Genomic DNA, 122666 nt, shown 5'->3' with positions numbered 1-122666 from the left:
CACCTTACACACCCCTGTGCACACCCACTGTGTACACACAACCTACACACCTCTGTGCACACCTGGCTGCACACCCACTGTGCACACACACCTTACACACACCCCTGTGCACACCTGGCTGCACACCCACTGTGCACACACAACCTACACACCTCTGTGCACACCTGGCTGCACACCCACTGTGCACACACACCTCACACACCTCTGTGCACACGTGGCTGCACACCCACTGTGCACACACACCTTACACACCTCTGTGCACACCTGGCTGCACACCCACGGTGCACACAGCTTATCTACACCGTGTGCTGTGGGCACACTCCCCATCCGCAGCCCAGCTCTGCGCACACACACGTTACATGCTCCTGTACACAGCCTTATGCACACTCATTGCCCTGTGCGCACACATGCATTACACACTCTTGTACATAGCCCCATAGGTGCACACAGCCCCTTGCACTCGCACTGCCCCATACACACATATTACATGCTTTTGTACACACCCACGTGCACACTCACTGGCCAAATACCTGCATTACACACTCCTTGCCCGTACACATGCATTACACACACCTGTACTCAGCGTCTTGCACACATCACAGCCCCTTGCACATACTCATCACCCACTCTCCTACACAACCCCTTACACACACAGCCCCTTGCACACACATGCATCACACACACCTGTACACAGCCCCTTGAACACACAGTCCTGGGCACCCACACTTTAAAGAGCATCTCCTTGCAACCTACAGATGCCACACCCCACGCCCCCCTGGTTTGCACCCCTGCACCACACACCCCTCCCGCTTCACCCCTTGCACACCTGCACGTGTGCACCCCCTTCCCCCACTCCCTGCTCCCCACCTCGGCGTGAGGCCGTGTGCGCAAGCTGCTCACCCTGGCACCTGCGTGATGCCACCATCCCAGGGCAAGAGGGAGGGCAGTGGCCCCGGCAATCGGTGTCACCCAGCAGCACCCAATTTTACCGTGGAAATAGAAAGAAAAAAAAAATAGAAAGAAAACACCAAACCCCGGCAGCCTCATTTACGATATGTTTTGCATGAACAATCACAATATTATTTTGTGGTGACTAACTCAAAGCTGCACCCTGGCAGCCGGGAGCTGCCAACCACAGCTTCCTCCGGCCCCATCACCCGCGCTGGGGAGCGCAGCCCCGTGTCCCGCTGGCAGGCAGGGAGACCCGCAGCTCCACCACCTCCTGCCCCAGCCTGGGGGCTGCAGCGTCCTGCCCCAGCACATCAACCACTGAGGGAAGCCTGGGAGAAGCTGAGAGCCACTTGTGTCTCTGCAGCCAGGGCTGATTTTATGGCTGAGGCAGCTCTGTCGTCTGCCTTTCCTCCTGTGGGTCCATCGTGCTGGCAGATGGCACAGGACAGGGAATGAGGCTGCAAAGAAAGGCTGGAGAGGGGGACTGTGCAGAGGGAGCAGCCTGGGGCACCCCGGGCACTCCCAGGGATGGGAGCTGGTGCACCCTTCGAGCGGCAGCATCACCAGCTGGTGGATAAACACCATGGTACAGGGGCAGGAATTGGTTCATCCTTCAAGCGGAGCATCACCAGCCGGTGGATAAACACCCACTACAGCACAGAGAAGAGAATCATAGAATCATAGAATCATAGAATCATAGAATCATAGAATCATAGAATAACCAGGTTGGAAGAGACCCACCGGATCATCAAGTCCAACCATTCCTATCAAACACTAAACCATGCCCCTTAGCACCTCGTCCACCCGTGCCTTAAACACCTCCTGGGAAGGTGACTCAACCACCCCCCTGGGCAGCCTGTTCCAGTGCCCAATGACCCTTTCTGTGAAGAATTTTTTCCTAATGTCCAGCCTAAATCTCCCCTGTTGGAGCTTGAGGCCATTCCCTCTTGTCCTGTCCCCTGTCACTTGGGAGAAGAGGCCAGCACCCTCCTCTCTACACCCTCCTTTCAGGTAGTTGTAGAGAGCAATGAGGTCTCCCCTCAGCCTCCTCTTCTCCAGGCTAAACAACCCCAGCTCTCTCAGCCGTTCCTCGTAAGACCTGCTCTCCAGCCCCCTCACCAGCTTTGTTGCTCTTCTCTGGACTCGCTCCAGAGCCTCAACATCCTTCTTGTGGTGAGGGGCTCAGAACTGAACACAGGATTCGAGGAGCGGTCTCACCAGTGCCGAGTACAGAGGGAGAAGAACCTCCCTGGACCTGCTGGTCACACAGAGGGACCCAGCATAGCTGCCCCAGGGGCTGTTGGAGCAGATGCTGCGGTGGCACACGGGCCCCCATCTCACCTAGTGTCCCCCCCGCCCAGCCCGTGAGTTGAATTTTGCCAGCCCAAAATGAGGGGAACTCTTCTCTCCATCCAACTGCTTGCCTTTGGACACGTTGCCCTCAGCTACTGTGCAAACATTGACTTGTGCACAAAGCCTGAGAACAGCGTTGGAGTCTGCTTCAACATCGAGCCCTTGCATGAGTCAATAAACACTCTTATAAAAACACAGATGTCAGATACTTTTGCTAACTACAAGGGTGGCTGGTGCTGTTCGCCTTCCTCTGCTGCAAGGGAGGGAATTTTACCGGGGAAATAAAAATAACCTCCGGCAAAACCTTGAGAAGCACTGGCAAAGCCCTGATCCGCGCTGGCTGAGATCTCAGCAAGCAGCCTGTGGTGCCTGGGTACATCTTGTCCCCCCGCTGCCATTGTCAGGGTGCGCCTTTAGCAGCCGAGCCTGGGGCTCCTCTGCCCTACGGCTTCCGACCGAGGCCACCGGCACGGGGACAGGCTGCAGAGGATGGCCCCGCTGCCAGCCTTCTGGGAACCAGCTCCAGTCTCCCCAGCCTCAGCGGGGCTCATTAGCCCAAATACCTCCTCCTCGCCGCTGACAGGGTCGCGTGCCGCCCAAGCGCCAGGATGATAAATGTGCTCAGCTTTCAAGGTGACCCTGCCCTCTGTGATGAATGCTGCTCCGTCCACTGGTGCTGGCACCTCTCTGCCTCCTGCAGGAGCTGGCGAGAGAGCTGTAATATCTCTAGATGAATCACAAAACTGTTTCAAAGAGAGACTGGAAGGTGGCCCTGGCTCCCAAAAGCTCGCACTGGGATTGTAAACCACCTCTCACAGGAGGTCTCAGGGCTGAAATCCCCTTGTCTAGCCCCCAAAGCAGCCCTGCAGGTGGCTGATGTGTAAGGTCCCAGGATGGTCCAACATGCTGATCTTGCCCACTGCCAGAGCATCCGTGGCTGCCCTGGCAGTCACCCCAGCACCAGCAGCTCTGTTTGCATCCTCCTCACACCACTCCAACAGGATGGGAAGGAAAAGGGCCTGTTGGTGTTTGCGTGGGGAAAAAAATATTGGGAAATTCATTAGGAAAATTCATTAGGGAAAAATTTGAAGGCAGCGACCAGGAGCAGAAGGGAAAAGCTTGGGGTTCCCTATTGCTGGCTTGGCCATCATCATCACCTTTCTGTACTGGGGTCTTGCTGGCAAGACAGAAGCAGTGCTAAGAACTAGGCTTGTGCCTCCTTTCCTGGTCCTCTGATGGCAGTAGCACCCACATCACAGAGCCAAAGCGGCTCTGCAAGGGATCACCTGCTTCCAGAGCACTTCCCCTCAGATCCGGGATCCACCTGAGGCTCTTCCCCCTGTCAGGTACTGCAGAGCACCTGGGGGTGCCCATGGAGCTGTGGCAGAGCAGCTTGCAGAGGCACCAGGGCTGTCAGGGGGCACGGGGCCGCAGGCAGACGCTGCATCTATTTTCTCCCCCTCATTCATTTTGGTTTCTGAGTGGGTGGCTCACATGAACAGAAAGGTGATGGGGAAAGCATTGTGCAAGAACAGCCTGTCCTTCAAACACCTAAATTTAAGTTGGCTATTTCAGTGCATTTTCAGGCCTCTCACATGCCCACAATTTTTTGAAGAGCTGCTCTAGCCACCAGCTTCACCCCCTCTTTCTCTGAGCGCATGTTTCCCCCATGAATCACAGCACCAGCCTCCTGGAACAAACCTGTTTCGACTTAGTCCTCATTCCTGTTGCTGTGAACTATCTAAAAGGTATTTGCACTGAAGCCACATCCCGAAGGTCATCTAATTTCTGTCAGTCCAGCATGGCATTCATCAGCAGACACGGATGAGGAGAAGTGGAGTTTGCAAACCCTCCTCTTGCCACCACCTCAGATCCCACAGCATAAATTTCCCAGCCCTCAGGGATGCTGGTCTGGGGATGCCACATCTCAGACCTCATCCTGCAGCACCTGCATGCTCTAACAGCCAATTAGCCAAGCTCCCCTTGGACATGCTGCTATCCCTGTTGCAGAGATGCCACCAGCTATAAGCCGCTTTCTTGTCTCCCACATGGAAATTAGAAAGGAGAAATTAGAGGAGAAGCAGAGAGGAATGAATAACAAGGATGAAGGGGGATCCGGTGCAGCCTTGGCATCCTGGTCCCCCTGCGATGGGCAGCGCTGCCTGGCTGCATCCCTCACCCAGCCCTCCCCCTGTGCTGTCCCAGCAGACTGTCACTGCCACCACGAAGCCTGCGGGGAGGAGGGATGGAGGAAAGGAAACAGTGACTGGGGTAGAAGGAACCATAAGGCTGCCAGCACAGCCTCAGTGAGCTGAAATTCCCCAGTATCGCGGAGAAAGAACACCCCTAAACCACCCCCCTGCGCACCAAACCCATTTTGAATTATACAATGCACCAACGGAAAAAAAAAATGACAACGACTTCTTCTCCAACCGATTGTGATAAATGTTATTTCACTCAGCGCTGACAGATAAAATCAAGCTTAAGCCACATGCCTTAAATACGAAGTTTTATCTGAGCTGGGTTTGGAGCCTGACCTTTACCGCGGCACAGTGCCACGCTCTCTGCTGAGCACTGCCGGCTTTCAGCTCCGGGAGCGCGGGAGCAGGCACAGCACCTGAGGCACCTCCAAAGTGGCACAGGGGGGGCCAGGAAGGAGAAAGAGGAAGGAAAGGAGGAGTTTTTTCCTGGCCAGGAGTGGGAGAGAGGGCTGGAGGGGCTCACGGATGGATAGGCTGCCTAGTGGAGCGGGACAAGCAGGCGGCACACGTGGGTTGCAGCAGGCTGCACCGGGGCAGGCAGCTGGGCACAGGTGTGGGGAGAGCAGCCGTGGGATGTGCACTGAGCTGCCACCAGGCTCAGGCACCTGCAGGTGATGTCACCAGCACTGAAAAGCCCCCAGGCCCTGCCCACCCCAGCCCCTCTCCCACACAAAGGGTGACTCTGTTGGAATGATTTGGTATCACCTTCCCCGTGCCTCAGGTCCATGTCCCATGTGAAGGGCAGGGACCAAGCCCAGGTCCTCCATGTTCCAACTAGCAATCAGCCACTGAATTTAAAAATTATAAACCAAAATAGAGCCATTACTCCTCCATCAGCTCGCTCCATGTCCCTAGTAGCTACTATGAACTTGCAAAAGTTATATACATATGAATAGGATTGGTTTCTTTTAATAATATACAAATATGTGTATTTATATATTTCGTAAAATCATAGAATATCTTGAGTTGGAAGGGATCCATAAGTATCATAGAGTCTGAACTATTTCTATGTGGAACATCATTATTCTTTACCCACGTGTAGTAGTGATGGTGACACAGTGATGGACCAAGGGATGGTCCTGCAGCAGCCTCTTCCAGAGGCAGTGGTGGCTGAGAGTAGTCCCAGCATGACCCGAGGTGTCCCTGGACTGGGACACCTCCCAGGAGCTGTTGCTTTGATTCACTGCTGGTCTGAGGTCATTTGTTACCCAGCTAATGGGCGTTTCAAGCTGGTTGAAGTTATTTGTTGTCTGTAATGGGGCTGAGTGGCATTGCCTTGCATGACATTAATTCCTTGTTTGTACACAAATCAGGACCACTGCTTTGTTAACGTGCTTCTAACTAATTAGTAAGGTGCCTACAACTTTTTACAACCTCAAATTTTTTTTTAATGCTTTAAATACTGAAATTAAGAAATTTGGCCCCTGCCAAGTGATGGTAGGGAGATGTTGCCAGCAGCAAGGTCTTGGTGAGGTGTACTTGGGGATGAGTTGCCACCAGCAAGTGATGGAGGTCCTGGGAGAGACCAAGGGCCAGACCCTGACCAGGGACCCTGGCTCACCTCTGAGGGATGGCACAATGGCAAAGGGTGAAATAGTGAGTAAACTTGGGTTTTCTGCAAAAGAAAAAAGCAAGCCACCCACACGCCAGGAAATCTCTCCTCTCTGTGTGGGTGGTGGAGGCCCCAAGATGAGTTATCTCTAAAGAGCAGCTCTGGGGATACCTAGAGATCTTCATCAGTGTGGATTCAACATGCACCGAGGAGGAAATATCAGCATTGCCAGCTGGGGCTTTGAGTTTTTGTGTTGTTGTTTTTTTCAAAGCTCTTTTTTAGCAGCTCATTTTAAAATCAGTTAGAAAATAGAAGCCTCCACACCCCCAGGTTGTTTGGACCCATCCCCACAACTGTCACACTGCTGGGACCCTCCTGGGATGGATTTACCCTTTACAACTCCTGCTTCTCAATGTGATGCTCACCCAAGAGGGTGGCAGGAACAGGTGCCTGCCATGGGGACTTCTATTTAGGACTATTTAATGGAAGATAATGTGACATGGGCCACCTAAGCCTGACCCCACAGCAGCACAGGTAGGCAGCATCCCTTCAGCCATCTCAGACCTCCGCTTCTCAACCAGGCTCAGCTGTAATAATTTGTAGTAAAATCAAGAGCGCAGCATGATTAAACACGGGTTGTTGCAAGTAAAAATCCCACCCAGTGCATCCCTGCAGGTATCCTTGGAGCTCACACTCATGCTCAGAGTCCCTGGGCTGCTCTTAGCCACCACACAGGGGCAGAGGCTTGGAGGCAGACAGGAGGCTTGCTGTGGGAGGAGGGATGCATGACAATTATAGCTAACACCTATCTACCATATATAACGATGTGAAACTCCTACACCCACACAAGCTCCTTCTCCACTTGCAGGGGGGGCTGACATTTAAGCCGCAGACTCTCCTGCCTGGCTGGCAGCACAGCTGGTGGGGACACATCTGTACGGCAGCTGAAAAACATCACTACCCCCAGGTGGGGCAGGCAGAAATAAGCATCAATTAGGGACAAATGCACAGGTAAAAACTCCATTTCACTTGTAACACAGCATCATACACCACTCTGTAGATGTGCAGTGCATAATGATGAGACCAGCAGATGCGGAAATAAATATATGTATGTATTTACTCACTCTTTCTCTCTCTCTCTCTCTATATATATATATACACACAGACACACACAAAAACTAGAGCCTGGCAGAGATTTTTGCCTGGATGGGGAACAGCTGGCTCAAGCTCAGCTCGTAAGAAAATTAAATTAAGGAGGAAGGAGGGAAAAAAAAGCATCCCCGGCACTGAATGTTTATATTTCCACCAGCTACAAGGAGGCTTCTCCAGCTGATTTGCTTCACAGTGCAACTTGCTGCAGCTGACTTCTTAACCAGCTGCTTCATATCAAACTCACAGTCTTTCCCTATGCCACAGAAAGCCTAACAAGAGTCAAAGCAGGCTGCATTAATAAAGGTAATCTGAGAGTTATTTGCCATAAAGGCAGGCAGAGGAGCCCCAGCTGGAGGGAGATGCTTCCCACTGCTGGCAGAAAGATCCTGTGTTGCTGCGTGACATGGAAAAGGTTTTCCCAAAGCCAAGAAGAAGCAGTGCAGCTGGTGTCCTGAAACAGCAGGCAGCTGTGGAGCCCAGGCACACAGCACTGCATCCTATGAAGAGGCAGAGGTCTGGGACAGGTTTGCTACCAGCAGCAGGGAGAAAAGCAAAAGCTGGTTGCGAGACCAAAGAGGAGCAGAATAAAGAGCTTAACAGTAAGTAACCCAAAATGACACGTTTGCTGGAGTCAGTGCCCCTCCTGTCAATACAGGCTTTTCTATAGGGCATTTTGAGTTATGAAAATAACAGTACAAGCGTTTCGAGCACCTTTGCACGCTGAGCAGCCTGCAATACCAGCTCGCTGTGCGGTTGCATTCCCCTCTGCAAAACAACTCATCCATCCTTGCTTGCAGTGAACCCAGCATCCCTGCCCTTCCACATTCACTGTCGTATAGGCTGGCCTGGGCTTAGCTCACCTAGCCAGCCTCTGGATGGTTTTCAAGTTGAACAATTTAAGCAGAGGGAAAATACCCCTGAAACAGAGTGAGAGGCAAAGAGATTTGTGAAAGTCTGTTGTTTGTCTCCCTCCTGTGGATAGATGCATAAATAAAGCTGATGCCCTCACATTTGCCCTGAGGCTCCACTGATAAAATATCCCTTTTTCTATCCACATCAAAGGGCTGTAAAACAGGGCACTGCGTGAATGTGACTGTGAGCAGACTGCAAGCCCCTCTAGAGCCCCTCTGAAGCGCCACCACAGGAGCGCTCTCCAGCTTCTCCATAGATTGAGTCTGCACGTTACACATATATGCAGTTTGAGCAAGGAGAATTCACAGGCAGTGAAGCCAGGACAACGAAGTCCCAATGCTGTATTTTTGCCTGCTACACACATGTGAATCACCGATTTCCCCATGCAGTGCTGCTGGCTCCCCTTTCCTTCGTAAGTTATCTTCTCCAGAAGTCACACCAAGGTCCCATCACTGCTAGGTATGGCTACTTATTTTATCAATGGACAGAGAGATCCTCAGCAAGAAGTGTCTCAGTACCGGGATTATCCCAGTAATCGTGGCTTCTCAGCAGCACACTGTGTTGTGCTGTGAACCATCCGTTACTTACCATCAGTGAGGGATCGATGCAGAGAACCACCAGCCTGCGAGGAGCAAAGCCCTGCAGGCATTTATCAACTGGCAGCCCCAGGCGCTCAAACAAAGGCAGCAATAAGCTGCAGTGCAATTCCTCTGGGGCTGGCCCAGCTCATCCCAAGATGGGGCAGCTGAGGAGTTTTTGTCACCGCATGGGAATCCCAGAAGAGAAAATGAAGTATAGGTCAGGCTCAGCTAGGAAGCCCTCCAAAGTGACCGGAGCTGTAACTCCAGAGAAAGGTCCCAGACTGGTTTTAGCAGCAAGTCTCAGCTTAGCGATGCTGAAGGATGCAGAGAAACAGAAAGAAAAGTTGCTCCATGGCAAGGGGAGCTCAAGAAGTGTTGTTCATCCTTCACAGTACCTATTGGCCATGTCCAGCTATTCCTGGTGTCCTTTTAGACGTTTAGCTGCAAGAATGAATAGAGGGAACAAGTTTACCTTCGAAGAAAGGCAAGCAGAGAAACCCTCCACCTGAGACACTTGTTTGGTGTGACTAAATGCAGAGATGTTGCTTCAATGAACATATGTTCTCACCCAATGGAGTACAGCCTTTGCTCCAAAGCCAAGGAAGACAGCCCAGCACGGATGCTGCTGGGGAGCTTGTCTCTGAGGTGCCTGCCAGATTTCTTTGGAGTTTGTGTAATTCAGGTAATTCAAGTTATTTTGACATTGGATAAAATAACTATATAGTCAAGCCAACCTCATGCAATCTGCAGTAAGCAACTTGCATAGGCAGCAACGATTCAGTGTGTTGGTGTATGGCCACTGCAAAGAAGAAAGGTAAACTCAGATAAATGAATAGGGGGCGCTTTTAAAGGAATGCTTTTCTGGGGTTTTCCCAGAGAATTTTCACAATATTCTGCCACAAAGGAAAACAAAACCTCACAAGGAACAGAAAATAACCCTTTCAATTCCTGTAAGGAGATATATTTACCTGTTAATTTTCCCTTGTCTCTAAATAATTGTGTTGTGGCTGGTCAGAAGTGAATTTAACAAAAGCAGCGTTATTTTAGTCCTATCTAATCTAAATCTAATCTGCAAACACCAGTTTCCTTCAACCTAGAAGCTCCTGAGAACAGGAGTAGAGCAGGAGGGTTGTGAACGAAGGTGCTCCAAACCTCAGCGAACTGCAATACCGCCACTTGGAGCAGCGTTACTCACCCACACATTTGTCTCATCACCGACTTAAAAAAGTATTTCCTCCTATTCATTTTCTCCCATAAGAGCCATTGCAGATGAGAGACCTACAGACAACTTGCCTTCCTTGCATCTACCAACCATGGGCTTTTCCCTGATCAGGTGCAGAAATTTTCACGAGTACACACTCTTGTAGCCCACATTTCATACGTGCCATTTCACTGCCAGTTGCTGGTTTCATTTCTTTTTGAAGAGATCCTGGAGTCTACCATGATGGTAGGGTCTCAGTCTGGAAGTATAACCCCATTTCCAACAACTTGTCTCACAATTCCTCACCATTCTCAAGACCTCACAAACACTTTACATTTCAAAGATCAGGCTGCTCTTTACCTGGCTGGACTGCATTTATCCCCTGTATGCTTCCTGGCCACTATACAAGAGTTAAGGGTTGCCAGCGTGGTTGGGTTTTCTTTCTGACCTCCCAGGGTCCCTTCAACACTAACAACTTCTTAGACTTCTTTAAAAATCCCAGGGCAATTGAAAACAACTACTTCATCGGTACAACATTGGGCATCAGCTTCTTTTCCCTTGACACAATATTACGACAGCATGCCCATACCTCCCAAACCTGACAAGTTAAATTAACAAGTAATTTTACTGTTGGGTTTTTTTCTCCTAAAAAGCATAGAAAAATGCAAGTTATCATTCCCCAAGTTAACCCTAAAAGCATTTATTTTTGAAACAAGCTAATACAAAAATATTTCACATCAATAAAATGCCAGTCCTCAGTAACTGTGCAAGCCAAATGCTTATTTTCGTGACCGCTTGTGTTCTATGAGCAACACAACCAGTCTGTTCCAAAGGAACTTTATTTCCTTCTCATATGACTTGCAAAATAAGTCCTTCAGCCTTTTGCGCAGAACTCCTAGAGAAGGCAGGCTCTGGCAGCTGGGGATGTTCAGCATGCTCTCAAAGAACTCTTTCCACAGGTCAGCATTGGCAAGCCTGCAAAGGAACAAAACTGCACACATAGCATTTCTAAATTCAAGCTGTTAAAACATTCTTTCCCATATTCAGCCCTGCTCCCTCCCCAGTTCCAGGCTGGAGCAGCTGCAGGCACAGCTGTAACGTAATGCAGTTTCCATTGTGGCACGCTGCTTAATGAACCGGTGGGATTTTCAGTCATTAGTTGCTGTTTCCTCCTTCCAGGCAGCAAGCAGCCAAAGACGCCGTGCAATTCACCACAACCACCGCCAAAACGCTTGCTGTGCTTAAGTCAGTGAATTTGATGAAGCAGCTCCCAAGCACTGAACACCCAGTTTTTAGGGCACCAAGAAGTGCACAGAAGCAACACTTGCAAGCTGTACAGAAACCAACCTCAAACAAACCTGGTACTAATGATGCGTCTTTCTAGAGAAGGGAAGGTTTTGAAAAGATTTGACACCAACCTTCTGAAGGCTCCCTCAGGCTTCCAGATACCATTTTCATTCTTCACTCGCATGTAGGTACCAAAGAGCATACAGTAGACCGTTGCCGCAACGCCAAAGTAGTCTGTCTAAATAAAGCATTCACATTATAAATGTATTGAGACCACTAAAAATTAGCTGAAAAATACTCTGTGGAGCCAATAGGGTAAGCTGTATAAGAAAAGGGTTCACAATCTTGTTTTAAGGCAATGAGCTGAATCCACAAGCTTTACTGCAAAGTCTAATATTTCTACACACCATTTATTCATACCCGTTGTATGCAGTGAGTTCCAAACATTTAGGCTGTCTATGCAATCTCATACCTGGTAATTCCACGGTTTCTGAGTCAGCATTTCAATGCACTGAAATCCAGATGTTTCGCACTTTGCAGTAAATGCCGTTCCTTCAGGAAACAGTTTCATGTCTATACTCTGTCCGAAGTCAATGAGCGCCAGGCCATGAGAGAGACCATCTATGTCACAAGTATCATTGTCCAGAAACCTTCAATCATGACATGAAATAATCACTAAGTATCAAGGCTATGATGTCATGATATGCTGGCATCTCAGGTAGCAAAGGGAAATACTTGCCTTTCTCCAAGTATGAAATTGTCAGGCTTAATGTCACCATGAATGATTTTGCAGCTGTGGAGCTCTTCCACCATATGAAGAATTTTTACAGCAAAGTAGACTACAAGTGCTTGAGGCATCACCTTCTCAGGAAGCTTTTTGTAAATGTTTATGGTATTCTGTAAGCAAAAAAGATAGGGAAGAACCATCAGCCACACAGACAACACAATATGGATTACAAGTCCATGTTGATAAACACAGAATATCATCAAAATGAAAGTGGATATCCCAATATCCCAACCCAAATAAAGTGGAGAGTAGAGGACACATGAATATTCTACTGTAATAGCACTCCAAAACCAACATATGTTCCAGAGCACAAGTTGGTCACACTTACCAGCAATGTTCCATAGTTGTGGAGCTCTCCAACCAAAATGCTTCCATTTTGAAAGAAATGGGCAGAATAAAAGTGGGTGTAGAGATGGCATATGCTTGGATTGAGCCTTTCTGCTAGCTGTGTTGCTATATAGAACTCCCAGGGGTTGGCAGGCTTCTGGACCTGTAACCAAAAAGCTGATTTACTAGGAAGATGTATTAGCGTTAAAGCAGAACAACATCTCAAATTGTATTTTTTGTTTGTTTTTTCATGGCAGACTAGGCATTTTTGCTCTTGATCAAATAAAATAAGTACAGTAATTAACCTCAAGTCAATACTCTCAATGATTAATCCTCTTCCATCAAGATTTCGGTTACATCTGACAATTCCATTCTTGCTTACACACTATTTTGTGTTATTTAAAACATCGGTCTTCCTGCAACATTAATGTTTCTGCTGGCAAGAGACATTTTGTGTAAGAGAGAAGGCTTTTGAAGTCAAAACAGGAAAATCTTTCCAATTCCTTACCCTACAGTTTTCCCCACTACACTGAATACCTGATGCTCAAAAAACCCTTAAGCCACCTTTACACACTAGAAAGCTCTCATAAGTGAGGATGTTACACTAAAAAGACTTTTTGCTGAAAGACTAGATCTTGCAGAAGAGATCCACAAAGATTCCAAAGGTAGATCTGATGTGGAGAGGCAAAGGGGGACGTGCGTGTTGACAACTCAACCACATAGCCATGTTTCAGCCAGACTGTAGTAACTGTACACGTGCCTTCTCCACCAGCAGCAGATGCAGGGTTGCACGACCTCGTATAACCCTCATGGGCTGAGCTGACCTCACAGTTGCACAGACTTCCCTTTTGGCAGCAGTTCCGATATAAACACATGCTATCATCTGTTGCTGATTCCTACACAGAAGTAGCTTGGAAGAAGTCAGGGCAGAGTAGAGAGGGAGCTGCTCAATCTAAAGCAGCCATCAAGACAAGGCTGTTTATTAATAGAACTGTACCAGAAAGATATCACCCAGCGAAGGCTACATCAGAGCCAGCTGCCACCAAACAGGCTGGCTGCACAAAGCGCAAAGATGCTTGTGGAAACCTAGTGGGCATGTATGTGGAACAAAGGGTGGCCCTTTCAGTGTGATCTAGTAGCCAGGGCAATTTTCTAATCAATCCACATACATGTTCATTTGCTGTGGATTCAGAGCACCTGCGCACGTAGCTGCCTTTGTTCAGCTGAGAAAGATAACCTGGCTGCAATTCTTAGTCCCTAGGGTACTTGTGATTACTTTACAAAGATGAAAAGGCAAGTCAAGAGGATAAGTAACTTCTCACATAGAATGAATCAGACATCACCACATTCAACCTGAATAAGGCTTTGAGGACAGACCAATGTGCTTTGCTTCATATTTATGAATATGAAAATTCATCAGAATCCATCCAGTGCAGGTGTCATTACTACAAGACTCAGGAATTTTCCAACAGAGGCATTCTGAATCAACACTTACCTTGAATATTACTTTCTGATTGTTCTTAGAGTTATTTGCATCCAGAAAGGAAGCCTGATAAACTTGAGCAAAAGCTCCCTCTCCCACCAAGCAGTCCACATGGAATGAGGTGGAACCTTTAAGAGATTAACAACATCAAGTTCTGCTCGCAAACTTCACAGAAGAGACATCGCTACTCAGAAAAGAAAAAAGCACCAGCCTATAAGAGTTTAACTTGTAAGAGCTTTAACTCAAGTGCTACTCTTCCTTGACAAGTCTCTTCTTGCTAGCCAACCTTTCCATAGAAGACAGTCTGCACTCAACTCTTGACAACAAGAGTGCCATGAAGTGCCACATACTAAAAATCAGTGTTTCTATTTGACTCCCTGGAAGTAATCAGATTCCAAAGTGCATTTCTTAAAAACTAAACACTAATGTTTAAGTTATATAAGTATGTTGCAATTACTGTCATAAAGATTTAGTTGACACAGGACTGCTGCTCTATACAAAGTCTGAGAGTTGTATCAGTTTACTAGAGAAGGAAAACTTGTAAAACTCCCTACTCAGAATGCCTAATAAAAATGCTTATGCTACAAAACAAAAAAACCCAGGTTTAATTTCAAAGCTGATGTTTAGATATTCTGGAAGCTATCTGGACATACACGCAAGTAAAGTGAATTAGAAAAATGCTTCAGAGGTTCCCAGAATAACTGTAACAAATGCTTCAACACGAAATGATTCAAGTAGCTCTTACCCAGTGGGAGGTCAGCTTTCAGTCTGATGGATGGAAGAGTGGATCTCCATTCAAAGTAGTTGGCATAGGTGTGGAGTGGTTTAGGAAGCTCTGATAAGAACTTGCAAATCAATTCCTTATCCCAAGGGTTCTCAACAAGGACTTTATGGAAAGAAGAAAAATATCTATGCTGTAAGAACAGTGTTACTTCAAAGGGGTAACACAAGCTTATACTTGAATGAGTGTCACTGACTTTAAAGACAAACAAACAAAACCAACATGAAAATCAGAGGGATAAGTTAAGTATTCCTCAATTTTGAAAATCCAGCTTTTATAGCTATGTCTTTCCTGTTAAAATTGCTCAGAAAGACATGTTTCTGAAGCATTTGAGGCTCAACTAGAGAAGAGCCCTCAGGCACTTCCGAGTAATCCTATACTTCAGAATATCTTTGGCATCATGTAATACAGGTACGACCCACACTTTGTACACAAGCAGTGATCTCCTCGCAGGAGCAAAAAGACAGTTTGCTTTTGCTGCAGTGACCATGACCACCTTGTTGTTGGAACAAAGCACTGCTGCAAGAACATGACAATGTTCCAGTCTCAGACTTGACAGAAAGAACATGTAGGCAATGCTCTGTACCTGCAGGTCTAACGCTCAGAGCTGTCCTGTCCTGCCCAGTTCCAGACAGGTTTTCATGGGAAATTTTGTCCACTCCAATAGATGAGGAATGTTCAGTTCTGCTCATGGCAGTCTGCTCGTGTAATCTTTGAGGAGAAACTATAGCAATTCCTTGAACTCCATTTCCTTGTTTCAAGACATTTTCTTGAAGCATTCCTTGTTCTGCAAAGTGTTCAAGAGCAGGGCTACATATTTAAACAAAATATTATTAGTTTACAGTACTGCCATGGTATTTTTTGCATCTTGAATAAGCAAAACTGTGACAAACATCCACAATTGTGACCTGGGCCATAACCAACAAAAATCGATAAAGTGGATATTATTTAAGAAAACATGGCCTAGTCATATTGGTCATAACTCTGGAGAATTACTAGACCCATAGTCTAGGAACTCTCAAGTTCATCAGCCAACAAGTTCAGCAAATATTGAAACGAAAGCAGTAGTTTTATATAAGCAATCATTAAAACTTCCTGGATGGTTAACTTCTAATTTAAACATGTTAGAAAACTTAAATCATAGGAGCATTTTCACGGGCTTTATCAAAATACCCAGGTTCATTCACCCCTCAAAGTGCTGAGATGTATGCTAAGCAGAGTTGGTCTGACCCAAACACGTCAGCTCTACATTACTTGGAAAACCTGAATCAAGAGCAGCACAGCAGACAAAGATTTTCCCAGAACTCTCAAGTATCAAAAACCTCAGCAAGTCATGACATACCTCAGCTTCTTGGCTTTTTTCTGATTACGCAGATCTTCAGAAAACTCCAAATCCATTTGCAAGTCATCCCTACAGGCTGAACAAAAGGAGTAGCAACAATAGCAAATGTTTTTCCGCAAAGGCAAACATACTTAAAGTATCCTCTAATATAAGAAGGATAAGTCATGCTGTAGCTGTGAAAGTAGCAGTGGTATCACAACAGCTAGAACTAAACAAGCCTATTTTAAAATATATAAGGAAAGACAACGGTTTGATTTCTGACAGAATGTATTCCAAGATCAAAGAGGAGCAGACAAACATAAAGATGCACCCAGAAGAAGGTGGTGCTGGGATTTAAGTCAATTTTTTTACTCTTTACAAGTCCTTGGAACGGTTCAGAACAGCAGCTCAACAGCACAGTCAAAGCCTCTTTTGTCCCTTGCCACCTTCTCTTATTCCACCAATTAAAAATTCTTGGAAAGTTTATGTGCTGAGCTAGCCCATGCTCCCAGCTGCTGTTCTGCAAGGAATGCATACTCAGAAGTGGCAGCAGTAGGAGTCATACCTATGTGGTATTTGGCGAGGCCTGAAACGTAACCAGGGCACAGAAACAGGATTATACAGTACTCCATTAGATGCTCTCAACCCAAAGTATTCATTATTTTACCTTTGTCCTCCAAAGCACGTCGTGAACGACCTGACAGGTAATTAAATGGTGTTGATACAAGCTGGGCAGCTCGCGCGAAGTCTTTTGTGTTGTTTGGACTGGGAGCTAAAGTTTTATTGCTACTTGGTACATTCCACACCGTATAATCATCCCTCAAGAACTCTGCTGTCCCTGTTTCTTCCTAGACAGGAAAACAAATACATAAAGATTTAAAAATCAGAACTATCCTGCCAGAGTCGCACTGTAACCTACTAGCAGTCTCTGCAGTCGGTTTCAGCAATATTGTGTCTGCACGTGTTTATGTACAATAGCAGAAATACAAAGGAACAGCAACTCCAGGTTTACATAGTTTTGTATCAGATCTGCACATGCGCAATAACCAATACTACAGCAAAATGCTAGCTAACAAAGAAATTGCCATAGAAGACTGAAAAAGCTTATCTCATTACTTAGTAATTACTTATATCCAAGCAGACTGAATTTTCATGCATCTCCTTGGCTTCAAAAGTGTTTTAATAGCCACCTAACAGTTAAGTGCCTCTTGCTCCCTATTGTTCCTCCCCCAAACATCAAATTCACACATCAACTGCAGTCAGATTTGTTCTACAGATTGAGTTCTCCACCACCAAAGCTCTTAAAATTTTTGTGAGAACTAAAAAATGATAAAATTCATTCCATTGCTTGAAGAAACGGGCATTTAGAGTTAAGCTAGGTATCAGTCACAAGAATATTGCATAATTGGGATAGAATAAAGGTATAAAATCCCACGTCTAATATCCCCTATAAATACATAAGCCATTTTCAAGGCTCATTCTTGCAGTAAGACCAAACACTCACTTCTGCACTCACTGTACAGTCAGTCAAAGGCCGTTTTCCAAAAGTTCTGAGCTCTTCCAGTTTGTTTTTATGCTGTGGGATCCTGACAAAACAGGTAGTTTAGTTTTTCCCCAAAAGCTTTCCCAAGCAGAGTGATCATAACAAAGACTTGTTGTTTTCAAATTTTTTAATGATTTTTTTTTTTAAGGAATCCCATTTGCAGATGCTTAGAGAAGTTGCAGTAGCTCAAAGGAACAAGCTATCCACAATTATCCAGAAAATTAAGCCTCTCAAAGCACACAATCCAAACAGGAAAGTTATGCAATTTCATAGAGAAGCAACTACAGCTTTCCCATGCCACTTCCACGCAGCTGCTGGTGACTGTATTCAAGCCAATTCTGCATGAGTAGACACTGCAAAATTATATGGAATAGAATCAAACCCGTGTGTAATTCTTAAAAAACAGAACTGTACTGTTACATTTTTCCCTTCTTACCCACTGTTCTCTTTTTCATTCTCATCTTCAAAGATAGAAAATGCAGGCACGACAGGGGCAACAACATCTGGTTTTGGACTTCCATCAGGATCTTGAAAATAAAAGATAACCATTATTTTCTTCACCCAATGAAGATTATATGGACAGTTACATTTCCATCCCTAACCACTCAAATCATCTCTCCCATAAGCTCTTGGAAATGTGGAAGATTTTTTCATCTCAAAACCAAGACTGGTCAGGAGTACAGAAGCCTTCTTGGCTGTGTCTGACCAGCTGTGAAATGTCTCTGTGCTCACTGTTACAAGCTGGTCCTACTGTCTGGTTTTCAGACTCTTTTAACTGGTTTAAGCTGGCGATTCAGTTACTAACATATAGCCTGCAATACATTTTAGAGAAGCACTTTACTCACATGAAGTATCAGCCGTGCCCTTTTCAAAGCCAGGGCTTAGAGAAGCAACATATTCAAATACACACAAAAGGCCCGCTAACCGTAAAGTATTTCTGCCTTTCTCAAAGTGTGCATCAAAATTTAGAACCTGACAGTAAATTAAATCATCATGAAAGAAGTTGCTTCTTCACACCTACTCAAACAATTACCAGAACTGGCAGGAGGAGTAAGTGGGAAAAAGAGTGAAATGTCATGGACTGAAAAAATAAACAGTACATACCACTTTTTCTGCAAAAGATTTCAAATTGCTCCTCGCTTTCTTCAAGAGGATATGGTTCAGGCAAGATGGGTGTTTGAAACATACCCATGAGAAATCCTAAAAAAAAAAAAAAAAAAAAAAGATGGAAATAAAATCCACAGGAATATCACCTCCAGTAAGAGAAATTTTCAGAGGTTTTTCCAGTCTGGTAGTAGTCAAATCAAACACCAATTCATTATAAATCCCCATTATTTATTGATTGTTAATTATTTCTTCATATTGAATTTCAACCCTCCAGACAACAGAAAAACCACAGAAAGACTTAGCTTGGCCAACACATATTGGGTTTTGATCACTTTTTTTGCTTCCTCTTCAAGTTCTCCTAAAGGAACAAGTTCTCCTCTGTCTTCTTAGATATTTGAAAAACTAATGAATAATACCACAAGATTTCCCTTATTTTTTTTTTTATAGATACATATTCAGCTGCAGCAGTTAACTACATATTAGTGATTAACAGGCTTACTATCAAAACAGAAGAACACGGCAGAAGAGTACAAAGTGGATAAAATAGTATTAGGATATTATTACCCCACGTCTGACATCAGAAATATAGTTGTGATTTCTCTTTTATGACTTTGAAAAGGCAAGTGTTTTGAATTGACAATGACTCTTAAATAATGAAAAACCTTTTGCAAAAGACACCTTTGTTTCAGCTTTGGGGGAAACTCAACATTAGCCTATTAACTTCCTAATATTCTTCCACATGAGTTTGTTGAGGGTCAGAAATGGGAATCCCTGACTGCACTGACAAGAACAGCTCAGACAACTTGCTGCCCAGAGAAGTCTGGCAGGTGTATCACCAGTGATTTATCCAGGATTTTACAGGATGTGGCTGCTGGGATGCTATAGAAGCATCTATTTCTGGTCAAAAGCTTTGGGTCATCCAGACAATTGCAAAAGAAGAGTACCAATTTAACTTTATTTTCCTTTTTAATTGAGTGGCACACATGCCCATCACTAGATAACCTCCATGTATATTAACTCCAGCAGAACTAGCATGGAATACCAGATGCTTACCCAATGCTTCTTTTGTATGAACTGTAGGTGAAGGTTGCACTTTGAAGGGCGTTGCCTGCATTGCTCCTCCCAGTGAGGTGTTTGGAGTAGCTTGAGAAGCATTTCCAGAAGCAAAGGAAGAATTTCCAGCTCTAGATGCTAGAAAAAGAGGACAGCAAGAAAATTTCTGAAGCAGCCTGGGATTGATTATTAACCTTTCATTAGCTAGCAAAATGTTAGTAAGAGAAATAAACAAGATGAGTAGCAGAATGACAACCCAGAATTTTGGGAGAGATTTTGGCTTGTTCAGAGATCTGCATGGCAGGTTCCCTAGGGAGACTGCCCTGAAGAGCAAGACAGAAACTGGATAGCTGTGTGCCCTCTGAAGACTCTGGGACGATCCCTTCTCACACAGAAAGTCAAGGAGATAGGAAGCCAGCAAGAACAAACAGCAAACTCCAGATCAAGCTCGAACAAAAGGAATTGCACAGAAGGTGGAAATAGGGACTGGCTCCATGTGAGGACTATAGAGACGTTGCCCAGACATGCACAGATGGAGTTAGGAAAGTCAAAAAGCTTAGCTAGGGTTGGAACTAGTAGTCACAGGCTACTGATCCCCAGCCAGTCTTTATCAAAACTTGGCTTATTACCTTCTTTTACATCTGCAGAAGCAGTTAGTCCAGTGGTTGTCTTGTTAGGATGCCTTCAAAGGAAAGATTAAGAACAAGAGCTCAAGATAAAAGCTATTATTTAAATTCCAGCTTCAGTTCAGGACTTAGCAGCAATGCACTCTAAGTCTTTCCCAGTCTAGAACCAAGGTAACGTGACACTCAGCAACTACTGACCCTGATTTTTAACCCTGCGAATGACTCTTTTTAGCCACATAAATGAAGCAAGTAAGAAATTCTTTAGAACATCATCATAGACACCCCCCCCAGAAAGTTTCTTACACAGTTGCTACAGATATAAAACCTGAAAGGCAGTAGTCCTTTAAAAAGGTTAAAATGCTGGCATTAAATACTCCGATACAGTTTGCCTCCAAGTAACTCCATGACTGAATGATAATTGGTCTATTTCCTCTTGTTGGCCAAGCCTATGCATCCACGCTTGCTATGCCAACCTAAGTTTGTTCCTCTGCCCCCCAGTTTTCTTTACCTTATTAGCTAAGCTACATCAGAAAGAGCACAGAAGATAAATACAAGCGCTTTTTTCTTCTCTAAAGAACTTTAGGACCAAAACATACTATATGGGATCTGCATGAACTGAGCATATCTCCTGCTGTGTATTTCAGGCATGCCAGGAACAGCATTACTGAATAATGACTTCAGCTACACACTGAATTTTTTCTTACTCATTACAACTAAAACATAGCGTTAAAGGAATTGAAAACTTAAATAAGGACTGTAAGTTAATTGATCCATGTCTAAATATTGTTTTCCACAGGCTACTTCAGATTTTTTTTTTCAGAAGAGAGACTTTCTTTAGTCAGTTCTCAGCTGAAGTGTAGATACTGAAGACTGCATAATTTGCAGAGCAAGAATTAGCCTGTTTATACGTACTGTTCTCCAGCGCTCCAGCTCAGAGCCGAGTCAGGATGTGTCCGTTCCTGAGCCAAAGCATTATTGAATGGAGGGTGTAACAACTTGTTGTGGAGTTCTCCAAGCTCTGGCTGAGTTTTGACTGCATCATTCTTATGTGTTGCTTCCCACAGGGAGGTTGATGTCATCCAGTGGCCAACAGGATTCACTGACTGCAGTGGAAGAGCAGTGGATGATGAAGTACTTGAGCGAGGCTGGTTTGGCACCAGACCTTGAATGCTTTGCAAATCTGAACTTTGACAAGATGCCATCCAGTTCTGCTGTAGAGCTGCACTGGATGTCACATGTGGATGCACCTTAAGAGACAAGAAATATTCTTTTAAGTTCAAAAACCCCTATACAAGTATAGCCATTGCCACTTTCCCTTTTAATTCTGCTTAACTAGAACAGCTTTTCACACATAAAAGAACTTTCATATTCAACTAAGACTAAATTATGGAGAAGCAAAACTGAGCTTTTGTGTTTAACAATTAGAATACATTCCATAAAGTATTAAAGTTATGCGAGGTGTCTATTCTAGTCAGGTATTGCAGCCTGAATTCCCAGATATAGTGAACAGTCTACTCCGGTTACTGTCTAAAACATGGTTAAGTTTCATGAGACAGAATCACAGAATCATTTAGGTTAGAAAAGACATCTAAGACCATTGAGTCCAACCATAAACTTGACACTGCCGAGTCAAGCACTAATCCATGTCCCTAAGCGCCACATGCACGTGTCTTTAAAATACCTGCAGGGATGGTGACTCAACCAGTTCCCTGGGCCCTCTTCTGCTCCTTGACAACCATTTCAGTGAAGAAATTTTTCCCAATATCCAGTCTAAACCTCCCCTGGCCCAACTTGAGGCCATTTCCACTCATTCTATCATTTGTCTCTTGAGAGAAGAGACCAACAGCCACCTCGCTACAGCCTCCTTTCAGGTAGTTGTAGAGAGTGATGAGGTCCCTCCTCAGCCACCTCCAGGCTAAACAACTCCAGTTCCCACAGCCACTCCTCGTAACCCCTGTGCTCCAGACCCTTCCCCAGCTCTGTTGCCCTTCTCTCAACACACTCCAGCAACTCAATGTCTTTCTTATACTGAGGGGCTCAAAACCAAACACAGGACTCCAGGTGTGGCCTCACCAGTGCTGAGTACAGGGGGATGATCACTTCTCTGCTCCTGCTGGCCATGCTATGTCTGATACAAGCCAGGATGCTGTTTGGCCTTCATCACTTGGGCACACTGCTGGCTTATATTCAGCTGGCTGTTGATTAATGCCTCCAGGTCCTTTTCTGCTGGGCAGCTTTCCAGCCGTTCATCCTGAGCCTTTAGAGTTGCATGGCGTTGTTGTGGCCCAAGTACAGGACCTGACACTGAGCCTTGTTGAACAGCTTGCCTGGGCCCACTGATCCAACTGTCCAGATCTCTCTGTAGAACCTTCCCGCCCCCTCCCCACAAAACAGATCAACACTCCCACCCAGTTCGGTGCTATCTGCAAACTTACTGAGGGTGCACTTGATCCCCTCATCTAAATCATTAATAAAGATATTAAACAGAATCAGCCTCAACAATGAGCCCTTTGGAGCATCACTTGTAACCAGCCACCGACTGGATAAGTTCATGAAGACCCGATCCATGTACATACTTACCACAGTCTTATTTGGTTCAGCTGATGTTGTAGATGCTGGTTCCAGTCTAGTTTCCTCCAGGTTTTTGGTGAGCTGGGTGAGCTGTTCCAGCTTCTGCTGCAGGGCTTGCAGTTCAAGGACAGCCGACTCTTTTTTCCTTGTGCAGTCTCTCTCTTCTTCTTCTAAGGATTTAACAATGATATTAAGTGAAACAGTGAATCAGTACCCAAATGAGTTTCTCAACACAGACTTTACAAGCTGCCCAAATTTAAAAATTTATATTTATAACTGCAGGATGTCTCTCAGATCTAGAGCCATAAGTTTGGGAGAAGCAGATTTCCCACAGGATTCCATCTAACCTCACAGCCCTCATCCCTCAAGGGAGGGCCACCCAGCTTTCTGTCAGCACTGGCCTGACAATCAGCAGCAGCCCTAATGCTTTTTAGAAGAGTTCACGTGCTAGCTTACCTCTCACCTAGTGTGTATTCATGATGCCAGACTCAAACACTTGTTTTAAGAACACATTAGCATCTTCCACTGAATCTCTCCCTTTTCCACTGACTACAATTTATCCATTCCTTCCTTTACCAAATAATTACTTCTTTCATAGAATCATAGAATAACCAGGTTGGAAGAGACCCACCGGATCGTCGAGTCCAACCATTCCTATCAATCACTAAACCATGCCCCTTAGCACCTCGTCCACCCGTGCCTTAAACACCTCCAGGGAAGGTGAATCAACCTCCTCCCTGGGCAGCCTCTGCCAGTGCCCAATGACCCTTTATGTGAAAAATTTTTTCCTAATGTCCAGCCTAAATCTGCCCTGGGGGAGCTTGAGGCCATTTCCTCTAGTCCTGTCCCCCGTCACTTGGGAGAAGAGGCCAGCACCCTCCTCTCTACAGCCTCCTTTCAGGTAGGTATAGAGAGCAATTAGGTCTCCCCTCAGCCTCCTCTTCTCCAGGCTAAACAACCCCAGCTCTCTCAGCCGTTCCTCATAAGGCCTGTTCTCCAGCCCCTTCACCAGCTTTGTTGCTCTTCTCTGGACTCGCTCCAGAGCCTCAACATCCTTCTTGTGGTGAGGGGCCCAGAACTGAACACAGTATTCGAGGAGCGGTCTCACCAGTGCCGAGTACAGAGGGAGAATACCCAGCACCGTCCCCCCGAAACTTCCCCCACCTCCTGTAAAAGGTCAGATATACAACTAACTCCCTTTGGAACACCTGCTCTTTATTTGCACTGAGTTTTGGGTTTGTTTCTCTAGGACTTAATTTGTCTATTTGAAATCCCACCCACTTCCTCTCCAAAACGTCATCATTCAGCAAACAAAGGTTTTACCTCTCATTATAAACTTTGCCGTGAGACCATCCCAGCTACAAGCATCACTGACTATACACGGGGCATCCCATAGCTGCCTTTATCAAGGTCAAGCAAAGACAGTGCTGCTTTCTTTGCTGCAGCGTGTCTTTAATTGACGTGGACAAATTGTAGCATCATATGTAGCCATATGAGAGTTTGAAGCACACTCTAGCCTATTTCTGATTACAGCCTACTGATATGAACCAAGACACCCTCGATCTTCAATTACAAGTGGCAGAAAGCTGCAGCTGGAGCTCACATTGGGATAACTAATACAGCTAAGAGCTGCTTATACTTTCCTCCCATTTCTCAGAAGCAACACCACTCTAAAACAACCTAGATTTCAAAACAAAAACCAAAGAATTGAGCTTAAAAAGTAAATACCAATATTGTTATTCAGCATGTTATCTGAAGCTTCCAAGCTCATCCCACCCTATTCCTGTACAGGGATGCTAACCTGGGCTTTGAGAGAGTTTTCAGGTTTCAATAGAGAGGTTGAAAAGAAATTAATGCAGCCAGGTACTAGTTTTCCAAGAATATAAGAACATTTCTGAAACAGATAAATAGAAAGAGAAGAATACCCAATTCTTGCTGTCTTCTGAAGCGCTCATATTTCTTGAAGTATCTCTTGGCTCTTAGCTCCTCAAATGAAAGTTCAGAGCCTTCACATACAAGCAGGTTTTTATCATACATTGCAACCTGCTCACATTCAACAACAGCAGATGATGACTTAGGAAGAACTTCAGATTTGGAGATGAACGTAATGTACTTTCTGTGAGGAAAAATAACGAAAAAAAATCTGTTCAAGTTTATTTGGTTTATTCTGGCAGCATGTTAATTTTCCCACAGTCTGACTTAAAAAAAACCCCAAACACTTACACTTCTTCTCTTGCACCAGTAGAACAAACCTGAGCACTAGCAGAATCAGGACCCTAAAGCAGGGCAGAAGAAATAAAAAATAAAAAAGAATTCCAATATGATATTTAACCATCCATTTTGACAAGACTAGCAACTGGGAAGCCCCCAATACTAAATTCTCTTTGAAGAGATGACAGTTCAGATCACGTGCATGCAAGAACAGATCAGAAAGAGCTATACAAGTCCTTAGAGCCTGATGAAGTTTGTCCTGAAGAATTAGCTATGTAAGTTTGCTGTAATCTCTGAGAGCTTTTGGAAGACAAACAAGATCCCAGAGAACAGATGTAGTTCTGCAAACTGCAATCCAGAAGGACACTGGAACTAGTTGAACAGGTAGTGTCCATTCCAAAACAATAGGAATGCAAGTTATAGGTCACCTGAGTTTGTTAAGAATAGACTGGATGGCCTAACCAGATTTCTTTCTTTGACAAGCTATTCAGCCTCAGGACTAAGGAACAAGCAGCAGACACAGCAATTTTTAAGCTACGTTAACCACCTACGTTATCTTTCAGCACTGGCAGGCAATATCAAACAGAAAGAGCGATAAGTACTTTAGAAAACAAGAACAAGTTCAGAAAGGTTACATCATTTTTCTACCCACAGTCTTTCAGTCTTTAATTTCACTCACATTCACCTTTCATCTGACTGTCAATAAATTGTAACGAGTTTTATCAAACCTCAGAAGAATGAGTGTTGTATTTTGGTACTCAGCAAAAAGGAGTTACAAGTAGTATGGTTTCTTCTGTTCTCATTTTATTGTGGGGGCTGTAGTTAACTGAAGATGTCTACAAAGTACGAACTCACCTGGAACTTGTTAAGAGACTGACCTATCAAGATACAGAGGGGCTCATGAACTGTGATAAAGTAATATCCTACTTGTTTCCAAGCCCAACAGGCTGACTTCTACAAGAAGCCAGCATCCCAATGAGGACCAGCCCAGAAACTTCTCTTCTCTGACATTGTATTTTATTTGTTCTTTTAAAGAGTATTTAAAGAAGTAGTGTAGATTCCAGTGGCACTGCAAGTATTGATAATATTTTTCTTCTAAAGAATGCTAACCAGCTGGATGGATCGTTCTTTACCTGTCATTCTGGAAATGCATCAGGTGACTAAAAAGCGTGTCCCAGAGATAATTCTATGAAGATATGATGCTTACGGCATAAAACCAGTAACATTTGAGATGCATCATATAAACTTATTACATTTTATCTTTCTTATTCAGCCAAGCTCATCAATTTACATTTTATGTGAGGGCTCTGCATTTTTCCCCACAACTTACAAGCTGCTCATTAACAGTCATTTACCTGATTTTTGCAAGAGTACACTGGGTCATTAAGATTTGAAACACTTTTTTGAGGAGCCATTTGATTTGCAGCATGTGAAGTTTGAAGTGGTTTTATAACAGCAGAACCTAGGACAGATAATGATACATGTTTGCATTAATGAGCAGAAATAATTTTCTTATTCATTAATTTCTGTTAACTTTAAGCATTGGAAAATGAATACCTCATTTTGAATACACTCCCCTTAAGAATCTTAAATATGACTAGGAAAACAGGGGAAAAAAATTGGCTTCCACAGGGAATTTATTTTCTTCAGTGACAAAACTCGTTGATTGAGGTAAAAGATTCATAAAATCAGAATCCTTAAAGTTGTAAAACACCTCTAAGATCTTCCAGTCCAACCATCAGCCCAATACCGCTGCACTTACTGAACCATGCCCTGAAGTGCCATGTCTACACTTTGTTTGAACACCTGCAGGGATGGACACTCCGCCACTTCCCTGGGCAGCCTGTGCCAATGCTCAACCAGATTCACCTAAATGAGCTACAGCTCATAGAGAGATATCTTTAGCCTCACCTTGCAAAGGAGGATTCCCAGGATCATAATTCTGTAGCCAGCTAAATTGCAAGAAACGTCAGTTATTATCATTAAGTCACCAGTCCCTCACTCCTCCCCACCTCCTAGGAACCTTTTATTTCCTTACACAGTCATCATGCCTTAAAATATAACACTAAAATACTCATGTTAATAACAGAACACTTATGATTGCATGCAGACATATCCAGTTAGCTTCACATTCTCAAGAATTAAAAACCCCACCATCAGCAGCATCAAACAGAAGTTGGGTTTTTGTATTATTATCACCAGAAGGAACGCACAAGCACAACTCCAGTGCTTCCAACAGCTAAATGCTAAATGCCAACAGACACCCACTCTCAGCTAAGCGCTGTGCAATAAGGATGAGAAATCGGATACGCTCATTATTGGCAATACATCCCCAAGGTGGACTAAAAAATCCAGCTCAGATCAGGAATTGTACATCTGATCTCACTGCAGTTCCAGCTATGGCCAAAAACCAAAATCAAGGAGGGTCCAAGCCGAGCAGCAGCTGAAGTACGCATTCATGTGGCTGCATCAAGAGAAGCATGGGCAGCTACAGGGTTAGCTACAGCCAATTAATACACTCTGGAAAGCACAGGAATGTCCCTAACTTGAAAAGCTGAGTGCCTTTTGCATGGCAAACTTGCTTGAGCTTCTAAATAATGAAGCTCTCACACAGAATTCCCAAGGCGGGCTGCCCGAAGCAGGACAGACCAGTCTACGCATCTTTATAGTATCGATCTACTTAACAGAAACTAGAAAGGAAGCCAATTAAGGGATTTTCTTTCCAGGCCCTACTTCACTGAAGACACCCTGGCATAGTTTTTCTCAAAACATCCAACAAATATTGAACAGCAAAGAAGCATTGTTAAGCTTATATCTACCCTTCACAAAAATAATAATTGTTACATCTCTGCTACAGCACAGGGCACACACATACAAAAAAAAAAGTTAATTAGACGCTATCTGAATAGATCAACAAGTGAAAGCCATGTCAGAATTACCAATACAGCTGTTGCAAGTTCTCTCGGGGCTGTGCTTGGTTGTGAAGTCCTTTTTGAAGGACAGTTCTGGCATACTGCACGTTGCCTTCATTTACAAGCTGCTGAGCCCAAGCAACATAGAAGTTCGATGCCTTTGCACCAATCCCCTGTCCATACAGGTAGTCAAAATACTGGCAAGGAGAACTGATGAACTCTGCCTGCATAAGATAGAGATGCATAAACACATTCAAAAACATCCAAGGAAGTTACAGGCAAAAAACCCAGAAACATTTTCTTAGTTACATTTGTAAGAAAGCACTGTTTTCTAAAGGTAAAAGCAGTTAGTAGATACGATACCTCTCGCAAGCCAAACAGCCTAATAACACACCTTTTAAAACACGCTACCCTACCGCAGGCCTAAGAAGTTCTCCAAGGTCCTGGAGAGCGCAACACATCTGAACTCCACATCCCTGTGGTATCCTTTTCCTCTCACAACTCTTTGCAGTCACAGAACTAGAGAATGGTGGGACAACTTTAATTTTTTAGGAAAGTTGAATTCCCAAAAAAGCATATACCTACCAGCTTAATACAGTAATTAACAAATCGTGGATCTTGGTGGTACCTCTTGTCGCTTAAGAACACCTTCACAAGCTGCTCCAGGAGGCTGGGTAAGCGGCTTTGTTTTTCTGGTAGGGGAAGACATCCCTCTACCCACTGCATGTACCTGAAATGCAAGCGAGTTACAAACGTGCTGCATGACAGACATTTCAGGAGGATGCTGGGGTCTTCTCCCAAGTGACAGGGGACAGGACAAGAGGGAATGGCCTCAAGCTCCGCCAGGGGATGTTTAGGCTGGACGTTAGGAAAAAAATTTTCACAGAAAGGGTCATTGGGCACTGGAACAGGCTGCCCAGGGAGGCAGTCAATTCATCTTCCCTGGAGGTGTTTAAGGGACGGGTGGACAAGGTGCTGAGGAGCACGGTTTAGTGATTGATAGGAATGGTTGGACTTGATGATCTGGTGGGTCCCTTCTAACCTCATGATTCTATGACAGCAGCAGTGCCAACACCCAGCCACGGCCACACTCACCTGTCCCATGGCTCGAGTGGGTCAGTCCCTTGGTAATTCTGGATCTGAGCTTCATAGCACCTGCAAAGCAAGGCTCAGCATCACTCCCTCTCCATGCGAGGCGGTGACACTGCCATGGCTTGGGCAAGCAAACCACTTCTGGGGCCAAGACCGAGGCCCGTTCCCCCACCCCCTACTCTAGGGCCCAAAGCTGAGGCCTGAGGACTCCCCTGCTCCCCACGCCTCAACGCTGAGGCCTCCACCACCCTTATACACTCAGGCCCAAAGCAGAGGCCTGGGCCCGCCGCGTCCCCAGGCCCCAGGCCGAGGCCTGCGCCCCCTCACCGCCCCCCAGGCCCGAGGTTCGCCCCCATCCCCTCCGAGGCCTGTCTCCCATCCTCACCGCGCGGCCGCCTCCATCCCAGCCCGCCCCAACCGCTGCCTCCGATTCAAACCCGCGCCGCCTCCCCATTGGCCGCCCCGCTCCGCCAATCCCGCGGGCCTCTCTCCCGGGAGGCCGCGCCCCCTCCACCGCCTCATTTGTATAGAAGCCGTGCCCTCTTCATCAACCCCTCCCGACCCAGGCCACGCCCCCTCGGCCGCCCTCAGTGCGGTCACGCTGCCTGGCAGCGCCCCTGAGGACACGACGGAGCACGCCCAGCCCCCTCCCCCCCTTATTAACTCCGATAATCAATTCATTTTTTTCAGACTGCCGCATTCAATGCACTAAAGATGTTTAATTCGGCATACACTGGTCCATACATGCATATAAAAAGTGCTGTAATACAACATTTCCCGTTACAAGAAGTAGGTAGTTCATAACATACCGAACACGGCACCATTACTCAACTAGCACAGTCAGATACATCGATTCTCCCTCCACTTTCCCAGGAGGGTATTTCCAGTTTCAACCTTTACAGAAGAGTTTACATGAGATAAAGCTCCCTTACGTGACGAAGCTGTCGTCGGCATCAGCTGCCCCTTCTGCTCTGTAACCTGGCCCTGATGTGCATGAGCAGAGGCCAAAAGCAGCCAGTTCCCCAGATGCTCAAGACCCAGGCACAGCTGGGAATCTGCTCCACCTCCTTGACTGCTGGGGAATTTCCTTGTCACATAACACTCCGAAGTCAGATTACTGAGTACCATCAAGGGGAGGGGACAAGTTTAAGATCTCTTCAAGTGAAGGGCCTTCATCCTCAAGTGGTATCTCTGCCTCAAACATACGCTGGAGCAGAGCATCAACTGTCCTGTACCCTGCAGGTGGCCAAAGAAAGAGTCACTATAAGCATCCTTTCCTGCTCTTCAGCATAAGTGGCTACCTTAAGTCAGCTCTTACTCAAAGGCTGCCCCCCTGTTTTACACCAAACAGGTAAGAAAACAAATGCCCCAAATGACATCCCTCAGTGTTTTACCCCATCTGCTTCTAAGCACTGTGAATGCCTGTAAAGGATAAAGACCATTATTTTATTATTTCAAGCACTTCTATTCCCATGTCCTTCAATGGATTTGTGATCCCAAGCAGCTACCGTGCTGAGAAGCACAAGATGGGGAAACTGCTAAGGTACAGCAAGAAAGCCAGAATAAAAAAAGAAAAAAGTAAGCATTAAGCTAGTGGAAAAGAGCATATAGTCACCCCATGATCCAAGTCAGGAGGAATGCAGAGCGCATACAGGAGAGAGAAAAGCAAAAAACAGATTTCTTGGCAACAGCAGAACCTCAGCCACCAAGGCAGTGTCTTCATAGACTGGCTACCGCAGGCAAGCACGTGCAGGAAGGTCTAGGCAGGAAAGATGAAGAGAAGTCACTATAAAACTAGAAAACCAGCAAACAGTAGTGTCCAGAGTTCTCAAAAAATCTCCAGCTAGGTTTTCACTGCTTTTATAGCCCAAAGGAAGCACCTGGGAGCTTCCCCAGAGACACAGCTACAAACTGGGGACAGTTCAGTCATGACCCCTTAAACAAAACACCACACACTAAGGCTGCACTTACGTTTGGATGCAATTTTAAACAGCAGCCCTTTAGACTGTGGCTTTATTCCACCTTCCCCCTCAAAGTCATGCTCGGCTCTCTCCATGTTATCAAGGAGCTGTTCATCCTGGAGCTCATCCCTACACAAGAAGGATCAGAAGTTACTCCAGAGGTGTCACATCCTACACACAGGGGCCTACACGTACCCTGCAACAATGGATTCTCTGGGGCAGGGCAAGAAGCAGTCATGGTGTTAGTCTCCAGCATTTCCCCAGTCCTCTGAAGAGCAGCCCTGGGCTGGAAGAGCTCAGTGAAGCAGCCACAAAACCAACATAAGTAGCCTTCTGCTATAACATCTAGACCATGCCTACATGGCCATGACAGATTAGCAAGAACTTTGTGACAAGGAAGAGGAGGCCCAATTCACTCCTCGGTAAAGAAGGGGGCATTTTCCTACAGTCCCACCAGAGCCCAACCAGATACGCCACGCCAGCCACAACCCTTTTGAGGTCTTACTCTTGAACTCCCATTCCCAGCTCCTGGATTTTCTGTTCAATGGCAGTTTCTACTTCACTCTTCTCTAGGGAGTACTCCACAAAGAAAGCTTCCAGAATGAACGACACAAAGATACTGAAAGAAATGAGGAGCAGAATTACAGCGCAACATTTCCTTACCGGTATCCCCCCTCCTTCTGGGCATCAACTACAGTCTCTGTATTCCCAGGCTCATCTTTCAGCACTCCATCCCTTCCTCTGCTGGAGATGGGGAGCTCTAAGTCAGAGCAGCACTCAGTGGAGTTAAGAACAGATGCAGTATACTCCTCTAAACATGTCCTGCCTGTTTAAGAGTCACACGTGTGACACTGGGACCATCAAGACAACTCTGGCAGGGGCCAAAGTTCCCTCCAAAATGGATGAGAGCAAAGCAAAACTTACTTGACAATAATTATCACCATCACAATGTGGAAGGCAATGAAATACAGCTTCGCAGGCTGAACCGTCACATTGGCAAATCCATTGGCAAAGAGTATCACATGAGTCAAGGGCAAAAGTTATAAAGGAGGGGAACATCTTGCTGTAGAGCAGCGCAAAGGGAGAAACCAGACAATACTGTCCAGCAGTGACCTGAACAAAGCCCTCTGCAGGGAAGCATTTCTCTGTCGTCTGGCACTATGCACATGGGTACGTGCAAAACAAGGGAAAAGCAGTATCAGGTAAGAGTATGGATCACCAGACTCTTGTTTGGACCTTCCACCAAAGGATATCATGCCACTGATTGACTACAGTGAGCTCCATCAGGACAATGAAGGATGACGCAAAGTTGTTGAAGTTGTTCTTGCAGTATTTCCCACGGGCAAACAATGAATCCTTCAGAGCTGGGTTTCCACATTCTGCGGCATGAGGAGCATTTATGTCTGCTGGGAAGAACTGGATTTTCCCTTGGAAAAGCTCCATGCCAATGATAGCAAATACACAGTACACAACCTGGGAAAAGAAACACCATTGCCTGCTTCTCCAGTGAGCAGCAAGCTCCATGTTAAGTTAAAAGTTCCAGCAGGTTCTCCAACTTTTACAAACATGGCGAGCTGCTGAGGAGTGGGTTGGGTCTCTTAAAGCCTGTGCTGCTCAAGGGGAATTACTAAGTGGTAATAATAAGCCAAGAACTACAGCTCAAAAACTGAAATTAAATATTCTTATATCATGACAGCTTATTTTTAGGAAATCTGAGAAAAGGGTTTGTCATTCAGTTTCTTGCCCAAATCAGTTTGATTCCCTACCGTGTGAAACCCAGACTGCAGATAAAATCCTCACTGCCCCACAGAGCAAAGGAGAATGTACTGACCTGGCAACTAGCAGGAACCCAACCCTTTTGCACACATTTACATATGCCATGACCGAGAATCAAAATGGACACCTACAGTTCCAAAAGCCATCCATCCAGAGATTTGCATTTTTAGTCTTGAAAAGAGCGTAAGCATGAGACTTAAGACACATTTCTGTAAAACTGGAGTGCTTTGAGCTAAGGCACCAGGATTTCTTACCAGAGTCAGCCCACCGAATGTCAACATTGTTGGGACGATGTTGATCAGTGTGTTCATGATGACTCGGAACCTACAGCAAACAATTCATGACAACACTTGCTGGGGGGAGGCTCCTTTAAAGCCCATGCCTTGCTTATTGTTGCATCCCATCCAGCACATGCTCCCCACATGCCCTTATTTATAAGTAAATCCCCATAGAGGCTGCAGCAACTAGGCTCATCTCGGGCACACTAGGACATGGCCCTGGGATGCTTTGCTCAGTGGCCGTGGTCAGTCCAAAGCAGCCATGCAGAGCAGCTTGGGACACTCTCAGACAGCCTCTGACACAGCCTCCACAAAACCCACATCCCTATCCCATTCTCTTCATTACCTTTTAAAGCTGTCAACAATTCTTATTAGCCTGAGGACCCTCAGGATGAAGACAATGTCCAGGATCTGTTGGCTGTTGTACTTTGTGGCTGAGAAAGGGAAGAAGATTTTGTTATGAAAAATAAGCAGAGAAGCATAGAGATAAAGCATGTTCTTACACTTGTTACAATTATGTCCTTGTTCAAAAAAAGAAAAAAAAAAAAAAGACTGAGTTAGTCCTTAGAAATCCTATAGGAAATTCACTGTCCTTTCTAAAAGCCTCCCAAGCCCATGGTGATGCTATAAGATAACTCAAGACCAAGTTTCTCAGATGCACGCAGACTGCTTAAGCTGCACTTACTCGACTTCAGAGTGGTATTGAGAATCGTTGCAGTCAAGGCAGCAAAGATGATGAGGGTATCAAACCTAGCACAAGGGAAGGCAACGCTGTTAGATTTGTGGCAACAGAGAACAGGTGCTTAAGTTGCCACATAACACATGAAAGTAGTAATCCCTCTTCCTCACATCTGTGCCAAGCACCCCTGCATCATCTCAAGCTACTTGCAGAGTGGGAAGATGGGAAAGTTTTGGTTAGCAAAATGCTTTCCTCTGCCCAGCCATTATGTTTACCTGCTGCAGAGTCACCTTTGACTTGGCTAGCAGAGCAGGGCAGAGTACAATAGTCTGCCAGAGCCAGGTTGGGCCAGTAAAGAGCAGAGTGTCCTCCAAAACATACAATCATTTTAATTACACCCGAGTTCAGCATCTCTCCAAGAGACTTTCAGTTCTTGAGAAGCCTAACAAAGATCTCATCACCCTTCACACCATCTTTAATACAAGCATTCATCCCACTCACCAGTTCCAGAACTGATTTTTGCCAAAGAATGCCCTTGGTTCGTAAGTGTACACTTTCAGAAGAATCTCAATTATATACAAAGCAAGGAAGACCCACTCTGCGTAAGAAATATAGGGGGTTTCTTCATCCAGAGCAATGAAGATAGCATTTATTAGAATGATCACATCATAAGTCCAAACAAAACCCCTGCAAGAAGAAAAAGAGAAATCACTTTGCCACTCCCAAGAAAGTGAAAGTTAAGAGTTATTTCAGGAGTTTTGCCTCCTCTCTCAAACACTGCCATTTGGGTAAACTACCTTTACCTATCAGTTCTCCCCAAACTCGAGAGTTTAGGAAAGTTACTACAGAGTAAGTACAAGCTCTCAAGGTACACCACTACTAATGCTCTAAGTGCTAAATAAACTCTTGAGACTGACTGCAACTGTGTTTCTAAGAAATCAAACAATTTCTCAAGCAGAAAGATTGGATAAGTAAAATGGAACACTACACAAAACTGGGAGCAGTGGCTGGTACACCAGATAGGTGTGCTGCATCAGAGGGACCTGGACATGCTGGGAAAGTGGACAAAGAGGAATCCCACCATGTTCAAAGGGAAATGCAAAGGCCTGCTGCTGGGGAGGAAATAACGTCAGGCACCAGTGCAGGCTGGGGGTCAACAAACTGGAGAGGAACTCAGTTCCTCTGCAGAGGATCTGAGGGGGTCTTGGGTGTCAAGCTGAACGGGAGCCAGTGGTACACTGGTGAGGTTGCATTTGGAGTGCTGTGTCCACAACTGGGCTCCCCAGTTTGAGACAAGAGATTACTGGAACAAGCACAAAGGGTCACAAACACAGTTAAAGGATAGGACAGTCCGATACGTTGCACATTGAGCAACCTGGGATTGTTCAGCCTGAAGGGTAGAGGGACCAGGGGGATCTCAATATGTACATATAAATACCTGATGTGAAAGTATAGAGAAGATGGAGCCAGACTCTTCTCAGTGGTATCCAGTGAAAGCACAGGAGATAAGGGGCACAAGCTGAAATACTGGATTTTCGATTCAAACAAAAAATTGTTTGTTTTTAAACTGATGGTGGTCAAACGCTGGAACAGGTTGCAGAGAGGTTATGGAGCCTCCAGCCCTGGAGATACTAAAATTCTAAGTAGACATAACGCCAAGTACCCTACTCTGACTGACCTTGCTTTGAGCAGGGCTGTCACACTAGACCATCTCTAGACGTTCCTTCCAACCTCAGTGATTTTGCACTTCTGGAAGACTTGAATGCGAAATAGAGCACTAATAGCTCATAGTACCAACTTGTTAAGAGATGATGAAGCAGCACAATGCAGCTTTATAGCAGAGACCACTGACATATGATCACCTTTAAGAGGAGCATTTAATCTGGTCCTTCAAGGCAGACCATAAAGCACTCCTTACTTTCAGGAAAAAACCATTTACACTCAGCACTCTATAGAAAGTCTGAACAAATGGGACTCAAAGTAGTATGGACTAACCATTAGCCAAGGCTAGCTTCTCTGCACCAGTGAGGGTAGGCTAAGAGCAGAGCTGGTCCACAGAACATTTAAAACCAAACCCCCTAATGCTTGCCTAAATGTAGTTTCCACTTTACAGCAGGACACTCAGATGACCATTTGCTCACAGTACCACTACTTTGAATGATAAGAGCCACTCACTCCACAACTAAAGGCTTACCTGTGCCTAACCATGCTGCGCAGGAACTGACTCGCTGCTGACTGGTACACACGAGGCATCCATTGCCCCAGTGGATGGCTGCGTATTTTCAGGGTAATCACCTGGATGTTGAGGAGATCTGCTAGCTGTACAAAGGACCTCTTGTCTGCAGTAGGGGAGAGCACTACACATCAGCACGCTATCATTAAAAAAAAGATGACATCTAGCAAATCCAAATCTATATGCACACAAGTTGCAGCAATCTGGACTCAACACCTGTTCACTGCAGCAGGCAAAGCACATGCCCTAAGTTGTATTCAACACAGAACAGGCTGTACTCAAGCAGCTCCTCTGCTCCATTCCCAGGGGACTGGCTGAAGCCACAGGCCAACAACCAACACAAACTTTTAATGATTAGGATGGGTAAGATCTAGCATGAGGAGACTGACTCATCTCTCCTGATATCCTGTCTCCAGCAGGAGCAGAGCAAGAGGCTCCAGAGGACTGTGTGGGGAGCCACATTGCTTGCAGGAATCTGATAACAAGGGAGGCTTTCCTTATCCTGTGCTGCAAACAGGAGGTCTCATTCTCCATGGTGAGATTGGCCTGAGCCAAGTGGCCATGAAGAGCCACAGCATACATGACACAGGCTACAGCACAGGCAGAAAGAACTTTTCAGGACTTCAGCAATCTGGAGGGAAGCAGGAAGAGGGGCTTGGAGTCCATCTGGGCCCATTACAAACCACAAGCCCCAGTGCCAAAACCCTCAAAGCATCAGGCAGCTGACCCTGGGTTCCTCCCCAATCCTTTAAGGACAGGAATGCCCCACTGCTCACCTATGAAACCCTTCTGCTCATCATCAGATATGTGTAGCAGCAGCTCTCTGTGGGAGTTGCTGATATCAGGAGCCACCAACTTGACAAGCTGCTTCCACTGGGCTTCTCGAACCACAAACTGTGCTCCCTCCTCTTCCTTCAAGAGGTTGAAGGCCTCTATCATCTTGCGGCGCTTCATGTAAGCAAGGTTACGGATTTCATTCTAGAGAGAGTATCAGGATTCAGGAAACTTCAGTTACCCTTACCCTTCCTTTGCTTTTTTCATGGCACAGAGATGGAAGAAGAGACTCAGAAGAACACATTTGGAATGATATTAGACAGCGCAGTCAATAGGGTCATGAGAAGTGCAATTTAATAGGCAACCACAGGCCCTCTGCACACCACTCTGAGATTCACTAGGCTGTTTGCTGCTGGGAGATGCATTGAAAAAAAACGGAAGAAGAGACAAAGGATAGTGTCTAACAGGAAGGAGATGAGGGAGATATCTTTTAAAGATCACAGGATCTGTATATGCCCACAGGTCAGAGAAGCAAAGAGGATGTGTCGACACATGCTTCCCATCCATAAGTGAATACTGCTGAGATCAGGGGTGGAGATCCTCTTTTGCACACAATTACAAGAAGGCTAGAGAACCTTATACCCTCAGGAGACAGTCCTCTTTGGGAAGACCCAACAGACTGCTTACTGAGAAAGAGCCAACTCCCTTCTGGGAGCACCCAGCAGTTTCCGGCTTTAACACTTTGATTACAAGTACCAAACTGCATCTACTCAGTCTGAGTGGATGAAGCAGGAGTTCCAATTTACTTAGATATTCCTTTACATCCCCTTTACTTTTAGAGCACATGCAGTGACAGCAGAAGCATGCTGTGTATTTACAGGCAACTAAAAATAGCCTCCTGCATAGAGACAGGGCTTTTGAGCCAGGACTAAGACTGGCAGTAATAATGCAGAGCCATGTGTCTCCTATCTACTGCAACTTCTTGGGTCCACAGCAGCACAGAGTATTTCACTGTTAACTGCTAAAAGCAGAATTCATGACAATCCATGATATGAAAGGTGGGCCTGTGCTTGTTACTTGCAGAGCATCAGCACAGGCAGAAGCTGTAGTCCCTTCTCTGTGTTTTCCAGAAGCAGAAGCTTTCCAAGGGAAGGACAGATACTTCCTTACAAGGTTATACAGAAAAAACATGCAGCTACTGATCATCATTCACCCCTCCAAGTATTACCTTCAGGTGTTTTTTGTAGTTGTTGTACACAACAGCCAGGAACAGTGACATGAAGATGTAAGTGTTGACAATGACAAAGGCAATGAAGAACAGGGCATACCATGAGCTGAAGTCAAATGCTGGCATCCTAGAAAGGAGGAGAGAGATTGCTACTTGCTGAACAGATTAGAGAAAAACAAGAGAAACCACAAGAAAAGTCTTCCACCTTCCAGGGGGATTCCAAATCAAATAGCCAGATCAAACTTGCCAGACCCAAACTATGCAAAAAAAGCCAAAACCATGCATTAGTTCAATTACAGAACAGTTTTCTTCCACGAGGTTTTCATCCTAGCTTATCAGTTCCTGACTGAAGGGATATAGAACAGAAAGCAGAGAGTAAGCTTCAGCCAGTGTAGCTAGGTTTAAGTGCAGAGTCTTAAGATGAGGTCTCAGTCACAAGCTGAGAGTTATTTGCTTCACAGACCTTCAACAAACTCAGACCTCTCCTTCCACTTACTCTAGAAGGATAAGTTGCATTTCTCAGTCTAAACGCCCAGAGGCCCTATAACATCCCAGTTGTGTTCAGTAGATCTCCAGCACGCAGACAAGAGTGCTATTTCTGTCTGATGGCAGCTTCACAGTACAAACCAAAACTGGAACGCAGTTAGAACAAATGAGGGTGGAAAGACCAATCCTCACCTAAGTTTAACACAGCTGTGCAAATTAAAGTCTGCATAGAAAGTCCTGCAAATATGACATGAAAAAAGTCATATGATCACTAGAGCTCACCCTTCCTTTTCAGTAAAGAGTTTTAATCAGAGCGTGTGTGTGTTTGTCCCTCAGGTTTAAGCCCTCACCAGCTACTAGGTCATTTGGAAAGCTGTATTTTTATTGCATCTTTAAGAAGAGTCTTCCTAACCTTGGATTCTGTTTCTGAGCCATTTAAAAAACAGATGGCTGACAACTCATGAAGCCCCTGCAGGCTGGAAAAGTAGAAGTCCTGTTGCTGCGCTAAGCACAGTATTGTTCTAATCAGAGATCCTGCCGCTAGGAGCAGGACATCAGCATTAACAACAGGAAGACTGCAAGCTCAGCATACGTACATGACATCTGGGCTGTTTGCTGTCGTCACCAGCACATAGAGGTCAAACACAATCTCTAGATAGTTTCTGAAATATGGCAAGCCTTCTGCTGTCTGGAGATTCCTAAGAGGAAATGGACAATCTGAAGTTAAGCACAGAGATCACACACCCCACTACAGGAACTGCACCTCTCAGTAGTGCTTGTACTCACTATTACTTGCTTGGAGTTGCCAGATTCCACCCTGCCTGAAAGTATCACACACATTTTTCCCCACCCAGCTCTGAGAAAAAGAAATATTCACACCTCTCACCAAACAGCTTCAAGGCCATGAGGGAGAACATGAGAAGGCTAAACATGAAGAGCAAGAACACATAGGTGATCTCTGGCAGCGTGTTGCGGATGCTGCGGAAGGCTCTCCGAATCTGCCAGAGAGAAGGGAAGTGTTTAGAGGCAAGGGGATATCTGTTTTGCCCCTCACCATCCCATCTAGATCAAATACTTAGAGGAACAGGCAAGCAAAGTGGGCACAGGTACCCTTCTGTCACCTGGCAGGAGAGATTCTGACCCAAATGTACTAGCTCTGTTCTGCTAAGACCTGAGCAAGAGTACTAGGCCTTTCCCCCTCATTCCCCAGAGCAGATGTTAGGACAGCCCCTATCTACATATGATCACAAATTCAGCTGGCCAAGGGACAGAGGGCCCTGTGACACCACTGAGATGCTCTTGCTCCCAAGGACTGCACAGGGACAGAAGCCCATCGCATCAGGCCACAAAACACATGTTATGAGCCTGAAAGTTCAATTGCTCCCACCCCTCAGGCCTCCACACCACAGTGGTTTATTCATTTGTAAGTCAAGACCAAAACAGTCTTGGGCAGCAGGACAAAGATCTCCCTGTGACAAGAAGAATCAGAGTCCAAATCACCCATCTGGACTACAGGTTCAGTTTCTGAGAACAGTGTGACACTTGTGCTTGTTTGCCGAGAATTCCAGAAATAAGTAACCTGCCCCCTGACCCAGAAAGAAACGGTTCTCATCTGCAGTTCTGCTCGTGTTCACACCTCCTGACCACAGCATCTAACTCTGTTTGCAAAGAGAGGCTGTTCCTCCAAACAGGCTGCAAGAAGCACAGCCCATGGGCTGACCTTACAAGAAACATTTTCTTCTCCAAGAAGTCTTACACTTTGTTAAGCATGATCTCCCCTAAATCATCACAATGTTTTCTTGGTGATAAGCACTGGTTCCAGCCCCAAGCCCACTCAGAGCTCTGGAAAGCAATAACCCAGCCTATGGCTACAGGGGGAAGCCTTCTGGCACTTTGCACAGAAATCCAAGCAGCACCAGTACTATCACACACTTTTCTCCATCTCAATTCAGGCCTCCTCCAAGAGAAATCTTTGCTCAGAGGACCAAATTCCACCATTTCTGCCCCAAAACCTTTCTACTAAATCCCCTGGATCTCAGAAAGCAGAATGTTGTCCAAAAATGGGACCCTGCACCAGGACTATAAGCCACTAGATCTCTTCCTTACCTGTCGACTCTCTGCAAAGTTGATCAGGAAGATGGGCCTCACAATTCTTGACCAGCGAATGCTCCTCACATCGTACATCCTGAGGACCCCATATATAGCCAAGTCTGTTAGTGATAACTGTAGCAGAAAGATGGAAAATTCCCAGAAGCAACACTGGAAATGTGTCTAGATGCTGAAGACAACACAGCTAGCTGACACAAGACATGCACACACAACAAGTTTGTGAGAACAAGCCCATCTGTTGGTTGATCTGACCGTGGCTTTTGTACAGTCCTTGTACATCAGGCCTATGTTACCAGGAAAGCAACAGGAGGAAAAAGCCATCTCCACATTGGTCACTTCAACCTTGGATGCTCCCCGAGGTCTAACTCACCAGGATTGCAACCATGATGCAGATGTTCTTAGTATCCTTCCAGAATACATCACGAAGGGTGACTTTCGCATAATGTGTCAGTCGGCCAAAGAACACCAGAAGGCACAACACCTCAACCAGAGAGGTGACCTGCAGAGACAGAAGGGGCCCAAGTCAGGCCAACCAAGAGCAGTGCTAGCCCTCTTCTTCACAGAAGAGGGGGCTTTGAGCAACCTGATCCAGTGTACTTGTCCACAGCAGGGAGGTTGGAACTACATGATCTTGAAGGTCCCTTTCAACCTAAACCATTCTATGATTCAAGCTGGGTTACAGGCAAAGAAAAACCAGGCAGAACCAGTAGAATTTTTCCAGTGGGTTTTGGTGTCTGCTCTTTCACAGGCTCATATCTGGCACTGAGGAATAGTTTCAGGCTTCCTTTTGTGAAATCCCCTGATACGGTCAAGTTAAAGCCAGTAAATTTGTATTTGCTTAAGATTCAACGTGCACATCTCTCACAAGCACACCCAGTGCAGAACAAATAAAGGCTGCAGAAAAATCAGTCCTAAGGGCAATGCTCAACCTTGCTTTCAGAGATGATGACTGCACTTGTGTCATGTACAAGGCTGGAATTTCTCTCACAAATGCAGAAAAGCAACATGACTTAGTCCACAGTCACATCAGCCATTGCTGATGCCCACGATGACTCCCAGCGCCCCTCTTTAGCTCCTATGCCCATTATTTTTGTCCTCATTTCAGTAAATGAAAGGCATCAAAAGAAAGATCAGCAGCAATTATCTCTTGACATCATCTCAACTTGTTTCAAGTGAGAAACCCTCACTTGTTCCACTGACCAACACAACAACAGTTGCATTGCTGCTTCTATACTGCCTGGAAACTTACCAGGAAGGGGAGTGGATACACAGCAGGTTCTTCAAATACCGCAAGGGACAGGTTAAGAAAGATGAAGAAGTAGGTAGCTGTTCGCATAATCCAGTGATTATAGAGATAATAAAGCCTGCAGAAAGAAGGCAGTGGCATCATAAATAAAGGCTTCAGTACACACACTCATGGGCTCACCAAATGCATCATGAAAGAACAGCACATGCTGTCCCAAACCACCATGGGGAAAGAAGGGTAACAGCACAATTTCTGCCAGCCATGGATTTGACAATTTGTTTCCCAGCCATTCCTTATAATCTCATAGCTGATGGACACTGTACTGCCTTTAAGGGAGTAAAAAAACCAGAAAGGTGGAACACAGGCATTCTTTGGTTTAAGACTGCAACATATAGATTTGCTAAAGCCGCTTCCTTTTGCAACTACTTTGTTCCTTAATTTGAGTGCAAACTTGTGCTAATCTGAGGTATCCACACAACACACAAACTGAGCCTGATTAGTTATCTGACATTGTTTATTTGCAGGTTAAAACATAAAGAGATAAGAAGAGCCACCAGAAATAAGTACAGAGTTGCACAGCAAACTACATAAAGCTTAAGCAGTATTCTGACCCCTACGGCCACAAAATCTCTGGTGAATCCCAGTAATAACCATGAACACATCCAACTCTGAGCTTCCCACAGGAGGTTTCACACAACGGCATGCAACAGCGGCTCCTCTGAGGAGATGTGGAGTAGATCTGCAGAGCATTGTTTCTCTGCCAATAAAAAAGCTGCCAACACTGCCAAAGAGTCATCTCATCTGCCCAATAACCACCTGCATAAGGGTTACAGGGCAGGTGATAATAAAGATGACACTATATTATGCCCTTAACAACAAGATACGGCCACTGTAAAACTTACTCATTTCTATTACACTTTACACTAAGCATACTTGGGCAGGAAAAAACTATAGGCACACAGTCTGTTTCTCCAAAGCAGACAGACATTAGAGCTACACAACAGCATATGCCTGCTCAGAGCCTTTGTAAGAGACATACTCAACCATACTTGAGTCTCCAGATGCCCAAGAAACTTCATTGGCTAAGGCATGAGAAATAAGGAAGAAGGAAGGAAAGGTTTTGTGGAGAGGGCTACAGGAGTCAAGGGGTCATTAATGCCCACACTGTTGTATTGCCTCTCCCTTCTACAGCAGCCACCTTCTCTCAGGTTTTATACATGAAAATAATTAGCCTAAAGCAGTCCAAGCCTGACAGAAAAGTCGATTCTGACCAAAGTTGCTCAGCCTCTTACCAGCAGCTAAAAGGGAAGAGAGTCACTGTTACAGGCAAAACAATCCTGATCCAGGGAATTTCACTTATCGACAATTAATACAGGCTTTTAATTACTCCTGCCCCAACCAGTTACCACCCCCTTCCGAGACACACCTGAGCAGAGGTGCCACACACTGCTTTGATTAGCTGAAGTTTTGGTGTGTAGTGGGTTGGCATCACCCACTGCCAAGCCAACTGGTAAGAGCCACGGCCATCGGGCACAGGTCTGTTCTCCCACACAGGCCAACTGTGCAGCCCCCTGCTGCTGCTTACACCCAGCACAGCCACACCCCAGCACTGCCTTCCCCATGGGCAAGACTTGACCAAGCTTTCCATGCTCTTCATCCCCACAGAGTGCTACAGCTTCTGTCTTTATTTTAACATTTTTCCCCCCAGCAAAAAACAAGTTTTTATTTCCTTTCCTGCCCTCAACATGCAGAGACACAGAGCCCCATTCAACACAGGCATTTCAGCTTAAATCCAGTTATTCGCAGCCCACCCACACATCCTTCTCATCACCCAGCTGGCAAACCCAGGGTTTCCAGCCTTTTTTGGTTGTTACTTTTTGGACACCACTGTGGTTGGTTCTCTCCATCACAGCTTGAGTGCCCTACAGCACCACACAGCACCTGTGAGACCAGCGCAGAGCCCTGCTCCAGTACAACAGCATGGGTGTTTGTAGGGACGCAGACCTCCTTACCTGACTGCCTCCGGGGAGGTCTTAAAAGGAATATTTCTGTTGTACTGGGCATCAGAGACAAACACTGCTGCCAGCAGGAGATTCTGTAGAAAGGGAAAGAACACAGATGTCTAATCAGTAGGTGCGAAGCTTGAAGCAGATACTCAGAGGTCCCATTCACCACATACAAGGTCCAACATAAAAAAAAAATCCCAAGATTGTGCCTATAATTCCTTTTACTTAATAAATTAGGAGAATGAACTGTGATCAACTTCAAAATAGTTCCCTTCTGAGTTGACACACAGCTGCATACAATGTTACTAACATTCAAAGCAATTCCAGATCATTTTCTGAAAGACTGTTGAGAATCTCCATCAATTTTGCTTTCATATCTTCTACCAACAAAAAATGGGATCCTTCGAGCACCAACTTGACCTTTGGTAAAAGGGAGCCAGGTCTGGCAAATAGGGTGGGTGCTCAAGCACAGTGATGCTATTAGCTAAAATCTCCTTCACAGACAAAGTACTGTAGGCTGGTACATTGTCTTGATGTTAACTTGATGTTCACTTCTGCACATCAAGATATTCTGACAACTCTATTTGAACAAACATCCACTTATACTGATTAAGGCAACCGAACTGAGCCTTGTCTTACTCTAACAGGTTAGGAAAAAGCTCTACAACCATCTCTTTGCCTCTCCCCTTCCACTGTGGCCACTGTTGGGTCTCGGTTCTTTGTATCGAGCCTCATAGATATCAGTGAGAAGGGGTACGAGGGATGCTGTGGTTTCACACACCCACATCCCACAGACAGAGTCCATCACCCACCAAGTGCTGCAGGATCCCTTTCCCATGCCGTGGGACCCTTGTTCCCCACACTGTGACCCCTGCTCCCATAATGAGAAATAGTATGAGGGACACTGCCCCTCTATTCCTCTCTTGCGAGACCTCATCTGCAGTACTGTGTCCAGATCTGGAATCCTCAAATAAGAAGGTTATGGAGCTGTTAGAATGAGCCCAGAGAGGGGCTACAAAGATGATTGGAGGACTGGAGCACCTTCCACATGAAGACAGGCTGAAAGAGCTAGGGTTGTTCAGCTTGGAAAATGCTCCTAGGAGACCTTACAGCAACCTTCTAGTACCTGAAGGGACTACAAGTAAGTTGAGGAGGGACTGCTCACAAAGGCTTGTAGCGACAGGGTTAGAGGTAACGGGGATAAACTAGAGAGGGGCAGATTTAGGCTAGATATAAGGAAGAATTTCTTCACCATGAGGGTGGTGAGGCACCGGCACAGGGAAGCCGTGGCTGCCCCATCCCTGGAAGTGCTCAAGGCCAGGTTGGATGAGACTGAGCAGCCTGACCTAGCGGGATGTCCCTGTGCACGGCAGCGGAGCTGCAACTGGATGGGCTTTAAGATCCTTTCCAACCCAAACTACTCTCTAATTCTACGCTGCGGCTTCGCACCGCCAGAGAGGACCCCCGCCCCGGTCCCCCGTCCCGCTACCTGCGCCGCCGCCTGGTCCATAGCTGAGCAGCCGCCTCACCGCCCCCGCCCGGCGCCGCCGCCTTGAAGGGCCCGTCCCCGCCTCTCCCCGCCCCGGGAGGCGGCGCCGAGCGGCGCTGGGATGGGGCTGGGGGCGCTGGGGCCGCGGGCCGTGCGCTGGGCGCTGCTGGCCGCCTTCGCTGCGGGGGTGGCCGTGGGCTGGCAGGCGAACCGCGCCCGCCGCCGCTTCCTCCGCTGGCGCCAGCAGCGCCTCCAGCAGCGCCTCGACGCCGCCCGAGAGAAGCTGGAGGCGGCCTGACACCGCCGGGGGGCCCGGTGCGTCCCCGAGATCCCCCCGCGCCCCCGACCCGGGATCCCCGAGCTCGACGCGACCTTCCCCTTGTCTCCTCCGACAGCTTCGCCTCGGTGGATGCAGCGTGAGCGGGACCGGGATTGGCCCCACGCCGCCCTTGGAGCTGGTGAAAGCCCCTTCGAAACCCTGCTGGAAAAAGACGAGCGGCCTTGGGATGCCACGGCCTCTCCTGGGGTGCCACGGCCTCTCCCGGGGTGCCACGGCCTCTCCTGCCTGCTGGGAGACAAGATCCTGAACTGCAACAGGCTGCCCAAAGGAAACACTGAGGACAGAGGAAGAGTGACACCAAATATATTTTCATGTTCCAATGGGTTTTATGTATTTGTCTGAACTCTGAAGCGCTGCTGCTGCATTAAACTAGTGAAAACCACAACACAGTGGTCCTGGATGAGTTTATTTCTCTGATAAGTGCAAACATTCCTTGCAGGTGCTGATAGTGTAGTAAAGTACGTGTGTGAAAAAGCAATTAAGTGGTGAAATAGCTGCACGCGTTGGCAGGATGAATGAGCAAACCAGCTGAAGCGTGCTCACGCTTTGAGCTCTGCATTTCCTCTTCCGCTTTGGACAAGGAATTGTGGAGTGGCCATGGAGGGTTCCTTCTTCCCCTCCTATCACTAGTGAATTCCAGAAGAGTATTTTCTTGAGTCTGAGAAAATGGGGTGCTCCTGCGTTGTGCAGAGAATTTACCGTGCAGGCTGCTGGTTTTCAACTGTATTACTCAACTGTGAAAGTTTTACAGATGATTTCGGGGTGGGGGTGGAGGAAAGTACTCCCCAGTGCCCCTGAAGATCAGGAAATGCTGACTTGTGGCAGATTAATTAGTCCTGTGGTGTTTTGGTAGAAACAAGGTTTCAGACCTCTAGACGTTCCTTCAATGAGAATGCTGGGGTGTGCATGATCAGGGGATGGTGCACCTACAAGCAGCAGAACTGCTGTTTGCTGAATCTTTTGTTTCAAACCACATCTGCTCGGTCCAGGTTGTACCTGCTTTACCAGTGAAGCGTTGGTACCTTTTCATGTTGTTCCTTGCAGTCTCTGTAAACTCAAGACAGGCAGATGGCAAGAAACAGGGGTGGCCATGCTGATGCCATATAGTGGCCATGTCTGCATACGGATGCCATTTCATTGGGGCGAAGACAGCGATTACCAGTGCACATTTTCCAGCACAGAAAACATAGAATCATTTGCTTGGAAAAGGCCTTTGAATCACAAGAGTCCAACCATGCCTGTTCACCACTAAACCATCTCCCTGAGCACCACGTCTACCTGTCTTCTAAATACTTCCAGGGGTGGTGATCCAGCCTGTGCCAGTGCCCGTTAACACTTTCAGTAGAGAAATTTTTCTGATGTCCAATCTAAACCTCTCCTGGTACAACTTGAAGCCATTTCCTCTCGTTCTATCACTTGTGACTTGGGGGAAGAGACCAGCACCTACCTCTCTACAACCTCCTTTCAGGTAGTTGTAGAGTGATGAGGTCCCCTCTCAGCCACCTCCAGGCTAACCAACCCTAGTTCCCGGAGCCACTCCTCATAACCCCTGTGCTCCAGACCATTCCCCTGCTCCGTTGCTCTTCTCTGGAGGCGCTCCAGTGTCTCCATGTCTTTCTTGTAGTGAGGGGCCCAAAACTGAACGCAGGATTTGAGGTATGGCCTCACCAGCACAGATTACAGGGGGGTGATTGCTCCCCTGCTGGCTATGATGTTTCTGATACAAGCCATGATGCCATTGGCCTTCCTGGCCACCCGGGCACACTGCTGGCTCACATTCAGCCACTATCAACCAACGCTCCCTGGTCCTTTTCCGCTAGGTGACTTTTCCAGCCACTCTTCTCAAGCCTTTAGTGCTTCATGGGGTCATTGCGGCCCGAGTGCAGGACCTGGCACCCGCAGCCTGATGGGAGCCCCTGTGGGGGCCAGGACGGGATTCCCTGGCAGGGGGTAGTGGTGCAGGGACAGGATTCCCTGCGGGGTGACTGTCGGTCCCCAGGCCAGGCCTCTTAGGGCCGGGCGAAGCCTTTCTCCCTCCGAGTCGCGCTCGGAGCGTGGCCGCGCTCAGCCCCTCCCTCGTGCGGGCGGCCCCCACGTGCCTACAACTCCCCGCGTGCCCCGCGCCGCAGGAAGTGACGTCACAGCGCGGCGCCTTGTCTTCCTCTCCCCGGTTGCCTAGCGACCATGTCGGGGCGGCGAGCGCGGGGCCCGCTGCAGCGGGTGCAGCGGCGGAGCCGGGAGCTGCAGGCGCAGGTAACCGGGGCCCGTGACGTGCCCGTGACGTGCCCGTGACGTGCCCGTGACGTCATGCCCATGCCCTGTGTTGCAGGTGGAGGCGCTGCAGGCGGAGAGCGCGGCCCCGGCCCGCGGGCAGCGGGAGGCCCTGTGGCAGAGGTGAGGCCTCCTCCTCCGGGGGTCCCTCCCCCGCACCCCCTTCCCCTCCTTTATTGGCGTCCCAAGGCTGGGAATTGCACGGCCCGGCGCTATGCAATGGGAAGGGCCGTAGAGTCATAGAATCATTAAGGTTGGAAAAGATCTTGATGCCTTAAAAAAAGACCAAACTCAATGATCAATCATAGAATCATAGAATCATAGAACCACCAGGCTGGAAGAGACCCACCAGATCATCGAGTCCAACCATTCCTATCAAACACTAAACCATGCCCCTTAGCACCTCGTCCACCCGTGCCTTAAACACCTCCAGGGAAGGTGACTCAACCACCTCCCTGGGCAGCCTGTTCCAGTGCCCAATGACCCTTTCTGTGAAGAATTTTTTCCTAATGTCCAGCCTAAACCTCCCCTGGCGGAGCTTGAGGCCATTCCCTCTTGTCCTGTCCCCTGTCGCTTGGGAGAAGAGGCCAGCACCCTCCTCTCTACAACCTCCTTTCAGGTAGTTGTAGAAAACAATGAGGTCTCGCCTCAAATGCCAATTTCATTATTAAGCAGGTATTGCTTTCATACATAACACAACACTGGACACATAGGGCATCATTTCACCTAATGTGTGTGTCCATTGAGCCTCGTTACATGACTTTTATACTGGTTAAACATACATAGTCATATTGATGCCAAGAATCACTGGTTACATATTTGGGAAATATTGGTTAAACATACATAGAATTCATTATCATATCTTATCACCCACTGTCTAATGTATGTCACAGTTCCTTTGTGTCTTCAGAATCCTCTGATGCTCTTTATCTTGCCTCCTTCCTCACTGTGCCCTCTTAGTGAGCTCAAATCTGTCTTTTGTTCCTGCTGAGGGACTGTCCTTATTTCAACTAGTAAGCAAGCTAAACTCATGTTACAATCGCATTCTTCCTTACTGGAAGCTGGCCAAGATTTTATTCTTGTTAGTCTTAATGATTTATTCCTTCCTTCAATCTTTAAGATCTTCCAGTCCAACCCTCAGCCCAACACCGCCATCCCTACTGCACTGTGTCCCAAACTGCTGCATCTACATGTTTTTTTTCAACCCCTCCAGGGATGGAGACCCCCGCCACTGCCCTGAACAGCCTGTGCCAGTGCTTCTTTCAGTAAAGAATTTTTCTGATATCCAATCCAAACCTCCCCTCGTGCAACTTGAGGCCATTCCCTCTCATCCTGTTACTTGGGAGAGAAGACTGGCACCCACATTGTTGCACCCTCCTTTCAGAGAGCTGCAGAGAGGGGTGAGGTCTCCCAGTACTGAGAGACCCAAAACTGAACACAGGATTCGGGGTGCAGCCTCACCAATGCCAACTACAGGAGGACGATCACTTCCCTACTCCCCTCAGCCTTCTCTTCTCTAGAATGATCAATCCCACTTTCCTCAGCTGCTCTTCATAACCCCTGTGTTACAGACCATTCACCAGCTTCGTTCCTCTTCTCTGGACGTTCTCCAGGACCTCAATGTCTTTCTTATAGTGAGGGGTTCAAACCTGAACACAGTATTCAAGGTGCGGTCTCACCATTGCAAAGTACAGAGGGAGAATCACTTCCCTGGTCCTGCTGGCCACACCGTTTCTGTTACAAACTAGCATGCTGTTGGCCTTCTTGGCCACCTGGGCACACTGCTGGCTCATGTTCTGCCAGCTGTCAACCAGAACCCACAGATCTTTTTCTGCCAAGCAGCTTTCCAGTCATTCTTCTCCAAGCTGTCCATCATAAGAACCATCTCCTGGCTGCTGTGAGCAAAGCCCCTTACAGATTCACTTCATTCCCTGTCACCTTCACATCAGAAGAAGGAGCACACAGCTCCCTGCACGACTTGGTTTTTCTCATAATTGCATAGGTCTCATCTCTGCCTCTCCTCACTCATTCTTTTTCCAGGCAGAAGGAAGAGGCTGGGTGCTTTCCAGTCCTCAAGGGCTGAGGTAGTTTTTAGTGGGAACTTGCACATCACAGGTAATGACCAACTAATCTGATGTTTGGGCTTGTACTGGTATGTGTAAGGCTGCATGAACACAGTGCTGGCTGAAGTTCTGAGTATCTAAATTTGCACATTTCAGTAAGCAAATTGGGGTCACCTGTCATCAGAATTTTAAGGAAATGCTGTCTGTCTGCCTTGCTTTTGATGCAGATGCGTGCAACTGAAGAAACTGGTGGAAGAGAATACAAATGTTCTTCATGATTTGAAAAAAGTAAGTGTGGAGACAAATTTGTTAATGGTTTCCTGCAAAATCCGTCACAGAGAGCACTGGGAGAAGAGTTGCCTCCTTCAATTTTAAATGCCTTAGGGCAAGTGCAATGCCTAGCACCGCCCAACTGCAATTGGGGTCTCTGTGGTCATAGAATGGTTTGGGAAGGGACCTTAAAGGCTGTTCAGTTCCAACCACCTGCCATGGGCAGGGACACCTCCCACGGGATCAGGTTGCTCAAAGCCTCATCTAACCTGGCCTTGAACACCTCCAGAGATGGGGCAGCCATGATTTCCCTGGGCAACCTGTGCCAGGGCCTCACAACCCTCGCAGTAACAGATTTCTTCCTAGTATCTTGTCTAAATCTCCCGTCTTTCAGCTTGAAACCATTCCCCCTCGTCCCATCACTGCACTCCCTGATAAAGAACCAGTACATTATAAAATCTTTGTCAACCCAGTACATTATGCATAGTAACCCAATGTGTTGTGTTGCAAGTGGAGAGTGCAGATTTCAAATCCAATGTGAAATTTAGTCTTGGCTGAGTAAAAGGTCAAGAAAGTTGTCACTAAACCGGGAGTGACAGCAGCCCAGGAAGTTGAAAGCTAGCAAGATACGTCTGCAGAGCTAACTTTATAGGGTAACTTTAACTTTGATTCTTTGAGCAATGTGTTGTGTTCTTTTTCAGGCTGATGAGCCTGCACCTGTGGGGAATTACAATCAGAGGAAAGAAGAAGAAGAAAAGCTATTGCTAAAGCTCTCTCAGCAGCTGCAGAAACTTGTTCTTGTCTTGAATCAGGATAATGTGACTACTAGTTGTGTAACGTAAGTAGCTTAAACAAATAAATACAATCTGCACTTTAACAGAATTGTACACGTTTGGCTGAAAACAACCGTGAAAAATGGTTAGGTCATCCCCTTTATTATCTTAACATACAGTTAAAAAAGAAGTGCTGAAGAGCCAGCTCTTACGGGGCTTGTTTTCTTGGTGAAGTCAAGAACGACTTACTGGAATTTTCTGACAGTGTTGGTTAATGGCTGAAATATCATATTGAGAGGATGCAGTGTGGTCTGAATACCCACGGAGGAATTGCCACTGGGGTTTTAGAGTTTTGTGAGATCAGGACAGAGAGTGAAACACAGGAATAAAGATTCTGTGCCTGGGTAATATCCTTGCAGGGAAGCCCACATTGCAAGGCTTTACAGCAATTTCAAGAAGTTTTGTTAAAATAGTAATAAAAAAGATTGATTTATTTTGGGCAGGGAAGAGGAACATTGGAAAGATCCTCAAACAGAAGATGAGAATGAAAAAGCGGATGAGAGCAAAGATGAAGAAAGTAGTGAGGAGGAAGACAGTGAAGAAACAGTTGATGATGATGAGGGTAAATTGTTGGATGATCCAGATGTTAAGGAATGTGTTGCAATTGGAAACTTCAATGCACAGCAGGAAGGGGATCTCACATTTACGGTAAATATGTCTCTGAAAAAAGTGTTTTAACATGTTAATACTGCACATTATTCTGTGTTAAGCAATAACGACAGTTAAATACAGTACTTCTGGGATTCAGCCAGTTCCTTACGGGAATCAGGGAGACAGGGCTTATCCTGGTGTACGTTTGCCATGGTGAAGCCCAGTGTCCTTTTACCACCTTCTGTAGTGGCAGGGCCTGTCGTGATAATCTGAGATCTCTGCTGTGGGAAAAATTAAGGTTTTATGGTTTTTTTAAGTGGTGGCTGGAGCTGTTTTTAAATATTTGTTTGTCTTTTGTCTCCCTCTCTCCATTAATGGCAAAGAAAGGTGAGATCCTGCTTATACATGACAAGAAGGCGGATGGCTGGTGGGTAGCCGAAAACTCAAAAGGGGAGAGAGGCCTCATTCCTAGAACCTACCTTGCGGTTAGTGTGCTTCTTCTGTTCTAGTCTCACCTTTGTTTTATATACATTCATGATAACTGCATAAAATTGATCATAACGCTTCCACAGGGACACACTGCAGGGTTTTGCCCATTATTTGGAAATAACACTGTGTTTGTATATGTGTGTATGGAGATAGCTAGCAAAAGCAGTAATTTGTGCCTTGTGAAGATGTGACATAAGCGCAGAGCTGATTCTTGAATATGAAAGTCACAGTCTTTGTCACTGAAGGTCAGCTCTGAAGACCCCAAGGTGCTGTGGACCAATTCGGGCTTTTTGCAATTTATATGAAACGTGAAACCATGTAAATGTTGGAGTATTCTGTAATTTGGTGCAGAAACCTTTTAAAAATAGATTGTAAATTTTGAATTTTCATTTTCACAGCTGCTTACCCATGTTAGTTTCTATACTTATGCACATACATATCCTGTGTGCAGTTGTGGTGAACGCAGGGCTGTGAAAATGATCAGGAGGCCAGAGCACCTCCCATATGAGGACAGGCTGAGAGTGTTGTGTTTGTTCAGCCTGGAGAACAGGAGGCTGCAGGGAGACCTTCTAGCAGCCTTCCAGTACTTAAAGGGGGCCTACAGGAAAGATTGGGACAGACTTTTTAGCAAGACCTGTTGTGACAAGGCAAGGAGTAATGGTTTTAAACTAAGGGAGGGTAGGTTTAGACTGGATGTAAGGAAGAAATTTTTTACAATGACTGTGGTAAAACACTGGTACAAGTTGCCCAGGGAGGTAGTGGAGGCCCCATCCCTGGAAACATTCAGGGGCAGGTCAGATGGGACTCTGAGCAACCTAATCTGGTTAAAGATGTCCCTGCTCCTGCAGGAGGATTGGACTGGATGACCTGTAAAGGTCCCTTCCAACCCAAAGCATTCCAGGATTCTGTGATTTAAATGTGAGTACACAGTTTGGATTCAGTGAGTTCCGTTAGTCCAGCCTTTACGCCGTGGAACAGAGCTTTCCACAGTATAACTACATATTGAGTAGCTGACATTACACTTCATGGTGCTGATGTATTTCTCTCTTTAGATAATCTGCTTTGCAAATACAATCTTTTACTTACTTTTAGGAATACTCCAGTCCCTTGCTGTAACTGTCAAACTAAGAGCCGTGTTCTGCAGTTATGGTGCTCTGGAGGGATACATCACAAGCAGAAAATCTGCTCTTCTAAACTCTTAACACATGCTGTAGTTGGAGAAAGCATTTTTAAAGAATAGAATTATGAAAAAATCAAACAATGCTATTTTGAATCTGAATTGCAGATCCCTGATGAAGATGATGAAAGCGAAGAGCAAAGTGAAGAACACATCGAAGTGGTGGATGAAACAGCAGATGGAACTGAAATTAAAAAAAGGTAAATGGAGTGATGTGAAAATAAATAACTATAAAACTGTTCTTCCTCCTTCTTAAATCTGGCAGTACATATCTTACTAGAATACCTCACAAGGATTTTTGATTCTTTACCTTTTCTTTTCAGTACAGCAGTCACTAGGGATTTTTACAGCTTGCAGGCACACTTTTACTTGAGTGGTTTTGTTGTTTTTTTTGGTTTTGGTTTGGTTTCCCTCCTCCCCTGCCATAAAATCAAAGAATGACTGGGTTGTGTATTGAGTTATGTTCCAGCTCATGAGGCCTCTAGCAATTAGTCTTTGTGGCTAGAAATACGTCATTATCAGTGTCTTGGATAGATACGAAGTTGCTGCTCTCTGAAAACAAACCAATATTTAGTGTTTAAATTTTTGTCCACGTAAGGGTTATATATCATAAAAAAATACATTCTTTTTCTTCCAGAACAGATTCTCACTGGAGTGCTGTAAGACGAGTTATCACAGAGGTAGGTGTGCATCTTACATAGTAACTTCTTCTACCATAATGTTAATTATTTTGTAGACTAGATTTGCCTGTTACAAAACACTGTTTACCATATTGCAGATTGTTGTTTTTCATTAGCATCTCTATTTTGTTTTTTTGTAGCAAGAAATGCTACAAAAAACATTCTCTAGTGCTTTAGAAATAGGCTGCAGCCCAGCCTGTGTGTCTGAACAAAGATGAAAATAAGGTGCGTTTTGTTGTTTGCCACAGTAGTAGTATACCATTTATTTTTCAAGGGTGTGATTTTGCTCTGTAACTAGCTGCTCTGATGGTGCTTTGAAGTGGAAGGGGGTTTAATGAAATGGGAGTCTGCCTGGGTTCATACATGAAAAAAAGTAAAAGTTCCTGAAGATGGGCCAGACCAGCTTCAGATGAGAAGTGGTGACTGATGCCCCAGGTCTCTGATACCCCAGGTCTCTGATATTGGTTGCGTGAGAGTTCGAAATTAGGACAGAATTATCTGGTAAGCAGAAGGAATGCTAATATCCTTTTGGTTTTGGGGTTTTTTTTGTAATAGAATGACACAGTAGAAGTGCTAGCAACCATAGGAGCAGTTCCTGCAGGATTCCGCCTATCCGCACTTTTCCAGCTTTTGGAAGAGGGTAAGGTTTTCTCGTGATAAATGCAGTGCAGGATTCTCAAGTGTCTGTGGTGAGTTGTGTATCCTAGTTGCTAGCCTATAGAACTAACGTCAGTATTGCTTAATTATAACTGCCGTACTCAACCCATCAAATAATGTATAAAAGGTTTTTTTTCTTCTTCAATTAAGTTTTAATTTATCTGTGTGAAATCTCAGCCACCCAAAGGCAATGACGAATTTCCTAATGATTTCAAAGATTTTCCTCTTTGGAAGATACTTCTGTTGGTGTTACAGAAAATTATGATTGGTTTAGTCTTCCCTTTTTCTTGGTGATCTCTTGGGAGTCTCTTCACCAAATATATTAGACAGTTCGTATTTTCTTAGTCTTTTTCTTTAAAACTGTTTCAGTGTCTCTTTGTTAATTTATTGTGCTTCTGGAATGAAATACTGCAGAACGCTTTTATGAGTAGCAAAAGTACCCTTTTAAAAGGGAGCTTGTAGAAAACACCTCCGTAGTTTTGTTTGGATCAGTCAAATACTCAAATGGACTTTACCCACATCTGAATTTGGGGTGAAGTTCATTTTGTGGCAATAAAGATTGTACAAGTATTATGAATTTTTAAAATTACTCTTGTTGCAGGCAATCAGTTTCGAGCAAGTTACTTTTTGCAGCCTGAACTTACTCCATCACAGTTGGCTTTCAAAGACTTGGTGTGGAACTCTGAGAAAAATACTGTGAGTATTACCAGTGAGAAAGGAATGATGCTCTTGCTTTGAGAGAAATGATGGGGCCTGTAGATGTGAATTGCTAGCAGTCTGTAAAATATGTCATATTGTTGGGTAAATATTGTTGTGAAACAGATGGTGGGTTTCTGTGTCAATCTAGGCTACTCAGGCAGTAGATGTTACCACATCCTACTAGTAGGCAAAAAGTCAGTACGAGTGTTGGATATCTTTTAAGAGTCACGTTTCATGTTAATTTTTGCGGTTTCCTTCCCTGTCTGAGGTGAAGCAGATCTGCACAGGTGACTCATCTGAATTTTTAAACCATTAACTTCTGCCAGGCACTGTGAAACCACCGATTTAATTTGTCTGCTTTCATTTTAGATAATGATTATGTCTTGATTCGCACCGTTTTAGAATATCTGTCACACTAAAATATTTGTAGCAATCTCCTTTGAAGCGAGCTAAAGGCTTATGAAGAAATTCTGTTGCTGCTGCTAATGCTACAAGCTTTGTGTTTGGAAGAATCCATTCTAGTGAACACTACACTCGATCATCTCAGTAAATAAACACAAACCTGTTACCACATGCAGGAGGAGCCTGTAGGTTTAATCCTTATGTTGTCTGTGTTTCAGATCTATCCTAGACCAACTCGAATATCCCTGATTGTAACTTTATGTAGCTGTAAGACAATTCCTCTCCCAGGAACCAGTATACAGGTTCTCAGTAGACACGTTCGTCTCTGTCTATTCGATGGCAATCGGGTAAGTTGTTTGGTTAACAAAAACGTCTTCATGAGGTGTGGTTCTTTCAGCTTCTTTCACGCTCTGGTTCCTCTGGTAGCTAACTCCTTCAGTTGTCTCCCTCAGAAGGAGAGAGAGAGATGCATGCATGCACGCACGCACAATCTGTCTCCCAAACCACTTAACTTACTTTCCGATTTGTCTGGCTTGATACTCACCTGTGATCACATGCTAACATATGCACTCTTACTTCCCTCAGTTGTGGTCACCACAGACACGTGTGCAAGACACTGTGGTCTGACTGGTTGCTGGCATCTTGACATCCACACACGCAGGCATTCGGAATGGAGAGCCCATTCATCCGGAAAAGTAGTTATGAATGGAGTTTAATGAAAAAGCAGGACAGATTGCACTGATCAGGCATTGTGCATGGTGGGACATGAGTACTTATCCCTCTATTTTCCCACCTACAAAGCTCCTCGATCCCTCCTGTTTCTGCCTTTGCTTCGTCCCCTGAACATCCCATAGTAAGTCACGTGCAGTCCCAAAATGCTTTTTCCCTGCATGCCACAGCGTCTCATATTCCTAAGCAGCAACCCCTTTCAGTCTGTAAGGTGATCCAGAGAGCCGCTCCTTTTGACTCATTGTGATAAATGTCACACCCGGCCCCTGGGCCTCCCTGGGAGGGGCTGGGGTGAGAGCTCCATTCCTCTGAGTCCACAATGTCCATTCCCCCACCTACCATTGTACCTCTTTGCTTGGTCATTTGCAGAGATGAGCGTTTTCTGGGCTGATCTCTCTCCTGCAATGAGCCTAGGAACAGCTGGGTTGGGGTTTTCAGATTTCCTCACCTATAACTGTTTCTCTGTGCTCTGTGTGTAGAGCAGCTTGTTATAACAGAATCCAATGCTGATAAACTGACCGTTTTCTTACTTGCTCTTGGGGGCAAAGGGGCTGTTGTTGCTGTAGATGAAGTAAGGATGATTGGAAAGTGCTCTGTGGCTTCAGAGAAAATCTCCTATGTAGTCCTTTAAACTGGAACCATCTGATAAAGTTAAAGGAAAAATGTAATTTTATCTTTGTTGTGTGCAAGATTGAATGAATGTGGGATAATGCTGCATTTTCTTAAAGTTGCATAGCATTCAGAAAAACTTGTTCTAGCTTTTTTCAACACTGTCATGTTTCAGGTGCTGAGTAACATTCACACAGTGAGAGCTACATGGCTACCTAAAAATGCTCAAACGTGGACATTTTCTCCAAAGGCAGGTACCTCACTCAGAGAGTGACATAGTCAGTAACTATCTATTTACAGCTTCTTATTTATTGACATCTATTACCCCTGGTATTTGTGTTGAAGTAGAACATACTGTGACCAAATTGAAGATGCAGAAAAGAAGTCTTACTGAAGTGCATGAGTTCAAACTAAGCTCAGTGCTTTAGCAAAAATATTTTCGAGAAGAGAGTCAGGGGCAAGGAGAAGTATCAGGAGAGTCTGGTGATCCAGCTGGTGGCATTGGTTAACTCTGAATCCATATTAGGTACATGGTGCTCATGGAGATGGGAAGAGACCAGCTGCTTTGCATGTGTGCTTTTCCTTTGATTTAACTGAAAAGAGAGCACATTCTTTGTCTCATGTTTCAGGTGGCGTGTAGGGCCCCGATCACAGCCGTAGAGTTGCTATGCTTCACCCCAGTTCTTGCTGTGTTCTTGGAGAGAATTAAGGTTTTTTTGGCATCTAAAGCTATTTAATAGATTGTCATCACATGCACCAAAAAAGGACCTTGGTAGCCTAGCTGTGTTTTGTTGCAAGATAAAGAATAAGGAGAGCAAGATTTCAACTGAAATTAGTTCTCATAATTTTCTTCCCCTGTGCAGTGGGATTTGGTCTGGGATGTTACGTGGAAGAGTGATGTGTTCAATGGCTTTTAAAAATCAGATTTTTTTTGTAATAGGTACCTTTATTTCCACCCCCTCTCTGTTTTAGGTGACGGGCATTTTACCCAGCTTGCTTGACGGTGACTGTTTTGTCAGGTCCAATTCTCTGTCTTCAGACATCGGTGTATTATTTGAACTTGGCATCACTTATATTCGCAATGTAAGTGTGTAAAGTTGCAGTATAAATCGTTCCAGGCACACGTTTATGAAGTGAACCAGCTGTCCTGTATTAGATGTTAAGCTGCACTATCCCAGCAGTGAACTGTGAGATCCAGGTGACATTTAGCTGAACTTCCTAGCTGAAAGGAAGTTCTGACACACAGAGTCACTGACTTGGAAACTGATAACTCTGGAACAAGATGAGTAGATTCTCTCCCTAAATTTTTTTCCCCTCTTCCTTTCTGTCCTGCATTCTTTAGAGCATGAGTGCAGGTTTAGGGGCTTTTACCTTTCGATCTGTGCATTTCTTCTTTTTCGGGGGCTTGATATACTGAGGTTTCCTTTATATGTATATTTCTTGCCTTAATTAATCCTCATCTCTTAAACATGTTCATGGGCCATCAACTTCAGCAAAACTGTTATGTGCTGTTTGGTAAGTATCTTCAAACACCTGTGGATGCGACATAGTCCGTGTCTTCTTACTACAAATCTGTGGCTTTTACCGTTTTTAATGTGATTATTCTAAATAATAGTGGTTCAGTTGCTCATTCTGGTTTAGCTGCTCAAGTTATTGACTTTTCTGGTTTTTTTCTAGGCAACAGGTGAAAGGGGAGAGCTAAGCTGTGGCTGGGCATTTCTGAAGCTTTTTACTTCTAATGGAATGCCTGTTCCTTCCAAGTAAGTTTATTATGTTTTCCTTCTCTTCCTTTTTCTTATTTATATGTGTGTGTATATTTTAGGCTGGGAGTAAAGATCACATTTCATACTTACACCCTATTTGGGCAGGTGAAATCCAGACTAATGTGCAGGTTGTACAGGGTCTTTCAATGAGAACGTTGGTCCTGCTTCCACACCCAGTGTGTGTTCTGCTAAGTTGGTGTGGGAAAAGTGCTCCCTGAACCCAGCTTTCAGATTTGAAATGTTGCAAGTTAGTATGTGTTTAAATATATTCTTCAGTGCAATTTTCAAACTAAAGAAATGTCTACAGTTAACAGGGCGTTACTTAGAGTTTTCTTTATATAAAGTAGGATCATTACCTAAATTGAAGTTGACAATATCCTTTTTTCTGGCCTCTTCTTTATATCCACTCTGCTGTATATCCCTTTTCCATTTAAAAATTAGGAGATTTGGTTATTGAGACTTGGAAGCAGCTCAGAGTTGTGAGTGAATCTTTTACCGTTCACCTGGAGAATATGAATAAGGTTATATATTGCAGCTGATATATGATTAGTTCATATTTCCAGCGATCTTAAAGAATACTAAAATGTACATATTTCTGTTTTATTAAATGTAGAAAAGCTTTTTGTTAATTTACAGAAATTATTCATTGTAGAGCAGACTTGCAATACTTGATTTTTACCAAACATATATGCATATTCCAAATGTATTTGGACTACAGGGCAAAAAGAAACCCCACCCTGGCAAATTCTGCTGTTCTACAGGCCTCTCTCTCTCTTTTATATCTGATCTATAACATTGTTTTCTATTCCATTAAGTTAAAGGTTGTACCCAGAGAGTGAAATCGCATGCTTGCTTCAACAGTGACTTACTCTTGGCGGAACTAGGACTGTATTATTCATCAACATTTTAAATCTTCCGTATCTAAGTATCTTTGATACTTAAGCCATGACTTCTTAGAAAACATTTCATTGAAACAATTGCTAATTTTCATATAAAAAATATTAGTGTCATGTGAAAAGAGAGTCAGTGTTGCTCATTTCTTTTAAAATAATTAACTAGTTTCCTTATATCATACCGGTTTCAAATCTATCATTTGAGTTTTGGTTACTTATATGAAATTACTACACCTAATTAATAAAATATGTGTCATAACCTCAAGCACTGTGTCAGTATTTTGTTTGAGACAGCAGTATTTCTTCTTTCTCAGAAAGCAGTGATGCTGTTCTTGCACACCCTAACCTCCTTTAACTGTGCTGCTCTTCTTTCACAGGATGTACGAGCTGCCATTAAGTGGTGGTACTCCCTATGAGAGAGGCGTTGAGGTCGACCCATCGATGTCAAGAAGAGGTGTGGTTTCTCCTGAATGTTGTTTAGATGAAAAGATACAACAAATCCTATACCTATCTTACAACATGCAGTGTTCAGACAGGGCTCTGATTAGTGTCCAGTTACCACAGCCTTGTTTTGTTTTGTCCTCATTTTGCCTGAGAGAGAGCTGATTGTGAGGGCTGGTGGGGTCTCATCAATCCCACATCACTTAGGCACAAATTCCACGTGTGCGTAATTATGCTACAGAACATCTATGCTGGTTCTTCCCTGCGGGGCTGAATAAAGCTTCGCTAAGAGCTGGTTCAGATGATAGACCACTTATATTTTAAATAATGGCAGCCATGGTTTCCTCTGGAAGCTGTAATAACATCCATTCACCACTGACACATGCTCCAAGCTACAGAAGGCCTTTACTTTTTGAGTTTGAATGCTTCATATTACTCCATACGTATTATGAATCCACCATTCCAGAGAGAGGTAATATCTTCTGTTAGACCAAATGCCGACATAGCTCATATGTTGATATATTTTCACATGTGCAGTTCCTCCGGTGTTTTAGATCATCCTTAAACCTTTACAGTTTTAGCGAAACATCTCTTGCCAAATTTAAATGTCTATTCTTGTCATATAATTCTTAATGTTCTTTCAGTATTACAGATTTCACATCACGTATTTATTTCTTAAACAGGTGGTGGTGTTTTTCATCAGCTTCTAACAGTCAAGAAACAGCCTGTGCTTGTAGTGAAGCTGAGGTCATTGAGTGCAGAGTCAGAAGACATCCTGAAGTAAGTATTCTTGTGTGCTGCTGTAAAGTGAAAAAGTATTTCAGATAGCCTAGAGTGGTTCCAGAGATCTAGTGTTCACCTTCCCCGAAACATTGGCTGTGGAAAAATCTGAGGCTTGTGCGGTTTGACCCGTTTGACATTTTGAGTTATTTTGTTGAAAACAACCAAAAAGTCTTTAAGTTTAGGTAATATTGGAATCTGCAGCGGCAGTAGTCTGGGTGTAATAGCTTTATCAATGTACGCCTTCATAAGTTGTGGTAGATTCATGGAGATGCCAATGCAAGCTAGTACTAATCTCTGTGAAGCTGTCGATACTCTCAAGTGTAGGTGAACAATGCTTTGTAGAAGCAGTTTTGAAAAAAAAATCTCAAGAGCGTGTTATTTTTTTCCCCACTAGTTTGCTTCCAGAAACGTTAATTGGCAGTATGTGCTACATCCACCTCTTGATATTTTATCGACAAATACTTGGTGATGCACTCCTGAAAGACAGAATAAGCACACAAAGCACAGGTAAGAATTGCTGTTGTGGAGAGCTCTGTATTGGATAGTGTGTTAGAGGAAGATCAGGTTCCTAAGAAGAATTCTTTCTGCAGAGTCTCCTGTTTGTAAGAGAAAGCAGCTCACTGATACAGGGTACTCATAGAATTTTGGTCCTGGTATTGCTGGCACTGACTGACCATCTCACGAGGTTAGGAAGTCACGCTCCCTGTGTAGAGGATTTCCGTGTTTTAACTTGCAGTCTGCAAGTGTTGTAGGGACAAATAGAAAGCTGTTGTCCCTTTTTATTAAAAGAGAACAGCCTCTTGCTGCAAATACTACCAGTTGGTGTGTTTATATTTCAAACTAGTAATATTTCAACTCACGTCTAATTTGTTGCTCTAACATCAGTTCACGTCGCAGAATGCAAAATCCACAATAGTTTTCTGTCAAGTGTTTTCAGTGAAATTCTTATTAAAAAAAAGTCTATGTGGATAGAGAAAGGCTTATATATAAATAAATACAAATAAATACAAAGCAAATAAAGGCAAAGGATTATTTGGAAGAAAAATGTTTCCTTTTCATCACCCATGTAAGGAGAGATTAGATTTGCACAAAGGTTTACTCATTCATTTCTACTGTATACGTGTTCTCTGAGTAATGGAAGAGATTAGGCAGATGGTTTTGTCATTAAGGCCAAGTCATCCTCTTTATTTATTTTTTTAATTATTATTTACATATTGGCTAATGCAGCAGGAAGAGACAGAAGTGGAAGTGTTCTGGTTATAGAACTTAGTATCTTGCTCTGATTTTGCAACTCTGTATCTTATTCCTTCCACATCTTTCCTTCAATGGAACTGTAATAGTTTGTAGTCTTTTCCATTTTAAAATCAATTTGAAATATAGAAAAATTACATTTCTTAACTGTATGTCAGGTGAATTTATATTGGTGCTGCAGAGTGATTTTCTTGTGCTTTCTCCCATCTCTTCTCTGGACTGAACTCTGTATCATCTGTTCTTGTGGCAAATAAATTTCCTTCTGTACTTACTAACATTTTTAACTTACGATCTTTAGCCATATTTACGCATCTGAATTACAGGTTCATCTTTCAAAGGCACTCAGAACTTAACCTCCTTTGTGGTTTTCTTGAACTTTAATATGCATTCTGAGTATACTCATTTAGTATCTGAATCTGAAAGTCAGACCCTGTCATAAATTGATGCTTTATGCAATAAACTTGCTACAGAGAAACTGAAAATGCTTAGTTTTTAAAGGCTAGCTGAGAACTGCTATACTTACTTGGTTTGATCTTGCTAATGTAGGACAATAGATGAGGCTGATGACCTCTCCTGGAGTTAAACTGCATCCATTTGGATTCAGACGTCATTTGAAATGGTTTAAAGGCTTTACCCCAGCATTTCTGAAGTTGTTCTGGTAGCCGTTTTCTACATTTTTCCTGGTGTAACAAAAGACTTCTCTTATTTCAAAATCAGCTATCACTTTAGAAATAGACAGCTGAATATTTCATAAAAGCAATCAGTTCTGGCTTGCTTCTGTGAAATGTTTTGGTATTAGTAAATGCTTAGTGTTTACTAAACTTCCCATCAACTTCAACATGAAGAAACAACAGTGTATGTTAAAGCTTTAAAATCACGAGAAAGAAAACACTTCAACCAAAGTTCTTCTGTCGCTTGTAGCTCTCTTGTAATCTTAGAGTCATAGAATCATTGAGGTTGGAAAGGACCTCTAAGATCATCCAGTCCCACTGTCACACCACTGTACCCACTTAACTGTGTCCTGAAGTACCACGTGGTTTTTGCACATCCCCAGGGAAGAAGACTCTTTCTGCTTCCCTGGACAGCCTGTTCCAATGCTTTGCCACTCTTTCAGTAAAGAAGTTCTTCCTTATATCCAGTCTAAACCTCCCCTGGTGCACCTTGAGGCTATTTCTTCTCATCCTATTGCTTGTTACTTGGGAGAAGAAACCAGCACCCACCGTATTACAACCTCCTCATCTTATCTACAATCTCATTAACTAAAATAACGACAAGACCGCTGCACCACTGAGGCTCAAGATTTGCTGAGCTGTGTAGCAGAGCGCTTGGGTTCCTGCCAGTCCCAGCTCAAAAGGAGACCCATCACTCACCTGAAAGGCACACAGGAGAGCTGTGCAGTTTGACGCTGTGCCCCATTTGCTAAATTCACTATGCCGCTTGTTACCCGGTTATCTTAAAATTGCACACAACACAAGCCAGATTAAAGTAGAATGAAAGTGTGTTTATTCATAACATCCAAATCGGGCAGCACAACTGTTTATAAAAAAGACAGGTGCAGAAATGAGGAAAAACAGCTCACTGCCTTAGATGAAATCAGTAAGGTCTCTTGCTTGCTAGCCTCTGGGTTTGTGTCTCTCGTTTCTCAGATTAACTGTCTATCACTGTAATTTTCTGCACTCAGAATGCAGTTGTTGATGAGCTTTTCTACCTTCCATGCTGCTTCACAGTACTGTTAGAGCTAATTTTCCCTTTGAAATATTCTGAGGGGAGGGGATAAGCTGAATACCTTGATTTTGAATACCTCAAAAACTGTCCTTTTTCTTCCTGAGCTTAGCTTTGAATGTGTTTGTTTTCTGTTTCAGATTTAATCTGTAGTCCTGTATTAGCAACTTTCCCTCAACTCATGGATCAACCAGACCTGATGGATGCACTTCGAGTACGTTATTTACATAGCATTCAATTACATCCAATTTGTCAGGATTTTCAGATAGTTTGCAAAATTAGAACTTTCTTTATCCTATGAAAAGATAAATGGAAAAGCCAAGCAGCACCAAAGTTTTATAATTGTTTCAAGTGCATGCAGGCTTCTTGTGTCTTGGTGCCATCAAAACAGCAAGAGAACACTTGAGTACATTCAGAAGAGATGCAGAGACATAAATGGGCTAAGTTTGAGCACTGCTAACTGTGTAGTCACAGCCAAAGAGTGCACAGGTGGATTAGCTGTCTGAATGTGTGCCTGGCTTCTAGAACAGTGCTGCTTTCCTGACAGGAAGGAGCCAACAAGCTTCTGACTGGTGGGACAGCGCTCACTGTATTTGCACGGCAGTTCCTCATGGGTGTCCTACTACCAGACAACAGCAGAGTTATTTCTTCCCAAAGGACACTGCTGTTAGAAGCTGGCAGCCTTTGGGGTTAGGCTGTATTTCCTCATGCTTATAGGGTGTGGGGGGAAATCAACCTCGGTTGTGGCTGATATTTCTGAAAAGTAGATCCCCTTGATTTCATTTATATGGCCCCATAGGTTTAAATTTCCAAATCCTCTCATCTGTAAAATTTGTTGGAATGGCTGTTTGCTTAAGTCAATGAAACCGGCACAAGGGAGGCATGGGGAATGTGAGGAAAGTGGGACTGCACTGGGATCTTAAACTACTGTAGGATGGCAGTGAGAGAGACTTTTGCAGCTAAAACTGGAATGGCATTAGATCTCCACAATCTCAGTCTGATTTTACATTTAATTTCATTTTAGAGCGCTTGGGCAGACAGAGAAAGAACGTTGAAGAGATCTGAGAAGGTAATAAATTACAGGTTTTTTTTTTGATGTGTATTCAATCTAATTTGAACTAGAAACTCTCTGTCAGTGTTATTGGGGGTTAACTTCTTTTCTCACTACACATTTATTTAGAAAATGTGATATGCTAAACACACTTCTTAATGTTTCTTAACTGTATTTATGACAGTAAACTAGTAGAAAAAGGAATATTAAATTAGCTGGTAACTTTTTGTCTCAGTGTTTGCATATGGTTGTTACTGGGGAAGCTGTTATAGGGTCACACTCAAAATATGGCTCCCTTTCATAACACGCTTCCAATATTTGACTGGTAAAAGCTTCCCACTCATACAAAAGATGCTCTGTGTGTCCACAAAACAATCCTTCCTCCTCCAACCTCTGAGCACTAATTGTCCCACGGTCCGCCTGTAAAAAAGCCCCAAATTCTCCAAATCTCCCTACCTCAGACAGTTGTAATCTCCCATTTTAGCATACAGACAGCTGGAGAAGTGAATTGGCCATGTCACTAGGCTTACCCATGCCTTGTCCAACCTCTGTCCTCTGGACAAAGAGGAGGTGTAGGTAACTGGATGAGAAAGGCAAGTGTGTTGATCCAAGACACTTCACTTGAGAGCGGAGATCTCCCCATTTACGCAAACAAAACAAAATGCTGTTGAGTCAGAATTGCTTTTTCAAGGCCGTTCATCCAAAATGAAAGCTGATCTGCTCAAAGAAATTATTAACTCCTCAGTATCCCAGAACCATCCAGTTTTACCTGATTTGTCGTGTGCCACTCCCATGGTAGGATTGCTGCCTGGCAAATTCTTACTCTTCCTTGTGTGGTTATATGATGCTTGGCTGCTAAATCTCCTGCTGAAACTGAACTGAACTGTTCAATGCCAGTCAGAGCACTCACGTCTTTGCAAGAGTCTCTGTTCAATAAGTTTTCCAGGAGGCTGCGCTCTGTGCATGTCTTTGTGTGAAGGGTTTTTTCTAGTGTGTGTGTGGAAAATGAGGTGCACAAATTCTGTTAAAACAGTCAGGATCTTTCAGTGTTTGATAAAGGACCAGGCTGCTTCTTAATCTTTAGGGTTTGCAGACTGGTCTTTAAAGGGTAGGGCATAATTCTCGCCACACACAGAATGTCCTGTCCAAGCATGAAATAACAGTACTTAACGTACTCCTGTTAAGAGTTCCATGCTGCGAGGAACGTGAGATTGTTGCAACTCTCTGCCCAAGGCAGCAAAGAAACAAGTGGAGTTTGGGCTTTCAGGGTGGGGAGGATGTGGCACTTCTGTCTCTGCAGCAGCTGTGCGGAACAGCTGGTACACACTGGTGTCTTTAGGAAGAAATATAAATACCCCATGAGCGAAGGGCTCTCGGTGACCATTGTAGGGATCACCATTTGTGGTTACACTGGCAAGGTTTGGCCACATAGTGCTGCTCTCTTGCTTGGAAAAGTAAGTGGAGTGAGAGCAGCTTTGTGAATCTGTAGTTTATATAATATCGTTCTTGGTGGCAAGTTTGAGGCTCAGCCGAGTTAACTGATGTTTGTCTAGGAAGGTCAGATCTCTTCCCATTATTATCCTGGGAACTGGGGGTTAGTTGAATGTTTCTTGTTTGTGTTACTTTGGGTTTTTTCCTGTGTACAGTACTTCTGGAGGAGCGCTCAGCAATGCTGTGTATTTGCACTGAAGCACTTTCAAATATTCTTCTCCACAGAGAGATCGTGAATTTCTGAAGTCTCTGTTTGTCCTCGTGTACCATGATTCTGTCTTCCCTCTCCTCCACTCTACTTTCCTCCCTGACTACAAGTGGGCTGAGGAAGAGTCCGAAGCATCTCGCTGGAAGGCGATTGCCAACTTTTTGAAAAGAAGCCGAGAGAATGACGGTGCACTAGAGTATCTGCTGTCATCAGAAAACACTCACAAAGCCTTTGATATCTCAGAGCTGGCTTACGATTTCTTAGGAGAAGTGAGGAAAAATAATCCTGGAGCGTGAATGGAGTACAGAACAACACAGGCTGTGTAAGAACGGGGCAACAATATAAATAAACTTGTACAGAAAAGAAACTGTGAACTATGTGAATTATAATGACTATTTCAACATATTTAACATTTTGAGAGACTAAAACCATTTTACCAGTTTAACTAATGAAAATTATATTTTACCTTTTCCCCTTTTCAACATTAGACAAGGTTGTGGTTGTCTGTTGTTATGTGTACCTGTTGTAGCCATGTCCAGTGTCATATTTTGCCTAAGCTGAGCAAATGCTGAGGCAGTACTTCTCTCCTCTCATGCAATGTCCAATTAATTATTTCCACCTTTGTTTTAATCAGGGTGAACAAAAGACTGTCCCAGTACCCCAGCAGACTCGTAACAGGCAAGGAAAATAGCAATGATCTTCAAGAATGCTGCTGAGCGAGGCCAGCCAGGTTAGGAAAAAAACTCATCCCCGGTCCAATGGGTGGACAGCAGGTTGCTCTGTATTTAGACTGGTTTACTGTTTTTCTTTCCCACTCAGGGAGAGGTTGGGTTATTAGTAGGAATGTACTTTGACCCACCTAATACAAACAGAAGCTGGTGAGGATCCAAGGCAAGCTGCACGTCCCTTGCAGATGGCAGTGCTGTACAGTATCTCCCTCTTCCTCAGGCAGGCTCAGGAGCTGTGGGTGTTCCTCAGGTGAACCAGAGTGTTAAAGGTTGCTTTGCCCTGAGCGCTTTGTAACCACAGGCCCTGTGTGCTGCCCGCTCCCAGTGGGAAATGATCAATCCCATTTCTCTTTTGTGCTGGCGTGTCTGGATGCTTTCTGCAGGTTGACGGGCGCTTTGCCACCGTGTCCATGGAAAGAGGTGGGCACAGAGTCACAGGGTTAAGTCCAAGCTAGGCATTGATTCTGTCAGTTATGAAATGCTATAAGATCTTCCAAATCATGCTGCATGGAGCCCTGACAGCATTTGAAATCCAGAGCCTCCAGAAATGTCACAAAGCACTTCCCCCTGCCCTGGGAGAGGCTCAGCAGTAAGAAACATCACAGCTTTGATCTTTGCTCTGTATTGTGCAAGAGCTTGGCACGGAAGCTAAATTCCTAGGGCATCACTTGGCTCTCCTAATAGAGAGATACAATATCTTCCTAGGAAGTTGTCCTGCGCCTGCTGCAGAGTATTGCCCGAGCTAGAGAGGACAGAGTGACTTCACTTGATCATGAGGCAGACATGCCACCTTCAGTCTTTCATCCCACCAGTTATTGGTGGGCAATGAGGTGAGGCAGAGTTCTCTGGAAAAAAAAAATCATACGCGTGTTGAATCCAAAGTGCACCTGCTGGGAACTAGAAATTGTAGCTGCCCATTAGACCTTTCTGGGCACTTCCAGAGCACACAAGCAAACCCTCCTGTCTTTTACCAGTGCATTGCCTGTAAAACACGCTTGGCTGCAAGTGTTTGAAGGCTGGACATGCCTGGTGGGTGTGGGGGACTCTTGATGTGAACACGGAGCAGAAACCTGAACAGAAAGGGGAGGAAGCAGTAACAGTGGAAGTGAAAATATTTCAGGCTTGAAAATATGGTAAGGACAAAAATTGATTGCAGGAAATGCTTCTGCCCCGGTGTGGTGTAGGTTTTTTTCCCATTTTCCTTCTCATTAAAGACCATGAATTAATTGTGTGCAGGTGACAGGGCTCGGGTTCCGTTGTTCTCCTGTCCCAGTGCTGGCAGCAGAGTGTGAGGCCAGCCGTGATAACTGGAGGGCTGCGGAGGGCTCCCACAGCCAGAGGAAGCGGTGTGGTGCCAGCCTGGGCTGGTTTCTGTGATTACGTCCCCACGGGTGTGTCGGTTAAAACCCCGCACGGGAGTGGCACAGCGCAGGCAAATGCGAGCGGAGCTCAGCTAGAGCGTTTGTAGTGTCAGCTGAGAAGAGATGGCTTCAACGAGTTCCCCCGTCGCCTCCACGCAGCCCACCTTGCCCTCTGGACTCGCTGTCTTCAAAACCATCCCCTACGCATTCATCCTACCAGAAATAGTGAGTATGCTGAGCTTTGCTGTGTTACAGCAAACAGCCCCCGCTAACAGCCCCAGAAAATCAGGGAGCAGCCCCCAAAATGATCCTGAAGACATAATAATGGGAAATAACGCCTTTTCCTTTAGCTTAACTGAATGTGGGTTTTGTGATGCGTTTTTGGTTTGGAACAGCTTGAGGACAAGATATGCTCCATCTCCATCTTGGAGCCTTATGTGAGGGTCGCTGGCTGCTGTAGGGCTGTGAGAAGCTGAAGAGCTGCTGATGCCTACAGGTCAGGAGCAGCTCCAGTTATTGCGTAGAAATGGCTTAAAATATCAAGAGAATTTCGTTCCCTGTATGAAGTCTTTCCAATGCCTTGAAGGCAATTGGATGTCCTGTGTGACATTCCATGAATCTTTCAATTTTATGGGTCCAGAGGGCATCTGGTCTGACTGGCTGAGATAACTGCCAGTGTACTTTGACATTGCACAGTGCTGGCAACCCACACCACTCACGCTCCACCGGCACAATCGCTCTGAGGGGGCTTTGCTGTGGGCAACCTGTGGGCTCAGCTCCATGCTGCACATCTGAGAGAATCTCATGCACCACAGCTGGAGTGGCACAGAGCGATGAGAGCTTATCCAGAAAAACTCGCATGCTGTTTGTGCCTGGTAAATATTTCAGGTGGATCCAGAGAGAGCAACTCACTCTGGGCTGGTGTGTGGAGTCAGGAAGAGACTTCCTCATGCCGTGATTTCAAGCCCAGGAGAATTTACAAGCAAGCAGGGCTGGGCAGATACAACACATCCGTTGGCCTTTCCCAGATAAAGGCATGTTTTCTGGCTTCTCCATCAAAGCCCTTGGGGCAAGATGTTTCCTTGTGTCGAACACAGCAGCAAACTTTTCTTTCTGAAAGGAACATTTTGATGTGTTTCCAAAAAGTGTTTAGGGAAAGTCGTGTCAGCTTGCGATGCTGCTGCCGTGCTGGGATACTCCGGGAGGCTGATCTGCACCACCTGAACATGCAGGGCTTCCCATGGCTGCTGGGGCTGGCCCAGGAAGGAGGCAAAGAGGGACTGGGGGAGGAGAAGGGGCTTTTCCCCATCCTGTGCTCATCGGAGATGCCTGTGTTTGCCCCGGCAGGTCTGTGGGACCTGGGTGTGGATCCTTGTTGCTGCTACCTCCGTCTCCTATCCCCTGCTGCAGGGATGGGTGATGTACGTGTCCCTCAGCTCCTGCCTCATCTCCGTGCTGCTCCTCATAAGCTACCTCTTCGGCTTTCACAAGAATAGCGAGAACTGGAAAGTGCTGGTAAGGAGGGGCTGGGACACTGGCAGACGTTGGCAGCAGCACGATGGCCGCAAGGTCACTGTGGTTGGTGATGGGTTAGCCAGCCAGCCGCCGGCCCTTCTGCAAACAACCACCCTTTTTCCTGCTTTGGCTGTGATTGGAAATGCCAAGGGAAGCCGTGCTGTGCCGTGGGTGCTGTGTGAGCACGCAGGAGGGTTCGGTCCCAGCCCCTGTCTGGGCGTGTGCCCCATTTGAGCACTCACATGTGCAGAGGATGTCTATTTGCCCTCATCCTTAGGGCAAATAAGAGGAGGATGGTCCCAGGCAGGCATCAGTCCTCTCTGCTCCTTTGTTTTACAGGACAGTCTGTACCATGGTGCCACAGCCATTCTGTACATGAGCGCTGCTGTCTTGCAAGCCAACGCAACCATCAATTCTGAGTTACACCCCAAATCGCCACTTTACTACCAGCTCAACTGCGCCGCATCGGTGAGTCAATCCAGAAAACCCCAGGCAGGTCACAGCACCCCCAATTCCAATTCCATTGCAAGAGCAATGAAAGCCCCAGCAGAGCCATTCCAAGCCCAGCAGCATCACACTGGTCAGAGCTTCAGCTCCTTGTCTCTGTTGTGTTGTGCAGCCTGCGTGGGCTTCTCAGGGTCCAGCAGATCACAAACAGCTTTTCATGGCTGCTGTCTGGGAAACATGGGGGGGCTTTGCCTCTTCTTTGAAGCTGGAGAGAGTTCTAGGCTGGATGGTTTCCTCGAGTCAAGAACACTGAGAGTTGATGGCATTAGACATTCCCAGCTGACCCCAACTTTTGCTCTTCCTCCTCTCATGCAGTTATTTGCCTTCATCACGACCTTCCTGTACATCCTCCATGCCTTCAGCATCTACTACCAGTGAGTCTGGCAGTGCCCACTTCACCTCTGCAGGACGAAGGCTTTCCCAGAGTGAGGAATGCAGCTGTTTTCCACCATGGTGTCCCTGCCCCAGCCCTGTCACTCACCCCATGGGGATGGTGGTTGCTTTTTGGCTTCATCGAAGGAGGGATTTTTGTACAACAGTGTCACGGCAGTGAGCTTGTGGGGACATTTTGTGCCTGTCTCACAGGCTACGCAAGGCAAGGGACTGGGCGCAGGCTCCAATCCACCCTCCCACTCCGATGTTCCACAAAACACAGACAACCAAGGAAAGGAAAAAAAAGAAAATCACTGTTCCTTCAGCAATGAGTTTTCCTTCTTATATTAACTTCCTGTCTCTGGTTCAGCTAGATCAGTCCTCAACACATAAACTTGTAACAATAATACAATATTGTGTTCCTTGACTTTCAGATAATTTTATTTGGTATGTGTGGTCCTTAGAATAAAGCGTTTACTAACACTGTCTGTCCAAATAGATTTCAACCATGATATAAGCCATGTTCATTGAACAAGCTAATTTTACTCTGTAGGAGTGAAAAATTTCCTTTCAGAACCAGAATTATGTTCACAGACTTAGAAAGCTATGACAGACTTCTTAAAAATGTAAGTCACAGAACTTGTAACAAACTTCTAGGCATAGTATAAAACTACAGCATGAAAAGAGTTATTACTACAGTTATTTACAGTAGCTCTTCTCCAGTGCCTGCTAATTGCCATTATGAAATCTGCAGCCACTTCAGTCACTGGCAGCGCCTTCACCTCACACTGGCGTTAGGTCCCTCCTCTCCGCATCTTCAGCACTGGAGTGACTGGTAGAGGGAGCTCCCTCCTCTCTCTGCCCCAGATAATCCTCTGCTCCCAGAATAGCATCGGCACGCAGTACATCTAAGTAGAGAAGGTAGTCCTGGAGATAAGTTGGCAACGGCAGTTCCCGGATAAACCGGTCTGATCGCAAACGTTCACTTGTTAAAATGGATCGGATCTCAAGACGACAAAGATGAGAGAGGGGAGGAATGGAGGCTGGAAAATTAAAAAACTCAAGTAAGCAGGACACCATGGGACACCATCATTTGCCTACAATTACCCAGGTTAGCTGGATCCCCCCAGTCTCTGGCAGCTAACAAGGCAGAGTTCTCCAAAGTGAAGGGCTTTTGCCTTCTAGGATCAGTGTGTTTGCAAGTTCCCTACAGGTGCTAGAAAAGTTACCTTAAACTTCTAGAAACAAAATGTTAAAGAATGATTTTATCCTTAACCAGAAAGTTTCATCTCACCAGCCTAACAGCTGCTCACTTGGGGACAGAGGTGCCCATGCTGCTTTACAAGGCTTAAAGTTAAGTCTAGAAATAAATCAAGCCACAAAATAACACAAGGTAAAATACTTCAAAGATAAGTATTAAATGACAGCATGGCTCAGTTGGCATATGATGCCAAATGTTCTAACAGTGCTAAATAACTTGACTTAGGACAAGCACCGTGCCAAAAGATACACAGACGCATCTGTAAATGTGCATGTGCTCAAAGACAAACTTGCATATTATGGTTCAATATATCCCAGTACAGAACTCCAGCACCTCCAAACTCTCCTAGAGTGGTTTTTCCACTGATTTTCACAAGGAATCTATGAACTGGTCATTTCTGTGTTCCAGTACAGAAGGGTAAGCATGGCAGGTATGTAACTCCACAGGACCATGTGTTTGCAAGCCTTCTGGTGGAGGCATGAACACCAGTTCTTGGACTTCTTCGTACAAACCCATTGTTTTTTATTTCCTGTGCTCGCTCACTTGACTAGCTTATTTCAGTTCAAGTAACTGGTATTCCTCAAACAGGGAAATTTTGTAGTTCTAGCCTGAATATAAAGAAGAAATTTTTTTACAATGAGGGTGGTGAAACACTGGTGCAGGATGCCCAGGGAGGTCCCATCCCTGGAAACAATCAAGATGAGCTTGGATGGGGCTCTGAGCAACCTCATCTGATTAATGATGCTGCTTCCTCTGCCAGGGGGTTGTGTGGGCTGGACAGCGTTTAAAGGTCTCTTCCAACCCAAACCATTGTATGATTCTATGAAATCTGCCTTGGCACAGCACCCGGCCTGCTTGGCCTGACTGCTCTTGGCTGAACACTTTAAAACTTTCCTCTACCCTGTTGCTTTTTCGTCTCCGCTTTCTCTTTGGCTTTGGTCACTGGATGCTATTACAACACAAATATATTTGATAATAGCAAAGCAAACAGAGAAAGAATTTAATCTAAATTTCACAAAATATCTTAATTAGCATTAACTATTCCAAAGAAAGTCTTATTAAATAACGTCAACATAATTTTAGATATTTAAAAAATTATTACAGCTGCTTTTAAAGAAGAATTTGCTTTGAAATGAGTCCCTAACAAAGACATCTTGACCTGTACAGGAAAGCTGCTTTTCTGAAGGCTGAACACTGCGAGCACGAGTGTTTTCTTAGACAGCCAATTACTCAATCTTTTTGGCTGACCACATTTTGATTACAGGAGTGACAATCAACAGCTAGAGTTGCAGGTATTAAATATGATGATTCATATAGTTTGCATTTTCATTGTTGTCAAACGCTTGCAGAACAGGAGAGACGCTTCACTGCAGATACAAATCAGATTAAAAAATGTCACATCACTGGGATATTGTCTAGAAAGCATAATCAAGCAATATTGATCATTGTCCCTTAAATGTCCCAAGAGGCTGAACAAATCACTTCACAGAGGCACAGCACTAATTTACAGACCCTGCCTGTACTTTATAGCACATGAGGAAACTTAAAGTGGACAAGATAGCCTAGACTGAGAACACCTACTTGAAACATAACTGTGATCTGAACAATGTAATGAATAAAATTCATTCAAATATGTTTTGCTTGTTAGTTTGTTTGGGGTAGCTGCTCTTTCTTCTCCTCAGTTTCCAGACAAGCAACGTCTGTGGACTGTTCAACCTTCTTTGCCATCGCGCCTCTGCACACAGAGCTGTTTCTCGCTTACAGCCTGGCAGGTGACTATACACAGAGACTTTTTTTCCCTAACTGTATCGCTTACCAAAGTGGCTCTTGGGAGTCCACGTGAACTTCTCTTTGTAGTCTGAGAGATCTCTCTGGACGTGTGGAGGAAGCCTCTTCCAGTCTGTGAACTCCAGGATGAAATTGAGGGCACTCTCGCTCACAGAGAAAATCCTGCGTAACAACCCACCCCCATAAAATATCATTTGTCACAACAGCATAAATACAACGATGGAAACAACACAGAGAAAACTCTACTTTTTTTCTAACAAACCCTTAACAACCTATGTCCTAAGCCCAGAAGCAGAAAAACATTAAGAGAAATTCAAAGTAATTTTGACAGCACAAGCCTTTGCTAATGTAATTTTATCTTTCTCTTTCTTTATAAAATTTATACTGTAAGAGAAAGGTATCTGCTCTGAAATGTAAATGCCTCGGTAACAGGCAGCATTCTCCTCTGCACTAATTTCTTATTCCATTTCCACCTTAATTTTAATAAGGTGTCAAGTCACCAGAGCATTACCTCCACAGCCAGGGAAAAATGCACATATATTCAGATACTTACTTATTAAACCAAAAGAAACCCTACAAAATCTGCAAGTGTTTCCAACTCTCCTTCTACCAGGGATTGCATTTGTATCTATTCAGAAAGCCGTATGATTTACATTTCAAATCTTTTATTTAGCGTGTGCGAAGAACTTCTAACAATAGCTCAACTAGATGAAGTCTATAAGGAGGTTTAAGTAACAGCAGGCAAAACAACTGCTTTGATATTACACATGATGATGAGCCAGGCAATTCTGCAGAACAGCTTCTCTGCTAGATGGGTACAACCCTGAGTTTTCATCTGAATGGAAATCTAAATGCACTAAACATACAAAAATAACAGACTAAAAACTTTTAATACACTTGTTTGTTACAAGAGATTCATGTCAAAAGTATTTTATGTCCCTTCTAATTTTTATTATTTCTTTTTTCATATTTGACTGAACTTTCATGCATTCGCTGAAAACCGTACAGGAGAGAGCTGACTGCCTACCTTTCTTTATAAGAATGGTGATTTTTCTTTTCCCACCGGCGATTAAAATTGTCAGTGCTCTAGACTAACCAGCTGATGATCGATTATAGAGTTGTTTTGCACAATGAGCCAGCAACAGTTAATGAACAATATGCATAAATGTAATTTGCTGTGTAACTTCCTGTTAGCTTCCAGGACGGAATAGTTAATATTGAAGTTAAACTTAGAAAAACATTAGTTTTGTGGATTATGATGTGGCAAGAGTTACTTTAAAAAGTGGACATTTAAACAAAGGAAGTAATTGGCATAGAAGTATCTGTGGATTATGTAACAAAACAACAAAAAGCACCACATGTGCAATACCTGGACAGTGAGATTTGTTCAGTTGCCGAACTGCAATCTTGTTGCACGTTTACTTCTGCAATCACTTAGTCTTCTGTGAATAAATATGATCTACAGAAGCACAGGTATACCATGCTTCATATATGCTCCTAATTATTGTCCAGAAAGCCATGATGCTGATGATTAACAGAATCTCACTGGGTCATAAATGAATGCATTTAAAACTACCAGTGACATTTTAATCATGATGTCTTAACAGGATCTGAAACCTAAATCAATACTTAACCTTAAAATCCTACCCCTTTCATACTGTTAAGTAAGGCATGTCATGAGCTGATACACCTCAGCTACGTTGTTAACAGCTGAGACGTACAGTAGTAAAGTCTAAGCATCATCTCTATGGACAAGAAAAAAAGAGAAGAAAATACAAATACTTCATAATTTAAATACAAGTTTCACTCTGTATGCCTGATTAGATATAAAACATCAACAGAGTTATTTGTATATGCAAAAACTTAAAAAAAAAAACCCCAACACTCTGGAATTTTTGCCCCATTATTTTGTTAAGCCCAATCTCTATCAGCATCCGTTTCCTCTCCTCCTAGCCTTGGCCCAGCTTCACTTCACATTTGTTTCCCATCCCTCCTGACCTCTTTCACGGTATTTCTTCTTCCCATTATACCATATTCCATATTATTTTATACCATTTTTATATTACCAGACACTCAATTTTCAACTAAATTTGGGGGCTAATAAGAGATGTTTGATACAAAAATCATGGAACAATGCGTAGGGTAGTGACAAAGCAATCTCCATTCTGTCTTTTTGCCTAAAAAATTTGTTTTACTGAATCCAGCCGTTACCTGTGAATGATTTATTCCAGACTTCCCATAACCCTCACCACTTTAGATTCTGTCCTGCGTGTTTAATAACACTGGCAACAGCTCTGCAGATGTGCATACAATATTTAGGTAAACAATACAACGTTATCTGCTTACCAGAATCTGTGCATTAAATTCACTGGATTAAAACCAGCCAAGAGCAGGTAAGGCAGCCACTCCTTGTACTCTTCACGCACTTTAACTGTGTAACGTACAAACTCCAATAACTGGTCCCCAGAAGGCAGTAAACAGCCCAGCTTCAAGAAGCGTTGGAACAAAGTAAACTTTTCATGGAATAGGCAATATCCCAAATTAATCCCAAGTAAGGTGATCCCATATTTCAGGAAAATATCAATGAAAGAAAATAACCTATGAACAGCACACAAGGAACAGAACAACCTGTTAGTATTTCTCCAGAAAGCATCTACCATTTCACTTCTTGCCTCCAAGAACACAAATTTCTTCTATCAAAAATCCCCTCAACCCAAAGACAAACCCAGCACACCATAATGACCACAGTTCTTTCTGGAAAGCACCAGTTTAAACAGTATTGTAAAATTAGCTTGGGAGAATGCAGTCCCTACATTTAACTCATTTGTTCTTTTTGTTCTGAAAAGCTTATGTCCCAGTCAAGTTAATTCTTACAACAGCCTGGAGAAGAGAAGGCTCCAAGGAGACCTTACAGCAGCTTTCCAGTACCTGAAGGGGCTACAAGAAAGCTGGGGAGGAACTGTTCACAAAGGCTTGTAGTGATAGGACTAGGGGCGATGGGTATAAACTGGAGAGGGGCAGATTTAGGCTAGATATAAGGAAGAATTTCTTCATCATGAGGATGGTGAGGCACTAGCACAGGTTGCCCAGGGAAGCTGTGGCTGCCCCATCCCTGGAGGTGTTCAAGGCCAGGTTGGATGAGGCCCTGGGCAGCCTGGTCTGGTGGGAGGTGTCCCTGCCTATGGCGGGGGGGCTGGAACAGGATGGGCTTTAAGGTCCCTTCTGAGCCAAACTATTCTATGATTCTATGATTTTTTATCTGGTGGGGGTGGGAGGGCGGGGGGAGCACATCTCGTCGAGACCATAATTTTTAATTGGAACAGGATTTCTTGTAAAAACTAATTTCTCCAATAGCCTCTACCTATCTGTGTACAAGCCTCAACTGTTTAAAAAATTCAGGGCACTGATGCATATCCTCCAAATGTTAGTATTTTGTCTAAAAAGGTTTGCAGATGACAAACTTCTGGAATATAAAATGAAAATGTTGTGTATTTTGATTTTTCTTCCTTACATAAAGGAAATCGGAGGAGGTCACATGTGGAGTACAAGAAGCAGGAATGAAAAACTGAAGTCATGATTCCCAAATACAAGCCAGCCCCAAGAGCTGTAATACCATATCTACTGGATAAACTGCTTTTTAATGGGGGTGAACAAAATTAACTGCTACCAAATCCTCATACATTTAAGTGGCAGCACGTAAGCAGTGAATTTTGATCCATCTACATGAAATATTCTGTTAGAATATCTGTTTTAAGAACATTTAAAAGCCTTTATGCAGATATTTTCCTTAATGAAACATGCTAGCCGTGTATTCCTGAGAAAGTGTGTCTACAAAGGGTGAACTAACCAGGGTTCTGGCAAAACATTCAAGGACAGACAACAATCAGTGGAAATAAAAAGAAGTTTTCAAATGTATTCTCTACTACATGAAATTTCTCTGATGTTTTAAGGCATAAAGCAGTTACCAGATAATTGCTCTCAGTGTCAATTAAAATCTACAACATAATGACATTACATCTCTATATAAAGGTCAGAGCTGCCAAGAAGTGACCAAGTTTTAACGTTCTACCTCAGCTTGAGCCTTGCCACTATTCAATCCTTGGAATGTTATTTTATACATTGAATTAGTTTGGGAGGAGCACTAGGTGAGCCTGGGAACAGCAACAACTAGATCTTTTACAGTAACAGCCCACTCCTCTATGAAAAAAGGAAGAGGAATCTTCAATACTAAAGCAAAAAAATCAGCAATAAGAACATGAAAAGCACCCTGTTGACATTCCATATATATACACTTAGGAGTAAGGCTTTTAGACCTTTTGCACGAGGCTGGCATACAGAAAAGGAAAATACTTTTCCAACCACTCATCCTCACTGAAAAGAATCTGGCTACTTAAGTCCTTCTGATCCAACTACACCACCAAGTCACGTTCCCAGAGGACAGAGACGCGTGGATGTTCTGAAAGCACCAACACTGCAACTATGCTTTACGAGACTCCTCTTCAAAGAGCTGAGCTTCCCCTTGGAGATTACAGCAAGGTTCTTCAGCTCGTGCGCGCAATCCAAACCGCGCACACCATTCGTATACCTACAGTTTACCTCCATCAGCTGAAGAAATGAGGAAGGCAGGCAGGAAAACTGTACATTTAAAGGTCAATATAATTGTAAATAGTTTCAAAATATAAGAGGTATACTTACTTTTTCTGGAAGACCATACACATGGGAGAGACGCAATCAAATTTAAGGCACTCTTGAGCATCTGGACTGTATCCTTCTCTAAGTAACATTTCCAAACATTCTTTATTACCACCATAAACTGCTGAGTACACAGGGCTCACTTTGCCTTCACCTTTGTCACAAATCCGATCAGTAATTGGTATCAGCAACTCCAATATCCTGCAGATATTTAAAAACACTGTTTATTTTGTGAACTCATGCAATCATTATTTTTCAAATGTATGGTGATTTTTCATACGGTCATTACGGCTTCAGAAAAACCTACCTGTTTTATCACTACTGAGTTTGCATGAAAGAATAACTTTTATCATGTCACACATAGAACCATAACAAATATTGTGCTCTGGCATGGATTTAGACTGGCAATAAATATTTCAATCCGAACCAGAGACAGGTATTTCCTATTACTCAACAACCCCTTTAGCAATAGAGTAACTCTGCACATTAAATCCAGGCTTCGTAGAAATCTGGGAGCAAACTGAAAGTGTGCGTTGCAAATCTCACTGAGATACTGAAACACAAAAATCATTCTGCTTCATAGCTCACACCTCTGGTCCACGTCCTTTCCAGCTAACAAGGACCAGTGACAAACACTGACTCCTTCGCTCCTGCAACTTGCTGGTGCTGCTCAGAGGTCACCAGTTACATAGCAGCATTTGATTTAAAGACATTTCTAGTACTGCTAACCATTTCTAGACTTTGCTAACCCATCTTCTGTTTCTGCGAAAATGAACAAAACCCAGATTCCTCACTAGCTTCTCAAGTCTGCTCTCTTCATCAGTTTGAGAAAAGGCATCAATTTGATGTGGAAACTTTAATAACAACTCAGCTGTTGACTTCCTTTTGCTAGGGGTTACGATCAAGCATCTACTAATAATTCTGCAGTTACTATGTTTGACTTTAAATGCTGTCACACATGTGCAAGTCACGGGGTTCCTGAGAGATGCTCCCCTACAATGGCCTGCTGCTCTGGGAACTTCCTTTCCCTCTGAGTTTTCTGCAATGAAAGCGACTTATATCATTGAGATTGGGCAAAGCTCAAAATGCATTTCTGAAAGGGTTAAAAGAACTGTTTTGTGGCTTTAATTTTCTGGCTGGTTCAGCAAATTAGTTATTTGCATATGATTACTTCTGCTACTTAATGGTCAGGACTGTAATTCCAATTAAGAGCTGTTCAATTTATGTAGAAATCACATGCAATCATTATTTATATTTTAAAATGTAAAAGTAATATGGCTATTGAGTGAATTGGTATCCGATTCAGCACTAGGGAAACATCGCTAAACACATTAGGATATTGATCACACCAAGATTAGATGCTGAATTCAAAATGGTTGTTTGCTTCACTGGGACTACTAGCAGACATTTAAAATGCCAAAACAATAAGAAATTCTAAACCATAAATTGAGAACTCATTTTCCTTTCTTTTAGAGCTGAATATCCTCTTTGGAGTGGGTCTTCATTACCAGAATCTTCTTTCTGGATCTCTTTTTAATCACCTACCTTTTATGGCCCATTTGAGCTGCTGCATGAATAGGTAACTGCCAGTTATCGTTGTTGCAGTAGAGGTTTGGATCTGCCCTTTTTGATAACAGCAGTTCCACACATTCGGTGTGGCCCTCCTGCGCAGCAATCAGCAGAGGGGTGGCTTTGTCCTTGGCTTGACAGTTTACCTCCGCACCTGACAAAAAAAGCCAATACATCACCAGTACACCACACAAAATAAACATCATATCAAAGGTCATCAGTAATTGGCTTTCACACAGTGTCTTCACAACCCAACAGGTTTTCCACAGCAAACATTTACTAGCTTGTTGCTAATTTTCTAGGGCAGTGCTTAACATGAACTCCATCAGAGATCAGTACAACATGAAATAGGCATGCAGGGGGAAAGGTAGGAGGCTAGGCAATACTTTGACTGTAATTGTTTTCTGAGAGTCTTCCTTAGGTGTTGGCAGATCAGTTACTATGATTTCTCCCATCATGTCATGGTAGTCTCAGGTTTAAGAGTTATACAATTAATTTTGGTTGTAAAGACACATGCACTTAGACACATAAAACCTGTTGATTATGAAAGTGAAACTGTTGCTGCCATTATGACCAGAGTTATCTTCGCTTAGCCTGAGCAATATCCTATTACAAGAGCAATACCATCAAGACCAGACCACTAATGCAGTGCCATTGAGGGTTTCTAGAACAACCTGATGATCCTCAATATTTCTATTAATCTTTTTTTCGTCATTATCTCCTACCACCACTTGCTGAAAGCTACACTGAATTAGTGCAACAAGACTTAGACAATTAAGATGGTTTTGCATACCCATCTGCAACTAAAGTTACATTAAAACCACAAGAATTTGAACTTATGAAATGCAAAAGGAGAACTAAAATGGTATCTGGTGACAGGCTGATTGAACTTTTAAAGCAATGAAGATAAACAAATGATCTCTATTACCATGGGATACGAGCAGTCTCAAACTCTCCAGCTTTCCATACTGAGCAGCAACAAACAAAGGTGTAATTCCAAAGTTATCCTTACATTCCTTGCTTGCCCCTTTCTCCAGGAGTATTTTCATTATCTCAGTGTATCCCTGAAATAAATATTTTTATTCTTAACCAACCAAAAACCAGGGAATGGACATAATCTATTTTCCCACACACACTCCAACGAGAAATAAGAAAAAACCAGCTATATAGTAAATATTCTCAAGATGCACTGAAAAAATAATGGCAGAAAAGGATTAGCTTAAGTCAATTTTTTCACATTTACTTATTAACATGATGCATACAATTGGAAATGAAACTAGTTTATTAGAACCATTAGGCCAACATATTTCTATCCTGTAAACAGGTCATATCTCTCACTGATGAAGAGATACTAAACAGAACTCTTTTCTCAAACCCTCTCTACGCAATACCTACAATACTTAATTATGCTTCACAACATCAGCATCTCATGTAGTTTCATATACACACTTCAGTGCATTCCAAGCTCTCCAGCATCTGGACAATATTAAGACTGCTATGGTAGGTTATGAAAAAATACCCAATAAAAAAGGCAAAGAAATAGAAAAATTATCACTTGGAATACACCACCTGCAGAGAAATGATATGACACACTTACACATACCTGAAAAGAAGCTTCGTGCAAAGAATTCCATCCAGACCAAGAATGAGGTCCTTTAACATTTGCTCCGTGTTGGATCAGAAACTTTACAATGTCTGTGTGTCCATTTTCAACAGCTTTGAACAGAATAGTAAAACAAAAAAAAACACAGAAAAAACCCCAATTCTTATCAACTGGATTTAAACAAATCATTGGAAAACTCAAATGCTCTCACCACTGACTTCCTGACATAGTAAGCATAATTCTTTTAAACTGACCTTATATCTGTTTACTTGCCTTTTACTTTCACACCACCAGAACAGAGCAGGAGAATGGAAATTTATCCACAAAAAATTTAGTTAGACTTGTTAAAATTCCACCTACACAGATAACAAAAGCAAGTTTTCCTCCTCCCTCTTTCCCATGGAACATGGAGACAATTCTGCAGCAGGCACCTAACTGCATGACAGTTGCAACAGTCTCCTGAACTTGTGAAGCTCAATGGATCTCTTAGAACAAATTTCTCCAAACTTAAACTTTTAAAAAGCTGAAAATTGTTTTAAACAATTATATAGAAAGAATCTATAGCATGGACATTTAATTTATGCCAGTGCATTAGTTGGCAAAGCCTCCTTTAGCATCCTGATTCATCCTCAAGTTTTTGCCAATGACCATCCTACCAAGGCACATTTCCCGTGTAACCATAACAGCTTGATATGGTGATAAATGACCTGTAAACAGTTGCTAATGTTTGAATAATTTTTAGAGTATTAGCACAGGACCCGCCAAACGAGAGCCTCAGGCTTGTGGTGCTCAATGTCCAACACACAGCTGTGTCATAACCCCATTATACAGCCTGGACTAACCTGACCACAACCTTTTTCCTATTTAAAAATCACTTGGATACACAACCTCAGGAGTGTTCCTTGGCCCTGTCTAATCTATGTAAGCACTTACACACAGTGTTAATTATCATTATCCAGTGTGCTTTTAATTATGATTTCCACACAGTGCTGTTACCAATTGTTTTAAGCAAATAAACTATATAGTCACTTTAAAATAGACTTGCAATCAAAGGTAACGTGGCAGCCATGATGTTCGTCTGGGTACAGAGGCGAGTAAAACAATAAGTACATTTAATCAGACGTTTTAGACTCTGGGGATTCACTCTAACAGAAGTTTCAAGCATTTAATTATGTCAAACATAAATAATAGAAAAAATACTAAAATAATGGACCTTAAGTGCTAAAACAGGAACTGCAAAAGGAATAAGAGGTCTTTGCATATTGCTGGTAAAAGCCCATGATATTTTTGAGTATCCTCAAAATTTTAGGATCGTCAGACAGGCAAGAGACTTACACAGGGTGGGTCCCAGGTGACGATTATGTTTTGTAATTTTTCTAGTATGGAATTAAAGTTTGTTCAGCTGTATGTTTTTTGTATAGACAAGAAAGACCAGGCTTTTGGAAATAATAGTGCAATTTATTAGCATGACTTTTCAATAAAGAACTGGGAACTTAAATAAATTAAAAAGTTCCAAGCCAATGCTAACAACTGGAGCCACTGGAAAGCAAGAAATAAAACCTTTTTAACCTCTTAAATGTGAAATTGGAAAACAAATAGTAGTTCATGAATTTTTATACATTTCCAAGTCAGCAATTTGGACGTACTGATGCAGTAATTCGGAGGAGATTGGGAGGCGTTGACCGATAAGTGAACATGTCATGTAATTTTGGGGGTGATGACTACCAGGCACCCCTAAAGACCCCCTCAGAGGATGCACAGAAGATGCAAGGAATGACTCGGCATTTACTATAATAACATGTAAATATGTATTACATGCAAGATAAATAATGTATGGCTTTGTGTAACTTCATATATAAATGAAGGTCTCAAACCCCTTGAGGTGTACTTGATTTGAGGAAAGCCTCCAGGTAGCTGGGATTTGTGCAAACATGAATAAAACAATGTCTCTCCCGGAGGCTTAGGTATTGGCTTATTGCACACTGGGTAACGGATCCAACTTTTTTGACAACAACATAAGTACAGAGGAATGAAAAAAACCCCAAACCTTGAAACAACCTCATAGAGACATAATCCTACACCTAATCCTAAACAAAATTGGTTTTCTGCATTACCTCCTAGACCTTTTCCTAGAAAGAAACAGAAGGTAATACAGAAAACCAATTTGGGTTTTTTTTTTTCAGTTTTGTTTTAAAACACAGTCTGAAGCAGATTTAACCATAAATGAGAGGCAATTTATAGACCCACTACATCTCTGAGTGTAAAGCCCAGCATTTAGGCTACAAAACCATAAAATGTAGTAGACAGTGAATGAACTCTGGTGAGTTTAAAGTCAGTGAATAAGCTTTTCCCCACTCATTGATTGTTCTAAGATTTCAAGAAAGCTTGTGTCACCTAGGAACAGTGCAGTGGTCTCTTCAGTGGTAACTTGATTGGGATCTGCCCCGGCTTCCAGAAGAACACAAAGACTTTCCAAAGACCCATGGCGTGCAGAGAGGTGCAGCGCACACAACCCATCAAAAGTCTTAGAATTTATGTAGTCATCGGATGAAGCTACAAATGAGAATAGCAGAGGGGAAAAAAAAAGAGTATTTCGCAATGAATTACAAAACATGAGAAATGAGGCCTGCAGCATATTCACGAACATGTTGCTATCGACCCTTTTGAACAGCAGTGTCAGTTATTGGTAGCCCTACACAGACAACTTGCCTTAGACAGAGAAAGTAAAGTAAAATTAAATGTCATTCACAGGTTAGAACATGCCAATTTCTCTTTAGCACAGCCACCCAGCACCTATGAAACCACACAGAAATTTACAAAATGCATAGGAACACAGTAAGATAAATCTATTTAATTTATATTTTATATGATGATAACCTAGCAGAAAATCACACTATTTCACATCACATTTTCCTTACCTGCATGAACCAGCACCCTCAGACACTCACTGAAATTGTGAGCTGCTGCTTCGTGGATTGGCATCCACCCCCTGTTATCCTGAACATCAACACTGTATCCCTGCTTAATTAGTTTCCTCAGCATTTTAACATTTCCTTCTCTGACTGCAAGCCCAACAACAGAGCATCGATCAGAATAGGCCTCTGTGAAATCCATCCTTGCTTATGGCAAACACTGCAGGAGGAAAGAAGAAAGGGAAAGGGGGAGAAGAGACATCTGTTAGTACACAGAATCATAGAATGTTTTGGGTTGGAAGAGATCTTAAAGCCCATCCAATCCCAACCGCCCTGTCATGGGCAGGGACACCTCCCACTAGATCAGGCTGCTCAAAGCCTCATCCAGCCTGGCCTTGAACACCTCCAGGGATGGGGCAGCCACAGCTTCCATGGGCAACCTGTGCCAGTGTCTCACCACCCTCATGGGAAAACATTTCTTCCTAACATCCAATCTAAATCTCTTCTCTTCCATAGTATCATAGAATGGTTTGGTTGGAAAAGACCTTTGAGATCATCAAGCCCAACCATACCTGTCCACTACTAAATCATATCCCTAAGCACTTCATCTACCCATCTTTTAAACACCTCCAGGGATAGGGACTCAATCACTTCCCTGGGCAGCTGTTCCAGTGCCTGAGAAGCCTTTCGGTGAAGAATTTTTTCCTAATGTCCAATCTAAACCTCCTCTGGCACAACTTGAGGCCATTCCCTCTCATCCTTTCTTCCAAATGTCTATCTCAATCTTCTCTCTTTCATCTTGAAACTGCTCCCCCTTGTCCTGTCCATGCACTCCCTGACAAAGAGCCTCTCCCCAGCCTTCCTGCAGGCAAAAATCGGTATGTGTAGACAAAATACGTATCTGCGTTTGTTCTGTTTTACAGAGGGTTTGCTTTTTGGTTTAGAGGTAGGGGGTGGGATTTGACTGGGTAGCAGCTCCCCTGCAGCTGCCCAGTGGCTCTTGGGAAGCAGTTCCAGAGGGCAGCAGATGACTTTTCCCAAGCCAGCTGTAAAGGCAAACAGAAGGGCTCTCTCAGCTGCCTGTGTGCCCAGGTGGCCAAGAAGGCCAGTGGCATCTTGGCTTGTATCAGAAACAATGCGGTGGGCAGGACAAGGGAAGTGATTGTGCCCCTGTACTCTGCACTGGCGAGGCTGCACCTCGAATCCTGTGTTCAGTTTTGCACCCCTCACTACAAGAAAGACATTGAGGCGCTGGAGCATGTCCATAAAAGGGCAACAAAGCTGGTGAAGGGGATGGAGGACATAACAATGAGGAGCGGCTGAGGGAACTGGGGTCATTTAGCCTGAAGAAGAGGAAGCTGAGGGGAGACCTTATCGCTCTCTGCAAATACTTAAAAGGAGATTGTAGTGAGGTGGGTGTTAGTCTCCTCTCTCGAGTACTAGGTAGTAGGACGAGAAGGAAGGTTGTCAGGCTGCATCAGGGGAGGTTTAGATTGGACACTAGGAAAAAATTATTCACTAAAAGGGTTATCAAGCACTGGAGCAGCTGCCCAGGGAGGCAGTGGAGCCACCATCCCTGGAGGTGTTTAAAAGGCAGGTGGATGAAAAGCTTAGGGATATGATGAGTGATGCAGTTGCCATATCAGAAGGATGGGATGTCATCCAGAGGGACCTGAACAGGCTGGAGAAGTAGGCCTGTGTGAACCTCATGAGGTTCAACAAGGCCAAGTGCAAGGTCCTGCACCTGGGTTGGGGCAATCCCTGATTTCAATATAGGATGGAGAATGATGTGATTGAGAACAGCCCTGCAGAGAAGAACTTTGGGGTGCTGGTTGATGAGAAGCTTGACATGAGATGGCAGTGTGCGCTCACAGCCCAGAAGGCCAAGTGTGTCCTGGGCTGCATCAAAAGACACGTGGCCAGCAGGGCAAGGGAGGTGATTCTGCCCCTCTGTTCTCTCTTGTGAGACTCATCAGGAGTACTGTGTCCAGTTCTGGAATCCTCAGCATAAGAAATATATGGAGCTGTTGGAAAGGTCCAGAGGAGGGCTACAAAGATGATCAGAAGGCTGGAGCACCTCCCATACCAGGACAGGCTGAGGAAGTTGGGGTTGTTCAGCCTGGAGAAGAGAAGGCTCCGAGGAGATCTTATAGAGACCTTCCAGTACCTGAAGGGGCTACAGGAAAGCTGGGGAGGGACTGGTCACAAAGGCTTGTAGTGATAGGGCTAGGAGCAATGGAGATAATCCGGAGAGGGGCAGATTTAGGCTAGACATAAGCAAGAATTTCTTCACTATGAGAGTGGAGAGGCACTAGCACAGGTTGCCCAGAGAAGCTGTGTCTGCCCCATCCCTGGAGGTGTTCAAGGCCAGGTTGGATGGGGCTTTGAGCAGCCTGATCTGGTGGGAGGTGTCCCTGCCCATGGCAGGGGGGTTGGAACTGGATGGGCTTTAAGGTCCCTTCCGACACAAACGGTTCTATGCTTCAGAAGCGGTCAGGTGCGGCTGAGCTTGCCCTCCAAGGTGTTCCCCCCGGTTCCTGCCCCCGTGTCCCGGCGAGGAGGCGGCAGCCCCGGCAGGACCCGCCCCGCCCGCAGCGCGCAGCCTCGGCTCGGGGCAGCCATGTGGGTGTTCGGCTACGGCTCCCTCATCTGGAAAGTGGATTTTCCTTACGAGGAGAAGATGGTGGGGCGCATCCTGGGATACAGCCGCCGCTTCTGGCAGGGCAGCACCGACCACCGAGGCGTGCCGGGAAAGGTGAGGATGGAGAGGGGAAAGGGGGGTGACTTGATTCCTGCGAACTGGCCGGGCTCTTCCCTTGGGGAGCCGGGGGGGGCAGCCGTCCAGCAGCCGGGATGCTCCGAGCATCCCGGCTGCTGGAAGGCTGCCCCCCCCGGCTGGGAGCATCCCTGCTGCTGGGAGGCTGCCCCCAGCTCCAGGTTTAAACTTCTAATTCCACCTTGCCCTGTACAAAGTGGTTCCACTTCGCCTTCCCATTCATTTTGCCGTGGGAAATAGTATTTCTCTAAAGCTCAAGAATTCTTTTCCTTCTGCATTATCAATCAAAACAAACAAAGAAAGTAAGGAACTTCAAAGAGAAGAAGAATGCCACGTTGGAAGGGACCTCAAGGATCAGCTGGTCCAACCTTTGCAGGTGATATATAGTTTAAATGAGATGGCCCAGCACCCTGTCAAGCTGAACCTTAAGTGTCCAGCGTAGAAGAATCCACCTCTTCCCTGGGGAGATTGTTCCAATGTTCTCATGGTGAAACACTGTCTTCCAGAATACAATCAGAATCTCCCCAGGAGCAACTTCTACCCGCTACCCCTTGTCTTTTTCACATGACCCCTTGCAAAAAGGGAGTCTCCGTCCTCTTGGCAGACACCCTTCATGCACCGATACGTGGTGATGAGGTCTCCTCTAAGCCACTCAAGGCTGAACAAACCCAGTTCTCTCAGCCTTACTTTTTATGGATGGTTTCCCAGTCCTTTGATAATCTTAGCAGCTGTGCTCTGGGCCCTCTCCAGCCTGGCTGCATCGTGGTTATTTTTGTTACTGTAAGACCATTATAACAGCTCAAAAGTAACTGAGTTATTAGACATTAATGTAAATAACTTAAGGAGAAATAGTGGGGCTTGGAAGAGAAAGGCTGCTCAGTAAGTAAAGCCAGAAGCACTGATCTGAGTACCACCTTGGTGTACTTCAGCTTCATTACTTTCAAATAAAAACTCATGGGGGAGGAAATATTTGCGTACAGGAAAACTGTTTAGGGGCTCTTTATCAGGGAGTGCAGGGATAGGACAAGGGGGGACAGTTTTATGCTGAAAGAGGGGAGATTTAGATTAGGTATTACAGAAGAAATATTTTCCTGTGAGGGTAGTGAGGCACTGGCACAGGTTGCCCAGAGAAGTTGTGGCTGCCCCATGCCTGGAGGTGTTCAAGGCCAAGTTGGTGAGGTTTTGGGCAACCTGATGCAGTGGGAGGTGTCCCTGCCCATGGCAGGGGCGTTGGAACTGGATGGGCTTTAAGGCTTCTTCCAACCCAAGCCATTCTATAATTCTATATTTACTGTCTGGGGAGAAAAAAAAAAAAAAAGCCATTGCAAAAAAGAAATTAAAATTCCAGAAGCAAGCATTCCCAATTTCATGTGAACATATCTATACTTAAGCCACAGGAGTGAAAATGATAAAGTATTACTCTTCTCTGAAGTCTGTACCATCCACAGAAGGACTGCCCTTCTATGTAATTCTGTATAGCTCAACAAATGTTAAAGAAACAATAGGTTACAGAAGCACCCAGCAAGTTAGATGGATGACTTTGATGTGGCAGGACTGTTATTTATAGTTGTAGAAGCTGCTCACGATTTAGTCCTCAAAAATACAAACTGATCATAAATGTACAGAAACCGCTACTTCCATATAGCTTTCTAATAATTTACCTACTTTTAATGCTGGCTTAGTATCATGAGAGTATGTTTTCCTTATGCTCCCTAAAGCTGTTGTCTAGCCTGTACCCCAGTTACTCCAGTCTAAAATTGCAATACAGTTTTAGAATAGCTCCTTCAGAAAAGGCATCAGGTTTCTTTTTAAAAATAAAACACCACATAATTCACACAGCATGGAAGAAATTTTCAACTAGTTGTAAATAGCACTAGTTAGAACCTCAAACACCATAAAATAACTTGCACAGTACTTAATGATAATACAAGACCCTCCGCATTTAGTTTCCTGCAATGCAAATCACTCTGCTTCAGGTACTAGCACGAGTTGGGAATCTAGTATTAAAAAAAAAAAAAGAAAAAAAGGTTTACTGCAAAGAAAGAAATTATGCACAAGAAGACTCGGCAGGCATGTTTTTCAGGTCAGAGCAGTGCTGTGAAAATGCAGCTGTCCCGGTTCTGAGTTTAAGCCAGGGGACGCTTTGCCACGTTGCTTTTAAAATAGGATTGAAAGCCTGGCTTTGCCACCCAGCTTACCACGCTGTCATACACACAATTCCGCACCTCACCTGGCTGGAGAGATGCCATGTCCTGAGGCTGCCTTGGCTGATTGGACAGCTACCATTCACTTTCTCAGCGGGAACACTTAATTTCTCATCTACGAGTCATAGTCTTTTTAAAAATGATGTTTATATGAGCACTGGGAAGTTTCTGTGCCTCTCGTGAATTTGGATAATTGAAAAGCATGTGCAAAAGTTGTAAGGGTGGGGCATAACGAGAGTGCGATCCCATCAGCCTGCCCTACTGAGGAAACCCTGCTTTAAAAACAAACACAATATCAGCAGTCAGATAAAGTCCTGCTCTCTGGGCTTCAGAAAAGAATAAAACCCACAGTAGCCATTTTTTCTTCCTTTTTGCAAGTGTCCTCAGTGACCTCATTGCATCATCTTCTGCTGGGCTGGCTGAAAGTCAGGGGGATATGCAGAGTGACTTTCTGTGCAGATGTTGTTTGTACTCATGTCCGAGAATCTTAGACACTTTTCCTTCTCTCCCAGTCAAGATCATACCCAGAACCATCATCTGCAGGTATACAGAACTTTAAAACAACAAAAAACCCCACAAAGGCCCACACTTTGTTCTATTTCAGAACAATTTGGATGCTTGTTTGGATAGACTGGGGGTACAGGTCATTGTTTATGTGGATGGTTAATGCATTTTGTTTTACATTTTATATAAAACACTTAGCATACACAAAATTCACTTTTTTCTCAGCATCAAGAAGCTAATGCCTTTTTGGATTCCTGCAGTCCATGAGTTGTTACTCCTGCTTGGAACACAAAAAGTCTCCTTCAGCTTCCGGTGAGAAAACACACAGCTAGGACCTCCCATTTCACCAGGCCAAAGGCTCTCTGCTATAAAATCTTTATAATCGTTGATATCAGAGGTGAAATACACATCTTGTGGGCAAGCTACAAGTGTAACTGTTGCTTCAATATTACCACATGTTAAAGAACAGCAATATACTAGTAGCCAACAAGTTAAAAAACCCTTTCCTGAAAACACTCATTGCTCCAACATTCCACAGTGAGTGCAACAGAACCACACAGAGCATTTTTACATACAATGGCTGCAAGCTTTTAGTACCTTGTACTTGCACTTTGAACTGCCCAACTGATGCTGTAATAAGACTAGTTATAAAGTGATGTTTAATCACAGTGCCATATTTTGTAGTTTACAGGATGTTAAAATGGAAGAAGTTTTGTTAGATTAAGAATGGGGAAAAGAAGGAATAACCATTTCTTGGAAAATGCCATGCAACTTACATAGTAGCTGAATTTAAAAATATGATTTTTCGGAGGGTTCTTCTAAATGCTATATTAAAGCAGCTTGGATTTTACCAGGCAATAATAGCATTCCCTGAAAAATGTGCTGTTGTCTTAGAAAGACCTGAATAAGTAACAAAAATGTTTTCATAAATGGCAAATTAAAATTTCTTTGTGCAACCTTCACAAAAAATGGCAACAGAAATGCAAACCTGCATGATTGACATAAATCTTCTCAACCATTAAAATCTGAGGGTTTGGTTTTGCATGGAACAGCATGGAGACGTAAATGCATTCAAGGGCTGCAACATGAAATTATTATGGTTTGAACAATATGTTTTAAACCAAACTAATAGCTTGCTGCTGCCAAAAAAAGTGAAGCTTGGCTTCCTGTCCTTAAAATCCTCCTATGTCCTAGCTTTGGAGTGCTTGCTTTATCTGCTCTCCTCGATCTGGCACCAGCACTACCTACTCAACTTGACTGCAGGGCACACCAACAGGCCTGACATTTTGGGAATCTCAGTTCTGGCTCTGTCAGAGTCTGTCCTTGTTCCTAGCCCTCTGATGTGATTGGGAAGGGAAACTTCATGACATTAACAAACCAGCTTCAGTTCTCTGCTGCCACTGTCCAAACTGAAAACTCCCAAGTTTCTGCATATGTGGAATTACCAGGTCAGCTAATGTTAAATCATTTTAAGATAATGAAAGACTTCTAGTTTGTTAAAGATGAAATGGAGGAAAAAAAGGAGGTTAGACTAGAGAATCTCCCAGGGTGCCTTCCCACCTCCACGACTCCCTGATACATGCTGGCTGTTTCTTCCTGTTGGATGGCTGCCAGTAAGGGAGTTACAGAGGAGAGGACGGATAGACAGGCTCCATAATAAGCCACAGGAAAAGGAAGTAGAAAAAGCTATGTTTTATTGAAACAAACTTGTCACTTTAAGGAAACCACTTAAAATTTTTTACATTCCTACTTATTAGCAAACTTTCACCTCCCTTTCTGAAAAAAAATTAAGAAGTTATCAAGCTAAAATTATTCCTAAGTTCATACTTCTTTTTATTCTGTCTCACTTTCATACCAAAATGCAAAAATTGATTCCTCTATCAGTAAACATTTATTAGTTTTAGTTGCTAAGCAGTTTGTAGCGCCACTGAAAACAATCTAACAATGGAAGATCTTATTTCAGTTGACCCCACTATTTCATAGCACACATCAGGTCCAACTCAGGACTGCCCCAAGGAGCTCTGTCTCCATGCACATGGACAGGAGAATGATCATAGACTCTAGCACAGACTCTGCACCATGCTAATGCTATCTTCCTCTTTTTTGCAGAACCCAGGGCAGTAAAACCTACAAAAATGTCCTGTTATGTGCACTCTTAAGACAGAGTGTGTTTGGGAGCTCTAGTGCACAGTACAGTTGAGGGCCTGAAGAGAAACACAATGCTGCAAGTTGAAACAAAGCGTATTTGATTTTCTGCAGTGTCTCTCCTTCTGATTCAGAGAGGTGTTGGCCCTTAGCACTACAGAAGCCTTAGAGAATTCCTACGTGGCCACAGACCACACAGTTGCCCTAGTGTGATCCAATGCAAGGGTGCCTTTGAGAGCCTCCGTGGCAGCAGGCTGCACAGAACTAGCACAAATCATCCAATTTATTCAAGTTTACACTTGCGAGTACTCCCTGGACATGACAAAAATGGGTTTGGTTTATATTGCATAACTGGTCATTTTGTTTGCTTAGCCAGCAGATGCAATACCCATAGTTCCTTAACAGTGTTTGTTTTAGGTAGTTCCATGCAGGACAAGGACTCTGCAAAGCAATACAATAAATATCCCATCCTTTCCTAGACAAACAGATTGTTCTTTCATCACATAACCTGTCTGAAGATTAAGTCCTCTTCGGTACTTTACTTTCATTTAGTATTTAGGCTTCAGATGCAAGCATTCCTGGTAATAAAGAGAAAGTTGTTTCCACATACAATGTCTCTTTAATCTGTAATTTACAAACTTTTAGTGACCAGTGTTGAGCACACAAGTCAAGGAAGTATTAATGGCGATGGAAACATCCGGTAGTCAAATGGAAAAGCAAGCCATCTCTATACATATATTTATGGATACATGCACACAAAATTTCATAACGCATATAAAGGAAAATAGTAGAGCCATTCCAGTCTCACATTAACATATGGAAAAGTATTGCTGCTGGCCTAGCTACATAGCAGCCTGTCACAGAAGCAGGACAATAAAATGAAAGAGTTTACTGCTCATGACCTTCTGGGAGCAACTCCTAGCATGCATAACAACAAAAGTTTCTGTATTACCTACTGTATCTGAGTCTAACTTAGTGTCACTGTGGATGGCTTTATGAAAAAAGCTGTCTTTGGGAGAATGAAAACAGTAAGTCGAGTGGTCAGGAAATAGATAATTGTCTGTGGAGGTGACTAGCACATGAGCCAGAGGTACACCTATATGGTGAATAGTGTGTGGAATGCCAGATGCTCTGTCTCACAGTGATTATGCACATACATCATGTCTGAAGACGGGCAGTTGTCCTGATCAGAGAAGTGTGAAATTGCTTCTGTATAAAGAGAAACAAACTTAAGAATATCAGAAGTAGGAATACTTAAAAAAAAAGAGAGAGAAGTCAAACAAAAATAATCAATTACATATTTAAATTGTGGAACTCTGTGCAATAAGATTTGGCAGTGACTACAAAAAAAGACTAAAACTGTCTGGACAAGCGGGTAGAAAAGGGATGTGTTGCTAACTAAGACAGAAAGACTCAAGCACAGGTTTTAATGCTCTGTCAGAGGTAAGAAATTGTATCGTGGAATAGAGCCTTCCTATTTGTGCGTATACCCCCACCCCATACATACATGCTAGGAGCTTCTTAAATAGGTGCCTCTTTCTGTGTGCTTTTTTAATAACACCAGGTTCTTAGGAGGAGTTAAGACAGACAGCGTGCTTAATTGAATGACCACTGGTCTTTATCTTAGCAGGGCAGTTTTGATAGTATATCCCCAGGTTGGTAAAACTAAACTATTAATGAAAACATTTGATCATCGGAAGTTTGCCATCTCTTAAAGGAAAGAAAACCTTGCCCGATTTCACTGTTATTGTCCGGAACAGATTTGTTAAGATAAAAATACATGTAAAGAAACAGTCAAAGATGGATTTAGCAGAACTTCACGTGAGCCTTTCAATACTGTTACTAGCAGAATGTGTTGACTACTTGCCTTTGAGATTATAAACTGAATGCAAGCAAAGCTGCCCACTTAATTCACTGATGGAGACTGGTTTTAAATAGACTAGATGAACAGACATATTTAATGGCTTTAAATTAGAGGGGGGAAGATTTAGACTAGTCATTAGGAAGAACTTCTTCACAATGAGGGTGGTGAGGCACTGGAAGAGGTTGCCCAGGGAAGTTGTGGCTGCCCCATCACTGGAGGTGTTCAAGGCCAGGTTGGATGAGGCTTTGAGCAGCGTGATATAGTGGGAGGTGTCCCTGCCTATGGCAGGGAGGTTGGAACTGGATGATCTTTAAGGTCCCTTCTGAACCAAACCAGTCTATGATTCTAAGATTTCTTACATCATCTTTTCCCAAAAGGAACACATAAGTTACCTTGATTAATTGTGGTGCAGACCTGTTTATTTGAAGTAGTGACATTATAATCAATTAGCATTCATTTAGTTTTGTTGCCTTATTTTATCAATCGGATCCGGAATAAGTGGCTGATGCTGGAAGAGAACTAGTGTAAAAATTGAGAAAAAAAAAAGCAGTTCCTGAGATCTTATAAATGAGCAGTTTTTAAGATTATAAATGATCTGACACTGAATAAGTAATACCTACACTTGATGTTATCTAAAGTGCTCAGCAAAAACTAGATTTCATATTTGGCTTGTTACCAAAAGAGCGCACGGCCTGCCAATGACTCAATGTCAGTGAGACACACACGGGTATAGGCTTACCACAGAGAAAAGCATGACACATCAATGAAACTATAAGTGATGGGTCATGAAAAGACTGAGATGCAGTAGCCTGAGACTGAAAGTTAGCGAAGACTACGTGAAAGGCATCCAAGTACAGATCAAGTTCAGATTATCTTTGCAGCTCTTAAGAGAATGAACTTCTATTCTGCTACTAGAACTGAATGATGATAGTATCTCTGCTTTCCCTTTCCTCTAACCAAAGACACCTGGACACCAGTTTGATGCCCAAATTAGTGATTTTAAACTACAGATTTAGTTCTCCATAGGGTTTTATGTTTTAAAATTGTATTGTCCAGGTTATACAACAAATTTCAACAGTTTTTTTTTCAGTATTTACAAACTGGCTTCTTAAATCCTCCTGCAAGAAGTAACTCATTGGAAAAATAGGCCATACCAAGGTATCCTCCCTCTGGTCAGTAAGAGAGAGTGAGTTGGGAGGGGAAAAAGAATGGGAAACTAGCTTATTGCAAAATAAACTTCTTTTTTCAACTTTGAATAACACGGTGCATACTAAAAACTACTAGCATATTTCTTTGTTCAAAATCATCTAATTAGCTAGGAGCTTTAAACCTAGGGGTTGCCATGTGTCACAGTGTGTAATTAATGCTCTCTAAAATCCAGAAGTGGTAGTATCTTGCTGAGTTCTCAAGCTAAATTTCTACCTTATTTTCCATGTCTGTATATAAACTTTATGAATACAAGTGAGAAGGTTCACCTTGTTGTCAGTGCAGAGATTAAATAATTGCATAGCACCATGGAGAAGCAACATGACTGAGGACCTTTCTACATTAATGAATTATTGCCACCACTTTAAAGAGGAATAGAATTTAGTCCAAACAGCGCATACAAAGCAAGGGCATTCAGATCCTCCCTGTTTACAACTGCCCTTAATTTAACTTCTGTGTTGCATACACTTTCCACCTGGAATATAACATTTAGTTTCCCAGAGTTTATCTAATACAGAAAAAAAGCTACTCTTGGAAAATATTTATGCTGGAAATAGACCTTACCGAGATTGTCCCAGATTAGATCTCAGACCCCTTCATTGCTTTTCCTTGGGATTTTTTTCTTGGTTTGGTTTGGTTTTGCTCATGATTTAGGGTAAAAGCCTCTAACTATTTATTTTTTCAATTTTTAGCCTGGAAGAGTTGTGACTCTGGTTGAAGATCCTGAGGTACAGTACTCCTGTTCTGTCTCTGTAGTGTACCGAATGACCTGTTGCATTCCCATCTTGTGTAATAAGTCTCCATTAATTTTTGCTTCTCTACAAGCAAATAATCGAGTTAGCTTTAGCGCAGTTAAGAGTTCTTTCAAAATTTCTTGGAGTTACACCATTGAATCTTGATTGTTTCAAATAAATCAGTGTAAACTAAGGAACTAGAAGTAGTTTTGGTCTATTATTACCAAAGGAATATTTTAAAGTATTTTCTGGAACAGTAATTTCAGGTGTTCAGTTACAAGTTACTTTCAGCATATGTATACTGCTGACAATACGCCAATAGGAGATGTTGTGTCAGAACTATAATCCTGTCCTCTTGAAGCAAAAACTGAAGCAAATCAAGATGACATTGCAGTGATAAGAAAGGAGAATACCCTTGCTTTATCTTTTGCTACACAGATATAATGATTAAGGAATTAAATGCCACAGCCGTGTTTCTGGTTTCTGTGTAATACTGTGAAGTTAGCTCCTGCTTAGAGAAAATGGTCATTGGCCCAACTCTACCATTCCTGCTTATCTTTTGACCTTTTCCCTAGGTGTCCCTTGGACAGTGCAGTGGAAGTGTTTGCAAGGGGAGTGCCTGGGCTCGGGAAGAGGGGAGACGAAACAACGCCTAGGCTTACAGTCATGTAGGCTGTAGGAAAATCATCCTTTTTCTGCTTATAGACTTACATTTTACCCATTTATAATGCTGTTAGTAAAGAAGCTCTCTTTACAATTACCCACTACTTTTTTTTTAGGGATTTTACCCACTGGAAAGCTCTCGGTTAGACTGCTCACCAGCTAGGACAAAAGCGATGAGCTAGGCTGGGGAAGCCTTGGGGAGGCTATAGCAGGATACACCTTGGATGAGATTGGTTTCTCACCCGCTGCTCATCTTCCGCACCACCCCCATCCAGCAGCTTGCTCTATTCTGGCATGTTGCTGGGGACAGCTGTGATGATTGTGTCCATCCAGCTTCACGCTGCTCCATGATGTGTCCTTGCCCATCGCAGGGGGGTTGGAACTAGATGATCTTTAAGGTCCCTTCCAACCCAAACTATTCTATGATTCTTTGAGAGGGAATCCCTGCAGGTTCTAGTGCCTCCAGAAGCAGGAAGGAAGGATGGCATGGATGCAGAGGGAGAGCATGGCCACATGACACAAGGCCCTAAGGCAGGGTGGATGGGTATTTTGATAGTAATTTTTATTTACAGTTACTTCTCCATACATTTATGATATTGCTGTCTTACCAATCTGTGTCCCTGAAATAGCAGCCACAGAGAGAGGCAAGTTTATCAGCAATCGAAAACTTCAGCTACTTTTCGCAGTTAGCAAAACCAGCAAAATGCAAACCACTGTCCCTCATTGTGATTTTCTGTACCTTTTTAGTAGGATTTTTTTTTTCACGTTACTGTACTGCTGGGTACCATTATGTTACACAGACGCCGATAGAAAAAAAAATGCTTATGGCTGTTGTCACTCAGTCTGCATTGTTAAGCAAACTTATTTGTTACCATAGAAACTTTTTTCCCCTTAGCCAACCAGTTTTGTTTGGTTGTAGGGTTTTTCCCTGCTTTTCTCCAGAATCTGATGCGGCCAGATAATCACACTTTACACTTCAACATCAAATGATACAACAAGTCACTTGCTTTAATATCAATTGCTCATTCTGCGGTTTAAAAAGGTAACCTTATTTTGAGGATATCTTAGCAGACTGCAGCAATACTGCACACACCCACCAGATTCTGTGGTGAAAACGGCAGTGGCATTTTTACGCAGCTCTGTCCTAGCCTGTGTATCCCTTTTCACCAGCATACACTGAAGCATCTGGTTTAGGGTGTTATTTTTACTTGCTCCATCTGAATTTCCTTGACAGTTAAGAGGAAGTCACACTGGAAAAGAGCTCCATACTCCTTGCCAGATTCCTGGATTATAATTTTCCATCATCTGAAACAGGAATTCCCCGTACCAAAACCTAAATGAATGAACCTGTCTGTTAAATTCCTATCTCCACAACACCCGCATGTATTTTCCTATCAACACCAAAGACAGTCAGAATGGCACGCTTTAAACAAGAGTGAAACACTGGCAGAAAAGGCTACTTTCAAAACAAACATTTCCTGGGGTGAACCCACATGCCAGGTGGCTGAGGGAAAGCAACGAACACTCTTTTGTACTCGTTAATGCTGTAATACTGAAAATGGATGCAGTAGAAAATGAACTCTGGATTTTTTTAACAAAATGCCTTTGACCAGCGTATTGTCTGAACTGCAAAATTCAACATTCATGAATTAACACCACCACCCCAGCATCATCTTATAGCATGATTAAATAATAAAATCCAGTTTTAGGGTGGGGAAAACCCCAAAACATTAATTGCTTTGTCATCATTAGGGTACTGCTGATATATGTAACTACTTCACTGCAGGAAGAATCAACATTTGATGCTGCCAGTAGACAAAATAGACTACCATTTATTTTAAAACTGTACTTGTAAGGAACAATTTGTAGCCCTTACTGGATAACAGCCCGTAATTTGTCTATGCTACTTCAAAACAAAACCCTGCACAAATCAATCCCTACACAGATCTCTTTGATCTGTTTATATAGAACTTGGTAAGGGACTCTAATTCACACTACAGCTAAATACTTTCTCAAGAGATGTTATCTGTGAAGCGGATAAAAGAAATATTCAGGTTCTCAAGATGGTAATGAAATAATCCTAACAGTGTTTGATGAGGTGCTGAATGTGCCACATTTAAATGTGCAAAATGAAGGCTTATCTCTCAGCTTTTTCTTCTGGTATTTGTTTTCATTGTGGTAACATCACCACACTCATCCCCCAGGTAGGTGTAACAGATGTAGGTGCCACTCTGGTCCTTAGAAACAAAGCAGCAACTAAAGAGAGAAAGGACCTGATCAAAATTACTTTGTATTTGGCACTATTTACAATTTTAATTTTCACATACAAATTCCGTGAGGTCAGGAAGATACAAAGTATCCTTCTTGGCAGCTCTGTATTAGCCAAGGCTAATTACTACTTCAAATTTAATTGTCACAAGAAATTGTTTTCTGAAAGGCCTCAGCATTAGGAAGAGAGTGGATGATCGATCTGCAGAATGAGCATTTTGACTGAAACTTTCCTAAATAAAACAGCCCTTTTGGGACTCTTTCTACCAACAGAGTGAGAAATAGCTATAAAAAAGACTGAAAATGGAAGGATTTTTTTTTAAGATAGTTTTACCTAAATCAAATGGAATGACATTAATTTTTGAGTATCCTGTTAAACACTGCTTGGATTTTCTTTTCTTATATCCTTCAGCAGGGTTGTGTATGGGGTGTTGCTTACAGATTGCCAGCTGGACAAGAATGTGAAGTAAAGGCATACCTGGACTTCAGAGAGAAAGGAGGCTACAGGACCACAACCGTCATTTTCTACCCAAAAGATTCATCAGCGAAACCGTTTGATGTATTGCTTTACATTGGAACTTGTGATAACCCTAACTACCTTGGTCCAGCACCTCTAGAACAAATTGCTGAACAGATCATTAATGCAGCTGGTCCCAGTGGAAGAAACACAGAATATCTGTTTGAACTCGCAAATTCCATCAGGAATCTCGTACCAGAAGATGCAGATGAGCATCTCTTCTCCTTAGAGAAACTAGTAAAGGAACTCTTGGAAAAGGATCAAAACCTAAACTGTCTATGAAGTAACTTCTTTTAATGATCTTGCTTTATCTCTAGAGGAATGGTTTCATTACACAAGGTGTATGACTTGGAGGCATGTTTCTCTGTACTGTGCTATCTTATTTATTTTAATATTGCATTCAAAAGAGTAGCTGGTCATTAAAATGTATTGTTCCAAAAATCATTCTTTCAGTAGCCTAACAGATAAGGGATCAGGGGAAGTGTTTTAGGTTTGAATTTGGTATACTGGATTTTTACCCAAAGGTTACATCTTTATGAAAATCTCAAGAGAACCACTTAAGTGGTTTCATGATTTATTTTATTATTATTATTTCAGGCTTAAAATAAATCTTTAGAATATTTTTAAGATCAAAATCTACATTCAGATACAACTTCCATTGAGATAAGTCATAGTTCTTTCTGATTCAAGACCACAAGTGTGGAGCTCCTTGCAGCTAAAGAGATAAATGTTACATAGTTGTTGTAAATTGCATAGTGGAACATTTCTATCATCAACATTCAACTTCACTGAAATTAAGTTATTTGACAGAATTAGTTATCTTACCCTTTATACATCAGTTTCTCCTTAAATGCAAAGGATAAACTGTTTCATTGTCAAGGAAATAATTCTTTCCCTTGGCTCCCTATGTCAAACCCCCAAAAGCCAAAGCACAGGGGACTTCGACACAAACAACCCTAATGTATCAGTGCCTCATTTTATTTCTTTAAGATTAATATGAAGAGTAAAGCCAAAATGTTAAAATTAACCAACAGTATGACTTGAAGCCACAATGCAGCAAGAATGTTCAGAAACTCTCATCTTTATTTGCCTTCAGATACTGTTCTAACCTCATCTCTTGAAAAACTCACCAATTTCTGAGGATAGATTTTAAGCCAGTAATTTTCAACTGCTGTTTCAGGGATTCACAGACTAAAAGCAATTAAGAAGGGAACACTCTTTTCAGTAAACTGACATGTGTTATGTGGACGACCAAAAAGCATTGGAAAGCCACCAGTTTAGGCTAGTAGGCTTACTTTGTGCAAAATGTAAGCAAATGGAGTTTCTGTCCCAACAAGGACTGGTCTTGCTTCTCAAAAATTTAAGTTCTATAAAGTGCTAACTTTTATCAAAGTATATTTTTGTATGTTAATACAGGAAATGTCTTATTTCAGATACCACGTAACGTCATATTTTCTCATGCAGAGAATATATAGGTGTTTAGTAGTAGCTTGGAGGCCTGTATTTTGCATAAGTAACTGCAAAAACTGTGTGTTTCTACTATACAGGTTGTCCCTTTCTCTTCATTACATTTTCCTGTTCTATGTTTATAATTGCTTGAAAATATCAGGGTTATCAAAATAACAAGCTGCTATTATTTTACTTGGCCACCTACAAAAGCCATCAGGAACATAGATGAGTGTTAATAGGAAACATGTGAGAAAGGCAGCCGTGTAGAAATGAACAGATGAGTAGAAAATAGGATATTAAGATTGAAATCTAAATTTGAGATAATCAGACCACTTAAAATATTTAAAGAAGAAAGCTGTATTTTTTCATGCCAGACTATGATTTTAGAGTGCCTCTGGCATCTCTCAAGGACTGATGCATTGAGAAAAAAAAAGTGTATTATTTTTTAGCACTACTGTTTACTATTCCCAGTTGAATGCCACTATTATAAGAGTACATGATAAGGTATCACTTGATAGACTACTCTAAAGCGAGGAAGCAAATCCTCTGATCAAAATAACCACATGTAACGAGGCCCCATTTTTCCATTAGTACATGAGTTACTAGCAGATTGATGGACTACCCTTCAAAGGTCTTGATTCTCCACTGCACTGGTTTAAGCCTGACCCAACGGAGCGGAAAAGCAACCCCAACTAGTTCAGCTGTAGAGCAGGAGAAAATGATCAGAACTTCCAGGTATCTGTATGTAAAGACAGTCATCTAGGTGCCCAAAGCCAGGGCTGCTTGAATGACTTCACGATGTGACAGTGATAACCATTACCCAACTCAACAAGCTCCATTACGCGTGCATTTATTCACCTTGACTGAAAGCGTAAATCTTGAGTGTTACTGGATATATAAATGTTACTAAAAATGTTATTTCAAGAACATTTAAGTGTTGAAAAGAATAGTAGCCTCAAGAAAAGCTGGCCAACAGCAACGCTTCCTTTCTTGTGTTCACTTCAGATTTAAGCATGCTCTAGTGAAGCTAAACACTCTATGCATTTTTTAAAATTCTTCCCTTTAAGACTTACCCTTATTCCTTAAAAGGGGGCAGGGGGTGCTTAAGCTCAGAACTGATCCACACCCATCCATGATGTTTCTCTCTTTAGAACTCTTAACTTACTTAAGTACTGTGTTGGGGCATTGTGATTATGCGTGGTTTTACATTTTGTATCTTTAATTAAATTCAGGACATTGTTGGTTCATTTGCTTTGCAGATTCTAAAACTTGCAATAATATCTGTAATGATACATTCCAGTTTGTGCATACAACTTAAATACAATAAAAATGCATCACAGTTACTAATGGTGCTGGAGAAAGACATTTCCAGAAACATTATGCTTAGGTAAAAGTGATTCCATATTAGGATGGACATCAATGTGTGTCTTAATTGCATCTTGTCATAAAATGCTGTTAGATCTAATGATGAAAAACATACAAGAGCTAGCTACTATTACACAGTCTTAAACTTTGTCAACATTAGGAATTAAAGCACTGGAAATACACATTTGTTCTTGCTGGATGGGATCTGAGCCACAACTCTGCCTATAGCTTCAGTCACCAACAAAAGCCCAGTATGCTTCCATGTCTGTTACTTGCCACACAAAAATCTAACTTACACTTTTTGTATGTCATAAATGCTTAATTTTTTTCCTACTGGTTAGAATTAAATCTGAGGCTCCTGAGGTAGTAGGTGCCAGGAAGGAAACTTCCGTAAAAAAAATTAAAGAAAATAAAAGGGTCTTCCACTAAGAAGGCAACGCGGCCAACAGCCCAGCCGAAGTGCCTCTATACAAACGCATGAAGCTTGGCCAACAAACAGGAGGAGCTGGAAGCTACCGTGCTACTAGAAAGCTATGATCTAGTTTCCATCACTGAAACTTGGTGGGATGAATCCTGTGACTGGAGTGTGGCTATCGACGGCTACAGTCTGTTCTGAAGGGACAGACTGGGAAGAAGAGGTGGAGACATTGCTGTTGATATCAAGAAAGGGATAGAAAGTGAAGAGCTGTCTTTGAAGGGTAGCCATGAACAGGTTGAAAGCTTGTGGGTAAGAATAAAAGACTAAGGAACCAACAGCAACCTTGTGGCTGGTGTATAGGACAGGCCACCTGATAGAGGAGAGACAACTGATGAAGCCTTCCTCCAGCTACAGGAGGCTTCATGCTTGCAAGCTCTCATCCTACTGGGGGACTTCAACCATCCTGACATACGCTGGAAAAGCAGCAAGGCAAGCTGTAGGCAATCCAAGAGGCTCCTACAGTGCAATGAAAATAATTTCTTAACCCAGCTAAGACCCCCACCCAAGGGGATGCAATACTGGACCTGATGGTCACTAATACAAGTGAACTCATCAATGACATCAAGATCGGAGGCAGCCTGGGCTGCAGTGATCACGCACTGGTGGAGTTCAAGGTCCTGAGGGATGTGGGGCATGCAAGGAGTATAGTCGGGACCCTAAATTTCATCAAGACCAGATTATTTCTAGACTGGGCTGCTTTCCAGAAACTAAACTTCAATGGAAATCCTTCACAAAGATAACTAGAGTGCAGTTTAGTCAAGCAGAAGAATGCAATGTTTGATAATTCTGAAAATCACTTTAACACATTCAGTAAAACAGTCTTCACTGCAAATGCAAGAGTAACATCATGTCATACTACAGTTCTTTACAGCTGACATAAAAGGGAAAACACAATCTTGACAGAAGCTCTACAAGCCTGAACACTTCAGGCAATTTTGCTAAGAAGTGTAAGAAAAAAATATACTTTTTTTGTTCAAAATGTCATGGATAACTTGCCCCTTAAAGCAGAAAAAACCCAAACCACACTTCGAACACCACTAACCCTTAAAAGCTAAAGCCACACAGTTATAAAATTGATTGCAACACCCCCCATAAGCATTATATCACTATTTCATATCATTATTTCCTCAAGTTCATCACATCACCAGCTTAACTCTGATTTGTATCCCTTCCCAGCTTTTCTTTCTTGTATTCATGGGGTTACATGCTTTACTCTAACTAATGAGCTGAGGATGCTGAGAAAACACAATACTACAGCTCCCCCATCTGGTCTATTTCTCTATGTCTGATCTTTGTAAAAAAAATAGTCACTAGGAGGTACTTTCCACTCTGCAGCCAAGTCGCTGACTGGCAGAGGGATGCCAACAGGCATCAGGATAGAAGGCCCCCAGCAGGGCCCTGTATCCTGACTTTGTACTATGCATGCATATAATTTTCACAAGATTAGAAAGAGCCTGCTTTTTTAAGTAATAATGCTTCTCTAACAGTTTTCTGCAAAAGCTGGACAGGGACTATGTGCTCACTTTGTTCACCAACTACAGTAGAGCCCCTACTATTCCAACTTCATACTCCCTCTCTATTCCTACATTAAAGGAATTTCCTTGCTCCTCCACCTTTTTATTCAAGCAGCTTCCCTTCAATTATTCCCTCCTCTACCTCAAACAAACATCTTGCCTGCATTTCTCTGGTCTTTAGCAACTTAGGTCTCTTCTCTGCAGGTATCATTCTGGCATGCTCCTCTCATTGTGTATGCACTTGAACTGGAATAATTCTTCTCCTGGTACAGCTGTACCTACTTTGGCACTGGTTTAACAGGAAAAAAAAATTACACGCCTAGGTAAGAAAATTACGGCAGGAAAGCTCAGAAGTACTGAGTAGATCCAATGCAGCCACTTAGTGAAGTTTTAAGCTATTTCAGCCTGTATTATTCTGAGCAGGGCCAAAATCAACCAAGGGACTAAAAACCATTTACTTAAAACAGTTCAGACTCAGCCAGTTTTGCTGATTGCAAACATGAAAATGTGCACACACATCACACTGCTAGCAAAGCAGCAAAACAGAACAGCCCAAACCAAAACATCTTAAACCAAAACATCTGAATTTGCAAGGCATCATAAAATGGTTTGGGTTGGAAGGGACTTTAAAGATCATCCAGTTCCAACCCCCATGCCACAGGCAGGGACAACTTCCACTGGATCAGGTTGCTCAAAGCCCATCCAGAGCTATCTTCCTCCACTGCCACCAGGATTGTTCCTGGTACCATCTGCTTCCTTTGCCTTCACATACTGCTCATTAAACACCTCAGTGCCCACTCTGCTTGTTAGGGTTTATAAGAATCACTAAACACTGCCAAAACATTACACTTATCGCCATGTGCCACCCTCACCCTATCGCTAGCTGCAAAACAAACAGTCAACAGCCTCACTTTTCTCCTTCCTCTAGAGTGTCCACTTCATTCCAGCTGTATCACAACTTACACTTCAGTCTTAATTCCATATACAAGTGCTTCATTGTATTTACCACAATATGAAATGGTGTTCCTTACTTTTTTGTGTCTCCCAGACCTTTTCTGTACCATAAGAACCTTGCCAGCATGGCTCTATTGGTAGAACCTTGTAAAAACAGAGGAGTAAGGAAGGCACTGGTGTGGCAGTAGCCATTCCCCTCTCAGAGGCTTCTTCTCCTCAGGCAGCCAAGTGCCAATACATACAGCTCACAGGGCAGTGAGGACCCTTCAGCCACTCCCCTGGCTCCACCACTGCTGATACAGAGCGAAGCATGGAGGGGGTTCCCACACAGAAACCGTGCTTCCCCACCATGACTCCCCACAGCATCCCTGTTGTGTCACCCTACCACTTCATCCATCGCTCCTTTCCTCCCTTCCTTCTGTCCCTTCCCAGCAATCTCCCTGCCATATCCTGCTGCCACTCCATCCATCCATCCATCCATCCATCCATCCATCCATCCTCCCTCTCTCCCTCATTCCCTCCCTTCTCCCTCTATATCTTCCTCATGCCCTCCCTCATTCTTATTCCCTCTCCCTCATTCTCTCATTCCCTCTTTACCCCTTCATTCCCCCATTTTCTCATTCCCTCCCTCGTTCTCTCATTCCCTCACTCCTTCCTTCCTCCATTCCTCATTCCCTCCTTTACTCTCTCATTCTATCTCTCATTACCTCGCTCCTTCCTTCCTCTCTCATTCCCCCTCTCCCTCCCTCATTCCCTCCTTTCCACCCTCCCCATTCCCTCATTCCTTCCCTTCCTCATTCTCTCATTCCCTTTTATTCCCTCATTCCCTCTGTCCCTCCCTCCTCATTCTCATTCCGTCTCTCATTCCCTCACTCCTTCCTTCCTCCCCCCTCATTCCCTCCATCCCCCCATTCTCATTCCTTCCCTCCCTCCTTCATTCCATCTCCCATTCCCTTCCTCCCTCCCTCATTCCTTCTCTCCCTCGTTCCCTCCCTCTCTCATTGCCTCTCATTCCCTTCTTTCCTCCCTCCCTCATTCCCACCCTCCTCATTCTCTCATTCCTTCTCTCATTACCTCGCTCCTTCCTTCCTCCCTCCCTCCACCATTCCCTCCATCCCCCATTGTCATTCCTTCCCTCCCTCCCTCCCTCATTCCCTCTCTCCCTCATTCACTCAATTCCCTTCGTCCCTCCCTCCTCATTCTCTCATTCCATCTCTCAATCCTTCACTCCTCCCTTCCTCCCTCATTTCCTCTCTCCTTCTCTCCTTCTCTCTCTCCCTCCCTCACTGCCTCTCTCATTCCCTTCCTTCCTTCCTCCCTCCCTCATTGCCTCTCTCATTCCATTCCCTTCCTTCATCCCTCCCTCCCTCCCTCATTCCCCCTCTCCATCCCTCATTCCCTCCGTCCTTCTCTCCCTCCCTCCTTCTCTCATTCCCTCCCTCCTTCTCTCCCTCTCCCGCCCCGCCACTCACCGCCGGGCCCGGACGCGGCTCGCTCCCCGCCCCCGGAAGCGGACGTGGCGGCGCTGCCCGGCATGGGGGGCGGCCGGCACCGCGCGCTGCTCTGCGGCCTCCTGGCCGTGGCGGCCGTGGCCGAGGGCGGCCGCGCCCTCCCGCACCTCAGCGACGACGTGCCCTTCAGGGTCAACTGGCCCGGCACCGACTTCAGCCTGGTCCGTACGGGGCGGGGGCGGATTCCGAGTGTGGAGGGAAGGGAGGAGGTGGTCTGAGGGGAAGCGGGGGGGAATTATGGGGGGTAGCAGTGGTGGGGAGGGAGTGTGGGAGTCTGAGGGGGGTGTTGGTGGGGAGTTGGGGGGTGTGAGTCTGAGGGAAGGTGGTAGTAGGGGGTGGGAGTCTATAGGGGGTGGCAGCGGCGGGGAGGATGGGAGTCTGGGGAGGGGGAAAGTCTGTGGGGGGGTGGGAACCTAGGAGGAGTGGCAGTGGTGGGGACTGGGGTGTGTGAGTCTGAGAGGGGATGCAGTGGTGGGGAGGGGGAGATGGGAGTCTGAGGCAGGGGGAGTGGGGAGAGTGGTGAAGGGAAGCCTGAAGGTGGTGACAATGGTGGGGAGTGGGAGTCTGAGCGGGGTGGCAGTGGCGGGGAGTGCCGGGGGAGAGTCTGGGGGCTGTGGAAGTGGGGGGGAGCTGTGGGAGTCTGAATGGGGGTGGTGGCAGCGGGGGGATTGGAGGGGTGTGGGAGTCTGGGGGGGTGGCAGTGGAGGGAGTCCAAAGAGGGGTGGGTTAGCAGTGTGTGTAGGGAGAGAGTGGGGGGGCTGTTTGGGGGGTGGGGGGAGTGAGTGTGTGGGGTGGGAGTGTGTCTGAGTGAGGCGAGGGAGCATGGGGGTGTGTGGGGAGTGGGAGTGCATGTAGGGATGTAGCAGTTGGGGGTATAGGGATGAAGGTGGGTGTGGGGTAGAAATGTGGGCGGGGTGGGGGTTTAGGGGAGGTGGGAGGAGTGAGCCTTGGGGAATGAGGGGGAGTGGGGGTGCGTGTGTGTGAGAGAGTTGAGGGGGCTTGAAAGGTGTGAATTTGGGGGGCAGTGGAGTGTATCTGCTGGAGGAAGGTTTGGGTGTGTTGGGGCAGGGTTGTGGGGTGGTTGGTGTGTGTTGGGGGTGGGAGGGAGGGGAGCGTGGGGATGGGGAGGGCTGTGTGTGTAGGAGGGGGTTCGATGGATGTGAGGTGGGGTGAGTGGGTGTGTTTGAGGGATCTCTGCTCACTCCTCCTTGGAGTCCCCCTCACTCGAGATGCTGAGCCATTGTAGCTGTACAAGAGTAAGTCAGGATGGCAGGAGTTGGGTGCAGTAGTCAGAACTCCTTCATGGTTGGTGTTTGTTTGTGAAGCCCCCCCCGTGCCCCAGGAGGGGGTTTGGCTGTTCAGGAGGTGCTTCACACTGTTGTGCGTGCTTGGGCAGGCAGGGGTGCGTACACGTGGGCCAGGCTGGAGGGCAAGCATTGGACCATGGCCTGCATCTGGGAAAATCACAGGAAAATCTGTCCTGAAAGTCAGCGTGGGAATGCTTGGTTGCAATAGGTCATGGTTGGGGGTGTTTCTGTGATAAAGGCCTTCCACAGAGATGGAAAATATTTAAAGAGGAGTAAGAAAGAAGTTTGCCTAAAGGAAAGCTGGGGAGGGACTCTTTATAAGGGAGTGCAGGGGTAGGACCAAGTGGAACAGTTTTAAGCTGAAAGAGGGAGGTTTAGATGAGATGTTAAGAAAAGTTTTCCTGGGAGGGTGATGAGGCACTGGCACTGGTTGCCCAGAGCAGTGAGTGGTGGCTGCCCCATCCCTGGAGGTGTTCAAGGCCAGGCTGGATGGGGCTTTGAGCAGCCTGATGCAGTGGGAGGTGTCCCTGCCCTTGGTGGGGAGAGGCAGAACTGGATGGGCTTTAAGGTCCTTTCTGACCCGAACTATTCTGTGATTCTAAGGTGATGGTGGAGGAGGGCAGTACAAGGATGGAAGCGGAGGCGAAGGCAAGCAAGTACAAGCAAACTTAAATGCCAAAGCCTAGTCTTGTGATATGAGTAAGACCAGGATAAACTCTGTTCCACCTGCCCTGTAAATTGACTGTACCGTTCATGAATTCAGGAATATTTCTAACAAGTAGCATTAAAAAGGTTGGCTCTTTTCTTAGCCTACAACTGGCGTCCTGTACAAAGAAGATAACTACATTATAATGACCACTGTGGATAAAGAAAAATATAAATGTATACTTCCGCTGATAGCCAGTGGCAATGAGGTAAGGTCAGTCCAGTCTTTTTTTGTAATCATAAACTGTAGATAAGACTTTACAATATCTTTTCAGTTACTTTTTTTAAAAAAAAAGAAATGCAGACTTCTTTCTCTGAAAGGAAAATCATCTATAGAATGTTTCACAATTTCACAGTTCATAGCAGATGCCTTCGCTTTGTGTTACATTCTAGCTCTGCAATAACTGGGGCCAGCCTTCAGGTCCTTATATGGCAACAAATTATTGTTGTAATGCTCCTTTTATTGCTAGGACTATTGCTGAGTGGGAAATTCTTGTATTTTAAGTAATATTGTCAAATTCTAGGCCAGTAAACTACTATAAAGGTTGTTAACACTGCTATCATAACTGCTGTATCTGTCCCAGTAGTGTTTCTGCCACCAGTAATGTACTTTATTCCCTGTTTCTTAATTGGAAATCTAAATGCACAGCGTGGAGTTTAAATTAAAAAAAAACAAGTGTCTAAATACATTTGTTTGTACAAGATAAGGTAGACTGAGGAGGTCTTATCATTTGTTTTTTGTTCCCGCAGTGGTTCATTTTTTGACGCCGTGAGAACTTACAGACCAGCAGTACTGCTGGGTGCCTGCATTTTAACAAAGCCCTTGTCCTTTAACTGATATACAGAGTGCTTCTGCGTAGGTGAAGAATCTTTAGTAGTGCAGGGGACATAGAATCATAGTTTGGGTTGGAAAGGACCTTAAAGATCATCTAGTTCCAACCTCCCTGAAATGGGCAAGGACGCATCTCTTCAATAGCATGCACGTTTATAGAGCAATAATTACACAGAAATAAACTTCCTTGGTATTACATATGCTTTTTCAATCCATTTTTTTTAAATTACACAAAAGCTGGGTGATGTGCTGATTACGCTGCATCAGTACAGCATCAGCACTGACTGACAGGTGGAGAGACTGTTGATGGTTTTTTTCTGTTCACACCCCAAGCTGCCACTCTGGACTGTGAGCAAGTTGAGAGCTCCTACTCTTTTGCCATACGTGTATGTTTTAAACTGCAAAACTTTTCTGGTTTGACTCTTTTATTTGTGACTTTTATTTGTCCCTTCTTACTGCACTGAATTATCTTTTTTTTTTTTTCTTCACTAATCACCACACAGCTCCTACAGGGCAAGAATTAATGAGGTTTTGTACCTTTTAATTTTGCAATACAATTTTTTTGTTGTTTTTGTTACTGCTACAAATGAATATTAACTAACCAAACTACTTTGATTTTAATGTAATGAAATATCCTTCTATTCCAGGAAGAAGAAAAGGACTACAAAGGTCCTACTCCAGGAGAATTGCTGGAACCTCTTTTTAAGCAAAGTAGCTGTTCATATAGAGTATGTTACTTCTGTGTCAATAATTTAAATGCTAATCAAAAATTTACAATCCACTCCATTTCAAGGTTTAATGTAGTAAACTGTTTGGATAGATCAGATACTAATTTAATTCAAAATAAGGCCTCTGCAACTTTATGACTATATCTTAATATTGCTAATAAAATTCTTCATAATTGAAGATGTTAGAATTCAAATAAATTGAGTTGCTATAGTAGCAATTTTAAAATGTGGATTTAAACACTTAATTCCAGGGGTTAAGCTGATAACATGTAACAGTCTAGTGAAAAGCGTTTTTCAGAATATGTTAGAAGACCAAAACAAACATGCCTCAAGATATTCTGAAAGCTTTCTATTTTTTACCAGCTGTTGCCCCAATTCAAAGACTCGTGTCTTGCAGTACAAGAATGACTCTAATACCAAACGAGCTGGTACTGAGAACCAGCAAGAGCAAAAATGGACAAATATTATACACAACATCCCACACACAAGTCCTTGAGGAAGGAGGAGTGGGTCCAGCCCAATCGGTAAACAGCTTGTATTGATGGCAGTTGCCAAAGTCAGACTGTGCGGAGTTGCTACAGCTTAGCCCCAGTAATTTTCAAGAAAGCTTAGTCTTTACATCTTACTTAATGGGGTTTTTTTCCTTTGTTATATCTGTGTGAAATTTAAGGAAACTGTTATGTTTATTTGGAACATCATCAAAATGCTTGAGGAACAGAGGCACTTCACGGTGCTATTGTTTTTGAGGGTGCCCAAGCCCACACACTTGGGCTGTTTTGTTGCTGCAAAAGCAAAATGTGGGGGAGGACTTTGAGGGAAGAGAGGAAGGTGGTCAATGTATCTAACTAGAATCTTTTTTTTAAAGATTGAATCTTATTGGACTTACGAGGTGTGCCATGGAAAGCACATCCGTCAATACCACGAGGAGAAGGAAACGGGACAGGTAGGCTCCTTACAATTTAGTAGTTTCAACCCCTTTTTCTTCTGGCATGCGAATGCTTAACTCCTCCAGAAGCCTTTAATTCATGTGCACTTAAAGTATGATGAATAGTAATTGAAATTTGTTTTAACTTCTTTCGATTGTAGAAAATTAACATCCAGGAATACTATCTGGGGAATATGATGATGAAGAACCCATTATCAGAACCAGGTTTGTCTTAGATTATTTTATTTTGCTGATACTAATTTAATTGTTTGGGTTTTAATTACTACCATCTGAGAAAGATGCTATACAAAACTGATTCTCAGTGCAACAGAATAGAATTTTGTAGCTTGCTTTTTTTTTTTTCTGCAAGCTGTATTGTTTTCAATTAATTCCTTTTCAGCACCTTACTTTGCATCCATCCTGTCAATTTTGCCATGCTGTCTTATTGAGTAGAGTAATTATGGCATATTAATTAGTGTCAGGGGAAGAAAATACATAGTATAAGAAATGGAAGCAATATGTACCAGACCTCGTTAATATAGTCTCTTTCTGAGTGGGGGAGTCTTGCAAACTGTGAGCAGAGGGCAGAGTGTGTAGCACATCTTAAACTCTGCTATGCTGTAATAAAACATAGTTTGCAAACCCAAATGCTTGCAGCCTTTGCAGGTAGATTTGATCCCTGGAGCTGTTTGAGGGTCTTTTTTTAGGGGTCCTGGTACAGATCATCAGAAGAACTGAAGTGCATAAAGCAGGACTTCGGTGAAAATTAGCTCGCTGAGCCCCAAAGTCAAACTGCAATTTAGAGTGAATAATTTTCTGAGCGCTTCAGGTTGTTTTTACCTGCAAATTATTGTAGACAATGGAAATTCTCTGGTTCTGCTTGCCAAAATCTGCTTCCTTGGGTGAGCACTTTGGCAGTATATTAGTCCAAAGATCTGAAAAGATCCACGAAGCGTTCACTCATCAAAGCTGACGGAAACAGTAGAAAACACATAATAGAGTTGTTTGAAGTTTTTTTTAATTCTAGGCTAGTTTGTAAAAGGTGGGCACTGCCTGTTTTTGCTTCCTAGAAGTGATTAACTTGAATGCCTCAGTCTTCGAGGGAATTTAGCACCATTAATCCCATTTCTTTTAATTCCTGCCTGCAGCCTTCTGTTAGGTATCTTAGTCCAGAAGAGAAACAAAGCTTCAGAAACTGCATTGTTTGATATCTGTTAGTGAGTTACAGTGCTTGTTAGTGCTGTCATTAATCCTGTGCAGAGATGCCTGATTCTCCCTAGATGCTGCTGTACAGAAACCAAAACATTTAATGTGAGTTTACCAATTCTTTTGTGGAGCTGCTGCTGAAGTTACATGTGATGGTACTTCCAAGTTATCATATCTGAGGTTTTTAGCATGTTGACCCTCTGTCCTCCCTGCTGAGGTTGCAAGCTCTATTCTTTCTCTGCTTCCTATACATCAATTCATCCTACTTCAGTTAAAAAAGTAATGTAGATAGTTACTCAAATCCTTGTGAGCTGAATCCACAAGTGCAATGCAGTAAATGTGGAACAGCTGAATGGGTGACAGCAAAGCCAAATGGCCTTTTGCTCACTTAATTCTTAATGGAGTCCAGACTATCTCCCAAAACAGTTTGGAATGCTAAGCATAGTTCTTACCCGTGACAACTCATAACCCCTGCCCTGTAAGGATGTTTATTCTCATGATTGTTAGAAAGGCATGCAGTCTGGCCTCCCTTCTTCCTACACCAAGGTATCCTCTGAGGCTGATTAGTGGGTGGGCTTAAGTACTTGCCTGTTTACAGCCCCAGCCTGCAATTCACTCACTTTGAAAAGAATAGTCAGCTGCCTCTCACAAAACAGCAGCAATGTTCTGCCCTGACTGGCCTTCTGGTGGTGCTGGGGCAGGATTTGGCCTGTGCTACAAACTCAAAATTGTTTTAAGACGGCATTTACTTTGCACTCAAGATCACTGTTTATTTCCTTTCTTTCCTCTTTTGCACCTGCGAGTTCATGAGGTTGACTCTTGGCAGTGTATACAGAAAGTACTAGCAAATGCACACAAACTTCTCTGTATATGATTTCATGTTATTTTGAGTCCACAGACTTTATGCTTACCTCATTCTTAATTATTTCCTAGATCAAGAAGAGAAGGAAAATCCAAAAGAGAGTGCAAAAGAGGCAAGTGAAAAACATCTATTTTTACTTTTGCCGTCAACAATGAAGGCAATTTATATGTGATGATGATGCAATTAGTTCCCTACCAGAATCAGTATTGAAAAATGAAACTCTGTTCCTGAGCTGAGTCTTCTCAGTTTTGATTATCAGTCTCAGCTCAGAAAGCTCCTGCAGTTCACATTAAGGTTATGCTAATTTTAAAATTAAATTAGATTGATTATATACTCTTTTTCTATGAAAACAATACATACAACCAGAAGGTCACATTTTGATGTAGTGACAGTTATTTTTCCAGCTACATCGGAGATTCCTTCAGTGACACTCATGTATTCTGAGTAGGGAGAAATGCTTGACAAAATCCTACAGCACAAAATCCCTAAAAGATTTCTTAGCTGAATTGATGACCCAACCCATAAAACTTGGTGCTTCCCTTATCCGTTAGAAAACTTTTCCACTTGTTTAGGCCCCAAAACTCAATTTTGAGTTACTAACTTTATAGCAACACAGTGGAATTACCTGAAGCATTTTGGGGTTCGGGATTGGCAACAGCAGATTTGATCTGTGGACAGAACGCACCTACCCTATTTCCAGTTATCCTTCACTTTAATTTTGAAATGAAATCTTTGTTTAGATGTTCTTTGTAAGGCTGATAGCACAGAGTGGTTCTTCTATAGTGGATCTCAGAAAATACACATGCCTGATAAGCATTTTGGGAGAGCAGACCTGAGTCACAATGTGGCCCATTCTAATGGCAGTGGCAGTTATGTCGCTTGGAAAGTTAAGAAAACTGGGTTCTTTGTAGTGTAACTTTTTCTGTTTTTTTAATTCAGAGGAAGTTAAGGCATTTACTGACTCTTTTTTTACAGTGTCTTGGTTTCAGTCCATAAAGAATTTAGAGTTGCAGTTTGTGTGGGATCTCTAGTCGTGAAAGGGAAAGAATACATGATGCAGTTGGGTGATGCTTAATGTAAACAAAAACTGCTGTGACTGAATATTTATCTTAAATCCTACTGGGGTGCCTTTTAGTTGTGTGTGTGTGTATGTGTGCATAGAACAGCTATCTCTGTTTAGATTTCTTGAATAGTTAGCGTCAATGTAACCTGTAGGTATCATTTTTCAATTTTTAATGTAAAATCAGTTGTTTCATTCAGAAAGATAGAAGCTGAAGGCACTGACACCCTTTCTGTCAGCTCTTTTGTACGCAATCAGAATATATCCTCATTTCCCACCTTTGACTGAATGTTGAAGTATGGAGTGAATAAGCAATTGGAAGCCAAGGAGCACCCAAGCAAGTAAACTACCAGCATGTCTATCCTTTAACGCTGATAAATGTCTCATCGTTCGTGATGGAACAGTTTTCAGGAGGAGAGAGTGGGCTGTGACAGGTTTTGGTTTGAAAACCAAAGTAGGTGAGACATGAAAGGGTCTCAGCTCCGTGGGGTTAGTGTCCTGACCACAGAAGGCACCACCGCCTGTAGCACAGAGCCTGATTTGTCATGCACCAAAAACCTTTACAAGCTCAAGCAACACAGGCAGAAAAAGGTCTAGTTTGTGGGTACCAGCATGGTGTTTGCACAAACAGAACTTCTGGTATCCAGGAACTTTAGCTGCTTCTGAGAGAGAAGCCAGGAGAGGGAATTTTACCAGCTTGTGAAATTAATTTCTTGAAGTGGAAGCTGGAGGAAACATGAAGGAACAAGTCTGAGACACACTTAAAGAGTGTCAAAAGTGGGATTTACCTTGTTTATATCTTTAACTTTGTTAGTCATGCTAACAGGTGGCATGAGGTTCTGTGGATAAGGAACAACGCAGGCTGGGTATGCTGGAAGGTGTAGTGCAGGTGTCGGGATGACTTTGCAGAGGGCATTTTCAGGTTGTTCATGGCCTGGCACTGAAGGTAACATGCCAGACCTGAGCCAAGTCTGGCAGAGGTACTTACATCTCCCTGTCTTCTAGACTGTGGGGTGAACACAGCTGGCTCGATGTTCTTCCGAAACATTGCACCCCACTGGCAAGCTGTCTTAGAACTGAAATGTCGGGCAGCCTCTGTGCAGAGAAACAAGCTGCGTTTGCAGCCAGAGCTTGTGTGGCTCGGTGTATTTGGGCAGTGCTGTGTTGGAGGTGATAAACCAGAACATGTTTGGATGTTGCAGAAACATCAAGTAACTACATAAAGGCTGGTTTCAGTTAAGTAATGCTTCCTCTGCACAATATAATAGTGTTTTTCATTTCAGAAGAGTCAAAGAAGCTTTACTTTGATTCTTGATTTTTGCTTTCTTTCATCTAGATACCTACAAAAAATATAGAAGGGCAAATGACTCCATACTATCCTGTAGAAATGGGAAACGGCACGCCCTGTAGCTTGAGACAAAACCTACCCAGATCGAGTACAGTGATGTACATCTGTCATCCAGAAGCTAAACACGAGATTCTTTCAGTGGCAGAAGTCACAACCTGTGAATATGAAGTGGTTATATTGACACCTCTGCTATGCAACCATCCTAAATATAGGTACAGTACTCACATTTGGCTAACATTATCACTTTGTATTTTAATCAGTTTCCATGTGCGTATGTGTTTAAGTCATATACCCAGCTGTGGTTTCTGGTGCAGAGCCATGACACTTGTATGTACTTACTTGGGGAGGGGCAGTTTTGTCACGTCTTAGGTTTTCATGTTAAGTTGCACAATGTTTGCATTGTCTCTACTGATTGATTGTGGGAAGTGCAACTTTATTTGCAGCAGGTAAGTTTCCAGCCTTAAGAAACACAAACTAGGTCAGATTCAGAGCACCCTGTCTCCTCTTAGCTCATGATTTCAAGGTCTTGGGAGATAATCATTGTAGTATTCAAAGACTGCAAATTGCATATGTGCATTATACGTGTGCGTAGACTCCAACTTCTCTAATTTCAGAAAACAGAAGTATGTATGGCCTTCAGCCCAAACCTTAACATTTGAGTACTCCTGACACAATGAGCTCCCATGTCTCTCTGTCCTGCTTTTATTGCCTTACCTTTGGCTGTATAAATCATATTCATATGAAGACTTCACCATTTCAGTGTTATTTTCTAAAAATCAAGCATACAATTCTTCCCCCACCTTCAATTGTACCATACATTTAAGGGATGCCCTTACTCTCAGTATTACAGATTTTTGACCTTTCAAGGGTAGTAAACAGAATTGCAAAGTGAGTATGACATACAAACGAAGGGAAAATAACAGACAGGAGTTCTGAATTTCCCATGTACACATGTCAGAACAAGTGAGTATTTAATCACTGTTCTGACGTAGGCAACAAAGCCCAAAGGACAAAATCCCCAGTTTTGCCTTTTCTAAACAAGTGCCAGTTGGAGTAAATAAGTTATGCTGTTGTTAAGTATTTATTATCAATTACAATATTTCTCAATTAGATGGGTTTGGTAACTATGTTACCTGCTGCACTTACTTGTTAAGCCTCTATATCAGTAGAAAAATAGAAAATGCACAGGCAAGTTGTTCTGTTGTTTGATAAGAATAAAATCTTGAGCTGCTTTCTCCTTCCAAAGGGGAGGCATGGAAGGCTTTCTGGCCACTAGCAGGAAATACTTTAAATAAACATAGAAGATCTTTTTTCTCCCACTTACGTCATCTTAGTAAATAAAGGTAGGTGGAGACAGCAGGCTGGAAACACTGCTCAGTGTCAGCAGAGGTAACAACAAACAAGCCTCACATTAAGCTGAGTGCACTTTTCCTGTCGTTTTCCTCAAACAGCGTTGAGCAGAACTTCAGCCACCGGCATTTTTCCTCTATACCCACTCTCTTATCTTATCCAGTAATGCCCTTGTGGTAACTTAGCAAAGGTATATCCCTTAGTTCTAGTCATCGTTCTCACTAGGGTACAATTTGACCTTTTTTAAATTGGTGGGATCTGGGGACAGGGAGGAAGACAGGGCAAAGGAATATTTTGTCTTATCTAACTATTATTGATAATGCAGTTTAAATTCAGGTAAAACTAGGCTGCGTTGTTACAGGACTTGTTTAATGTAGAGTGTAGATACTACTTAGAAAATGCTTTCAGACTCTTCTGACTAAAATGGGGATTATTATACAGCTACTGTTGCATGTTTCAGAGTTGTCCTAGGAGGGCATCACAGAAAGTCATCCTGCATCCTGCCTACAAAGCAGTATCTGCATACTTGTTTTGTAAATAAGCTCTCTAAAGAGGCCCTTTTTAGTGAGACGAGCAGTGAAAACTGAACAAATGCTTCATTTATGAGTGTGATTTTCACTTTGTGTTCACTTTCCTTTACTATTTTCTATTAAGGTTTATTTGGTGTTTGACTGAAGCCTTTGTTTGTGTAAATAAAGGAGAAAGCTGTGTTACTTTGCTTCCTCTTTCTGCTTTTTCTTTCCTGAAATAAGCTACTTTTTGCAGACATGGCTCATGAAGAGAGCAATAGGTCTATATGCAGTATGAAAAGCCGTGCATGTCAGATAATATCTGGGGATGTTTAGCCTGGAGAAGAGGAGGCTGAGGGGAGACCTCATTGCTCTCTACAACTACCTGAAAGGAGGTTGTAGAGAGGATGGTGCTGGCCTCTTCTCCCAGGTGACAGGGGACAGGACAAGAGGGAATGGCCTCAAGCTCCAACAGGGGAGATTTAGGCTGGACATTAGGAAAAAATTTTTCACGGAAAGGGTCATTGGGCACTGGAACAGGCTGCCCAGGGAGGTGGTTGAGTCACCTTCCCTGGAGGTGTTTAAGGCACGGGTGGACGAGGTGCTAAGGGGCATGGTTTAGTGTTTGATAGGAATGGTTGGACTCGACGATCCGGTGGGTCTTTTCCAACCTGCTGATTCTATGATTCTATATCAGAAGGTATTATTTTAATTATATAGGAACTGCACCTGTCAAGTTTAACCTTTGCTGTTTCCTAGCTTCTGAGAGGGTTTTGTGGAGCCATGACGCTACATTCATGGTACACTTACAGTGTGGTTTGCCTTTCAGGACTCAGCCTTTTCCTTTTGACAAGGAGAGGTTAGAGTATGTTGCCAGTTGTTGGCAGTGAGACTGTGCTGGGCCAAAATCATATTTACATCTATTTTAAGAACAGTGTAGCTTTGACTGGAAAAAATCCATAACACCTCAGCCCAGCTAAGTCATAAACTTGTAGCAATAAAAAGGTATTTCTTTACTTTAGGGCACATTAAGCAACATATTCCTAACTTGTTCGTGCAGGTTCAGGGCTTCCCCTGTGAATGACATCTTTTGCCAGTCTCTGCCGGGATCCCCACTGAAACCCCATAATCTGGAGCAGCTGGAGAAACAGCAAGAAATGATGAAGATGCCTTTTAGAAGAGTTAAGGAGGTAGGGCTTTTGTAATAGAAAAAATATTCATTTTCTCTTTTGTAATACATACAGCTTTCAGTTCCATGGAATGTGTTCTCTTACCCAACTTTGTAATTCTCTGTCAGTCTTTCAAACGGTCTTTAAGCTTGTTGAAATCATCTGTACCTTGCCTTATTGGGAAGGAAAATAATGCAAGTACGTTTGGGCTACTAATTTAAAACTTTTGTAGCCTTCTTCACCTACAGCTTACAAATGTGTTAAGTTTTTGACTTTTGATCTTCTTTCCAGCTATGCTGGAGACAGTAAAATCAATTACACTTTTCCTGTCATGTGACTTCATGGAGTTTATAAGATTTTGCTAGGGACGTATAAAATCTAAATGGGAGATTATTTTTGTGTTTGTATTTGTGGATGCTTAAATTTCAGGAAGAAATGCTTTCAACGAAAGAAGAGAAATTTTCTTCCATTCACAAGCCTGTTGCTGTCGGAAGCCATCAGCTGTTAACTGTGGGAACGACCCACATCTCCAAACTGACTGATGACCAACTCATAAAGGAATTTCTTAGTGGTTCCTACTGCTTCCATGGGGTGAGAAATAAAGCTGTGTATAATAAAAAACCTACTTGTTAATAGCACATACTGGTATTTGATTAGTTTTTCCACGAACTCTGATAGTTGCATTCTTATACACATAACAATTGCCTTTCCCTGCATTAATATAGGGAAAGTTTATATACCAAAGTCCAGGCCAGAAAGAGATCTTTAAACTTTCTATTGAAATCCAGTTTATTTGAGCAGAGAGAAATGGAAGTAGGTCACGAGAATTGTTCAGTTCATTTTGTCAATGAGAACAAAAAATAATATCTGATCAATTTATTCAGAGAACAGTTGGCAGAGAAGAGGCATCTGACTTTTTCCCTGTCTTTGAGAGAGGAAAGTCTTTACAAGATGAATAGGGGGAATGCAAATAGTTCTAAGGAATTCAGTCCTGTGTGGCTTTTCAAGAGTCTTTGCTTAAACTCCTCTTTTCCATCCCTTGCCTGTGTCAATTAGCCTAGTGAGAGAGTCTCTCAGTGCAAACCTTGAATTGACCTACTTAATTAATAGCTATGGAGTTTTACAGCTAAAGTAGCTGGTGGTTTACAGTCTGGATGGAAGTGGATGGGGTTGTCCTGGGTGTTTGGTTTGGGATTTTGTTTAGTTTTAATGCTGAGACTATACCTCCCACAGGGTGTTGGCTGGTGGAAGTACGAATTCTGCTATGGGAAATATGTTCATCAGTATCATGAGGTATGTTTACAGTTTCATGTTTTGCCACTAGATGGCTGTGGGGGGACAAAGGGCTGGGGAATCTGTCTGATTTGAAAACAAAACAAAAAGCAGCACCATTGTCTTGTCTGATTAACATCTTGGGCATAAGAAGTTGGATTTCAGAAAAGAAATCTTCTATGTGCTGCCTAATTTTACGTATGGGGTCGTAGGTACTATGTAAGGTAAAGCATGGTGATAATCAAAGCTGAAAAAGTGTTGGCTTTCTATGGAATGCTATTCTGGTCATTGAAACACTGGCTCACATCAACTTGACTCTTCACCCTGACACAAGATCACTCATAGTTTGTCCCAAATGCAAGGACATGTTATGTTACAGCAGCAAACCTGCTCTAGAAATGACATTCTACACATCAGTTAAATATGCTCACTGCTCATCATATAATACAAGGTATAATTACCATCTTTTTTAGGATAAAGAAAGTGGCAGGACTTCAGTGGTTGTGGGTACCTGGAACAAGGAGGAACACATTGAATGGTCCAAGAAGAATGCTGCTAGAACCTACTACCTGAGAGAAGATGGCACACAGACAGTTCGGTACGGTTACAGACACCACGATGACTACTGCAGTGTCTGTTCCTGAATCGGTCTCATGCTCATGATATAGAAGAATAAAAGCCAGGGCCTGCTCCTGCAGTGTGTGAATAGTCTGTTTATAATCAGACGCAATAACCTGTCCAGAGCAGGGTGTATAGATTTTCTCCCTCAGTCAGCATACAACACTAGAAAAGGTAATTCAACACTTTGGATTTGATGCAAAGAGAAATCTTTTAGTAGCAAACAACTATTTGCTTTTACAATAACCAAAATGCAGCATATCGGTACTTTGGTTTACATATTGGAGGGAAATGTTTGAAGAATAATGAGGTAGTGCATCACCTAAGTTAGGGATGCTCTTAAGAATTGTTTAACATTCCCAAACTTTCTCATTCCAATCTTATCTGGCAGGATGGTGTCTCATTTCTATGGAAATGGAGATGTTTGCGACTTAACAGACAAGCCAAGGCAGGTGACTGTGAAATTGAAGTAAGTCAACTTCTCTAGTAACCTGATGTTCTGTTTCTGCTGCTTGTGACAAAGGGGAAAGCCGCTGTTGTCCTCAGAAAGCAATGACTGTCAGCTTAGAAAAAACACTGTAGGTACTGGGGAGACACATGTTCTGGTTTTGTGCTTATTACATGCTAAACAAGATAAAATTTCTTCTTTGTTTTCAGATGTAAAGAATCTGATTCCCCTCATGCTGTGACCATATACATGTTAGAGCCTCATTCTTGCCAATATATCCTTGGGGTATGTAAGCACGTCTCGAATTCCCTGAGATCAGGTGCCACCTAGTAGAAGGTGTCTCCAGGTGTATGTTAGAAATAGTCATCTCTTCCAGTGACTCTTCACAGGACTCCTGTAGAGTCCTTCACCCCAAACAGGCAGCTGCTAACCGAGCACTGCTTTTTGTTCAGTTGCATTTGCTTAAAGAAGGGTCATTGTTAATTATGCTGTTACCTTGTTAATATGCTGCTTGCTCTTCAGTCAAAAGTAAAAAGTACTTCCTAAATTTTATCAAGTGATGCTCAAGACCTGTCCCTTTTGCAATCTGTCTTTAACGTTTTAATCTTTTATGCTCAAGGTGGAGTCTCCAGTCATCTGCAAAATTCTGGATACAGCGGATGAGTATGGGCTCCTCTCTGTGCCCAGCTAAAGCCCACAAGCCATAGCTGTCAGCAACCCTGCTGGCGTTTTCCACGCAAGCATCGCGCTTGTCAGATGACGAAGGCAGAGAGAACTTCTAGCCAACCAACCTCACCAGCAGAATTATATGAGATGAGGGACTCGTGAACCACTTTGTGTATAACTATGTGTATATAAGAGGTTATCGATAAACTTTTAATGATTAAAATCTCATCTTGCACTTCCTGTTTGACTTGCGTATGACACGTTCTACGATCATCGTTGCCATTAAGGTATCGATTATCAGCTTTAAAAAGGCAAAGGAAACAAAGTCCAGCTTCAAGTGAGGAGTTCAGCTCCCCCTACAATGAAGAAGCGAAGCAGTGCTAATTGCTCAGGAGCCTTCAGCAGCCGCTGCACCACGAATAATGGTTCTGCCACCGTCGCATACTTTGTCCAAACACC

At 43.7% G+C, this 122666-nt stretch overlaps 7 protein-coding genes across 8 annotated transcripts; 4 read left to right on the top strand and 3 right to left on the bottom strand.

Moving 5' to 3' along the window:
* Positions 1-10665: 10665 nt before the first annotated feature.
* BUB1 (BUB1 mitotic checkpoint serine/threonine kinase) lies at positions 10666-29505 on the bottom strand. Its single transcript, XM_069851038.1, has 25 exons — positions 29450-29505; positions 29068-29127; positions 28558-28702; positions 28000-28196; positions 26972-27012; positions 26416-26522; positions 25073-25125; positions 24775-24965; positions 22859-23019; positions 21191-21525; positions 20282-20334; positions 19653-19790; positions 18597-18692; positions 17929-18019; positions 17454-17535; positions 16617-16797; positions 15971-16046; positions 15215-15438; positions 14593-14733; positions 13860-13975; positions 12366-12527; positions 11990-12147; positions 11723-11900; positions 11382-11488; positions 10666-10938 (listed from the first exon to the last, which is right to left on the bottom strand). The coding sequence occupies exons 1-25, from the start codon at positions 29464-29466 to the stop codon at positions 10743-10745; spliced, it is 3306 nt and encodes a 1101-aa protein (XP_069707139.1). The 5' UTR covers positions 29467-29505; the 3' UTR covers positions 10666-10742.
* Positions 29506-29763: 258 nt separating this feature from the next.
* Positions 29764-43933, bottom strand: LOC138717054 (uncharacterized). Its single transcript, XM_069850275.1, has 18 exons — positions 43847-43933; positions 41838-41952; positions 40959-41087; positions 40586-40702; positions 39359-39477; positions 39076-39177; positions 37994-38120; positions 36768-36969; positions 35953-36097; positions 34260-34445; positions 33765-33829; positions 33426-33513; positions 33056-33125; positions 32279-32498; positions 31950-32040; positions 31531-31644; positions 31036-31154; positions 29764-30300 (listed from the first exon to the last, which is right to left on the bottom strand). Exons 2-18 carry the CDS (start codon positions 41922-41924, stop codon positions 30179-30181), a joined length of 2103 nt encoding a protein of 700 aa, XP_069706376.1. The 5' UTR covers positions 41925-41952; positions 43847-43933; the 3' UTR covers positions 29764-30178.
* A 3878-nt stretch (positions 43934-47811) lies between these two features.
* On the top strand, positions 47812-67677 carry NPHP1 (nephrocystin 1). The gene is made up of 20 exons (XM_069850272.1): positions 47812-47922; positions 47999-48063; positions 50231-50291; positions 50975-51111; positions 51550-51754; positions 52081-52182; positions 53472-53563; positions 54001-54043; positions 54599-54683; positions 55302-55396; positions 56020-56148; positions 57315-57389; positions 58112-58222; positions 58817-58899; positions 60173-60249; positions 60920-61016; positions 61414-61526; positions 64133-64206; positions 65017-65061; positions 66760-67677. The coding sequence occupies exons 1-20, from the start codon at positions 47854-47856 to the stop codon at positions 67036-67038; spliced, it is 2037 nt and encodes a 678-aa protein (XP_069706373.1). The 5' UTR covers positions 47812-47853; the 3' UTR covers positions 67039-67677.
* A 223-nt stretch (positions 67678-67900) lies between these two features.
* Positions 67901-71721, top strand: MALL (mal, T cell differentiation protein like). Its single transcript, XM_069850274.1, has 4 exons — positions 67901-69056; positions 70179-70346; positions 70686-70814; positions 71169-71721. The coding sequence occupies exons 1-4, from the start codon at positions 68955-68957 to the stop codon at positions 71229-71231; spliced, it is 462 nt and encodes a 153-aa protein (XP_069706375.1). The 5' UTR covers positions 67901-68954; the 3' UTR covers positions 71232-71721.
* ASB3 (ankyrin repeat and SOCS box containing 3) lies at positions 71649-105838 on the bottom strand. The gene is made up of 10 exons (XM_069850273.1): positions 105610-105838; positions 85057-85270; positions 84533-84691; positions 82139-82251; positions 81464-81599; positions 80512-80689; positions 78970-79167; positions 76621-76872; positions 74303-74436; positions 71649-72268 (listed from the first exon to the last, which is right to left on the bottom strand). Exons 2-10 carry the CDS (start codon positions 85250-85252, stop codon positions 72009-72011), a joined length of 1626 nt encoding a protein of 541 aa, XP_069706374.1. The 5' UTR covers positions 85253-85270; positions 105610-105838; the 3' UTR covers positions 71649-72008.
* CHAC2 (ChaC glutathione specific gamma-glutamylcyclotransferase 2) lies at positions 87652-103114 on the top strand. Its single transcript, XM_069850271.1, has 3 exons — positions 87652-87805; positions 96442-96477; positions 99830-103114. The coding sequence occupies exons 1-3, from the start codon at positions 87671-87673 to the stop codon at positions 100211-100213; spliced, it is 555 nt and encodes a 184-aa protein (XP_069706372.1). The 5' UTR covers positions 87652-87670; the 3' UTR covers positions 100214-103114.
* Positions 105839-107174: 1336 nt separating the features above from the next.
* On the top strand, positions 107175-122442 carry ERLEC1 (endoplasmic reticulum lectin 1). 2 transcript variants are annotated; one of them, XM_069850270.1, is made up of 14 exons: positions 107175-107363; positions 109319-109423; positions 110694-110774; positions 111640-111717; positions 111861-111924; positions 113839-113879; positions 116164-116387; positions 119095-119224; positions 119633-119794; positions 120437-120496; positions 120949-121073; positions 121485-121541; positions 121751-121826; positions 122161-122442. In XM_069850270.1, exons 1-14 carry the CDS (start codon positions 107226-107228, stop codon positions 122230-122232), a joined length of 1413 nt encoding a protein of 470 aa, XP_069706371.1. In that variant the 5' UTR covers positions 107175-107225; the 3' UTR covers positions 122233-122442. The 2 variants fall into 2 exon arrangements, with proteins under 2 accessions (XP_069706371.1, XP_069706370.1); XM_069850269.1 differs by having other exon boundaries at positions 121485-121562.
* Positions 122443-122666: the final 224 nt, after the last annotated feature.

Source organism: Phaenicophaeus curvirostris, chromosome 2 (genome assembly GCF_032191515.1).
Source record: "Phaenicophaeus curvirostris isolate KB17595 chromosome 2, BPBGC_Pcur_1.0, whole genome shotgun sequence".
Lineage (NCBI taxonomy): Eukaryota > Metazoa > Chordata > Aves > Cuculiformes > Cuculidae > Phaenicophaeus > Phaenicophaeus curvirostris.
The sequence above is the reverse complement of the archived record's forward strand: the minus strand, read 5'-3'. Positions and strand labels throughout refer to the sequence as shown.

Excerpts from the sequence above, each read along its gene's own strand:
- BUB1 (XM_069851038.1), bottom strand. Across the intron at positions 23,020-24,774 it reads CAGAAGACAGCAAGAATTGG|AAGAAGAAGAGAGAGACTGC; the intron begins GTATTCTTCTCT and ends TTAAATCCTTAG. Across the intron at positions 19,791-20,281 it reads TTCTGCAGATGTAAAAGAAG|CATCTAGAGCTGGAAATTCT; the intron begins GTAATAAGCCAA and ends CTCTTTTTCTAG.
- LOC138717054 (XM_069850275.1), bottom strand. The coding sequence starts at position 41,924 with ATGCGAACAGCTACCTACTTCTTCATCTTTCTTAACCTGTCCCTTGCG. Across the intron at positions 41,088-41,837 it reads TGTATCCACTCCCCTTCCTG|GTCACCTCTCTGGTTGAGGT; the intron begins GTAAGTTTCCAG and ends CTGTCTCTGCAG. Across the intron at positions 36,098-36,767 it reads TGAGCAGAAGGGTTTCATAG|ACAAGAGGTCCTTTGTACAG; the intron begins GTGAGCAGTGGG and ends CCCCTACTGCAG.
- NPHP1 (XM_069850272.1), top strand. The coding sequence starts at position 47,854 with ATGTCGGGGCGGCGAGCGCGGGGCCCGCTGCAGCGGGTGCAGCGGCGG. Across the intron at positions 48,064-50,230 it reads CGGGAGGCCCTGTGGCAGAG|ATGCGTGCAACTGAAGAAAC; the intron begins GTGAGGCCTCCT and ends CTTTTGATGCAG. Across the intron at positions 58,900-60,172 it reads GGAATGCCTGTTCCTTCCAA|GATGTACGAGCTGCCATTAA; the intron begins GTAAGTTTATTA and ends CTTCTTTCACAG.
- MALL (XM_069850274.1), top strand. The coding sequence starts at position 68,955 with ATGGCTTCAACGAGTTCCCCCGTCGCCTCCACGCAGCCCACCTTGCCC. Across the intron at positions 69,057-70,178 it reads CATTCATCCTACCAGAAATA|GTCTGTGGGACCTGGGTGTG; the intron begins GTGAGTATGCTG and ends TTGCCCCGGCAG. Across the intron at positions 70,815-71,168 it reads AGCTCAACTGCGCCGCATCG|TTATTTGCCTTCATCACGAC; the intron begins GTGAGTCAATCC and ends CCTCTCATGCAG.
- ASB3 (XM_069850273.1), bottom strand. The coding sequence starts at position 85,252 with ATGGATTTCACAGAGGCCTATTCTGATCGATGCTCTGTTGTTGGGCTT. Across the intron at positions 84,692-85,056 it reads GAGGGTGCTGGTTCATGCAG|CTTCATCCGATGACTACATA; the intron begins GTAAGGAAAATG and ends TCTCATTTGTAG. Across the intron at positions 76,873-78,969 it reads TGTATGGTCTTCCAGAAAAA|GTTATTTTCTTTCATTGATA; the intron begins GTAAGTATACCT and ends TGCTGTTCATAG.
- CHAC2 (XM_069850271.1), top strand. The coding sequence starts at position 87,671 with ATGTGGGTGTTCGGCTACGGCTCCCTCATCTGGAAAGTGGATTTTCCT. Across the intron at positions 87,806-96,441 it reads ACCGAGGCGTGCCGGGAAAG|CCTGGAAGAGTTGTGACTCT; the intron begins GTGAGGATGGAG and ends TTCAATTTTTAG. Across the intron at positions 96,478-99,829 it reads CTCTGGTTGAAGATCCTGAG|GGTTGTGTATGGGGTGTTGC; the intron begins GTACAGTACTCC and ends ATCCTTCAGCAG.
- ERLEC1 (XM_069850269.1), top strand. The coding sequence starts at position 107,226 with ATGGGGGGCGGCCGGCACCGCGCGCTGCTCTGCGGCCTCCTGGCCGTG. Across the intron at positions 109,424-110,693 it reads TGATAGCCAGTGGCAATGAG|GAAGAAGAAAAGGACTACAA; the intron begins GTAAGGTCAGTC and ends CTTCTATTCCAG. Across the intron at positions 110,775-111,639 it reads AAAGTAGCTGTTCATATAGA|ATTGAATCTTATTGGACTTA; the intron begins GTATGTTACTTC and ends TTTTTTTTAAAG.